Source organism: Henckelia pumila, chromosome 4 (assembly GCF_033568475.1).
Source record: "Henckelia pumila isolate YLH828 chromosome 4, ASM3356847v2, whole genome shotgun sequence".
Taxonomy (NCBI): domain Eukaryota; kingdom Viridiplantae; phylum Streptophyta; class Magnoliopsida; order Lamiales; family Gesneriaceae; genus Henckelia; species Henckelia pumila.
Window position 1 is genome coordinate 146,840,774 of NC_133123.1, and position 114,464 is coordinate 146,955,237.

The following is a 114,464-nucleotide window of genomic DNA, read 5'->3' on the forward strand; positions in this document are numbered from 1 at the left end:
ATGGATAGGAGCTAGAACCAAACTCGATGACCACCAAGAGGACGAGGGCCAATCTTCTACACATCCAGTAATGTGACTTGTGAGTTGCTCAACGTCAATTGGCTTGTCCATGCTTGAGTACTCTGTTTGGAACAACTGTGCGAAATTAACGTTCATCAAAGAAATGTTCTCAGCTAATATTTCGGGGTACAACTTCTGTAAGCTCAGGAGGCAACGCATACACTCTGCCATATGCTGGATCATAAAAATATGTTAAAGGTATATATAAAACACAATACACATGCATGTAATGACAATTGAATCAAAATCTGTTGACATGGGGCACTCACATCATATTCTAACCACTGTCCAGGGGTCATAAGAATACGAAAAAAGTTTCGATCATATTTCCCATGTTTCTGTTTGGCCCGCAATTATTTATCTCCATCTCAACCTTGGGCCAATCATGCCTGACTCTAAGCAAGTACCGCTTCTCAAACTCTTAACCTTGAAGTGCAGTGTTGGCGCCATACATGGGTGCATGAAAGGGGGTTGAAATGGCAGATGATCTCAGCACCTTCCTCCTGCGCTCGGGTGTCAGGTGACTGAATACAATCATCTTCGGCTCATCCTCAACACAGTATTCTTAAACACATTGGAATAAATTAAATAGTCAACTAGATGTAATAAATGGCCCAAACCATATTTAATTAAGGACTTGAACCATACCGGTAGGTGGTGGTCGTCGAAATTGCATTGTACTACCTGTAGCCGCTTCTTCATCTGTCCGGGTTCCAAGATGCGCATTAGGTGGAGTGACGACTAATCATCAAAGATTAAAACAAGTGATTTTAGTATGTTGTTAGGATCACAAAAAGGGTAAGGAATTTGACATTAAGGATCGAAAGATGCAATTGATCTAAGAATGTTGTTTGGAGTACAAAAAAGTAAGGGATTCTAACACGACGAACACGTACGTGGTTCATGGTGAGGTGGTGACTGAGGGTCCTTCTCTCTTCCCTAATTGGAAGACATTCCTTCTGTATAGAGAAATAAATAAACAAGTCAACTAGATGAAATAAATCGCCCAAACCATATTTAATTAAGGACTTAAACCATACCGGTAGGTGGTGTTCGTCGTAATTGCAGTGTAGAATCTGCAGCCACTTCTTCATGATTTTTTGCCTAACTGACGACTAGTGATCAAATATTACAAGAAGTGATTTTAGGATGTTGTTAGGATCACAGAAAACTTGGAGATTCTAATACGTCGGAACACATACATGGCTCACGATGTGGGGGTGACTTTGGATCTGCATCAACATCCGCTTCTTCATCTGTCCGGATTCCAAGCTGCGCATTAGCCGGAGTGACGACTAATCGTCAAAGATTAAAACAAGTGATTTTAGTATGTTGTTAGGATCACAAAAAGGGTAAGGAATTTGGCATTGAGGATCGAAAGATGCAATTGATCTAAGAATGTTGTTCGGAGTACAAAAAAGTAAGGGATTCTAACATGACGAACACGTACGTGGTTCATGGTGAGGTGGTGACTGAGGATCCTTCTCTCTTCCCTCATTGGAAGACATTTCTTCTGTATAGAAAAATAAATAAACATGTCATTTTAGCATGTTTTTAGGATTCAGACGAATGATATGGTATTTGGACACAAACAAAACAAATTCATACGTGACTGGTGAGGTTTTGGCTGCTGCTGAGTGCTACTAGAAAAGACAGCAAGATGGGCTCGCAATATATCTTCCAACTCTGTCATCTTCTGTCTCATATCAGCAAACTCACCACGCATCTCAGCTACCTCACCTCGCACCTCAGCAAACTCGGCTCACATCTCGTTCATTGAAGTTTGCATCACCATCCCCATGAAATCAATTGATGTCTGCATGGCACGCATCATGTCTCCTAACATCCGAATTTCATTTGGCTTAGGCGGCTGCAAGCCACTGGCATTGATTGGAGGTGGTGGCGGGATCATGGAATTATTGGGGCTATTGGAAACCAAAGGGTTTGTCATCTCATTTTGGGTATCAGGTGACCGATCTTGGATGTGTGATGGCGGGTTCCCCGGAGGAATATTCACATTCGGTGTATGAACAAAAAGGGAAGGGGGACGCTGGCAGCAGTACACCTTCTTCCCCTAGGCCATAAAATCAACAATTTGATCAATCACATGATCTGGAGAAGGGTCTTCAAATATTCCAGTGCTGAAGTGTGCTGACATACGCTCCTCGTCAGTGGGAGCAAGGATCCCGACAATGTCAGCCTACAAGTAATACTCATAATTTAATGAGAGTAATGGATTTATGAATGAATACCATATATCTAAGAGACAAAACAATTACTTTACTTACATTGTCAAGGGATTTGAAGCGTGAATTAATTTCTTCCTTCGTAGGAGCATTCTTGCTGCTCCAGTCCTTCGTGCTCCAACGACACATATGCGGAAGTGGTAGACCAGCCTCATCTAAATGAGTTGCAAAACTGTCCACAACGCCAGGTATGCATTCGTAGGAAAGGATCTGCAATTATATAACATTTCTATTTAATATATAAATATGATTCAAATGATATTATTACAAAAAATAACAAATCAAGATGACTTCTTACTTGTAATGGATTGATGAAACCTGCAATGGTGTATGTGAGAGAATTCTGTTTTTTTTTTCATTCCTTTCTTTCAATTTTTCACTTAAATTCATCGACCGCAAGCTAGCAAGGACTACATCATATGCGTAAGACCCCCAAGGATATCTATTAAAAACATCAAAGTCTTCCACTAACCTAAGCCACTCGGTGCCCACGGTCACAGATTGCCAAGTTCTCTTGGTCAACAGAACACCAGCGAAAAAAAGAAGGCACGCTAGTTTTAACTTCTCAAGATTGACCTCATCACCGCCCTCGCCACTCAACACACCAAACCTATCCTCCAAGTTATGCACAAAGACCACATCCATATCCCCAAAATGTTTAGATTTAAAATCTAAATTCATTGGAATCTCAGGAATATCTTTGGAGTAGTTAAGTCCTGAGATCAAACAAAACTCTAGTTTTGAAAATCTTATAGGCCTATTTTGAATCACCATCCAGAATTCATTTTTCGATGAGTCTAATGTCTGCCTACTTATCAAATACCATAACAAACTTCCAGACAATTTATAACGATTTGCACTACATATCAGGTGACCAAATTGTGTTCTGCTCATCATGACTTCCATCTCGGCCGGATTAAGATACTTCATTATCTTTTTAGAAACATCTACGTACCGTCCCAATGTAGTCATTTTGCAAGAAAAACGATCAACTTTGAACCCTTTCCTTTTAAGAACAACCTGAAAATGTATTAAATCAATGAATACCTAATTACGACTGAAATCAGAAGAAATAAATGTTCAAAAAAAAGTCAATATCAAATTAATAAGTTAAATGAATCAGTCGAGATTAAAATATGATACAGTCGAGGTAAGAAAGAAATCGGTCGGGACATGGTCGATAATTCCTGTAGTGGCCCATATCCAGAATTAACGATAATGAGTAATTATCGTGTGATCATGTTAGATTTAGTAAAATGTGATTAAGGAGACTTCTAAATGGATTAACAGAGCCCGGAAATAGACCCAAAATGATCAGAAAAGATCAGGAGGGTCAGAGAGATCGGAAGCTCCGAAGTTAGGATCGGATGCTCCGAAGGTGATCGGAAGCTCCAATGAACGATCGGAAGCTCCGATCGAATTACGTCATCCATGACGTGTGGTTTATCGGAAGCTCCGAAAAGGATCGAAAGCTCCGATCACCCCTATCCGAAGTCAACCAGTGAGATTTTGACACGTGGCAGATGAGGATGTTCGGAAGCTCCGATGGCAGGATCGGAGGTTCCGATCGATGCCTATAAATATAAGGTCCGAGGCATTCATTTCTTACCAATTCCGAATTCTCTCCTTCGCCCTCGTGGTCCTATTTTAGGGCTTTGGGTACTTATTTTAGAGTTGGAGTAGGATATTTGTTTTAGTATAGTCAGACAGTGTCTGACATAGTAGCGGAGCAGTGCTCGTGTTGTAGAGCCGTGTTCGAGGCTGTGGATTCGCAGCAGGGGAGTGCCCTAGTTGCGGGATAGTCGCCATCAGTGGGCTGACGATGGACGTAGGTATAGCTATGGTCTCCTTAAATTATTTAGGAGTATGCAATAGCTTAGTTAAGGATTTTAGAGCTTATTGAATGATGCATGGGTATTTGCATTGTAGACTTGATGATAGGCTTGGAACCTAGAGTGGGACTACTAGGACTGCCTTAAAAAGGTACGTAAGTACTGACTGAGATTGCCAGCGGATATGCATGCTTATATGTTGCATTTATGTGTTTGCATGTTATTATTGTTATGCGGCATGTGCATATCATCTTGTGCCTGTACATCTGTATATCTTTCGAGATGAGCCAGTTAGGGTTTCTCAGCCCTGTTAGGACGTTTGATATCGAGTACCCTTAGGTACTGATACCTGAAGGACTCCGTGGTCCGCGTCCGTGATTCGGGAATGAGTGGTCGCACACAGTGGTTAGCTACCCCGATGTGATGAGCTTATATCCCAGGCGCCAGTCTGAGTAGTTGTATACAGTTATCCCAGATATGGATACCCTGTAATTTGCATGCATCATATTTGTATGTTTATCCGTGCTTTCGTATTGAGCTTAGAGCTCACGTCCAGTATTTTCTATGTATCTGGATACCCTATTTCGACGGGGCAGGTGTAGGTGCAGGATTGAGCACCAGGAGCCTGGAGGAGCCAGCGACCTTGAAGACAGCAGTATTTAGCTGTAGGTTTTTATCTAAGAAATTAGATTGGGTTGTATAAATCGAGTTTGTTAGCCGGTTGTATTCTGCCGGTCTGCTTGTATTTAAGTCTTTCGCAACGATTTTATTTAATGCATGCTTAATTATGCTCTTAACTCTGATTAGGTAGTAGATCCGGGATGGGTCGCTACATTTATGGTATCAAAGCTGCATGCAAGGGACTTAGGAAATTGATAATAATACTTTTTGATTATCCTTGTAGGATTTATTGAGGCCTAGCGAAAGAAGATTTGGTTCTTCATTGCCAAGGTTTGCGGCAGAAGTTTTTACTATAAGGAATGCAGCAGTGATGAGAACACCAGTAGTAGCATATCGATAGATAGACTGACTGTTGTGGACGGTTCATCATTCGATGCATTGGGATGTTGATCGAAGAATATATGGATTCCAGCCAAAGAAGACTGGAAGAGAAGATCAAGTATATCACGTCAGATACCTCGGAGGGCTTTTTGGAACGAATGGTGTATAATAACCCATGTGGTTTCAGTCCAAAGAGATTCTTCACTCGTAGCTGAAGAGATTGTTAGATAGACCTTCACAGGAGATACCTTGAGTGCCTAAGACATGACAGGTTTCGAGCGTAAGGTCTGTAAACTCGTGCAGAATATGGTTTTGCCGGTATGCTTGTATCGATGCTTTTGGTAGGCATACGGGAAACTTCATGTTCAAAAGCATGATTTGGGTACAAGAAGAACTCTGATGGTAGACCGTGAGCAGAAGAAGTCGACTGACATGCACTGACGCAGAACATAGCTGGTTAGCTAACACGTGCCATTTCTCCGGAGTTCTTCGCAGGAGGACATGTAGAGAGACCTGGACGGAAGTATGCTGGTATCGATGCTTGTGTGGATTGGAAGCTTCATGCTCAAGGAGCGAAGACAAGTTCGGTGATTTTAAATACTATATTGATGTATTTTGTAAACAGTATTTCAGTTGTAATATATCATCAGAATTTGGTTATATCATATCAAGTTATTGGATGTACATGTTGTTGTATTTTCGGAATACTGTAATGATATTACATGGAATTGTAATAAAGAAATTGTACAAACTTGAAGTAATGATACATGTGTTACTTATTCAGCAATTCGTGATTGATTGCAAGTAATTTTATAAAGTTTGGCTTGGAATTAGTTGACTAATCAACTAGGATAACTCATGGATTTTGAGTAAGCCAGCGGTAATGGATTGAAATGTGGTTAGTCTAGGTATTTTCCTAGGATTGACCTAATTAGTCGTTCGACTGGGTTAGTGCCATTGATGAGGTGATTCATCTGTGGGCATGGAAATATTGATCTTGTTTGGAATTTTGAGTTTCGTTCTAGGTTGTTTCCGTAGAACAGTAGCTTGATTGACCTTCATAGGTTGGGAATTCGTGATGATGGGATTTCATCAGGAACCAGTTTAGTACATGCCGAGAGTTGTGGACTATTACCATGACTAGACATGATGGAGCGCGACCCTATGCCAGTGTTACTTTGGGAGTCTTTCGTACTTCGGAGAATGCCTGGAAGCCTTCGTGCTTCAGGATTGGCGGTGGGAAGGATACCTAGTCTAGAGTTTTGGTAACAGTCACGACGGGGTATGACTTTGGATTAGATGACTGGTTATGTATCAGTGGTTTAGATATCGTCTGACTGTCGTCAGAGATATTGGTTTGTAGTTTTGTCATAAGGACCAGTCTTGGAGGGATTTCCTTGACAAGTGCATACTCTGAGCAGATAGTTTTAGCCTATTGGATACTGCTAGACTAGTGGATCTAGTCGGTGTTTGGATGCTCTCGTAATAGGGGCTATCCAGGAGATGGTTTGTGAACTTCCTGTAACATTTGACTCGGGGATGAGTATTTTTCAGCAATGATGGTTTCCTTCAGTGATAGATTATATCCGATGCTAAGGATTGTACATGACTATTTGAGGCGTGAGGAAAGCGTGACTTATGCCAGTGTACACTTGGTGGTGATTTCAGGTGGGACATCGTGGCAAGTTACCTCAATCTCGATTTGTTGCAGTCTTAGCAAGAGATATAGTTATCAGGAGTATGTTCAGCGGTAGTGAAATCTTTCGGACTTGTATTGCGGCTTGGGTTGAACGAGTCCTTATGATCATCTTGAATGAATATAGACAGTGAATAGTATGTCTAGACTGGTGCAGGTTTAGCACTAGTGACTACTTGTAACTGTTGTCTGACCTTGTCAAAGATGAGTGATTGAATCAGCGGTGATTCTTTTGATTCCAAGTAGTTGGGATATGCGACGTGTGGCAATGAGATCATCGATATTGATCGGCCATGAAAGTTTCATCGATCAATGATTGTCTGATTAGAATTGGTACCGTCAGGCATGACGAGAGCTACAGTATGTCGATTTGATTGATCAGATTATTCCAATCGGTACTGATTGGGATATAGTGAATCAAGAAGTACTGGAAATAGTACTTAAGTATGGTATGCTTTGATATAGCGATTCGAGTGCATTTAGGGAATTCTTTAGTCGCTAAGGAATCTCCAGGGATGCTAGAATCGGGGATTTTGGATTTTGCAGATCACGAGAGTAGCCATAGGATGGATCTTGTGATCATTTTCTAGTTAATAACATTATTGAGATTACCATTGATGGATTTTGATCTGAACATTGCTTGGTTTTAGCAATGATTTATCCAGTTTGCGGAAATAGGATTCAGTGATTGTCCCAGGATTGTCAGTGGACAAATTTTGGGGACTGTTATTCAGAATGTTTAGCTTGAGGACTTCCAGCAGATTTCTCGATATTTGTTCTTGAGAGGCGATTCGACAAGTGCTCATGGATTTCAATGAACATTAGCAGGTTAGCATTAGTTGTTTCATGGGACGAGACAACAGCTGAGACTTGTGTTTCTAAGTCTGGCAGGATTGTTGTCACTGATATCCCAGTGCGTTTTGATATGCTGTGTCATTGAAAGGATTAGATAACGTAATTGCCACTAGTATTGATAGATTCTGTGCGGGATCAAGGTGAATCAGTTTGGTTATCCCCGCTAGTGAGCTAAGGGTTTGGTTATCTGGAACAGGATAACCGGAATCATTTTCGTCGATACTATCTCTAGTTCCGAGATAGAAGTAAGCATTCGATATAGGCTACTAATGCTGAGGGTTTCAGCAGGATGGTAGTGAATTTCGAGGCGACGACCTCGAAGGATGCATTTAGACAAGAAATTATGTATAAAGATTTTGTCATCTGTTTACTTAGTTGGTGTTCTTTGGGAAACATTCATCGGGCAGAGTGAGTATTGAAAGTACGTACTATGAAGCCAGGAATTGTCAGGATTTTGTTGTTATCCATGGAAGGATGACTAATGCGATCGAGTAGATGCTATCTACGATAGCGGGATTCGAATCAAGGTTTATCGCAATCAGTCTGAGGATTTCAGATGATTAGAGTGGTGGCAGTGATGCGATTGCTTTGCGAACTGGTGGCCGGTAGTTGCCATTTCTATTCGCATAAGGTACTGTTTTGGGAAGAAATATTTTATCCTTAGTGATAAAGAGTAACTCACATGAGTTCTTGGAAGAAGGATATCTAGGATTTGACCGAAAGTCAAATCTAGATCAATTTGTTTAGAACTTTGCGATAACGTCAAGGGATGCGATGTTACCATTAGACCAGTGAAATACAATGTGTTGTATCTGGTTGTATCGTGGGCAGCGATGGAGTTCGTGCATGTCTAGAGAATAGCTGATGGCTAGTTACGATCTTAGCAGGAGTGTCATCGCTAAGATTTGTAGGCAGTGTGACTGATACAGTCGGCAATTTGGACCGAAGGTGCCGTGTTGTTGCGGTTATCGATGGATAACTGACGATAGTCAGTAGTGTTACTCGATTCTCGCAGGATTGCTGATAAGAAGGCAGTGATTTCCAGAGTGATTGTTAAAAGCGTGCGAGTTTGAAATCAGTGCGAATTATAAATCGAGTTTATGTTCTGATGTGGTTCAGTGAATGAACAGACCCTGCAGGTTTAGCGAGGTTTGTTATTGTCGAAGGTTATTTGACCAGATGTTTTGAACCGGAACTACAAATGAATTGGACGAATGGTTTATACTATAGTCCCGGGGTTTACCTTAGATTTCGAGGACGAAATCCTTTTAAGGTGGTGGGAATGTAGTGGCCCATATCCAGAATTAACGATAATGAGTAATTATCGTGTGATCATGTTAGATTTAGTAAAACGTGATTAAGGAGACTTCTAAATGGATTAACGGAGCCCGGAAATAGACCCAAAATGATCAGAAATGATCCGGAGGGTCAGAGAGATCGGAAGCTCCGAAGTTAGGATCGGATGCTCCGAAGGTGATCGGAAGCTCCGATGAACGATCGGAAGCTCCGATCGAATTATGTCATCCATGACGTGTGGTTGATCGGAAGCTCCGATCACCCCTTTCCGAAGTCAACCAGTGAGATTTTGGCATGTGGCAGATGAGGATGTTCGGAAGCTCCGATGGCAGGATCGGACGTTCCGATCAAGGATCGGAAGTTCCGATCGAGGATCGGAGGTTCCGATCGATGCCTATAAATATAAGGTCCGAGGCATTCATTTCTTACCAATTCCGAATTCTCTCCTTCGCCCTCGTGGTCCTATTTTAGGGCTTTGGGTACTCTTATTCTAGAGTTGAAGTAGGATATTTGTTTTAGTATAGTCAGACAGTGTCTGACATAGTAGCGGAGCAGTGCTCGTGTTGTAGAGCCGTGTTCGAGGCTGTGGATTCGCAGCAGGGGAGTGCCCTAGTTGCGGGATAGTCGCCATCAGTGGGCTGACGATGGGCGCAGGTATAGCTATGGTCTCCTTAAATTATTTAGGATTATGCAATAGCTTAGTTAAGGCTTTTAGAGCTTATTGAATGATGCATGGGTATTTGCATTGTAGACTTGATGATAGGCTTGGAACCTAGAGTGGGACTACTAGGACTGCCTTAGAAAGGTACGTAAGTACTGACTGAGATTGCCAGCGGATATGCATGCTTATATGTTGCATTTATGTGTTTTCATGTTATTATTGTTATGCGGCATGTGCATATCATCTTGTGTCTGTACATCTGTATATCTTTCGAGATGAGCCAGTTAGGGTTGCTCAGCCCTGTTAGGACGTTTGATATCGAGTACCCTTAGGTACTGATACCTGAAGAACTCCGTGGTCCGCGTCCGTGATTTGGGAATGAGTGGTCGCACACAGTGGTTAGCTACCCCGATGTGACGAGCTTATATCTCAGGCGCCAGTCTGAGTAGTTGTATACAGTTATCTCAGATATGGATACCCTGTCATTTGCATGCATCATATTTGTATGTTTATCCGTGCTTTCGTATTGATCTTAGAGCTCACGTCCAGTATTTTCTGTGTATCTGGATACCCTATTTCGACGGGGCAGGTGTAGGTGCAGGATTGAGCACCAGGAGCCTGGAGGAGCCAGCGACCTTGAAGACAGCAGTATTTAGCTGTAGGTTTTTATCTAAGAAATTCGATTGGGTTGTATAAATCGAGTTTGTTAGCCGGTTGTATTCTGCCGGTCTGCTTGTATTTAAGTCTTCCGCAACGATTTTATTTAATGCATGCTTAATTATGCTCTTAACTCTGATTAGGTAGTGGATCCGGGATGGGTCGCTACAATTCCTGCTAAGTAATACAGTCGAGATTCATTACATCATCAATCGATATATGAAGTAAATCGGTCGGCACATAGTCGAGATTCGTCCAACGTAATGCAGTAGAGATTCATATCATCGTGCTACGTAATACAGTTGAGATTCATTATAACATAAGTCGATATATGAAACAAAACATTTGAAAATGGTCGAAATCTACTATGACTGTACTACTGTTTCCCTAGGAATGGACAAACATATGAAAATAGAAAAACCTAGGTTTCTCGATGACTTACAGTAACGTTTTCATCTGTCATTGTTGCAATGCTGCTTGTCGAGAACGAAAGTGGTTACGGGGAGTAAAGGAGCTACGACGATGACAAAGGAGGGCTTCAACGGCGGTTCAATAGGGTTCCGTTCCGATGGTTCCGTTAAAAATTGAAAAGCAGACAGAGGGAAAATTGAAATTGCAGTAAACCAATTAATTACATCAGTCGAGAAATCATTTATCGAGTCGACGAGTGTTAAAATGGTTTGTATCTCATTTTGGATTTTTTTTTTATTCAACTTAAGATTTTTACTTAAGGGTAAAATTGTCTTTTTCATTCCGAGGTCTATTTGCTCAAATAAAAACAAGACGGGGTCCATATCCCCCATTTTCCCGAATTTATATGCCCAAAAATGGCAAAAACTTTCTTGAGAACGATAGCGGAGCCGCGGGTTCATTCGATCTTACCCCATGGGTAGTGTGGCAAGATTTGATTGGTTTAAATAATGAGGCCCCACATCCATCACGTGGGGTCCACATGATTTAAACCAACCATATGATTCCACATCACCCATGGGGTATTACCCCATGGGTAGGATCGAATTTTTCGGAGCTGCGGCGGATGGTCTGTCCACTGCCAAAAATTTAAAATCTATCCAAAATCATATTTTAAAATAAATTTTTATATATTTATATTTTTTAAAAAAATAAATTGTTGATGGGTTAATCGGTTTAATCGATTTCCGAATTCAAAACCGAAACCTAACTCATTCAATCGAACTAGCCAATACTTTTTTTTAAAAAAAAAAAAAGTACAATTTTAGTCGAACCGAATTTTCTATTTAAATAAGTTTGGTAGGTTATTTCGATTAAACCGTAATTTTACTCATCCTAATTAGAATAAAGAATTGTCTAGTTAAACTAATTACAAAGGTTTCAATTTAGTACTTCATTGACAATCTATAATTTTGATATTTTGAGTGTATTTTATATATCATGAACACCGCAAGACGTTCACATGAACATCTTGTGAAATACATTATAATGTTTATGTGAGTATCTTACGACGTACATGAAATGACTCCGGTTGAATGAAGAATACCACGGACATGGAAACGAATTCGTTTCCAGATCGAAGATTAATTCCGGCCACCCCTTGCAAGCCCTATACGTGAAACCCTTCTTCCTTCTCAAACTGGTTTTTATTTGAAAGTGCGACCCATTTTCTTAAAGTGCCTGCCTGCCCACTAATTAAATAAACTGCTAAACTTTTAAATTTTACTAAAAAATTCTATAAATCCTCCATCGAAGCAAGGGCCGAATTCATTTTTAAAAAAAGAAAGAAAAAAAAAACATAATTTTCTTTAAAATAGTATGTTCACCGGGAATTGACCTCGAAATCTTTTGGAAAAGCGCTATGACTCCATGGAAAACAAATAATAAAAATCCTTACTTTAAAGTTATAAATTATTTTAACAACACTGATAAATATTATGAGGTCTAGGTAGTGAATAAAAATTTCGAGCGTTACAGTTAAACACCCCGTTTAATTCCTTTTGATGAACATAGATGAATGGATTTCTTGACACAAGAAATGCTGCTATATATCCAAAATAATTTTATTTGAAAAATAACATACCGCTTAATCATCCACAAAGCTTCCACGACTTGTGGTCTTGGATTCTGTACAAAACCACATCATTCTTGATTCCCAACACCAACTTTGAATCTTCTTTCTCTTCCACCACAAACAGATTAATCATAAACTTATGGTCAGTGTCATTACCCCAACCTATTGACCGGAAAAGCGATGCTTTGATGTCACTCAACTCGACGTTGTGTTTCACCAACCATCCCGATAAATCGCGCTTCATTTCCTTGATGGACAGACGGCTTCCATGGACCTGAATCGAATGTAAATGCCCTCCGGATTCCCCAAGGTGACATGAGTAGGATTCCCGAAAACAGGGTGAGCTGCAGACTCGCCACATCTCTCCCCCTACGTCGTAAAACAATGTCTTACTCCGTTTTTCCCAGACGACGAAATTGCGCCAATGTACCCCAACATACACTACAACAAAATTGGTCATCGACAACAGTTGAAAGACAACGCTTTTTACAAAAAGCGTTGTTAAAAAAAGAAACATAACGCTTTTATGAGAAAGCGTTGTCTTTATTTTTTAAAATTTGTAAAAGACAACATTTTTTCATCATCCACAACGCTTTTTAAAAAGCGTTGTAGATGAGCGTTTTTTTTATGTACAACAACGCTTTTTGTAGATAATTTTTTTTAATTTTAAATAATAATAATATAATAAAAGTTAAAATACATCTATTATATTACCCTTACCCTTACCCTTACCCTTCACGTCTGACAAAAAAAACCCAAAATCCCCAAACCCTTAATCGCGATTTCTCCCTTTCTTTTTGCTCTCTTTCGATTACAATTTGACAAAACCTTAATCGCGATTTCTTCCTCTTCATTCTGCTTTTTCATCATTCGTAGATTTTTGCTGCTCTTGTAGTTGACGAGGTTCGTCGATTTTTCTCCTTCTTCTTGTATTTGGCGACTCCGGCGACGAGGGATTGGCGGTAAGGTTGGTCGCTTGTGCCTACCCACGGACCGCGCACTTGTTTAAGATGACAAATGGGTGTTCTGAGGTAAAAATTATTCAGAGTGGAGATAAATCCGTTTGTGCTTTTTTCTGTTCCTTGCTTCGCAATGTTTTTTATTTTTGTCTTCTGCAATTCGTGCTTTTACCTCTTCTGGGAAACCAACTTCTCCTTATCTTCTCACCAGAGGTCTTCATGTAAGTGCTTTTTTTTAGATTTTATCGAGTCTGAAAAAGGGCAGAAATCTCTCGCATCTAGTTCTTCGATGAGTTAACTTACTTTTGTATGTCAGTTTGAACGTAATGTACAGTGATTAATGAGCATAATGTTATTACCATGCTTTATTGGGTAATATCAACTAGTTTACTTGTTCATCGTCTAGTTACCATGACTTAAAGGTGATGCCATCACTTTTATTGGATTGCCTTTTTTTCCCTGCTATTTAGCTTAGACCTGGCTTCTGGTATATCTTGAAACTTTCTTAATTCAAATTAATGCAGTGAAATTTAAATGCAGCTGCGGCTTCAGATGTAACTTCTCAAGTTGCTGAGAATGATGTCCTAAAAGCCTTGTCCCAGATAATTGATCCAGATTTTGGAACTGACATAGTTTCTTGTGGATTTGTGAAAGACCTTAGTATCAGCAAGGAATCTGGAGAGGTGTCTCAAGATATTGGATCATTTAGTTTCTTAATTTATGCACGCAGTTCAATGTTCTCACACAACATTTACAATTGGCTCGCAGGTCTCTTTTCGGTTAGAGCTCACAACGCCAGCATGTCCAGTAAATGACATGGTAAATAAATCACGAGTCTTAGATTTGTTATGTGTATCAAGTTGCATAAACCTTTGTGTTTTTGGGTAAATTTTCTCAGCAACTACAACATATTTCATTACTCGAGTGATATAGAAAAAGGCTGAAAGGAGTTTTTATTTGATGGCGTAATATGATTTATTTGTGTTAACAGTTTTATGTAATTTTCTGATGACAAATTGTTTGCTTTTATTCTATCTGCATGGACTCTATCAATCCGGAAAAAAGTTTCAATTATTTTCCTACTGTTTTAATTGTCAAATGGAAAATCTTGCACGAAGTCATTTATTAAAGAATAAAGTTAATTCTTGCTTACAAAATGAATATCACAGATACAGTAATAAATAATCTGAAATTAACTTCACGACAATTTTCTCCAAGGTAATGAGTAGATAATATCAGTCCCATATTGGAAATAAATTGAAATGATGGATCTCCGTTTATCGTAATGCTGAAAGATAATTACAAATAGATTGGGAAACCAGTGTTGATCCATGATAGGGCAAATGTGTGAGCCAATCATTTGGATGTTATGAGACAGTGAAGTATTTTCTCAGTAAGATTGACGGAAACAGTTAGATAGTATTTTGGGCATTTGTAATTAGGGGTGCAAACGAACCGAATCGAGCCGAATAGTGGTAAAATTTTAATAAGAGTATATTCGAGTTCGAGCTCGATTCGAAGTTCGATAATTTCAAATATTTTGGCTCGAGTTCGGCTCGAAATGAAGTTCGAGTTCGAGTTCGGTTCGAAATATTCGAACCTATTCGTGAACTATTCGGATATTATAGTTCGAAAGCTCGAAATGTATATATATTATTATATAATTATATTATATTAATTAAATATTAAGGCTCGCGAACTATTCGCGAACTATCGAACACGGCTCGAGCTCGGCTCGAAAAAATGTTCGAACATGTTCGAATTCGGCTCGAGTTCGATAAGCTAGAATACGAATCAAATATTTATCGAGCGGGCTCGTAAAGCTCACGAACAGGTTCGGTTCGTTTGCACCCCTATTTGTAATATTCATGCACATTAATGCTTTTGGTATGGTATTAAATCACTATCATTGTTTTTTATTTTCTCCGCCCATGGAAAGCTCTATCAACAAGCTACCAAAGGGTACTATTAATTAATTATTATAAATTCTATATATATATATGCTTAATTATTTTTTATGTTTAAATTTATTGAGTAGTATATAATTTATATTAATTTTGATATAATGTATTTGGTGGAAGAACAATTCAAGACTTGATAGAAAGGTACATCAAATGCAACCATACTGAGTTCACCTACTTTTATTTATATTGACAAAAGAACATGGTTATTTATCTCTACAGAGAAACTCCTAAACATTTACTGAAACCTCAGAATGGTGAGAATGGAGTGTTGCTTCTTAATAGTCTTATCACAGCCGAATCTTTTGGTAAGCCACATATATATGGAGATGTATATATATTCATCATTGGTTCCTTCATTAAATTTCATTCTCCTAATCTTGGTTGGTGTTTTTTTGTTGTAGATGTTGCTTCAATGCTATTAAAACACTATCCAAGGCTGGGGGTTACCTCAGATGGCCATGGCAACTACCCTCTCCGACTTTTGGCTCACAAGCCTTCGGCTTTCCGCAATGGAACTAAGTTTACATTCTGGGAACATTGCATTTATTACTGTATGTTTATGTTCCACATAAGTACGTGCAAGAGTACAATGGTCTTGAATCTGGTCTAGTGAAGGAAATTATTATTATTATTATTATTTTCTTCTGTAGGTGTCAAAGTTTACTCACCATGGGACAATCATCAGTTTTCTCATGATGAAAACCTTGCAGAAACCCAAGCATTGAGAGATGACAGCAGAATTGAGATTCATGAATCAGATGGTGAAGACAATGTTAATGGGAAAGCACATGGAGTACCGAATCTGGGTACGATCGATGCATCTCTCCGCCACTAATGCTATTTGTTCAGGTGTCATTCTTTTGATCAGACAGGAACTTAGATCAACTTTGCTAACCATTTTTTGAGTACTTTTGCAGTTTTAAGGTTGTTTCACAAATTGGGGAGGGGAATAACGGAGTTTTTGAAGCTGGCTAGGATAAACATCAGCGCTTTAGTTCCAAGTGTGTAGACTTGTACCTGTTCATGTTTCTTTGTTTATTCATGATATTGATGGGATGCCTTAGATTTTCATTTCTTTGTTTCATATGTTTATTCATGTATTTTTGTATTTTATCTTGATGCATGGAAACTGGAAAGGCGCTGTAATTTGAAATTTTAATGTGTATTATACTATCATTAACGTGTTGCATACTTGAAAACATGGCGCATGGCTTTCCTTTGCAGGAACTATTGTCTAAGCACAAGTCAACAGTTACTGAATTTCTTGCTAAAATTTATGACTGGGTAAGTGATGTACTCAGTGAACTACACGTCGTCAATAAGCATACTGAATAAATTAAAGTCTTCATTATGTGTTAGATTTTGCTTGTGACTACGATAATATAGAAATCATCCTCTTTCTGAAATGGCCATAGAAAATTCTAAATATGTCTAGTAGAGATCTATAATTCAGTAATTCACATGTGTTACCATCAAAAGTTACTGTATTATGGCTCTGCAAATTAATCAATTTTGTTTCCCTTGTGTGCTCCACTTTTTAATCTGCTAGATATGTCTTTCTGTAGTTCTTTGTAGAGTATAATAGTAAGCTGCTTGAATCTTCCAACTATATCACTAGAAGTTAAGCAATCAAGGTATTGCATAATAATTCTTTATTTTATGTTACATAGTTTTGTACTGCTCTGATATGCACACGTCCTGCTAACATCCATTCCTTAAAGGACAAAAATAGAACAATAGTTAATTTTGCGGACTCATGATGTTTGCCTGTGTCTTCCTGTTGAACTGTGATCTTTGTGATGTCATTTTCAGCTGCTGGGAGATATCTTGCTAAATCGTTCAAATTCTGCTGTGATTCCACAACTTCAAGTTTTAAGTATGTTTTGTGTGTTTTAATATTTCATGTAAAAGTTTATATATGAAATTTATAAATCTTAATCGCTGTAATATTATATTAAAGTTAGTTCAAAACGAAAAGAATATTATGCTATTATTTAATCCAGAGATGATTAATGTTAGGAATTTTAATTAAGTAATGAGATTTTAGGAATTTAAAGTGCCTAAATACTTGAAATTATACATGCATTTAATAAATTAAATTAAACGTTTATGATATGGTTTATAATCAAAAGGTTCCAGATGACCTATTAGAAGAAGCCAAGGCAGCAACCAAAGCTACACTTGAGGAAATGGATGACTAGGTGTCTTAAAATAGGTTTTCTTGTACTGGGCCATGAAAAATCTTCATACACTTGAATTTGGAACCTGTGAGCATTGTACCTATTCCACATGGTTGTATTTTGAGTCATAGGAATTCTTTAAGCTCGGGTTCAAATTTATGTTCTTGGACATTTCAAGGATTATTTTCACCTCGTTTATTCAGTAATTGTTATATTCTAATGCTCCAACTGTTTGTGGTTGATCTGATGTTGTAGGTTGTGGCAGGATTCCGAGAGCAGAGTTTATTTGATTAACCAGCTCGATAAAAGAACACGCCTAGTAAATTGTGTGTTTTCTGCTATAATCTTTGATTTTTTAATGCCATTTTTTTCATAGGATCGCTAGATCTTACATTTGTTTATATTTTCCAGCACTATAAAGTGACGGGACTATGGGACTTATCCTCAATAAGAAACTCCAGTACTTCGATGTATCAGAGGACATCGAACCTAAAGATATTCGGCCCATGGGAAATTATGCTATATCCATATTGTGGCCCGATGGATTCAGCCAAGTATCGTATCCAAGAGTTTATGCACTATCAACTGTTAGTATTTGGATAGTAAACATGTTTGCTGGAATGTCAAGAGTTTTAAGTTGATTTCATCATTGTCTGATAAAGAATATATTTTTAAATTCTGATTCTGATTTTTTGTTTGCTGTTTTTTGCTTTCACCAAACAGGTGCGTGTTGAAATGATGCATGCTTTCAGCTGCTTTAGAAGGTTTCCGTCTTCGACCGTCGCCTAGGCTAGGTAAGTTACTGGTTTACTTTGCCAATTAATGATTTGAAGTCATGGATGCATTTCTGGACATATCATGATCTATTGTTGTAAATTTGTACTTAACAATTAGTTGGTTTCATAATTTGTATTGATAATTTTATTTCCTTTTTGTTTTTCCATTGAAAAATACATATCAGGAGTTTATGGGTTCGTTTTGGGGGTATTATGGACCCACCTTATTCATAATAATCACTGGATCATTGGTCAGCATAAGTGTCTTGTAGTTTCCAACCAATAATTCGAGGAAAGTACATTGAGAACGACCGTACAGTATTCATAATTTGGGTTTCCGCGTGCACTCTAGTTCCTCCTATGAACAATTCTGCATATTCACAATTTGTCCATTGATTGACATTTTCACAGCATCATAATGTCATTGCTGATAATGTTTGATATGCTTCCACTGTGTTGTCATTTATAAATTTATGGTTATTTCATTCCACCTAATGCCTTTGCTTGAACCTGAATATATTCGAAGCATCTCAAAGGAATCTTTCTCAATTTCATTTGGTGGAAACTAAATGCACTCGTTTACTCGTTATCTGTGGCTTTCTTTAATGTTTTAACTGTAGATTCATGCTAGCATATTCTCTCCAGTTATTTTTTATGTGCTTATATGCGGCTCTGTTCTATCATTCGTTTTCTCCATAAATGTGCATAGTATGTTGTTTGCCACTCATCTTTGACTTTTCTACCTTCTCAATTATTTCAAATTTCGTTTTCCCCTGCTGTGTTATATTTAATCTGTGTTATCTAATGTCGTATTTCAGAAGTCTGGTTCTTACTGGTGGCGGAGATCGTCCCTGACTGTGATGGGCATTCCCTTGGGCATCATCAACAGTTCCTTTTGTAGTCAATTGTTTCGTATTCATTCAGAGAGACTGCATTGTTAGGATTGGCACACGGTCCACATGTTATGGCACAAATATTACCAAGATTTTCAGTATGAAATGTGTTTTAGTGAGATTTGGGTACATATCTTGTACTTTTTATGAGAATATTCCGCCCCACAGCTTTGCACTTTCATATATTTTAATGATGTTATTTATATAGACATTTAAATTTGCAAAAAAATCGAAAACAACGTTTTTAACGATAACGTTTTTTTACCCAAATTAACAACGAAGCACAACGCTTTTTTTAAGCCATCTCTAGAAAGCACAATGCTTTTTTACACTTAAAAAGCGTTGTCCTAGCGTAGATCTACAACGCTTTTTAAGCGTTGTAATTTCTAGAAACAACAACGTTTTTTCAGCGTTGTCTTTTACACGCTTTTAAGCGTTGTTTTTTTCGAATACCATAACGCTTTTAAAGCGTTGTTTTTTTCGAATACCACAACGCTTTCAAAGCGTTGTCTTTTCTAAATACCACAACGCTTTTTCCGCGTTTTCTTTGACCGCGGTCTTTTACAACACTGCCTACGACAATGCTTTTTTTGGGACAACAACAACGCGGAAAAAGCGTTGTGATTTGCCTTTTTTTCTTGTAGTGATACATCATGCACCACGACCTCCACTGCTTGACCTAACTACTTCTCCATGGCCCTTGGTTTTCGGTCACACAAACTTGATACGTGTTCACACGCGTATTTGTAATTTCGTGTCTTGCAAGAGCAACCACTCTTGTACGAGAGTGGGAGTCAAAAACCATAACAGGATCTGGAATGATACAACCACAAGGACTCCGATGATGTATCTTACAACCATCCAACCGCGGTGGCGGAAGAAGGACGACTTCTGAAGTGGCTGGATTGTAGACCCAATAATTGTGAGTGGAGAATGATCAGTCATATGAAGTATAAAGCCATTACACGATTGCAATATGTAGTCGTCAAAAGGTATCTCCCAGTGGGGCGGGGGCGTGGTTTTGATCAGTTATCTGTAGAATCCCCGGACCCTTCTGCCAAAGTGAACAAAAATATCTGCTCATTATCAGAGCACGCCAACTTTTGCACACAGATTTGAATGCATCAGAGATTTTGAAGGTAAACGTCGTAGAATTTCGACCATCGGATCGTCCACATTATGTGCTAATTCCATTCCAGAATCAACCGCATATCGTCCTTGTTTGAGCTTTCGAGCTTGGATTATCATCGCCATCTAGCTAGTGTTCATATAAAAATCACAATAATAACATGTGGTATAAAGGTCAAACTAAATAAGATTTTTTAAAGAAGCCGTATACTTGTATATACGAGAAGTTTAAAGTCATCGAAAAATCATAACTTAGAAGAAATTCACTAAACCTTACAAGCTTAAATCCACCAAACAATCATAACTTACAAAAAAAAAAACGAAAACAGAGAACTGATTTCTGAAGTTCAAAACCGAATACGAACGCATTAAAGTAGTGTTGAGAGAACTTCTAATCACTTCTCAACTTTTCATTCACAAAATCAAACTAATCAAACACTACCTAAATCGAACTAATCAAATAAAGTGCTAAACTTTAAAACTTAAGCAAGGGTCGAATACATATTAAAAAAAATAAAAATAAAAATAAAAAATCAACAACATAATTTTCTTTAAAATATTACCTCGCTCGTCCAGGGGTCTCTTCACCCGGAATTCACCTCCAAACCTCTTGAAAAAGCATCGTGACTCTATGGAAAATAAAATCAGCAAGTACCGTTGCATGAGTTATTTGCACCAACCACCCCTGTGAAATATTGAAAATGCACACTTCTCTCCTGTGAAATTTTAATAGGCATCTTCAACCCTAACCTTTTAAAAAATCAGCACACTCGCCCCTTCACATGAGTGTTTGTTGCGCACGCGCCCCTCATGCGACTGGGCAAATATTTTGATATTTTTTTTTTGCACCAAATACCCCTGTGAAATATTAAAAATGCATATTTAACCCCTGTGAAAATAATTTTTAAATCTATTCAACCCATAATACACAATTTTTAATAAAATACAATTATAAATATTTAGAAAATATTTTTTGTTTTATTTTTTATTATTTTTTATTTTAAGTGTATTATCATTAATTAATTATTTTTTAAAAATATTATTACTTTATCCTGTTATCATTATTTTATTAAATTCACTTCGTATTTCTAATTTTTCCATTAAACATGCATTCATAAACAAATATTTAAATAATTTCAAGTATCAAAATATTGAACTAAACTGATAAGTTCAAACATATTATTTTTTTGATTTAGAACTATATATTATTGAACCAAAATTTAAATTTTTCGAGAATATGCATTGCACAATTTGTAATAAATAATAAAAAAAATAACATGCTAATATAATTCTAAATCAAAAAAGTATCATTCATGAACTTATCATTTGATTCAATATTTTGATATTTTTAGATATTTAAATATTTATTTATGAATCATATTTAATGAAGAAGTTGAAAAAATGAAGTGATTTGATAAAATAATGATAACGAGATAAAGTAATAATTTTATTTAAAAATAAATTAATTTAAAATTAAAAATTAAAAATTAAAATTAAAAATGTTTGGTACTTATCATTCACTTATCATTTTGATTTAATATTTTGGTACTTTTAGGTATTTAAATCTCGTTTATGAATGCATTTTTAATGGAGAAGTTGGAAACAAAAAGAAAGTTTAATAAAATAATGATAACAAGATAAAAAAATAATATTTTTTAAAAAACATTATATAATCATAATAAATTTAAAATTTAAAATAAATTAATAAAACAAAAAATGTTTGCTAAATATTTTATAATTAGATTTTAATAAAAATTATGTATTATGGGTTGAATAGATTTAAAAATTATTTTTACAGGGGTCAAATATGCATTTTTAATATTTCACAGGGGTATTTGATGCAAAAAAAATATCAAAATCTTTGCCCAGTCGCATGAAGGGCGCGTGCGCAACAAGCACTCATCTGAAGGGGCGAGTGTGCTAATTTTTTAAAAAGTTAGGGTTGAATATGCCTATTAAAATTTCACAGGAGAGAAGTGTGCATTTTCAATATTTCACAGGGGTGGTTGGTGCAAATAACTCACCGTTGCATCGATGCTTGATTTTCCCTTTAAGATTCGCTAGTCAAGGTTAGGTCAAACTTTAAAGTGTAAGTCAATAACTTAATATAAAACAAGCCCAATACAGAAATAAAATTAAAATAAAATATGTAGACATGTTTTCCATATTGAGCACGAATTTGAGAATATTGTTGACCCAAGCCCATAATGTACATACATTTTGGGGGCTTCTCTTCAATGAGACCAAGGAGATCCCGTTTCTATTAAAATTATCAATTTAGAAAATATTTAATTTTTTACTCCATCCATCTCAATTAGATATGTTGTCTTTTTTTGTTCGTGTTTCCTAAATATATAGATATATTTCTTATATTTTTTCCCTAATATACTCTATTAAATTTAGAGTGTTTTAATTTATTAATTATTGGAAAGATTACAAATCATATCATTCATATAAACACTTATTAAATGAGGGTAAATTGAAAACTTATTTATATAACTGACATTAATTTCTTAGTCCTTGTAAAAAAAAATAAACCAACATATAGACTTGGGAAGGAAGTAATGTAATTTTTTTTCACATGGTGTCAGCTTGCTTGTGATTGGTCGAGCAATTATAGCTGATGATAATAGTATAATTCTAATCTTTTAAAATATATTACATAAGTTTCGTGTTTTGATGACTTATTAGAGACAATTATTACATCCTAAAATTTATTTGAATATATAAAAAATAATTTTCAATGAATCTGATTACACACACAATTACACAAATGTATAAACCAGGGGAAAATTAAACTCATAATTTTGTTTGGCAAAAACTCCTATGAGACGGTCTCAAGGGTCATTTTTATGAGACGGGTCTCTTGTATGAGTTATCCATTAAAAAATATTACAATTTATGCCAAAAGTATTACTTATTATTATAAATATGGGTAGAGTTGACCCGTCTCACGAACGAAACCGTCTCACAGGAGTGTTACTCATTTTGTTTAGGGGGAGCACAATTTATATCAAACCACATAAGTATAACTTATATTAATTAAAAGACGGACAGAACTATTAAAATATTATTATTAATTCAAATTTTTCATTCACAATTGACCTTTAAAACTTTCATATTTTTAAATAATAATTCATTATAAAGTCACTTGACAAGTTAAAAATGTCGTTTTCAATAGCTAACACCAAATTATCATTTATTCATTAATCGCTCATTTTGTTATGAAGTTTGATTCTTCACCATAAAATAAAAATATTTTATTTATTAATTAAATAGTAAATATTATATTAATTATGCATAAATAAAAATTGGAGGGTGCATAAAGCTTACCAATTAAATAGTAAACATATTATATCTAATTTAAAAAAAACATATTATATTAATTACATATGTTAAAAAAATTGAGGGGGCGATGCCCCATGTCTTTAATGGATATATATATATATATATATATATATATATATATATATATATATATATATATAGCTATTTCAGATTGTCTTCTTGGCACTTCTTGGTTTCATTAAAAACCACTCATTCTCAACATGAACACAAATTAATTTATAATATTGGGACTGGATTTGAATTAAACTACAGTAAATATAAAATCAAACACGTGTTGTACCGATTATGAAATGCTTAGTGAGACCCCTAGCTATTGAGATATAGGGGGTCCTTTCGCTGTCCTGTATTGGAGTTATTAGCCGTTTATATATATATATATTATAGGCTAGGGTGACTCTCCAAAATAATTATGAAACTTGAGGGATCATTAAAATTTAACGGAACTTAGTATTTCACTTCAAAAAAAAAATCTTGAACTTAAAATTTATTTATGTTATTGAGCACCAACAATGAATGATAGATGTTACACATGAGCGCGACTATCTTTGATAAAAATAATAAGAAGAATAAATAAATTAAATTAGGAATTAAGATTGCATTTGGTTTGAAAGATGCATCTAGGTGGATTTCATTTCAATTGTATCAGCTCATAGCTTTTCAGGAAAATATAATTTAAGCAACATGTCAAATATTGTCAGAATTTTAAAAAATAAAATTCTCAAGTTTGATTAAGTAACAAGGAATTAGAAATATATGGATAGATGGAGGATTTGAGTTGTAGAGTAGGAATAATATGTAGCTTTTTTATGACATAATAATTCGATTTATAGACCACAATCCCATAAGGCTAGACTTTCTTTTATGGGATTATGCACATGCCCCGAAACTTTTTTTTAAAGAGAAACTCGATGAAATTTTTACCGCATGCACGTTCTTTAATTTGTTACACATTATTTTTTATTTTTTTGAAATCTTTGTTACACATTATCAAATAGTTTAACTTTATAGCGTAGATATATTATCTACAAACTAAATTTGGTATGATAATAAATATTTTATATAATTTCTAAAATACTATCTAACCACATTTTTCTTTACATTTTGTTTTCTCTCGTATCTTTTGAATTTCAAAATTTAATAACTTTCGTTTTTAAATAAATAAAAAACCTACTCATTCTTTTTTTTTTTTGTTTGTTATGGAATACACACATGACGTGTGTTACTGTCCGTTAGTATTAATTAATGTCAAACTCTTCACAGTAATTAATTTTTTATGTGTTGGTAAAGCCTTTTTGACATTCCATAAATATCCAAATTAAATTATAACACCCCATTTCAATTTCACACCTAAATAAAAATAAAATAACCACAGCGCATCAATCGCATAATCCCTATATATGTTTCGGATTTTTTTGGTTACCTCTTGTACATGCCACGTGTGTGTTTCAATGTCTATTGAGAGGACATCCTTGGTAATTAATAACTAATTTAATTTCGTATATATAGACTATGAAGCCTTTTTCTTTCTTTTTTTTTTAAAAAAAAAAAATCAAAGTAACATCTGTTATTTTTAAACTGTATCTCCTGTTTCAAAAGGAATAACAATTAATAATTAATTTAAGAACTAGTAAAAGTAACCCCATCATTAATAATTTTCGAACATATATATGAGAAAATGGCACAAAGTCTTGGAGGATAGGGAATTTAAACTTTTTCTGAATCTTGAATCGGTCATTTTCAATCAAGATGTAAACCCTTGTATGGAAAATTCGACGAGCAATTCTACATGTACAATAAAATTTATCAAATCTTACAACTCAAAAAATTCAATACAAAAATTAAATATATCAAAATCTCACGATACATTGAACATAAAATCTCGCGATAAAATAGCAAAATCTAACGATATAGTTGTTGTAAATATCGTTGAAATAGCAAAATCTAACGATATAATTGTTGTAAATATTGTTGTACACGATATTTTTTTGTACATTTAGCATTGTTCAAATTCGATACTACTCTTAGAACAAAAATAATGTTAGAGGTACGATCAATATTACTCCTTATAACAATGTCCTAATTAAAATGCATCGGATTATCCGCAATATCCCATAATTGTCTCTTATCCAACTAAACATCCAAAAGGGTATCCAAGAAAACCATGAAAATGAAATCTTAATGAGTAACAATTTTGAATCATTCAATTATTAGTGGGAGGAATGGGTCACGGTCGTATATGTACATGTGTCTTTGGAGGAAGAGACAGTGTAGGCATCGGACAAACTTAAATAATACGACGCTCCAACGGACAATTAAAATGGACTCATACGTGACCATCACTTGAGGGATTTTTTTATTCGTGTGTGGGTTCGGTGTTACATAAAGACACCATTTTTAAATATATATATATATTTCGAGATCTTCTTTTGAAATTATATATTTCCTTTGTTTTACAATGTTTATGGCATAAATTATTCATGTTGGTTATGATTTTTGGCCACGCGTACGCAATGAAGAAAATTAAGAAGGGTAATTATTTTCTTTCAAGATATATCCAATTAAGTGTGGGAATTTGAAGTCAAGGATCTTGTCCAATGGATTCCACATAGGAGTAAATTATTAATAACGTTACAATTCTCCTATATAATCAAAGAGAGCGTGTAGCTCTTAAAGTTCCCATTGGTGAAACGTGAAGGTTTTTTTAAATATACATTCTAGAATTGTTATAATAAATAACATATTAATTACATAAATAATTCAATTTTATAAATTATTATTTTGAAAAAATATCACATCTAAAACTAATATTTATATGAGTTGGCCCGAACTCATCCATATCTGCAATGAAAAAAATATACTTTCGACATAAAAACAATATTTTTTTTGAGTTGAGTCGAGTCGAGTCAAATGTCTCTTTCATAAAATTGACATATAAGAGTAGGAGTTTTTGTGTTGTGATTTGGTTCTCTTTTGTGTTATTAAATTTCATTTTTATTCCATGATATTCCTAGATCTTACAATTTTGTTCATTTTTTTTAACATGACATTTACATGAAGCTAAAACCGTCAAAAATACAAAAATACAAAACCAAAACTCAATTTTTACTCGGATGAAAACTTATATTTCCCTAAATTAAAAAAATAAACAATCAATCTCTTGATAGTTGATACTAACTTTTAGTGTTACATATATTTATTGACAACCGATTTTGTTTCTAGTGCAAAATAGCAAATGATTTTTGGGGTCGCAACTCTGATGAGAAGGCAAGAATTTAGCAAGGAAAACAACGTGGTATTATTTTATGTATATATCTTATTTCTGTCAACTAAGTTAAAATTGCAATTTGTCAAATTTCCACCAAGTACCCTATCGCTCTCATACTCCAACGAACACTTTATTTTGATTTATATTATTAATCACTCATCACAACATATAATTTAATACAAGATCGCTCCTTTTGTTATACTTTAAATCCATATAAAATCCAGGTCCACTAATAATTTCTATTTTTACGTAAAAATATAATTGGAATTTTGGTTAAAACATTTAATATATATATATATATATATATTATTAAATAAATGAAAAAATTTTGCAATCCGTAGACACCTCTATCAAAGCTCAACTAACTCTTCTTTTCTTATATATATAAATTATAATCATGCTACATATACAAATGAGATCACACGTTAGATTACAAAACATATTTGAAATTATAAAATTATTTTAAATACAAATTTGAAAGATTTTTTTCAAACAAAATATAAAAATAATTTTGTAATTTAAAATACATTTTATAACCCAATTTATAACTCTCGTTATTCTACATATATCATTTTCCTATAAATTAATCCGTGAAATGCATTAAATTCTGTGAATACATAATCTTAGCTACTTTCTCTCTTTATATCGTGTGAATGATATTTGCTTTCCCCCAGCCACCATTTCAGCTCATTCATCTACCTACGCAGGGCTGAGCCACCGGTTTCAGATGGCGAAGAAACCGCCGTCTTCCGCCGCGGAGCCCACCGGGAGAACTCAAAACCCAGGTGAGAGCAATGGAAAGATATGCAAGAAGAGATCCTCGGGAAGAAACAGTAGTAGTAGTACTAGTGGGGCCAAGCATCCGGTGTACCGGGGCGTGAGAATGCGGAGCTGGGGGAAATGGGTCTCCGAGATCCGGCAGCCGCGGAAGAAGTCGCGCATTTGGCTGGGAACTTACTCGTCGGCAGAGATGGCGGCCCGGGCCCACGACGTGGCGGCGCTGAGCATAAAGGGTGGCTCCGCGGTTCTCAATTTCCCGCAACTGAGAGATACCCTGCCACGCCCGGCTTCTTTGTCTCCGGTGGACGTGCAGGCGGCGGCGGCTAAAGCGGCGGCCATGGAGGAGCTCAGCCCTGTTTGCTCCTCTTCCGTCTCTTCGACAAATTCCAACTGCGCTTCTTCGAATTCCGAAGTGCTCAACACGGCGTCGACGGATGAGTTGGGGGAGATAATCGAGTTGCCGAGTTTGGAGGGGAGCTATGACGACGGGTCCGGCGAGTCGGGGAGCAAGTTCCCGGCGGTTGACGCGGCGGATGGGTGGCTGAATCCGCCGTGGTGGGAGATGGACAGATACTTTTACGACCATTTTCTTGATCAAGTTACCGGTGGAGATAGTTTGATGAATTCCATGCAGATTTGAGGAATTGAAATTAGCCTATACCAAAAGTAAGTGTACCTTGTGCTTTAATAGTTATACCTTTGATTCTCTTACACATTCAACTGTATTGTACATATTAATATATTTTTTTAAATCTTTTTTTTTTTTACTTTAAATAATTGATTGAGTGCCCTCGAGTATTTGTCAATGCCAAATTATATGATTGTATACATTTTCAAATTCTCAATAATTAGTAATACAATTAATAGTGTGGTTGTGATCCGTTGTGGCGTTTTTTTAGCTAACGGTTTTTATAATTGAGTCTCGAACTCAATATATATATTTTCAAATTGATTAAGAGTTTGATATCAGTTCATTACATAACGTCGAGGATTTTACATTTTGGTGCATATGTATGATCTCAGTTTTAACTTCAAGGTGATAATTGTATCGATAATATATATTTCAAATTATCAGAGATTAATTAATATGTGAATAATTAAGCTTTAACAGGGAAATATTAAAATTTTGACCATGATGTTAGTGATAATATATTATGAGTGCAAATATTAAGTGAGATTAGTCACCCACATGTCGCATTCTTTTTCTTTAGTGAATATACTAATTGATTTGAACCTTTCACTACAAGCTTCAATGTATTAATTTTGTTTCCTTCTAGACAAAGAGTGACGTGCTTTGGAAATATTAATTCTTGTTGATGTTCATTGTTCCTTTCTTTTCTTTCTTAATAATTACTCCTTAAAAGGGAATACGACATGCTTTGATTGAAAATTAAAAACAATAAAAGTGATTAAAGGGAGCTACATCAAAATTTCCCATAGATAATAGTGAAAGATGAAAAAATAACAAGAAACAAAATCTCATCGGTGAGAAAAATTATCAAAATCGAACTAATTGGTTTCATATCCGTGCCGCGTTGAAAACACTACCAAAATTGAAAGAAACAAACAAACAAACATAGATAGATTATAGATAGTAATCTAATATTAAATTTTGATAATATGGATAATTAAAATCGCAAAAAAATAAATATATATGATTCAATTTCACCGAGTTTTAATGAATTGTAAGTCCTTTTTCTGATATATATATATATATGTGGCCGAGAATAATTTTGTCCACATTTCAGGTTTGAAAAGTCTAGCGTATATAATTAATATTTATGGATGTTGGCCTTTTTCAAAATTGTTGCACCCGAGTTATTTCGTTTGCCTGATTTATTTTCTTCCGCTTTGGGGGCAACATTTTCCAGATTTTTTCCCCCAATATTTCCTCGCATTTTGTCTTAATTCATCATGAAATTAAATATTTCCACAATGGCGAGAGACTATCAAATACTCTTTGGTTAATATTAATTCGTCAGAAGATATTCAATGTATCTATTAATTAAGTTGAATATAAATGACATTTTTTCGATGACATGCTGGAAATATTATTCATTGATGAATAAACATATTTACAAGATTTCATAGTCCCTACGAATTAGTGGTATATATGTCTTTTCAATCAACTATTTATCCAATCCATTATAGTAGATATTCGTTTCTTAGTTCGTGAGACGTGGTGATAAATTTAAATTATATGATGATAGACGCATATATATTTTAAATTCTTTTCAAACATAATGATGCAGAAAAAAATAATGAAACTCATCATTCGCATAAAAATATCAAATTTATATACAATTAAGCTTCGATTTGGATAATTACAAAGATATATTAGATTGTCATATAAAACACATAAATATTTTGTACAAATAATGTACAAATTTGAGAACTTATTTTTTCCCTAGTAAAATAAAAATTCGAGTATTCAGTCGCTGGCTAACATTTCGACCATACGACTTTTCTTCTGCTTACAGATATTTTTTCATATTTGATATATAAAATGGCATGTGCAAAATTTAATTCACCGCTTTAAAAACCAAAATGGACCACTCCTATAATTCCAAAATTCATTTAAAGAAAAATTAAATGATCGGACCACTCTCCGATTTAAAAAAAAAAATCAAAAAATCAATAGGTGCGGACTGTGGAGTACAAAAAATCTATTATATGGGGATGGGTTTCATTATTTTTTGATAACGTGAGATCCAAGATATATTATTTTTCAGAGTTTATGTATGGAGTAAACTCCGTAACTAATGTTGTAGAACGTAAATCATGTGAGTTAGATAAACAATATTAGATAAGTCATGTATGATAGACAAATTTATCCAATATTATAAGATGCTGGTAGGAAGAATCGTGGAGGGGTCGGAGCTTCATTATTATTATCATTAAAAATTTCATTTCCATAAAAAAAACTAAAATGTTAAATATCTTGTAAATTTTTTAATATTAGAATTTAGGTGAGATATTATAATATGTACGTCTTACAGAAGATATTAGATATCTCAATCTAGATATCGTAAAATAAGAGTATTATATATATAAATAATTCTTTCTAATATTCTACTCAAGTTAAAAACTATTATATATCATGATTTGGTCGTGTCGCCAACTTGTGCAACTTCCCAATAATATTGTATAAACAAATAATAAATGAGTAAAAAGTTGAGCGAGATTTTGTAAATAATGACGCAATACCTAATCCCATAAAGAAAATGCTTAATTATGTAAAAGTTTCTTTATTATCTTTTAATTTCATGCTTGAGTCACGTATTGTGTATCACAATTACGAAATTTGGTAAGATGTAATCATCATCTAGTGCCCAAAAACATATAGTTAATCTATCAATACTTCTACTTAGAGAGAAAGTTTATTATTATTTTTTCACAAAAAATTTCTTGACCCAAAAATCAATATTAGAAATTAGAAATTTAAAATATTCATAAAGAAATACAATTGTTTACACAAAAGAATAAGTTCGAATACAAGAAAAAATAGTTATTTAATTAGGAGATAATTCAGACATACAAGTTACAACCTGCAAGTAATCTTCTAATCTAATTTTTAAAAAAATAATAGAATTTCTAATATACTCATTAGATTTAATTTTGACATAACATTTAGCTGCGGTTCCCGAGCTACTGGAGTCGATTAGGGAGACAAACCAAAGTAATTAATCAAGTGCAAGCTTCATTAAGATCGTTCATTATAAGTCATTTGTTATGATTAAAAAAATTAAATGAAACGCACGTTTGTGACATAATACATATATATTATTTATGATTTCATTAACATAATATATTTATATTTTAAAAATATTTTCATATAAATTATATTTAATATTAGAAAATAAAGATTTCAAATTTTTAATATTTTGTGAAATTTTCTGGAAATGATATTAAAATAGAAATAAATTCTATGTTATTAAAGTGACTTGTAAATCCTTCAAGACAAATACGAAACTCTTCATCTATCCAAACAAGGGGTGAAGGTGAAGACAAAATATGTTAAACGGTGCAGCAACCGAGTTTGTTGAATGACACGACTCATGAACAATATCTATAATCACCAAAACTTCTTGATATATGAGGAGCAAATTCCCACATAACTAAGATCTTCTTTTTTGCAAAGCCAACATGATTTAGAGATCATGCGTACTCATCGGACATTTTGGCATGTAGGAGTCGAGTTTCAAAGAGATTAAAACTTTTAAGTTGCGTTTGGTAGTTGTGATTAGATTATTAATGTATATTTAGCTGGTTTGATAAAATTAGGATATCTAAAAATTGTGATGATTTTATTATTTGCTTGGTAAAATTTTTGTGTTGATAATAAAAGTTTGTTTATTTTTATCCATGACTGTTCTACCCATGTTGACTATTCAACACATCCACCTGCCCACCAAGAAATCAATTATCATTGCCCGGTACTTCGGTAAGATTGTTGTGCTGAGTTTTTAACTGAAACGGTAATATCAAAGACCATCACGCCGTGGCTAAGACTATGCTGGAGATCTTCTTCAGGTGTAGCAAAGCCCTTGGATCATGTAAGGGCCCACATAAAATCATGTGGGACCCACATAATATCACGGGTTTCCGTGATCTAAGGGTTGTGCTCCACTAGCACACCTAATGGAGCATAATCTTACCCTCACGCTGTACGTGTATAAATTCTTCGATCTTTGACCCGTGCCTGCCAAAATCGTTCTCTGTCCAAACTATGTTCCCAGATCTAGTGCTGATTAGATAGAGACAATGTTACAACAAAATGAGTGACAAAAACTCCTAGTAAGATGAAAACTACTAGTTCCATGTTTTAGGTGACGCAAGAATAATAAAATATCTTAAACCAAAGAACGAAAATTGCGGAGGCGACAGATTTCATGCCTCTTCAAGCAGCGACTATGGAGTCTCGATGCGTTACAATAGAAAGTGGAGGAGAATGAGATATGTTTAGGCAAAGGGTAGAAATGTCTTCAAAACTTTAATTTCGGCTACCGTACATATGCGACTTTTAATATCTCATGATTTGCCACGACAACAATATATCATTAATTATATCTATGTGTCAAAATACGAATCATCGGATGCATGATTTAAATATTACCCATGCGCTAGGATCTCATTAACCCTTTTTATGTCAAAAATAGTTTTTAAGCACGGACTTGGAGTTAACTCATGAAACATAAAAAACGAGACAAACAACGAATTGTGAACTGATCACCAACTTAAAATGAGTTTTAAAGATATTGATTATATAACTTTTGAGTTTTGATAATTCGAGTTGGACAAAATGGTCATTTCAAATTCTCCCCGAATATCCTATCTACAGCCTGGGCTTCCAGTCTCCCACCACGCCCAAATGGCCTACACACTTCACTGCAAGCCCACTCTCTTTCCGACACCCGCCACCGCCTCCCCCGCCGTCAGCCACCGCCTCCCCGCCATACGTTGCGGCCCACGAGACAACCGCGGGCCACTCCTAAAAGGCAGAATCCTGAGCACAGAAGCCATACAGGCAATCCAATCACTGAAACGCTCCCACCGTGCAAACCCCGCCTCCCCCTCCCTTCCCACGCACATCCTCTCCCGCCTCATCAAATCCGACCTCGTCGCCGCCTTCAACGAGCTCCTCCGCCAGGAGCACTGCACCCTCGCCCTCGGAGTCTTCTCCACCATCAGATCGGAGTACCGAGCTGATCTCAACATGTACGCCGACTTGGTCTCCGCTCTGGCGAAGAAGGGGTTGAGGGAGGAGATCGACGGCTTGATTGGGGAGCTGGAAATGGACGGTGGGATTTCATTCGACGATGAAAAGGGGCTGTTGAAATTGGTGAAGGCGGTGATTGAGGCGGAGAGGAGGGAATCGACGGTCAGGATTTACGGGCTGATGAAAAGATCCGGGTCGGATTCGGGTTCGGTCGATATGGATGATCATTTGGGTAAGGTTTTGAGAAATGGGTTCAGGAGATTCGGGGAAGATGCATTAGCCGACGAGGTTGAGTGGAAATTTGGTAGATTTTATAAGGAGATTTTGGGTAAACCATGAATTTGGAAAAATATATTTTATTTTTATTTACTTTTTTTAAATATTTGAGTATTATTGTTTTTGTAGAATACAAAGTAGGAAACCGATATCACTTTTTTTCTTTATTTTCCAATTTTGACATTTACATCTATCTCTTCTATGTAGCAACTATTTTGGTTTTATGTTTGAGTGTGTGAATGACTTGTGCTTAAAATATGGAGCTCGATTTCGATTTCGATTTCGACAATAAATTCGTTTAAGATTATGAAACTAATTCGTATAAAATACTAGTAATCGTTGCACCACGGGCATGTGGTTAATTCCTATGTGAATACAAATATACAATAATTTCTATGAACATAATATTTGTTTTTGTGTGCATAGGAATCAAACATAAATCATAAATTACAGAAGCTCTTTTTCGGAATGCATAAAGGTAATAGACACATTTTGTTTTTTGAATTGTGGGGTGGGGGGAGATTTTTGTTATAATTGGATCTAAAATTCGAAATTTCGTCCCAAACTTGAAAATTCGGTGTCAGATAAGCTACACATCATCGACCAATACGACACATTTAATAATGAGATTCACACATCAAATTTTACAAGTAATTATAAATATGTAGACTATGATAAAAGAAAAAAAATCTATTATACCCTTCCCATTTTCTCTTCCACTATTCCTTCTCAATTTGTCTGCTTATTTCCCTCTAGTTTGCTCGATTCTTCCCCTTCAATTTGCCGCTTCATTTGCCCAAATTTCACAGCAATATATTTCACCTCCGAGGTAAGATCGTGCCTAATTTTTTTTTTTTGAGTAAGTTTTTATCATTTCAACTTTGTAAGGTTTTGAAACAGGCAAACAACTCATCGTTGTTTTTTGAAATTTTTTTCCTTGTTTTTTTTGTCTTCATGCGTTTGTATTTTTTTTTTAATTTTTTTTTTCTTATTTGTAAAATTTTTGTTTCTGTATTTGATCGTTTTTTTATTGTGATTTCGTAGATCTATATTTATATCATAATAATTAAAGGTTAAAATTATAATTTACTTTTTAATTATAATTTTAATCACAAACTTAATCCGTCAAAAGCAAACATATTATTAATTATTTATAACTACTCTATATCCCATCAAATTAGTTTAATAATCATACAATGATTCAATAACTTATCCTTACACAATCTATCCCTCAAAATAAACGCAGCCGTAGTTACGAAATTTATCTCTTATCGAAGTACAAAACATTACAAATTATGTTTAAAATTAATTAATGACCATCGGGTTTTTGTTAATTTATTATTTTAAGTTATTCATAATATATATTTTTTAATAATATTTTTTTTCCGAATAATCCAAACTTCGTACATAAAATTGGATGGGTTCAGTTGGTTCGACCGGTCCGAGGAAGATAAAATGAGAAAAAGGTCCCGTAAGTAATTAAGGTAGTGTTTGGAAGAGTTTTCTAAAAGCACTTTTCAGCTTTTCTTTAACAAAATTTCATAAAATTTCAAAATTTCAGCTTTTCTTTAACAAAATTTCATAAAATTTCAAAATTTTGTTAAGAAAAAACTGAAAAATGATTCTTAAAAAAACTACCTAAACACGCCCAGCTGGGGGACTTGATCCGATAGAGAAACCAGAGTGTTCCCCAGAATCTCAAATTAATTCTGTGTAGCAAGAAAGAAACAGTAATCATATGCCACAGAAATGGATAGGCAAACCCTAGCTTCGTCTTCTTCCTCCGGCATAAGTTCTTCTTTAACTCCGCCGCCGCCGCCGGAGGATGCTTGGGTCGATACATACCGCAAGTTTCTCCCTCAATGGCTAGCTTTTTCCTCAACGAGCCGGGTAAACCTGTTCGTTTCCTCTTATTTACTTGCTGATTGTTTTAACTTGTTATCTTGGTAGTTTTTGAAGTCGTCTTATCGGTTTGATGGAATTAGTCAGCTGTGTGCAATTATTGTAAATGTGGGTTTTGCTAATTTTCATTGCCTGACTACTTATGGGGCAGGTTTTGTTTGCTTATTTGGATTCTTGTGTCAAGAACCTAATAAAAGACTGATATTTTAAGCTCGTGACTTGCATTATTGTTACAAAAGTTGGATCTTGTTCTTGGATAAGCTTGAATGAGCTTGTTGGAAGTTTTTAATGTAGATTATTGGGAAGATGTGCAATGAATGATATATTTAACGATCACGTTTCATGTTTACCTTTGAGGGTGGGGAGCAGATTAGAGGTGTTGGGACAATTATATGAGTTTCTTTTTCTTTAACAGGAGGTGATCCCAATCGAGATTTCTAGAGTTAACCAGTTTGATGCTGCAAGACTTGATATTGAAATGTCAGCCATGTTGAAAGAACAGTTAGTTAAAGTTTTCTCTTTGATGAAGGTAAATGTCTCACTGCTGAGTTTTCCTTATCTAAAGAACTTTCAGTGAACAATTTGGGAGTTGATAGGCATTTGATTTTTCCGTGCCATTTGAAATTAGCCAGGAATGCTATTTCAGTATGAACCAGAGCTTGACGCTTTTCTTGAATTTCTCATTTGGCGATTTTCCATTTGGGTCGATAAGCCTACTCCCGGTAATGCGCTCATGAATTTGAGATATAGAGATGAACGTGCCTTCGAATCCAGGAACAAAGGTCAGTGGTTCTTTATGTGGTTTCTGCTTCTTTTAGGTGAAATAAAACGGCTCAATTATATGCTTAGTTTGATCATGGTTGTCTTTTTTGCACAAATAAGAACTATTTTTAGGTTTTCTGATGGTCTGTGATCAGGTAGTTGAATGTTTGATCAAGATACGGATGGTTTTATTTCAGAAAGCATTTTAAAGTGCCTATTCTTGTAGGGTCTACTATTATTAGTACATTCTCTCTTTGATCTTGTTGTCAAAATTCAAAACCATCACTATCTTCTTAACTTTTATGGACTTGTACCATTGTTTGCCATTCTCTTAATATAATGCAAATAACATCATTGGCAATTGTTTGGGTAATGCTGATGACAAGAAATTATGCTGGGAAGAAACTCACCACTGCCTATGCGATAGCATATCATCATCTTAAAGAGGCACATTAGACAGTTCAATGCCATTCAATGCCTTGACATGTTAAGCTTTATTTTCATATAGAAATTCATCTCATGAAATTACGGAGGTCCTTCATTGTGGTTCTTGAATTGGTCATCAGACATCAATGTTGGCAGAAATTATGAAAGAAGGGCATCTTAACTGTCCGTAAAATGAAAATTGAAGGCCAGAATTGATTTATCGATTACCTTGAGTGTGACTATTCTCTGGAATATTCTTGTGAGTGATAATTTTTTGATAGAAATGACGAATTCTCTGAAAAGCCAATACCTTTTCTTGTTTCCTGCAACAGCCATCTAACACGAGTCTTTTCTTTTTTTTTTTTCCTAAAATTTTGCAGTTGTACTATTTAGTTGAGTATTCAAGCCTCTTCGTTTTTCCCCACTTCAAATTACATGCTCAATGTATGTGCTTTCGCTTGTACTTTGTAGTTAGAACTGGGCTAGAGGGGCCGGGATTGACAGTTTCTCAGAAGATCTGGTACTGTATTGCAACTGTCGGTGGTCAGTATGTTTGGGCCCGTCTTCAGTCTTTTTCAGCTTTCCGTAGATGGGGCGACACTGAACAGGTCCTTTTTACTGCAGGATACAACTATAGTATCGTCTTATTTTGTTTCTGCATTGACAAGACATTCACACAAATAACACAATCTTGTTTCTCCATTGAAATGGATGCAAGAATACAACTTGCACATCAATATCCATGTCTACATACAAGCAAAGTAACATGGTCTAGTTTGGTTTTTTCTGCAGAGATCACTAGGTCGTCGGAGTTGGTTTCTGTTACAACGTATAGAGGGAATTTACAAAGCCACATCTTTCGTTAATCTACTCATATTTCTCTTGACCGGGAGGTATGTTATCAATGCAAAGCTTTCACTTGTTATATCGTTCTGTGATGCATGTTTTTTGAGAAGAAAAAATTGAATAAATCCTGAAATTGAAAAAAAAGTTCTGACCGTAGGTTGCTGTTGTGAGCTTTGTTTTTTGAGATGAGTGCTTAGAGGTGTTATCATGTGTTATATTTGTGCATCTTACTGATACTTGTATAGACCTGCAAAGCAAGAAAACTTGGTCAGGATTCCTCATGGATCACATGTTTGGCAGATATTATGGCATGAACATACTTCATTACGGATTTTGCTTGAAGTTGAAATTGATAATGCATCCCATGATTGTTCGAGTTTGTCAAAGTAGAAAGAAAAAATGATGTGTGTTTGGCTCTTATTATACTATATGATAGTCTGTGGCACCCATCATGGTAAAGCTAGACTGAATGATTTTCTGTAATCTTACTTTCATTTTCCCATCCTGTATGTGCACTCGTTACTTAACCAACTTTGTGTAATTGTAACTATATGGATAGTTATGCCTCAGTGCTGATGGGAACGGATTGAGCCACATGTGCATTAATGACTTGACCATGTTTTGTGGAGACTAAGTCCTGTTTTGTATTATAATAGGAAATGTTTTTGCTTCAGAAGCCATTTTTATCAAGATGTGTCACTATTGCAATCATATTTTTTATGGCCTCTAATCTATTGCTCAATTTTTTGCCGACAGTTATAACACAGTGTCATATAATTTACCTTTCAAATCACATTAGAAAATCAATGCATATTCTCTCTCAAATTTGATACCCCTTGAGAAATTGTGATGGCAAAACAAACATCACTTTCACCTATGAGTCTCTCCTAAATCATTGAAAATCTTATGCAAAGGTTTCTTGTGATCGTTCAAACATTTTGTTTCATTAAGCTTTATTATATAAGTTAGCATCAGGAGTAGTCGCTGCCAAATTGACTCTTCATATATACTCAGGTACAGAAGTCTCATCGAGAGAGCCCTGAAAGCTAGACTTGTGTATGGAAGTCCTCATATGAATCGATCTGTGAGCTTCGAGTACATGAACCGTCAGCTGGTGTGGAATGAATTCTCGGTGATGTCCCACTCCCCTTATTCCATACAGTAAAAAAAAAGAAAAAAATACCGTTTTAACGAATCAATAGACAGTATGCTTCTCCATAATCCCTCTTTACCTTTTTATGGAAGTCGCTGGTAGGTTTTTCACTTAGTTTATGTATTTTAACTAATTTATGAAGGATATAAGAATTATGTTTCATGGTGTACTTTGTTATATTGTTTTTAATTGTTTCATTATACCATTAGAATCCCAAGAATCTTTGTGGATTGTAACTTCAAAATAATTTTAATTAGCTTTGTTGTATTATAATTTTCGTAGATAAACTTCATTTGTTTATCTGATGGTTTTTCTGATCATATGCATCAATTGAGTGTAGATATGCATGCTTGGAACATCTGTCTCCTATTCTCCTTCACGTTGTCTATAGCCTTCAATATTTACGTACTGAAGCATGAAATATTATGCAGGAAATGTTGTTGTTGCTTCTCCCTCTACTCAATTCATCATCTGTTAAAAATTTTCTCCGTCCATTCTCGAAGGACAAATCATCAAGTTCAGAGAGGGATGAAGCTTTATGCCCCATTTGCCAGGCCACCCCAACCACCCCATTTTTAGCGCTCCCATGTCAGCACAGGTAAGTTGATTTTGTTAAAGATTTTTTTTTTTCCAAATAAATGTCACAATCTCTCGCACCCTTCTTAGGGAACACTACATTATGTTTGTTACCATCTAGGCACTATTTCATTACCGTCCTCATTTTTTCCCTCTTCCTTTCTGGTGATGGCTACATCATCTTACTCTTTCCGTCACGTGGTAGAAGTGAGCCATTACAGAATATAACCTGAATGTTAAAAAAAAAAAGCATAACCATTTGCTAATTTCTAAATGCAATGCTCAGAATCTCAGAAAACCACTGCTTCAATCATGTCTAATAACTGTAACTTGCGGTTTACTTATATCAATTGGAACTATGGAGTTGTAATCTTGCGGTTATTTGTGAAATTTCGTATTAAGTTGGACACATATACTTCAACCTCATTCAAAGCCCTACGATTTACCACTCAAATCAATGCCGATGTGATCACTGTTTCCATTCTGGCAATCTAACCTGCTTATAGATCTTTTTTGTTTTTTTGGTAGAACTCTTATGCTAAATCTAATCTTGCTAATAGGTACTGCTACTACTGTCTACGAACTCGATGCTCTGCTTCTTCGACCTTTCGGTGCTCTAGGTGCAACGAACTTGTTATTGCCATGCAGCGACACGGGGTTACTGTCAACAAAACTACTCAGAATGAGTAATTATTGCTCAAGGTTAAGGACATATCAAAGAATATCACAACTAGAATACTTAGTCAAAAATACTAGAAGCTGGCATCGTATTTAAAGTCCACTCGATTGAGTGAATGAAATTACACTGATCGTACCCGGGAAGGATCAAGTCATTCCCATCATGGTAAGCTGCTTGAAAAGCAAGACCGATCCTTGATCATTTTTTTTCTGATTCGGTTAGTCGGGTTTGTTGAACGCTGTATCAGCCATTTCAGTCGTGTGCCCCCAACAACCCCAACAACCTCTTGTCAGCATTTGGTAGTTAGAAACTCCAACTCTATACCTGCAATTGCAGCTGTAGAAGATGATAAAACTGTGAAACACACAGTCTCTACAAAACATGTTTGGATGAAGGCAAATTGGTCATATTAAAAGAAAAGCACACTTGAAATTGGAAGATTAGAATATATTTGAGTTTGTCGATGCATTGAGTGTCCTTTTGTGTGATGAATACTTGTTTTTTTGTTGCCATTGGATCATACAGCTTGTGAACTTTTTTTTTTTTTTTTTGCCTGAAGTTGGAAATGAAATGCCAACAAAAAGAAGGCAAAAACTCATATGAGACGGTCTCAAGGGTCATTTTTTTTAGACGGGTCTCTTATATGGATTATCCATTAAAAAATATTATATTTTATGCCAAAAATATTACTTATTATTATAAATATGGGTAAGATTGATCCGTCTCATTGTGAGACCGTCTCACAAGAGTGATACTACAAAAAGAATCCAAATTCTATGATGGATCGTGTTAAAATACACGTTTTCCCATGATTTCTATTGTCCAATGTGAGTTACATGTCCATTATTGGGAAAAAAAACAAGTATCTTTTTTGTATCCGAAACATGTGGCGTGTATCCTATAAATTCCTATTTGTGGAAAACGATTTAATTCCATTACGTTTGTGGATTTGTGGTCAACGTCTAATTTATTTTTAGATACCATTGTGCATAAGATAAATTCATCATTACATCACATATCATATTGGGCTGAAACATGTGACATGTCCCATGTATTCCTAATCATGACAAGACTCGCCTAATTATTTTATATATTTTTTCTCCTAACAAAAATATTAATATTTATACCATACAATTTCCTGAACTTATACTATTTGGCGTAAACGATAAGAAACAACATTTGATTCAAACTATACAAAATAGTAGAGTTGAAAATCATTAATATATATATATATATATATATATATATATATATATATAATCTTGATATTATAATATTTCAATATCTCATTATTCGAATCAAATGATGTGTTAACACATTTATGCAAAATAATGGAAATCTAAGTCGAACTATTATGGAACCTAATCACCGTTTTCCCCTACCCAATATTATCACGTAAGAACATATTTATTTATTATTTATTATGTTTAAAAGGGGGGAATCCAATGAAAGAAGCCGACGCTCCAATTTGATTCGGATTTTTAAAATGCAAATTCGGACATAAAAATTATCAAAAAGAAACTGATTTGTGTCAAATCCAACTTAAAAGTCGGTTCACATAAAATTTTATATGTGACAGTAGAGACAATTATCAACTATATATAATATTAAATGCAATATGTTAAGATTAACCAATGATGAATGAGAAGTTTTGTGGTTCTTATATTTTTGCTATAAAGCAGTATACATAAGCTGCCGAGTGTCAAGATATTATTCTTATGTAGTGGTACGTATAAAGTGAAATATAATTGTTAATTTTAATATATAAAGATTTTTTTTATAAATAAGACATTTATATACGAATAAACCAATATAAATAAGAAGTTAGACTATGTGGCGACGGTAATTAATAATAACAATGATAATAACAAAAAAAACGAGAAGAATTTAAAGAGTAATGAATTTTTTTTACAAAAAAAATTCAATTAATATATTGAAATTTTTGAGGGGGAAATAAGTTCTACTGGAGGAAATTAATTTATTCATGGGAGGGGAACCTAATTGCATATTGGCAGTGGCTGGTGGGCCAGACCAAAAAGAATGTTACATTTTCCTTACAATAGTACAATTATAAGTTAATAATAATGCACTAAGTACTATAATATAAACAATTAAAACTTTAAAATTGTAATAATTAAAATAATCTCAAAATCCCCTTTAAAGATTATTCCTTCTCAATATAAAAAATACACAGTAGATTGGCAACAACTTAACTTTATTTGTTGTTTTGTTTAATCTTGTAAGGTCAACAAGAAAATGACTCCCAACGACATAGAAAACTATAAAGTTAAGCTTTTTTCTTCATTTAATTACTCAAACCTAATCTTACTCAATTTCATTTGAAAAGTTCTTTAGTTAATTATGATCTGTTTTACTACCTAATGATAAAAAATTAAATTCTCTCCGTGACACACACGATCACAAATTCACAATCCACTCACGCTTCAATACTATTCACTAAATTACCATTTCACATCCAATCTTTTACAAAAATAAATAAATAAATATAATAATAAAAATAAAAATAAAAATTAGTGTTTGAGAAAAGTTCATGAGTTCGATTTCTCCTATCAACACTTTTTTGGGTTAACTTATCACACAAAGTTCGTCTAATGTGGTTTACTTGACTAGCATGGTTTGTAGGCTACTGCATTATCCCGTGAGTTTATTTGTACATACAAAAGATAGAGACTTCATCATAAAAATATTAATAAATCATCATAAATTTTAAAAATAACAAAATATATTTATGCTTCAATAATTATTTAAATTAATATCAAGGAATCTTATCATGTTGCATTTGGAATTTGGATCGATGAATTCGATGTTAAGGATTTAAAATCCCAAACTAGTTATTTTTTTAGTATTGAGGTGAATATCAAACATTCAAATTCTTCTCAATACGAGTCATTTCAAATACTCTCTCTAATCCAAATCTTCTATTAATCCAAACACAACCGTATAGAAAATCACCTTTAAGGTTCTTACTTTTTAATAAAATGTCTAGTTTTTTTTAATACAAAATCTAATTAGCTAAAAACATTATAAAATAAAATTAATTTACATTAATCAGACAAAAATGAGGAAACTTATTAGAATAAAATAGTAATCACATTTTATGATATCCGTTCGCGCCTACACACACATATATATACATACACGGAATTTTGTAAGAAACTCGAAAAACTTGATTACTCTAAACTGATCAGAGAGTGTGAGACGATCCGCATCTTTCTACTTGATTAATCGAAGTCTTTAGAATCCTCTAGTTATTATCAAAGAATGATGTTCCGTGGGAAGAACAAATTCTGTCATTTGCACAAAGTAATAATCTTTTCTACATATAAGGAAATGTTTTATCGTTTTTACTTTACTAAACTTATGGGATTGTTACATAGCCATTTCTCCAATACATTAATCATTATTACTATTTTTTTTTTATGAAAATACAATTATTATTGAATCAACAATTTAATATAAATACGAATAATATATTTCTTTTAGGTTTTGTTTTTTTTTTACAACATGGAGCGATCAGAGGATTGTTGGCATCGGAGTTCGAAGTTCGAACTCTAGCTAGCATCTCGATTATATATATGGAATTTAAGATGTTTTCAATGAATTAATTTGTTGATAAAACATTATATTATATATGATGTCTAAACCTAAAATTGAACCTACATCACTAGCAATTCATAGTTAGCACCCCAATTCAAGGAAATAAGCTCCACGGTACTTTGTTTTTTGGCCTGAAAACACTCCCCATCAACTTTTTCTGTCGCACTTTATGATAAAGTTAAAGCAAAAATATATAAAAAGACAACAAACATATAATAAATTGACTAATTAAATAAATACAACCAAAAAAAAAAAAAGATGGGAAGGGAGAGAGGAAACAAACAAAAGGCTTCCCCAACCCCACAAGTATAAAATACTCTTATTTGATAAAGACACATGGGGTTTCTTCATCCTCTTCTCAGAAAGCATACCAAAATTCCGAAAGCTTCAAACAAAGGCTCTCGTTTTGGTGCCAAAACAAAGAAGATGTAAGAGAGAGACAAGGAAAAAACATATAGATAGATTTTGAAAGGAAAAATAGATAGAGAGATTTATAAGAAAAAGGGTTTTGATTTCTTGAAAGATTTTTGGTGGTGATTTCTTTGGTGGTTTTGAGTGACAAATGATGGCCGGAAACCCTAACTGGTGGAGCATGAATGGCATGCATCCACAGTTTTCACAGTTTGTATATGGCTCTAATAATATTTCTTCTGTTTCTTCCAATCCTTCTGAATCTGATCATCATCATCTTCCAGCTGAACAAGATTTTCCTGTTAGGTCTTGGAGCCAACTTCTTCTGTAAATCCCTCTACTTCTCTTTTACACTTTCGATCTCTAAGTTCGGTGGATGTTTTACGTATATAGATTCGCGGATTTTGTTCTTTAATTACCATTAGTTACTACTTCTTAGCTGCTATCAGCTTAGCTTAGTACTTATCTTATAAACACACACACTCATACACATGTTTTTTTAATCGGTTTAGCTTTAACAGCTTTTTTTTTAGTGAATCTTAGCAGCCTTATGACATATTTTTATATTTACCCCATGTATCCATGCTTCTTGGCTGTACATATCTATGCACAAATTGTTTAATTTTCACTAGCACATGTATATGTATGTATGTATGTGTCGATATGACTTGTTGACTCGAGTGATTTTATGTATGTTGAACATGGTCAGAGGAGGGTTATCTGGTAATGAAGAAGAAAACAGGTTTGGTGGCAGTCTTTTTCAGCAGCAAAAGAAGTTGGAGAATTGGGAAGACCAAGTTTTGAATTTGAACCCAACTTTTACTAGGGATTGTGCTATAAATCTTGATGTGAAGCAAGAAGTTTCTCAAGCCAACAATTGCCATCTCTTTCCGGGGCATCTCGATTATGATCATTTTCAGGCCAATAGTTCGCATACGTCGAATTCTAGTTGGGCACATCATCAAGGCATGCCTGTTTCTTCTCCCACCTCTTGTATCACAAATTTGAGTAACAGCTTGTTGAATTTCTCCGGTGGGAAGGGGTCGTCTGTAGCCACCGCGGAAGGAAAGAATCATCGGCATAACCAAGAGCATTCATATGAGGTAAGAAAACTAAGCAAGATGGATGTACATACATACATATGCATAGATAGATTGATAGATAGATAGATAGATATCGATACACACACGAATAAGACTATCGAGTAACAACTACCTGATATACTAACCTTATGCATGTTTCTAAAAATACCTATTAAAGAAAAACGTAAGGAATCAGTAACTTCAACTCGGAATAACAAGTCTTTCGCTCGATTACTACGTCTGTTCAACCATTATGATTATGTGTTAATTATCTACACGAATCCAGTATATGTTTGATCATAACTAGAGAGTGTTTGTGTATGAACACTTGGGTAAAAAATTGTGGGGAAAAAAAAAAAAAAGAAGAGGAGATCTTTAATGTCCAAAGACTAATTATTACCACATGAAAACACATAAAGCAACAAACTTTATGATTTTTTTTGCACGCTACTATGATTAAATGATTAAACACATGCTTTACAAATAACCCTTGAAAAGAATTTGTATTATTCTTACGCGAAAATATATATAGTTATTTAGCTGTAAGATTCTCCTCCATGGCTTGGTTTTCTTGATTGCTATTCTTTTATGTTTCCTTTGTCAAAAGTGCAACAGCACTGGGACTGGTGGGGTATCTAAGAAGGCTAGGGTTCAACAGTCTTCATCTCAACCAGCTTTGAAGGTCAGGAATTAATCTCTCTCTTTCTCAAAAACGAACCATCCGATTAACGCGATAATGGTCGAGTTTCAATTCTTGGTTTTGTTTATGGTTAAGCCATCAGATTCTATGCAAAATCTCACAAATTTTACACAGGTGAGAAAGGAGAAGTTAGGGGATAGAATTACAGCCCTCCACCAAATTGTTTCTCCATTTGGAAAGGTAATTGAAATCCCACCAACTTGTTTTATATCTCTACTTCAACAAATTTTATAACAAATTAAATTTATCTACTTTAAATGCTATTAATTAAATGAATACTAAAAACATAAATAAAACTATGCAGAAGCCAAAAAAAAAAAAAAAACTAGTTTTTATTAGCATAACCCCATAAAGAAAACCAAATCACACTTGTAAAAATAACAAAAATATTCCTCTTTTCTTTAAACTTTATTTATCACCCCATCTAGGGTTGTCTTTTGAAACTAAAGTAGAGCTTTGATAAAAATAACTTTGAGGGGGTGTTGTGGCATGTTTCTCTTTTGCAGACTGACACTGCCTCTGTCTTGTCAGAAGCCATTGGTTACATTAGATTCCTTCAGAGTCAAATTGAGGTAATATTATTTTGCTCCTTTGATTATTCCTTCTAATTATTCTTAATTTTAGCTAAAAAAAAATAATTTATCAGTGGATGCATGTTTGTTTCATTTTCAGTGAGTTCTAGTACCAACCTTTCTTGGAACTATTTGTTTTCCTTCCTTTTTAGAATTTAAATTGGAATGGTACATATACCATTGAACAGTTTAAAGTTTTTGAACAAATTGTATAATTCTTTTCCTTTTCTTTTTTTGGGAAATTTTATACAGGCGCTAAGCTCTCCATATATGCGCAATACTTCAGGACATACCTCACAGCATTGTGTAAGTAATCTTAGAATGGTAACATTTTTAATGATTATGTTGAAATGACTATTGAATAATTCCTCCGTCCCAATTATATAAACTTTATTATATATATATATATATATATATATATATATATATATATATATATATAATTCAGAATTTGAAATTGGAAGTCTGGTTGTAAACTTTTTTTTCCGGATATTTTTTTTTGATATATATGAAAAAATGGAATATTTTAAACATGAAAAATATGGTATTTTTGTGGCCGGTGATGTTGCTCATATAAAAACATTTTTACACATTTTCCAATGTGTGACAAAGATTTTTCACACGCACAAGAAGTTTACAGCATACATTGTGTTGCTAAATGGGAATGGGAATGTCGAATAATGTGATTTGTTTTTCAGAATATAATAATCTGATTTTCAAGAAAGTTGTTTTCTTTTTCGCTAGGTTCAAGAAAGGAATTGTTTATTTCACGAAGAGCCTAGCCAGGTATGCTTTATTGGATCCATAAATTCCCTAATAAAGAGGAAATTTAATTAATTAATTATTAAAGTAGTACTATATTATTTGTTTCAAAAGATAAAATTGTCTGTGAAAAAACAAGCATTTATTCTTTTTATGACCCAAGTTTACTTAGAACAATACGAAGATTATTGAAGTTTATTTAGGATGTCATTAATTTGACACAAATAACCAAGCTATATATAATAATTTATATATAACTACACATTTTTAAAAAAATATTTAAGTATATTTTTTTTTTCAAATGTTCCAACCTTTTAGAATGTCAATTACATAATGATTTCTATGTTGCAATTTAAGTAACCTCTTATATATATCATTTTGTTTTGTTTGTAACTTTCCGTCTTCAAATAGTTCAAATTAAACTATGGGTTTGAATGAAACTATATATATTAATCTATTTCGAGACATTCAAAATAAAATTAATCGATTAATTTACATACTAGGACCCACAGGGTCGAGGAGTAACCAAGGATTTGAGAAGTAGAGGGCTTTGCCTGGTTCCGATCTCTTGCACTCAACATGTTGGAAACGACAATGTCATCGGAGCCGATTATTGGGCCCCGCCGCCCCCTGCTCTCGGCGGTGGCTTCTGACTTTCCGATCTATCGGACGCTGCCGGAAATGCATCGTCGACTAGTAGAAGTACTTTTGATTTGCTGTAACATCAGAAGCAGTCACTCTCCAAAACTCCCAAGGCTCTGACTGCTTCTGATGCTACAGCTTGCTGTATTAATATCAATGTTTGTGTATTTTTCTTGAAAATTAATTCCACCTTATAAATAATATGTTTAGTAGCTAACTTATTAAACATATGCATGCATGAATGTTTAATTTGCTAGCCTTTTCATGTACTAATTGTGTTTCAAAATTTTATGGGAACCATTATATTTTCATGCATACATGCATGCATATTTGTCGCGCGTGTTTTTAATTTAAATAAATTTTCCCTTCATGACTAAATATTTAGTATACATAAATGTATATGTATGTATATGACTACACACACACACATATATATTCTTAGGTCTTGAGGACAAATTACCAAACTACTGAAATTTATGGGAAAAGATTATTAGGTAGTTTTCAAACTGCGTAAAGAAAAACAATGCAAACCAATACGATACATCAATGAATGCACGGTCATAGGAGTACTATAAACGAATCGAATTGAGTTGAATAATGATAAAAATTTAAGGCTCGAATTTGGCTTGAATTAAGTATATTCGAGTTCGAGATTAATTCGAAACTCGGAAATTTTAAATATTTTGGCTCGAGCTCGGCTCGAAATGAAATTCGAGTTCGACTCCAAATATTCAACCTTATTCGTGAACTATTCGAACTATTGTTCGGATATTGTGGTTCGAATACAAATCAAATATTTATCGAGTCGGCTCGATTTGTTTACACCCCTATGCACGAAAAGAATCTTTTATCCTAATTTTATGAATGAAATTATTTAAGAAAAAAATGTTACATACGTTCAGTGTTTGTGCGTGCAATGGTGAAACGTATCGGCGATCTATATTAGTGAATGGATCACTCCGATCCATTGTAGTGATAAGTATTTTTTTTTACATAAAAAATAAGTTTGAGTCTAGTTGGATCAAAAATTCGTCTCACAAAATTAAGACGATCTCATAAATTTTTTGGGTAATAATTATTATTAATTGTAAATTTATGTTGCCTAAACTCCAAGCAATATTCTTCAATACATATACCTAACATTCTTAACTCACCGTTCAACTATAAATTTGTACTCGGGGAATTGCGAGGAAGCAGCAGCAGACACAAACAGTTCACATTAATTGATTTACATAGCATGTTGGAGAACTTTTAGGAATCACTTCTCAACTTTTTCTTAACAAAATGTCATAAAATTTTGTTAATATAAAATTAAGAAGTGCTTCTAGAAGCTCTCGCAAACACTATATTAATTCCATAATCCACATTCATATATTCACACACATGTGTATATATTAATATATAGTTTTGTAATTTGGACATATATTTTAAAAACGTTTTTAGTGATTTATAAATGAAAAAAACTTAAAATATGTGTGTAGACAATTAAATTTGTTAACCTTCAAATATGGCAAGTACGAAATAATTAAATATCAATAAAACAATTAGCTATTTTTGGAAATATTAAATTCCTAAAAAATAAATAGTTAATTAATTTATATTTTAATATATTTTGTGATCAAATCAAGATTTTTAAATCAAGATTGCATCTTGTACAAATTGGAAGAGAATACTAATATTTTTAGTATTTGAGATCAAATCTTGAATTAAATAGAAGAAATACTAATATTTTTAGTATTTAAAATCAAATCTTGTGATTAATGAAAGATAATCACCAAATATATCAGGAGGAGCCAATCAAATTGCGACACCTCATCAAATAAAAATGGTAGAAATATGCATCTTTCAGCTATAAATAGGGGGCAAATGACCAAGAAAAAAACACAACAAAGAAGACTGAAGCAAAGAAGTGGAAGAATTCAAGATTTTTCTCTCAAGTCATATTCAAGAAGTTCAAGGCGCAATTCAAAGCGTTCTTCTTCAAAATCATCAAATTCGAGAAGATCAAGACGTGATTCAAGGTATTAATTGCGTTCTTCTTCAAATATACTTAAATTCATTCAAATTCAAGAAGATCGTGTTCTTCATCAAATTCAAGAAGATCGTGTTCTTCATCAAATAAATCAAATTCAAGAAGATCGTATTTTTCATCAAATTCAAGAAGTTCGTGTTCTTCATCAAATAAATCAAATTCAAGAAGATTGTATTCTTCATCAAATAAATCAAATTCAAGAAAATTGTGTTCTTCATCAAATTCAAGAAGATCGTGTTCTTCATCAAATAAATCAAATTCAAGAAGATCGTATTTTTCATCAAATTCAAGAAGTTCGTATTCTTCATCAAATAAATCAAATTCAAGAAGATTGTGTTCTTCATCAAATAAATCAAATTCAAGAAAATTTTGTTCTTCATCAAATTCAAGAAGCTCGCATTCTTCATCAAATAAATCAAATTCAAGAAGATTGTGTTTTTCATCAAATTCAAGAAGTTCATGTTTTTCAATAATTAAATCAAATTCAAGAAGATCGTGTTCTTCATCAAATTCAAGAAGGTCGTGTTCTCCATCAAATTCAAGATAACAAATTTCAAGGCGCAATTCAAGAAGTTCATCGCGTTCTTCCCAAATTTTGAAGTTTAATTCGATATCAAGGTGTTAACCCATCGAATTAACTTTATCAAGACATCAAATCAAATCTCAAGACATCAAATCTTCTTCTAGAAGATCAAATACTCAAGAAATTCAAATTCATCAAGAAATTGTCATTGAAGAGGAAAATCAAGGGATTATTTAGAGATTGCATCCACTAATATTTATTTAATTTCTCAAATTCACTTTATATCAATTTTCTATTTCTTAATTTCAAGAAATAAAAAATTTTGCGCTACAATGTGTTTGGATAAATTTTTGTAAATTATTTTTGAAAACTATTTTTTAAAAATTGTTCCCAAGTATAACTTTTAAAAAACAATTGAAAGGTGTTTTTAGATATTTTAGCATTGAATCATGCAAGGAAAACATGAACAACATATTTTTGAAATGTTAAAATGTTTTTATAGAATAGTTGTTCAAACACATATTTATTTTTAAAACAACTTTAAAAATATTTTATTAAAACGTTTTAAAAAAGACTTTTATAAAAATGGTTTATAAGTACATGTCCAAACGGAACTATAAGTATTTTTTTATTTTATTTTTTACTTGAAGAGATAGTTATGGGGAAAAAAGTAAGGTGAAGAGTATTAGCTAGGCTCCATTTAGACATGTACTTATAAAATGTTTAAAAGTTTTTTAAAGAATAAATATGTGTTTTGATAACTATTTTATAAAAACATTTAACATTTCAAAAGTAATGTTTTACATAGTTTATTCTAAAAACATCTAAAAGTACTTCTCAAGTATTCTTTAAAAACTATATTTGTAGAACATTTTTTATAAAATATTTTTCAAAAATATTTTACGAAAATTTTATCCAAACATATATACTTTTAAGTTTTTTCATTTATTGCCGTAAAAAAAAAAGTTTTTTCGCTTATAAAATACTGAAAACGTTTCTAACGTACATGTCCAAACGGAACCTTAATGCCTCGTCATCCTTGGCAATTAGTATAAATATAGTATTTCTTAATTTTTTTAAAAAATCTATTTTCAAACATATTACTAAGTTCTGAATTTTGAGAACTATTTTGAAATGATTTATTTTGTTTTATTTTTCAAAAAAAATGGACGATATATATATATATATATATATATATATATATAGATATATATATATATTATCATCCATGCAGGGGTGGAGCCACCCTTGGGCTAGGGTGGGCTCCAGCCCCACCCAATTGTTTAAAAAAATAATTTAGTAGTTCTAAATTTTTTTAAAAAAAAATTCAGCCCCATGTAAAAAAAAATAAAAATAGAACAATCAATTATATTTTTTGGCTGATTTATTGTAGTAGGTTATAAAATTATGTGATTTGAGATAAATTTGATAATTCTAAAATTTTGTCGAATATTTAGTTCCGATAATATTGATTTATGATACATATGAATTTTCAAGAGTATGAATTTTTACCCTAAAAACTATTTTTTCGAAATTTAGGAAAAATAATCAATTTGTTGAAAATTGAAATATTTGAGCTCTTATTGACTTTGCAATTATTATTGAGTTTGTATTACGATTTTCTAGTTAGAAAAACTAAAAATTCAATAATTTATGAGATTTGAAAAAATGACCGTTTGTAGTAAATTTTGGGATGGTTGAAATTTTTTAACTAGGTATTTCAGGAAATGAAAAAAATAAAATTTTAAAAGTTGTTTTTAAATTGAAAGAGCATATATCGACATATCAGGGGCAGACATCAATTACAGTATAGATGAGCAGAAAATATCAATTTCTATCAAAATAACTTACCGAGTTGAATTCATATGAAAAATCGGTTCAGTTTATTCAGAATTTTGGTTTTAGATTTTAAAAATACTAGTTAGGTCGCTTTGGTTTCGGCTTTTAACGTAATAGTTTTGTTTACTGAACAAACCTAATATTTATAAAAAAAAAATTTTGCGCTACAATGTGTTTGGATAAATTTTTGTAAATTATTTTTGAAAACTATTTTTTAAAAATTGTTCCCAAGTATAACTTTTAAAAAACAATTGAAAGGTGTTTTTAGATATTTTAGCATTGAATCATGCAAGGAAAACATGAACAACATATTTTTGAAATGTTAAAATATTTTTATAGAATAGTTGTTCAAACACATATTTATTTTTAAAACAACTTTAAAAATATTTTATTAAAACGTTTTAAAAAAGATTTTTATAAAAATGGTTTATAAGTACATGTCCAAACGGAACTATAAGTATTTTTTTATTTTATTTTTTACTTGAAGAGATAGTTATGGGGAAAAAAGTAAGGTGAAGAGTATTAGCTAGGCTCCATTTAGACATGTACTTATAAAATGTTTAAAAGTTTTTTAAAGAATAAATATGTGTTTTGATAACTATTTTATAAAAATATTTAACATTTCAAAAGTAATGTTTTACATAGTTTATTCTAAAAACATCTAAAAGTACTTCTCAAGTATTCTTTAAAAACTATATTTGTAGAACATTTTTTATAAAATATTTCAAAAATATTTTACGAAAATTTTATCCAAACATATATACTTTTAAGTTTTTTCATTTATTGCCGTAAAAAAAAAAGTTTTTTCGCTTATAAAATACTGAAAACGTTTCTAACGTACATGTCCAAACGGAACCTTAATGCCTCGTCATCCTTGGCAATTAGTATAAATATAGTATTTCTTAATTTTTTTAAAAAATCTATTTTCAAACATATTACTAAGTTCTGAATTTTGAGAACTATTTTGAAATGATTTATTTTGTTTTATTTTTCAAAAAAAATGGACGATATATATATATATATATATATATATATATATATATATATTATCATTATCATCCATGCAGGGGTGGAGCCACCCTGGGCTAGGGTGGGCTCCAGCCCCACCCAATTGTTTAAAAAAATAATTTAGTAGTTCTAAATTTTTTTTAAAAAAATTCAGCCCCATGTAAAAAAAATAAAAATAGAACAATCAATTATATTTTTTGGCTGATTTATTGTAGTAGGTTATAAAATTATGTGATTTGAGATAAATTTGATAATTCTAAAATTTTGTCGAACATTTAGTTCCGATAATATTGATTTATGATACATATAAATTTTCAAGAGTATGAATTTTTACCCTAAAAACTATTTTTTCGAAATTTAGGAAAAATAATCAATTGGTTGAAAATTGAAATATTTGAGCTCTTATTGACTTTGCAATTATTATTGAGTTTGTATTACGATTTTCTAGTTAGAAAAACTAAAAATTCAATAATTTATGAGATTTGAAAAAATGACCGTTTGTAGTAAATTTTGGGATGGTTGAAATTTTTTAACTAGGTATTTCAGGAAATGAAAAAAATAAAATTTTAAAAGTTGTTTTTAAATTGAAAGAGCATATATCGACATATCAGGGGCAGACATCAATTACAGTATAGATGAGCAGAAAATATCAATTTCTATCAAAATAACTTACCGAGTTGAATTCATATGAAAAATCGGTTCAGTTTATTCAGAATTTTGGTTTTAGATTTTAAAAATACTAGTTAGGTCGCTTTGGTTTCGGCTTTTAACGTAATAGTTTTGTTTACTGAACAAACCTAATATTTATAAAAAAAAAATTATTATTGTTAAATTTTCTAATAAAATTTTATTAATAGAACTAGATTTGAAAATATATTTTTTTAATAAATAATTTAAATTTATATAATTCAATTTTTAACTATAATTTTTGAAGTAGAACTTGATTTTTTTGAAAATTATAAATGACCGGGATCGTTTAATTTTATTATTGATCAAAATAATAAATTTTTTTTATTTTTTTGGTGTCATAGTAAAGTTCAATTGATTTGTTTTATTAAAAAATGTTAATTAAATTTTAAAAAGTTCGGTTTGATTTTAAATGACTTTTTATACATGATATATATATATTGTCTAACGCGGGGCGAAGCCAGTCCCAGGTACTTTTCAATCCTGGCTCCGCCCCTGCATACATGATTAGCTATGAATTATAGAATTTCAAGAATAATATTTGTTTTTGCAATTTTATGGATATATATATTTTTTAATTTTATAGTTAGACAGTCCTCGTGCACTTTTTTGAGTACTGTGCAGGAATTTCTACTTTCTCAGGTCTGATTGTACGATTCTGAAATGATGAAGAAACACTCCATTTTTCTCTCTAATTTCTAAATGAATCTACGTTAATTATTAATTATTTCACACCTAAGTTAGTTCACCATTTTCTTGACGCAATCCTGACGTCATTATTTAATCATCCCACACTTTAAATTTAAATATTGATTTAGTTTTTCACTTTGCATCGTCTACTATTTAATAATCCACTTGTTCTCCACTCGCAGATTAAGGGTTATTATTTATATGCAAATGCCATTTATAAAATTAGTGACTAAATTAACGATAAACACAAGAAATTATATTTTGGAAGCGATATCATTTTAGCTACATCACGAAAAATTATGTCTACTGCGGTAAAAAGAAATTTAAAAACTAAGACGAGAGTATTGCTTTTTTACATTTGAGTTGAACATAAAATTTGGTAAATTATTTCATTTTGATCAAGACAGGTGATTTTATTTATCCAAATGCTATAATTTGTAGCTCGACTAACATCAAAATCTCAAATTGAGTATAATATATTAAGCTCGAGACTCACTTGTAACAGTCCGTAAAAAAAAAAAAGGTGGAAAATAAAGTGGGTAGGGTCAATGGGAAAATAAAATTTGTGGGTAAGCAAATGTCAACACAATCATCAATTCATCATCATGTACTATAATAACAATAAGATGGGGTTGCCATGTTTTTCTTTCAAAAGGGCTCTTATCTTTGTTTCATTTTGTTTTATATTTATATTATATTATTAGATGATTTAGAAAGTCAAGTACATGTTTGAGTACATGTTAGGACATTGGGAAATTGTTATAATTTTTAGTGATAAATTATATTCTAATTTGTTAAAAACCGAAATTAACCAAATTTTTTTATTTTTATAAATAATAACTTAAGTTATGTATGATAAAGAATTTTTTTTTAATAAAAAAATGACATTATATCGGCTCCTTTCTTGTGCAAGCCAAGCGGTAGGACTAATTGTTTGGGCTCGTCCACTTTCATTATGACAAATAAAATAATTGGTCTGGACAAGGGTTTCAGTGTACGGTATTGGGCTCATATGACCAAATCAAGCCCAATCCAACATAACTTGCGTTTCATGATCAAACATTAATTAAAGCCATTGACCTTGAGAAAATCATATAATTAACAACACAAAATTCCTTCAATTTTTTGTGACGGATTTCGACTTGACTAATAAAAAAGTGTTATCGAGTCAGGTCGACCCGTCTCATGTCCATAAGACTAGTGAATTTCAACAAACAAATTTTTTTTGCATAGAATCGAAAATGATTCACTGGAATCACGGTTCCTTGCAATGATAATGAATTAAATGACTTTTTCAGCATCATCAGATGCATCAAGTGTGTCTCGATCGTTGATTTTACATCATTTATTAAACACACCACACAAACAATAACTACACAAGCATGACATGAAAGGAAAAAAAAAAAATAGAAACACGTGATATCTCATATGAAAATTCCAAACTCTATTAATGTTCTTAATTACTGGACATATTTTGAAATGGTGGTGGAGTGTTGGGCGTCTGGTTTACCCGTTGCAGTTCCATTTGAGCACGGATTCCATTCCAACCTGCAAACAACACGCAAAAAAAAAAAGCATTAGAGCTCCGATTAGTCGGTATAGCGAAGAAATATAATGTTAAAATTTGAGAAAAATATATATATATGTATATGTACACACCTTGTGAGGGATCGAGACCTCTAATCTTGAGCTCTCTATACTCTTGACAAAGAGAACAACATGAACAAAAAATGTGAGAAATGGTATCTTGATATGGAGCTTCTACTAGATTATATCTAGCCCTTAGTTTACTTCTGTACTTGGACCCCATCAGCCATTGGGACCATAAAGCAGGCGTCATTAACAGATAGATGAAACTTCCCATCGGGCAAGCTGCAATCATATTCATTCCCTCAAGCTGTTATATATGATATATAATCAAGAAATAGAGGATTATCATCTTCGAAACCCGGAGAAAGATTGAGCTAAAACAGTAGACTCTTGCCTGTCCACGCCGGATTGTCCAAGAGATTTTGAGAAATATTTACTAGAAGCTCTACAAAACACTACCTAAATATGATTTCCGAACATTTCATTGCTAGAAGCTTGCCCGCAGTTAAAATAAACTCTTGAAAACACTAAGAGATCGTGTTTGCAATCACTAAAATAAGAAAGAAATCATTTTTATGTGTTTTTTAAACCCAAATTATGTGTTAGTGCTTAATTTAGTAGAAATTCAAAAGCTAGTCATATGGTGATTATGATTCACCAAAAGTGATTCTAATAAAAAGATTAATGTTAAAATCACCCTATATCACTTATTTATCAAAACACTAACTAACTTTGATTTTTAGATTTTCACATTTGTTTCCAACACTACCAACTTTTGATTTTTCTTAACTTTTTTTATAATCTATAAATTTAATCGGTTCTACAAAAGCATAATCTTTTGCAAACAATCCCTAGATACGTAAATACGAGGAGTTCGAAATGGCCAAAGTTTCTTTTGTTCTTTTTTTCCTTAATTAACTAGCTAGGAAAATTATAGGAGAATACAAGTGAATTGAATTGATGTAACTATGCATTAGAATTTGAGGGATTACTGAGTTCTCCTTGATCCATGACTTCTGCTATCTGTCCGAATGTCACGCAGGGAAGAAATGCTGTCATGATAGCTGCAAAAAAAACAAGTCTTGCATGGTAAGTGTCTCAAAAAGACATAAAAGAAAGAATATTAGACAATTAATAGTAGATAGAAATCAAGGAAAAAAAAATGACTAAGATTATGAAAACACCATTAGTTTGATCTAGATGGCAATCGAACAACTGAGTGCTCCATGGGAGTCCAATGGATGTGGGTTGTCCCGTCTGATAATTTGAAGGATAAGCGGTCGGCACGGGCTCGTGTTGAGGCGGAGTTTGTGTGAAACCTGGGTTCTCCACTCGAACCATGTCCAACAATTTCCTAGCTTAATTTGGTAATTCTATTCAAGAATCAAGCTGATCTTTTAACTTGTTTATTTGTAACGTTTTTAACATATAATATATACACACACACAAAGGAATGGAAAAATTAGTGGTACACATTGGAAACTAGGAAAGGTCAATTATTTTACAACTGGAATTGACGTTTCCTGATTTACAAATTCAACTACTAAACGTAAACGCGTGAAAGTACACAAAAATTGGAAGATTTTGTAGTGATGTCAAATCAAATGTTGGTATAATGAATGTATTTAGCATATAAAGCCGATGCATATATACTGAATGAATGACTTCGCAATTCTATTTTGTTGTGTTAGGCTTAGCTGACTGCTGACTTCACTTAAATGCATGTGAATGAATTAGCAAAAATCTCATTCATATCATCCGCTGAGTGGTGACCAAGTTTTAGCAGCCTTTTACGTATAATGTCTTCACTGGATTTTTATAAATTGTAAGATTCTCAAGTTGACTAAATAGTTTTTTGGGGAGCGTTTTAGAAGCACTTTTCAGCTTTTTCGTTAATAACAATTTGAAATTTTGTGAAATTTTATTAACGAAAAGCTGAGAAGTACTTCCTGAAAGCTCTCCCAAACACTACCTAACTAGCATCACATATCCATGTTAGGCAAGGAGTACTTGAGAAAAGTGAGGGTAACTACAAATTTTTTTTTCTCGTCGGAGGCGTGGCATAATCGAATTAAAATCAATGCTACACTTATCAAAGTTACGGACACACTTGATTAGTTGGTGTCTGGTACGAAACCTCGAACAAAAATTTAATTTGAGTTTAATTTGGACAATCTGGAAAAAGGAACATGCTAAAACTCTCTTTCTGGGGTGGGTTCCAGCAATAGTATTACACCTGCTATACAACAGTAAACTATAAAATTACAATACTTTTAGTTGATGTGTGAGAGGCCCCTTCAGTTGCCGAAGAACAGGAAGGCAATATCAGGCAACGCCAACAGACGAACCCAGTGTTTGAATCTGCAAAACGAATCGATTTTTTCAACTTCATGTGATGAATGAAATGATCAGTACTAGATGTTTACACTTTGGAAAAATAATAACAAATTTGCACCTTATTCACAAGCAAGTTCACTTGCTCTCTGTACATCTCTTTTACATCCGCAATATCGGCACGAAGCTCTTCCAACTTCACATAATATCCAGTTTTACGGGTTAGAACCAAACAGCTAATAAAAACCAGAGAATTTAACATGCCCAATGCAGAATCTTAGAATCACTAATGAAGTGTTCGCCCCTCACGGAAATAAAGTATGAGCAACTCTAGGTAGTTTTAGTCACTATCACACGTATCAAGGGCGTGCAAGATTTCACGTTAACGTTCTTTTGGTTGCCTTCTGTTGTTAACTATAACCATTGGCTGGGGTAAAAGAAAAAGGAAAAGGTATACCCTGTGCAGCTGTGCTCGAGGGTATCTATTGGGAGGTAGGAGCAGACCCTGAAGAGAGGACCCCTGTTGTAAGCAACTGAGCAAGGACAGTCGCTCACCGCCTCTCGATGAAGAAATTTCTCAATTATTCCTAAAATCTTCAAACAAAATTACATTGGATCACCTCCTCATTTAACAAAATTTTCAAGTTTCACGTTTAATAGTTCTCCATCCACCCCAACCAAATTCTTGGGTCGACGGTTGACCACCATCGAGAGGTGCGAGGAAGGTAACATGTAACCACCACATCATTTTTAAGCAGGGGGGGCTATTTTCTAGACTTGAATCAGTTCATTCTAATGCAGTAATGCCAATGTTTTAAAAATTTTGGCTAGGAAGGAGAAAATGAACTACCTCTTCATCACGCTCCCCCATCAATTCCAGTGCTGCAGAGTGTCTTCGTCGAAGCGCTTCTAGTTCTGCTCGTATTCCAGGAAGAGCAGCTGCTTCGGCCTGTAGCTTTTCACACTGCAACATGTAAAACAAATCCACGGGTAAATATGCACCCCCATAGAAATTAGAAATGGAGAGGGCTAATAATATCATACTTGAATCATTGTTACAGTTAAATTTCCTCAAGTAGCATATATTATTTGTGACATTGCAACATGCAAATCAAGTAGGTAGCTTGTAAAAAAAAAGGGTAGATATCCTCTAGGTGTCAAGAAAGCCCACAAACCTACCTGTGCAGTCATTTTAACCAACTCCTCGGCCAGAGAGTCGCGAATAGATTCCATAGATCCCTGAAGAGGATAAGAAACCATGATTTTGGCGCTTGTAACATCAACATGAGCCATGTTACTCCACGGATTTGAGTAAATTAATTTCAATGAGTCAGAAACTAACCAATCTAGACATATAAGACGCAAGCTCCCCCTCCTTTTGGCGTAGGGCAGCTTCAAAAGTACTTGATGTCATGCTCTTCATATAATATGGACTCATGGTACCTTCTAAAACACTTCTACGTTCAGCAAAATTCTCAGACGAGTCCAAAGTTGATTGTAGAAAATAGCTTTCTTCCATACTGCTCAAGCTGCTTGCACTTGAAATCTTGCGAGACAAGTTTCCTGTTAAGGTAGATTGTCATGTGCAGCAAGCGGATAAACATGCGAATCGATAGAACACATGGGAGATGAAATACCATTTTCAAATGCAGCTGATTTCTGTCTTGGTATGAGGATTTGATCAGGTACAACAGAAGATGGAAGGCGAGCAGCCCGTTCCTGTTCCAAGCGAGTAGTTTTTTCTCTCTCCAGTTCCTGTGACATTATTAATGAACTTACTCAATAAACTAGTACATTATCCATAGAACTATAACATGAGAAGATTAATCGCATGGACGCATTTGGCTGAAATGAATGGAAAAACAAAATTTCACACATGCTACCTGTTGCAGAAACTCTTGATGCATCAATGCTTCATGCAAGTCATCCTTGTGTTTTCTCCTGAGTTCACCAATTTCTTCTTCAAGCTGTTTAATGCGGCCTTCACGAGTGTCAGATTCCTCCTTTAAAGCGAGATATTCCTGCCTATTTTCAGCTGCCCTCTGTCTCTCCTTCTCAAGAGATCTCGTTAGCTGCGTCTGCTCTGCTCTAAGGCATGATAGCTACAAAATATTCATGGCAGACATGATTACTAAAATAAGACGTACCAATAACAAATTTAAGTAAAATCATTAAAAACCTGAGCTTCAAGAACATTTATCCGCGAAAGAGTTTGTGTTAGACGTTCATTGATCGAACGCTCTTTTTCCTCTGATGCTGCAGCTTTGGCTTCTGCTTCCTGCGCAGTTAATACACAAAATTTCATTAGATGTATAAAATGCCAAATAAAAGAGAATAAGTTCCAACAGAAACCTGAAGCCGTGAGTTTAACGATCTTTCAACAGCAGCCCAAGCTTCGGCCCTTCTACCAGCAGTTTCCTGTGGTCAATAGTCAAAGCATAACAGTGATGCGTAGTAATAATAATAATAATAATAATAATAAAATAATAATAATAATAACAACAACAACAACAACAACAACAACAACAACAATAATAAAACAAAAAAAAAACAAGAAATATCACTATCAAACCTGCATAGCTTCAATCTGCCTTAAAAGAGGCCTGGTAGATTCAGGGACTTGGGTAATTAACTCCTCGCACCTACGCTCACTTGCCTACGAACAAAAAATTCTATATGACAACAAAAATTCAAAAACTTAAAAAAAAAGACATTGCATCAGAAGGAAAAGGCTACTTGATATCGCTTTTGAAGATCCTCGATGTCTCTGCGAAGCATATCTTCTCTAAAGACTTCCTGCAACAGAATAAAGGGACATATGCTTTCATAGAATTAATAGGTGAAATAGAAATTTAATATATTCATAAAAATAACCTGCTGCTCTTTTCTGCTCAGAGTTTGCCTTAATTCTTCGAGTGTTTGAACTAGCATACTTTCGCGGTCCTCAGCCTCTCTTAGACGACTTTCTACTTCAGTTCTTGCTTCAGTGTTTGCACGTGCCTCTGCTAATGCTTCAGCTTCCTTTGCTGCGTTCAGTGCATCAGTGTAGTATTCCTTTTGAGTTGCAAGTTCAGCTTGGTGTTTCTCCACTGTTTCTTGAAGCAATTTTTCAGTTTCTGTCTTATCTCTTTTCATGCTCTCTACTTTGTTCTCTTCTACCTGAGTAAAATTCAACATATAACGGTAAATTTCAAAGGCTAGCAAAAACAAAAGGCACGGAATCCCAAAAAAGAAACGGTAAAAGCAAAAGATCATATAATTAGGTATCAACTTCCATGACTGATGAAAGAATGAGCAGTGTCACCATTATAGCACAGAGAAGAGAAAAATCAATTGAATATATGGATGACCACAGCCAAGCACAATTACAACAGCGGTCAAAAACTAGAGATGACATGCATCAAAGTCAAGCCTGGGTACATCCTCCACCATTCCTATTATAACAATTATGAAAGCAGTCAAAATCGTGGATTCTGTTAGGAGAGGATGAAATATAACAACCCTAAGCATCTGGCAGTAAGCAACCCAAACATCAGTGCCAATTGCCAATGCAAGTATAAAAGTAATCAGATTCCAGTATTCTACAGGGCAGGGTTTGCAGTTTATCAACATGATAGGGATCCAATACATCGAGGGTCCAGACATAGTTGGGAAAACTATTAAGACCTGATTACCTTAGGGCTTAGAGAGAGGATAAAAATGAACAAGAAGCAGAATCATCTTAAAGTATGCAAAATAAACATAGAAAGGAAAAACACGAAAGGAATTATACAGTGCAGTCAAGAGAATCTGTGCTAGAATCAAACCAAATACAGGGGAAAATGATCTACCTGCAGCTTTGTAAGCAATCCTTTCTTCTCTTCCTCAAGTTCTCTGATCTAGCTTCCAGGAAAGTAAAGATGAAGGTATAATAGAACAGACTCATGTTAAAAATTTAAAAACAACAATATCAGGCCCAAATATAAATATCGATCATTATAGATGTGCATACCTGTGCCCTTAATTTTCTAATTTGAGATTCCTGAGCAGCTTGCTTTTTTGAGAGCTCTTCACCTAAAGTCGTGTATCATAGCATGGGGAAATTAGAATCAATTTTCAGGTTAAAATTTGAGGATCCATAGAAGTCAAGAGGACAAACATGAAATATGAGTTTTCTACAGGAAAAAACACTTCCTCATAAATTTTGAATTTGTTTCACACCAAGATTTAACGGAAAAACAAATCAATTGTTCAAAGTAAATTATCAGAACCAATTCATCAAGTAAAGAACAGAGCCAATAAGTGTGCCTTAAGATTTCGTTGGCAATCCATCCTTTACCACTGTCATTTTTTTACTACTACTAGTGTATATGTCCTCATTTCCTACTTGTAAACATGAATTAAAGCATATTAAGCCACTGGTTAATGCCTAATCACTGACTAGTGCCATGAGCCTAAACAGGAACCTGAATCCCTGCAGATCCTAGCTATCCCTGTTCTGCTTTCTACTCGACAGTAAAGTGAATGTACAGTAGTGGAAGATCCGCGACTGCACCAAAGACAACACACACTTAAAAGAGGAATCAGTAATGACGTCCAGTGTATTTACAGGAGAATATTGGTTCAGGTGAGGCCTTGGTTCCAATTAGTGAAAATGGATCTAAACCGTTCAAAGAAGTTCACATCCCACCCATGCTGACAATAAAGGAGCTCTAACCTGGTTATTCGTAGTTTTCTTCAAACCATCCTGCCTAAATGAAGTTTTTGTTTTTAACAAATTAGAAAGGTATGATAATCCCGAAACAATAACCAGCCATCATAGAAATCAAACTAATGACCTTCAAACTTCTCAACCATTTTTTTCACATCGAACAACTTTTGGGTTGCTTTAAAAAAAAATTCTTCTTTTGGATGAATGTGATGAGAGACATGAAGACACGGGCAACATTGATCCAGAAAGGCCCATGGGCTTGTCCTTTCTTCCGGTACATACTTGTCTGATAGTGGGGCTTTCTAGATCAATGTGGCCAATGTCTTCATGTCTCGCATCAGAATGCTTAATGAAGAAAGACTTTTCTGGCTAAAAAAATCAATTAAAATATATCGCCTAATATACAAATCGGAGTAACTTGAATTGGACAAATGCTGGTTAACTACAGCACGACTGCAGGTTTATTTTTGGGATAAGAACTATGTTATGCTTGTTCACCTTCGGCCATCACTTGGCTGATTATTTCATCCTTTTCCTTCAAAAGAGCAGCAGCATCACTTTTTTTATTCTGTTCTCTACGCAGTGTATCCCTCTCCTTAGTGAGAGCATACACCTGAAAAAATACGTGAAACACTCGAATTAATCACATCTACCGAATAAGTCGGCAACATAAAGACACTGTTGAAGTCACGAACCCAATAAATCAACCAAAATTCAGTACGCTGATAGCTGTTCAATAAGAGATTTTAATATCCCTATGCAATATCAGCACTTTAAATTGAAACGGAAACCAATAAAAAGAAAAATACCAAATTACCAATGCATGCCTACTCATCAGGATTCTACATTTAAATTGAATTTTTTTATAACTACATTGCTACTTGTAATTATAAAGATTCATATCATTGATAAGATTCTATAGTTTATAACCAAGCTCGCCTTTCCCAGAGAAGGAAAAAAAGTAATTTATTACCAGGATAGGTGGTTAGATTTAAAAACGGCTAACATGCCCTGATTAAAATAATGCATAAAAGAACTTCAAAGCCATATATATTGCAACGAAATCAATGATGCAGATACTGGAAGAACTTCTAAGGTTATACAAGCCATGCTTGAATTTTAAACAAGAAATAGCACCTGCGGAGTGTACCTTTCTCTCAAGTGCTGCCACCCTCTGATGATATTCCTCCCGCAGAGACTCAACTTCGGCTTCATTTGTTTTTCTCTGAAAATGCATCACCCAGTTAATAATTTTTATACAAACAAGTATCTATGTTTATGAAATATGAATATAAATGGATCAGAGCGCATTTGGGTCTTCACATATCATCTGTCCCTATAGATGCACAGATGAAAGGTTGAGATACAAAAGGAGTCCAGTATGAGTGAGACACAAAGAAAGGAATCAAATGAACACATTTAGATGTTTTATGGTAAAAGAAGTCACTACAGTAACTAACATGAAGAGGTTCAAATAAACTTCAAGCATAAGCTTATCTGCTTATGCATTCAAGCATTCTGTTATGTCCTAGCAGATTGCAATTGCTCTCCTCAAAAAGAATTCAAATGTTTCATCCACATTAATTTCTTTACAGAAGTAAATTTTAAATTGCCATGTCAAACAACCCTCTAGAATATAGCGAGTACGCACCCTCAAATCATCAACCAAATCTTTTAGCTGCTCATTTTCATTCATCAGCTTTGCAATTTCATCAGCCTTTGCCTGGAAGGAAACAGTAAAAAACAATCAGATTCACATTTTCTCGAGTGTTATAGAAAAAACTGGTTCTCACAGGCAGGAATCTTAACAAGGAAATAACTATGTAAATTACTGTAAATCTGTATACAATTTATTGTGTACAGATAAAAGGTTCAAGTAAACTATGAACGACAATTGATGACTACATGCCACATGATGGCTATCAAAGGAACGTGATAAAAATATAAAACATAGTAAAACAATGGAGAAAAATAATCCTTCCATGAGTCCATCTACGCACAGTAACAGTACTAAACCCATTTAACTAAGCGCTTTTCTTGAGACACTCAGATTTTCACTCAGTAAAACTAAATCTATGACAGCAAGCCTGTTATATTTTGATGCATCTCTTGAACAGATAGGCCCCACTATTTTCTACATGCTAAAAAATCTAATGGCAAGAGAGACGCAATGGTTGTACTCCAAAGATAAAGCATCACAAATTTAAATACCTGAGCTTGTCTAGCAGCTCCTTGCAATGCAGTTTCCATCATTTTCATTTCCTTCTTCACTTTCTCCAGTTCAGCTACAGAGTTAGTAACATCAGAAGAGTTGCTTCCAGTGCTCAAACGTTCTTGTACGTCAGTATCATTCACTGAGTTCTGCTTTAACTCAGTTGGTTTAGCAATAGGGTTAGCAATAGTCTCAAAGGCTGATTCTGATGCCTCGGCATCAGTATGCTGTAAAATGGTCGAGTTCTCTGCAGAATCGTCTCCAGCATCACTAGTTTTAACAGGAGAATCAGAAGCAGACGATTCTCTGCGTTCAATTAGGCCTTCAGGTGACATATCCAGAGCTGGAGATGAAAAAACTTGAGCGACATCTTCTTGTGCCTTCTGTTCATCTACTCTCTCATGCAATTGAGCATTATCTTCCATTTTAGGCACAGATGCAGTAAGTTCAACTTGATCTATAGAACTTGTTGCTGCTGGTTGTTCCGACTCCAAAGAAGACGTTGATTCTACTTCTAATATCTCCTTCTCCTGAATTTTTTTTGAAGATTCAGTTTGTATATGCCCGGATATTTGTTCAGAAGCTTCAACAAACGTCGTAGGTGAAACCCCCTCTTCTTCATCTTGACCTGCATGGCCATGAATGTTATCTTTTTGCTCCTCGCTGCTATACTTTATTTCCTCCACTGGTTCTGCATCTACACCTGCTTTTTTTATTTCTTCATTTGCTACTTCTACGGAATCGTTCGCAGAACCATCATCCTCAACTTCCTTATCCATTAAGGGAGGCGTAGGCTCTAAGGAATCAGGCTGTTCTGATGATGCAGCAGTGCTCTCCTCACCTTTTTGCCCCATAAATCCCATGATGGGCTCAAATAATGCCTTCCGATCTGTCGCGGAAGGCCATAATGCGCCTGATGCTGTAAAGCAGAAATTATTGGTAAATATTGTTTTGATCAGCACATATTCTCCACAATGAACATAGAGATACAATTGCATTAGAATTACCTTCATGATCTTTATAACTCAGAGAAATTTTCAAGAATCTACCTACACGTACAATCATATATGTGGATACTAACAACAGACAGAAGCCATCATTTTCCTAAAAACCTCTTAATTTCTAGAAGGACCAAAAATTATGATATAGGTATTGGTCAAGACGAGTACCACTTAGGAAATCACGACATCCAAGTCAACATCCTGGTTGGCAGCAAGATCAACGAAGGTAACGCAACAGAATTGGCATCACGTGCGCTCTCAAAGTTTTGCCACGGTCTAAAAGCTATTGAATTTATTTAAAAAAACTCATTTCTGTAACATTTTGTGTTGACTTCGTACTGAGAGCAAACATAATTGTGGGGTATGGACTATGGATACATTCTAACAAGCATCTTAACTCATCTCCTCACACTCTGCACTACTTCCAAATTACCAATTATTATTCAATCTCTAAATTGCTTAGCTGAACCCCCATCACTGTAGGTTTTGTGACACCTTTTGGTGAATGCAAATTACAGGTATTCTAAAATTATTAGACAATTCTCAAACTTTTCCACGAACTTACCAACATCAAAGTAACTGAGCATAGATTCCAGTTCCACAACGCTCAAACATCAAAATCATTGTAAATCACATCCAAGAATTCTATTTGTAAATCTAAGGCGAGCAAAAGTTATTATAATCGAAGAATACACATGCAACAAAAGAAAACAACAGTACCTTCATTGCCGCTACTGGTAGCATCTGATTTCTCCTCGAGCCCAAGGGCACTATCAAAATTCTTCTCGATATTTTTAACACTCTCACTCAGCTTATTCACCGCCCCTGCAAAATCCGGGAAATTCCCCAACGAAACTTTCCCACTAAACCACGCCATTTTCACAATCACCCAGCTTGATCCAACGCTAACCAATTATCACATACCCCGCATATGCAACAAACCCCTACCAGATTAATCAAAATCCATTAGTAAAACCACCCGCGTGCTCAATTAAGCTCGTTTCTCAAAACAAAAGCTCAAATACGAAATTTTGCAAATTTTTTAGATTTGTGAAACGATTAATAGCTTGATTGTGAGATGATAGAAGCTTTCAAACCTTGAAGATCCGTGATCTGCAATGGGAATGAAAAGGGATCGATTTGAGCTAGGATTTGGATTTGGATTTGGATTTGGAAGAATGAACAATTATGTATATGACCTGAATTGTGTAACTCTGAGAATCTCTGTGTAGTCTAGGATGCAATTTCATTATAATTATAATTTTATGATGCAATTAATTAATTTAATAATTATTTGAAATAAAAAAAAAACTTTTCTAGCACAATAAAATTATTTTAATTTTTTTTATAAATTCAAGTATCTTGCTATTTAATTACAACTTCTTTAATAACGATTTTTAATTAATTTGGTAAAAATCAAAATTTAATTACGTTAATATATATGTAATCTTTCGTTTTTAAAATTTTAATCTTATTTTTATCTATATTTTAAATTTGAATTGTATCTTCATCTGATTTTTAAATTTTTTAGATAATTTATTACACTTAATAAATAAATATATTACATAATCATGTATAGTGTGTAGAAGAGCACTAATTTTTAGTAAATATCTCTAATTTTTTAAACTTACTAGTATTTCACCCGTGCGATGCACGGATTTATATCTTGTGTATAATATAAATAAATTGGATCAATTGAAAATATTGACAATAAAATTAAAATATAAATAAATTTAATTTTAAAATTAGTAATAAGAATAATGTTAAAAAATACTTTTTAAAACTACAAAAATTCTTCAAACAAAAATATGTCGTGCGATGATAACAAATAGTAAGAATGAATATTTGAACGAATAATTGAAATATATATCGTATAATTAGAAATTAAACAAACAATTATCTTATAAATTTTGAAAAATTTCTTTAAATACAACGTTTGTTGTTGAATTTTTCTGGTTGGTCTTACCATCGCATATCAAGATTTTGAAACCCTTATGGTTGCATGTATGCGGGTTCCCTGAAAGTGAGAAAAAATATAACAAATCGAAGTTAGATTGATGATAAAAATAAATCACAAAAGGTTTGCGATAAAAAAAACTTTAGGAATTTCATTGTCGGATCTTTCTTGTTTTTATTTGAAGGTAGATCGTAACAACGTACTAATCGTAATTTCAGTGCTCAATGTCAGCCTGAAATATTTATTTCGCGAATAACTTTGAACAAAGGTGTCATTTGGCGTGTACCGAGTGGAGACTATGTTCTAATTATTTGATTGAAGTTGAAAATATAACTATATTTATACAATAATTGTGTTCAACTCAATATTGAAAATGTTTTATATTTATGTTATTTTTTTCTTGATTTTATAGTATTTAAAAACGGGCCGAAAAGTTATTAGTGATTGTATATAGTTTTTAATTACGGATTTATAGATGCAAATATTATGTAATTTTTAATTACATGAATATTGTGATTAAGTTTGGAATTAGATTTTTTTTAAAGATTTCTCATTAATAAAAATATGCCAAATATAAAATAATTGATTTAATAATTTGTAAAAGTATGATTTTTTAAAACATTAATTTTTCCAGCTTTGTTTTCAAAATTTTTATTTTTCGAATCTTAGTTTGGATTTAATTCTAAATGTTTATTTATGATTTTTAATTTTTTTTTTAAAGCAAAAATTATCAAATGAATGTTGAAATCAGATAATAATTTGAAATCAGAGAATAATGTAAATAATCTTGTGTAATTTTAAGTGGATATATATGTATATAAATAGATGCAAATATTATGGAATGTTTAATTTGAATATTGTGATTTAATTTCGTAATCAATATCGAAAATATTTTATATTTTTGTTATTTTTAGACTTTATAGTATTTAATTACGGGCTGAAAATCATTAGTGATTTTGTAGATTTTTATTTACAAAATTATATGTATATATATGTATATACATAAAGATTAAGGAATTATATATTTTTATATTAACATATGTAAATATTCATACGTAATTAAACATTGTTGTATATTTTTCGGAATGATGTTTATATGTCTATATATATATGTTTATATTCATAATAAATTTTTTTGAATCTTTGGAATTTTTTTAAAATGTCAATTCATGTTTTTTAAATGTTTTTGAAAAAAAAATTATAAATGAAATGCAAAATCAGGTAATATTGTAAATAATCTTGTGAAATTTTAAATATATATATATATGTATATAAATATACGTAAATATTATGTAATTTTTAATTACATACTATTGTGATAAAATTTGGAATTAGAATTTTTTGTAAATATTTCTCCTTAATCAAAATATACGACATGTAAAGTAATTAATTTAATAATTTGTAAAAGTATTATTTTTTAAGTACAATCTTTCTAACCGATTTTGTTCTCAACATTTACATTTGTCAAATCTTAGATTGGATTTTAATTAAAATGCTTATTCATGATTTTTAAATGTTTTTGAAAGTAAATAAATATTAAAAAGAGATAGCTTAAATCAAATGACTAATGAAAATAATTCTGTGTAATTTTAAATGTATATATATGTATATAAATAGATGCAAATATTATGAAATTTTTAATTACATGAATATTGCGATTTAATTATGAAATTTTTTATTTTCGATTTTAGCAACACGGTTTTGACGGGATTTTGCCAAAAATGTCAAAAACTCCACACACACACACACGCGCGCGCGCGCACACACACACACACACAGATATATATATATATATATATAATCACAATATTAAAACATCCAATCAAATTTTAAAATTTGAAATATCTAATCAAATATCATATTTTGAACCAAAATTATAATATATGTGACATTAGTGAATTTTTTTTTATATACACATATATGTAAAATTAACTAAAATTAAATTAATAATATTTCAAAAAATTATTTTAAATTTTATTGATAATATTTATTTATTCAAATTCGTAATGAATAATTAAATTATTTATTATTTATTTTGTTATTATTTGTTCAAATTTATATATTTTATTATATTGTTATAATTATCTATTGTAACGATAAAAAAATATCTATGATAATATTTATTATGTTTATCAAGTGTGTAATATAATAATAATATTTTAAAATCATTATACTTACATAAGGATATATATTTTAAACCAAAATATTAAAACATCTAATTAAATTTTAAAATTTGAAATATCAAATCAAATATCATATTTTGAACCAAAATTATAATATATATATATATACCATTAATGAATTTTTTTATACAAATATATGTAAAGTTTACTAAAATTAAATTAATAATATTTCAAATAATTATTTTAAATTTTATTGATAATATTTATTTATTTAATTATTCAAATTTGTAATGACTAATCAAATTATTTATTACTTATTTTGTTATTATTTTTCATATTTATAATTATTATGTTATAATTTTATATGATAATGATAAAAAAATTATCTATGATAATATTTATTATGTTTACCAAGTGTGTAAATATAGTAATATTATTTTAAAATCAATATACTTACATAAATATATGATAACTCTTATGAATATTATTATTTTTTAAATTTATCTCAATTATTGATAAATAATAACAAAATAAATGATAAACGAAAAATAAAAAACTTTCATTTGAATTTTTTTTTAAATTTAATGAAATATCTTGATTCGATGCAAACATTTTTAGTTATTTTATATTATCAAAAATCTTAATTTAAATTTTAATATAAATTTGGAAAGTTTTGAAATTAATTTTAGATTTGGTAAATGTATATAATTAATGTTAAAAATTATTTCTTTTTATAGTATACATATTTTGGCAGAAAAATACTATTTTTAGTAAAAACTCTGTTTTTATATATATATAGATTTATTATCAAGATAATTTAACAAGAAAATATTAGATCTTTATCGAATAAGTTTCTAGATATTAAAATTTAATGAAATTAGTTTTCCAAATATAATAATTTTACTTTATTATTTGGATATATATATATATATTCTTTTGAAATTAATTTGGATATATATAATTGATGCGGAAAATTGTCGGCAAAATGGGGGAAAAATTAAAGGTAAATGATTTAAAAATCCCTGCCAACCCTTCAAACTTTATAACTTCCTAACCACAATTTTTTTTTATTTCAAATCCCCCCATTTTTGAATTAAATATTATTTAGTAACTAATCCTTTGTACGTGACATTGTTAACCTATCGAACCAGTCCCAGTCATGCAAGACTATCAGTTACGCAAGGTTTCCAGCCGATATACTCCGAATTAGGGTCCAACATTGTAAGACCCAGAAAATATGAATATTAAGTACGAAATTAGAGATTTACATTTCGTATTTGGAAAATATTCAATTTGGAATTTATGAAAATTAGAGATATAATTTCCGAGCCAAAAGTATTTAATTTGAGAATTTACGGATATTTGGGAATTAAATTCCGGGATTCTTATATTAAAATAATAAATATTCTAATTGAATATTTATGAGATTAAGATTTAAATTTCGAGTTTTGGAAATTAAAGAGGATTTAGTTTGAAAAAGAAACTCGAGCAGGGATCAATTTGCAAATATTGAGAAGTTCAAGGACTAAAATACGATTTTAATTTGAGAACATTTAATTTGAGAATATTTGGAGTTTATAATGAAATTCTCATATTTTTAAATTATTTAGGATTGAAATTGAATTAAATCGTTTGTCTGGGGAATGATTTGCAATTTTTCCAAAGTTGAGGGCCAAATTGCAATTAGGCATGTGAGTGGGATCACACGTGTGATACATATATGAATTGGTACAACCAATTCATTCCACTCAGCTGAATAAACGAAGGGGAAACAGAAACATTGAAGAATGAGCTTTCATGCCGTTTCTTTTCATTTCAAAAATTGTAGAATTTGATCCGGCCGGTAGAATTTCGAATTGATCGTATAATTGCGATCACGGCTTCGAGTGCTACACTCTGACGTAAGTTTGGCTAAATTTTGAGATGTTTTAATTTTGAAGATATTGTTAGAATTAAGATTTGATTGTATAAATGTGTTATAGTATATACGACGATAGTATATTTAAGTTGAATCACGAAAAAATCGTCGTTTGGGCATGTTTATCAATTTTTGAATATTTTTGATAATTCTGTTTTTTGGGAGCTGCATATTTCGAAATTTAAGGATGATTTTAAGTATGATGTTGGACTTAGATGATTGATATGATGATATTAATGTATTTGGAAATATCAGTTTCGATCCGTTACGCCGCCGAATTGAAGATTGTGAATTGATATGCAATTCTGAAAATAAGGGGCTTCCATTTTCGAGATTTAGCTGTTAAGTTGATGATGATATGTGATTTAGAATGTTGTTTGAATGATGTTTAATTGTTAGTATAGTTGGTTTCGAATTGATATGCCGTCGAATGAATTTTCGGTTATTGGAACAAGATTTGAAGTTGATGAACTTTGATGAGTAGAAAGGAATTTGAGGAATTAATATTGAGCTATGTTCTATGACATTTCAAAATAAGCTTGAAGGACATCGAAGTCGAGTCGACGAGTTCGAATTGATTGAAGTTGATTCAAAGTTGGATCAACTAACACCTTGGACTAGCAATGGTTGAGTGAGCAGATATTGAAAGGATTGAGCAGAATTCTGGACAGCTTATGTTTGATCAAGTAGTGCATGAGTTTCAGAGGTTTGAGTTCAGATTAAAGGTATGATTCGACATTAACCTTGACAGGTAGAATAACTCGAGAACGTGGTGGTTTTTGAGTTTATTAAATCACATACATACATGATTAGTTGTTTTACTTAATCTTATATGATCTAAATGAATTACTTGACTTAGTTGATTTGGTTGATATATGAGTTGTTTGATTTAAACATGATTACTTGTTGATATTGATGATTGGATATTTATTTGAGATTGATGAGTTTAGATTATTCTGAATTGTTGAGTTATGGTAGATTTGTTATAGAATTGAGAGTAAACCTCTTGAGCCATAATTATTTCGAAACCTTGAAAACAGAATCGAAAAGAAATATTGGACGTGGTGAACTTGTATATGAGAGGCTAGATATCTGACTTGATTTCTTTTGCCACGGTTCTCAGTATAGTGTTCACAGTCCAGGGAATACGAGATTGACCACCTCGAGCGGGAGCGTAGGTGGGAGGCTTGATTTTTGGCCTTAATATATTCTCGAGATCCCAACAAAATGATTTTTAAAAATATCGATTCTATGAGACTTGAATCCTTTAACCCTCGACTTGTCTTTGAGTCTTTATGTTATTGAATGAATTTTCTTTGAAATATATTCGACAGGTAAGGGTATAAGGAAATGATGATTGTGATAGTGATTTCTTATTTGAATTATATCTACTGGATTTATATAGATGTCTTTCATACTGAGATTTATTCTCACCGGATTTATCCGGATGTTGTTTTGCTTGTATGTGTGCATTGCATCAGGTTGAAGAGTAAGCGAGTCGAACTTGATAGGGAAGCGAGAGATTGAGAGATTAGAGTGGAGACTCGGTTGTTAGAAGAAGTTTATGTTTTGTCAAACATGTTAGATTTGGATTCCAATGTTGAGTTGTTGAAACATTGGTTGAGATTTTAATATCTTTTCATGTTTTGATGTTTGTATTAAAGCTTGAGACTAGCCTTTAATCTAGATGTATATGATGTTGCTACCTTGAAATCTAATTGAGTTACTTTTTGTAGGTTCTACATGTAAACTTGAGATTGTTTATGTGAAGAGTTGGAACTCAATTTGTTGTAGCATCTTATGATATGGTGAACTTAGATAAGATGACATCTCTTTTGTATTTATGAGTTGTGGTAAACAATTGAGATTTAGATCTATATATCATATTTGGTATTTGTAAATGGATAGACTTGAATAAACCAACCTAGAACAGCTCAAGAGCAGATTTTCAGCAGGCCGGGCAGAGCACAACTCGCTTGAGCGAAGCCTGGGCTCGCTCGAGCGAGCCATGGGTGTGACATCCCGAGTGGCTCTCGCTCGAGCGAGAGGTGAGGCTCACTCGAGCGAGCCACCATGGGTTTTTTTTTTAAAAAAAAAAATTAGCCTTTGCTTGCTTGATTGCTTGGTGTTAATTCATGATCTTGGATTAATCATTATGATTTGAGAGATTAGTGCCCGAGTCCTCACAACAGGTGGTATCAGAGAGTAAGTTCTTGGAATGAGTTAGAAGATGAGCGGGGTAGACCGAGTCGCATGCATTTTTAGTATTGCTTGATTTATGCTTTACTTATTTTGATATAATGTATGCGAACATGATTTACTGATTGAATGAATTTTCTAAGCTTATATGCTTACGTGTTTACTTGATTATGTGAATTCACATGAATTTTTGAATTCTTTGTAAACATATTTCTTTGAATAACATGAAGAGATGTAAGCATGTGTTATATGGCAAAGCATGAGATTATATGTATTTTAATGACTTGAATAGTATAATCTCTGTGTTGCTTATGAATCTTATTTTGAAGTAAGTCAGGTTCTTTGGGTGATGTAAGCACCCCAGATTGAATCGAACAGTACTCCGTAAGTGAAGTCAGTACCTTCGACTGAACAGATCAATATTGTAGTAAACTATCAGAATCGATGGATGCTACACTCACACGGATGGAGGTTCTATTTGAACGATTTCAGACGTATAATCCGCCAACTTTGAAAGGTACAGAAGATACCAGTGCTTGTGAAGGTTGGTTAGAAGAGCATGATCAATTGTTTGAATCTTTAGAATACTCTGATGAACGAAGAATCAAGCTGGTTGTATACCAACTGCAAGATTCAGCAAGAAGCTTGTGGTTTGCGACGAAGCAATGTCTGGAAATCAGAGGTATAGTAATTTCTTGGCAGGTATTTAAGACTGAATTTTGTGAACGATTTCTGCCGAAATCTTATAGAGAAGATAGAGCAGGAGAATTTGTTAACTTGCAACAAGGAAATATGACTGTAGACGGGTATGTTGCTAAATTCTCCAACTTGTTCCGATTTGTTCCTCACGTGAATCAGGATGAAAAAGTCCAAATGAATCTGTTTATCAATGGACTGAATCCGGAAATTTATGCTTGGATAGATGCGGGGAGACCGAATAGATTGGCTGATGCTATTGACAGGGCTAAAAGAGCTTAAGCCAGTTTTATGAGACAGAAAGAAAGTTCAATTGTGCCTCAGTATTTCGAACAACCGCAATCTCAGTCACATTTATCATCACATAGCAGATATGAGGCAGGAGGTAGTGTTAGTGGAAGTGAAGAGCGGATACAGTATTTTAGGCAACAGTTCAAGAAGTCTGGGAGTGACTCTTCTAGCTCTAGCAGACCGAAGCAGCTTGGTCTGGGTCAGAAAGTAGAATATGCCGGTGAATATTGTACTCACTGTGGAGGAAAACATGCTAGCGATGAATGCCGAGGAACTTTAGGAAAATGTCATCGTTGCTATCAAGTGGGACATTTTTAGAGAGTGTGTCCTAATCCATGGGAAACAAGGAGAAACCTAAATGAAGATTCAACTCGTAGGCAACAAGCATCTACAGATACCTCGGTTCAAGATGCACCAGATGATGACGTTATAGGTACATTTGAGCTTTAAGAAATTGTCTGCATACTGATGAATCTGGGTGCATTGTATACAAATATAGTTGCATAATTTATTATGTTACATTAACTATATGTTGAACCTTTATCTGAAGTAGTTGCTATGTGCTAATCTTAGTAAACGGCTATGAAAGAAGATATCAGTAATTAAATCTGAAAAGCTGAATTATAGTTTGAAAGAAATAAGATTGAATTGAAGTTGATTGTGTTACTTGAAATATAGTACGAGTTCCCAAATTCAGGTTCCGCTTTATTTTGTGTATTGAATAAGTTTATGGATCAATCATGATTATTTGGAAAAAATTTAGAGATCTGATAAGATAATTATGAAAATCAGTTACAGTTGAGCCTTCTCTTTGATGTTGGTGAATCTATTATATCATAGGAACATGACTCTTGAATTTCTTGATATAGATTATGAGGTTTTGTATTCGAACTCGATTGATTTTTATTGGCTCTTATTCCTTGATAGAGTCTTATTTTATTCACTCGCTTAAAGTCGAGATGCAAGTGAGTTGTTTTCACTTAGCAGATTTTGTCATTCAAAATATTTGCTCTTTGGATGGCCTTGACTTGAGTGAGTTTATTTGATTATGAATTTCCAGAGTTGTTGATCAATTGATATATGTATTCATTATATTTTGATGTTGTTGGCTCGTAACTGATAGAAAATTTGATTCAGAATATCAATAAGAGTTTTGGACTGATTGTATGATTTTTCCAGAACTTGAGAAATAGAAAGAAGAAAATTAGAAGAATTTTTTATCAACTGATTAAAGACTTTGTTTTGAACTTGAGATATGAGACAAGATAGCAGATCAGAGATACTGAACTTTGAAATGAATATTCGTTTGATTGTGCCAGATAATCTAGACATGAGATATCACATTCTGGAAGAGGCACACTACAACAGATTATATATCCATTCAGTTGTTTGGAAACGTTGTATGAATTACTTGGAAATCAGTATTAACAACAGAAAATGGAAGACAATATGACAGAATTGAATTTCCAATACCTATGTTTCCAGTAATAGAAGCAGAAAAGAAGAGACTGAGTGATCTATGAATCAGTTTAGCAACTCTAAAGTTGAAGCAAGAATAATTTTGCGACAGATTTTAGTTCGAAATTACTCAAATCGTCATGAGGTTGCGATTTGTATTGAAATAGATTTTTCAGATTCAAGAATACGCTGTATTAGCTGTAACATCGATATGAGTTGCTAGCTGTTAAGAAGTTGGTGATATGATGAAATTACAGGAATTATTGAAATTTATTGTCGAGACAGAGACTTTAAATTTAGTTGGTAGATTGTGGCATCGATTTTCAGAAGTTCTGAGTGTTTGATTGCCTTATGCCACCCTTTGATCGATGGATTGTCTGAGGTGACTATCCAGATTTGAGAAAATGCTCAGAACTAAGGTATCTGATTCGATACTAACCGATAGATTTTTGTCACATATTTATTGCAATTCCTGTAACAGTGATTCGATTGATATAGAGATCGTGTTTTTGATTACGAAATGAGAAGAAAAGCAGAAGTTTATTTGTGATGAGGCGGTATTGCAAAAGTATCGGTGATCAGATCAGATGTGGTTTGATAAAAGACAGAGAATATGAAGATTGATCCGTACCGAATTTGAACAGAGCAGATTAGATAGAGTAAGAGATTGAAGCTTGAACAGTATGTTCAGTGAGAAATGTTCTTTTCGGAGTAATATCTGATTCAGAGAGAAATTTCATTATGATCTAATGAATAATCAATACAGATTTTGGTCAGAAAGAATAAGAAGATAAGATATCAGAACAGATATCTAAGCTCTTAGAATTGAAGTAAGAATTATTTCAGTCAGCTTTACAATCTACGAGATTAAGTAGTATGATTGAATGCGATTTCGAGGATGAAATCATTCCTTAGAGGGGAGGAATTGTAAGACCCAGAAAATATGAATATTAATTACGAAATTAAAGATTTACATTTCGTATTTGGAAAATATTCAATTTGGAATTTATGGAAATTAGAGATGTAATTTTCGAGCCGAAAGTATTTAATTTGAGAATTTACGGATATTTGGGAATTAAATTCTGGGATTCTTAAATTAAGAGAATAAATATTCTAATTGAATATTTATGAGATTAAGATTTAAATTCCGAGTTTTGGAAATTAAAGAGGATTTAATTTGAAGAAGAAACTCGAGCAGGGATCAATTTGCAAATATTGAGAAGTTCAAGAACTAAAATACGATTTTAATCCGAGAACATTTAATTTGAGAATATTTGGAGTTTAGAATGAAATTCTCATATTCTTAAATTATTTAGGATTGAAATTGAATTAAATCGCTTGTCTGGGGAATAATTTGCAATTTTTCCAAAGTTAAGGGCCAAATTGCAATTAGGCATGTGAGTGGGATCACACGTGTGATACATATATGAATTGGTACAAACAATTCATTCCACTCAGCTGAATAAACGAAGGGGAAACAGAAAAATTGAAGAATGAGCTTCCATGGCCGTTTCTTTTCATTTCAAAAATTGTAGAATTTGATCCGGCCAGTAGAATTTCGAATTGATCGTATAATTGCGATCACGGCTTCGAGTGCTACACTCTGACGTAAGTTTGGATAAATTCTAAGATTTTTTTAATTTTGAAGATATTGTTAGAATTAAGATTTGATTGTATAAATGCATTCTAGTATATACGACGATAGTATATTTAAGTTGAATCACGAAAAGATCGTCGTTTGGGCATGTTTATCAATTTTTGAATATTTTTGATAATTCTGTTTTTTGGGAGCTGCATATTTCGAAATTTAAGGATGATTTTAAGTATGATCTTGGACTTAGATGATTGATATGATGATATTAATGTATTTGGAAATATCAGTTTCGATCCGTTACGCCGCCGAATTGAAGATTGTGAATTGATATGAAATTTTGAAAATAAGGGGCTGCCATTTTCGAGATTTAGCTGTTAAGTTGATGATGATATGTGTTTTAGAATGTTGTTTGAATGGTGTTTAATTGTTAGTATAGTTGGTTTCGAATTGATATGCCGTCGAATGAATTTTCGGTTATTGGAACAAGATTTGAAGTTGATGAACTTTGATGAGTAGAAAGGAATTTGAGGAATTAATATTGAGCTATGTTCTATGACATTTCAGAATAAGCTTGAAGGACATCGAAGTCGAGTCGACGAGTTCGAATTGATTGAAGTTGATTCAAAGTTGGATCAACTAACACCTTGGACTAGCAATGGTTGAGTGAGCAGATGTTGAAAGGATTGAGCAGAATTCTGGACAGCTTATGTTTGATCAAGTAGTGCAAGAGTTTCAGAGGTTTGAGTTCAGATTAAAGGTATGATTCGACATTAACCTTGACAGTTAGAATAACTCGAGAACGTGGTGGTTTTTGAGTTTATTAAATCACATACATGCATGATTAGTTGTTTTACTTAATCTTATATGATCTAAATGAATTACTTGACTTAGTTGATTTGGTTGATATATGAGTTGTTTGATTTAAACATGATTACTTGTTGATATTGATGATTGAATATTTATTTGAGATTGATGAGTTTAGATTATTCTGAATTGTTGAGTTATGGTAGATTGGTTATAGAATTGAGAGTAAACCTTTTGAGCCATAATTATTTCGAAACCTTGAAAACAGAATCGAAAAAAAAATATTGGACGTGGTGAACTTGTATATGAGAGGCTAGATATCTGACTTGATTTCTTTTGCCACGGTTCTCAGTATAGTGTTCACAGTCCAGGGAATACGAGATTGACCACCTCGAGCGGGAGCGTAGGTGGGAGGCTTGATTTTTGGCCTTAATATATTTCCAGGATCCCAACGAAATGATTTTTAAAAATATCGATTCTATGAGACTTGAATCCTTTAACCCTCGACTTGTCTTTGAGTCTTTATGTTATTGAATGAATTTTCTTTGAAATATATTCGATTGGTAAGGGTATAAGGAAATGATGATTGTGATAGTGATTTCTTATTTGAATTATATCTACTGGATTTATATAGATGTCTTTCATACTGAGATTTATTCTTATCGGAGTTATCCGGCTGTTGTTTTGCTTGTATGTGTGCATTGCATCAGGTTAAAAAGTAAGCGAGTCGGACTTGACAGGGAAGCGAGAGATTGAGAGATTAGAGTGGAGACTCGGGTGTTAGAAGAAGTTTATGTTTTGTCAAACATGTTAGATTTGGATTCCAATGTTGAGTTGTTGAAACATTGGTTGAGATTTTAATATCTTTTCATATTTTGATGTTTGTATTAAAGCTTGAGACTAGCCTTTAATCTAGATGTATATGATGTTGCTACCTTGAAATCTAGTTGAGTTACTTTTTGTAGGTTCTACATGTAAACTTGAGATTGTTTATGTGAAGAGTTGGAACTCTATTTGTTGTAGCATCTTATGATATGGTGAACTTAGATAAGATGACATCTCTTTTGTATTTATGAGTTGTGGTAAACAATTGAGATTTAGATCTATATATCATATTTGGTATTTGTAGATGGATAGACTTGAATAAACCAACCTAGAATAGCTCAAGGGCAGATTTTTAGTAGGCCGGGCAGAGCACAGCTCGCTCGAGCGAGCCATGGGTGTGACATCCCGAGTGGCTCTCGCTCGAGCGAGAGGTGAGGCTCGCTCGAGCGAGCCACCATGGGTTTAAAAAAAAAAAAATTAGCCTTTGCTTGCTTGATTGCTTGGTGTTAATTCATGATCTTGGATTCACAAACATGCTTTCGTAAGATGAATTAAATTCAAATACCTCTTTGACCAAAATGTCATCGAGTCATACCTGCCGAGTTTTACGAAGTGATCCTCACACTCCAACCACGCAGTCGCAACAGATGGTTTCTGCACAAGCTCCTTCAACGACTCCCAGCACAGCCTTAATTCGTTTTCTACCTTAAGGCGTATGATATATAAATTTAATTATAAAATATGAGAATGAAAGAACAAGAGGTTTTAAAGAAATTATTCAGACATAATATTATTATATAAATCAACTCTTTTGAAGAGGAGAAGACAACTTGTTTAGCTACTTATAGTAGCTTTGTTCTTGAAATACATGAAAGAAAACTTAATACAATAGAAAAAGAAATATTACAACAATTTATTTGTAAGAAAACTGAAGGAAATGATCGATGTCTTCAGCTTCCTTGAACGCTTGTATTTATAGCTGAGGTTCCACTCGTTTCACCGAGAAACTTCAGGGAATCTTACAGCTGTCTTGTATTTCTTTATGCCATTATTGATGGCATCTTTTCTAAAAAGGTTGACCTCAAAAGGGACCCCATCCCACATGAGTCAGAGGCCCATTGGCTCATGCGGGGGTTAAATCGAGGGATGTGCATGAGTAGGCAGGGACATGAGGGAGGGAACAACATGGTCCAACCCCCAGAGCATACCCCCAAATATTTCAATGAGGAATATGCTCCACACGAGGATCGAACCCGCAACGCTGAGAAATTTCTTCCCACGTCACCTCGGGCCTTACCAACTCTCCTATGCACCTGTGGGCTATTGATGACATCTTTTACTAGTGTATAAGGTAGCTGTCTTGTATTTTTTATGCCATTATTGATGGCATCTTTTATTAGTTGAGGAATCATATGCCTGCCACTTTTTTTGACTTTATTCTTCTCACATGTTTGTTTTATTGTTGTCGGGGAATTTTTTGATTTTGAAGTAGGCCCCTGTGAAAACGCATCTTCAGTGGTCCTTGTCCACCTTTGCTTGTCTCGAAAAAATCATTTCGATCCATTCGGGGTCTAAAGGTTTTTCCAAATTCTGGCTCCTTCTGATTTGGAAATTCTAGGCAGATATTCTCTGACCATCGTCCAATATGAGTCATGTTACAAAATTTTCGGCGAGTTTCTTTACTCCCTGGCAGCTTGTTGTTCCACAAAAGATTTCTCTTCTTTTCAAAGAGTTCTTCCGCAAAGGCTGTAGTTTTCCCTGTCATTGTGTTTAACAGGAACGATTCATTCACAGAATTCTGATAAAATTTAAATGGAAACTTGACTTTGTCCATCTCAGTAAGACAAACCCAAATACCCAATGCCCTTCTGGTTGAGATCTTATTTTCCCCGAAAGTGGACACTAAGGGTATTTTTTCAGTTTTAGGATCCTTGATAAATTTGTGACTATTTATATCAGGCCTCCTTAGCTTGATGAAATGAAAGGGTTCGTGTGATCCTTTCACTGTTGGTTCCGGAGCTGCACTAAAAAAGTATAACTTAACCACATCTCCTCTGGACAAATGGTCGTTATTTGCCCATATTTTTTGGACTGCTTCCTGAATCCATTTCTGTAACTGTGATATCTCCGGGAAGCTTGGTGACGTTGTATAAACTGAGGTCAAGACTCTAAATTCATACCAGAGCTTTACATCCTTAGGATTAAAATTGTTTTTTAGCCAAACCCTTGGATATATCCCTGTCACATCAACCCTACAAGTGTTAGGGTTAATTTCATTTTTTGTACATAATTTCTCCCACCTTTGTTGATAAACCTGAAATGGAGAAATAATAGTTGGGTTAGTATCGATCTTAGATTTGCCCTTGTCAGTGTTGGACTTAAGATTGATCTCTTCCTCTTTTATCCCAGAGGCGGAGGGTTGACTTGATGAGGAATCCTCATCAATTGTTGCTTCATCTAGATCATCAAAAACTGATGATAGATTAGCACTTGTTTCTTGAGTTTTAGCTTCCTCAACATCTTGTTTCCCAATCGGTGGTTGTATTTCTTGTTTTTGTAAAACCAATGGTTTTATCATATCTTGTTTATGAGAAACCAATGGTTTCTCTATAGCCTTCACAATTAGCCCTTGAATAGTAGCTCATAGTTGTGTTTGAGCTTGCATACATCCTGTAATTCGATTATATACTGTGATTCGATCATCTTGTTGTAATCTGCCGGCCATTTCAGCATTAATGGCTAACTGGTTGAACTCGGTTTGAAGCAACCCAAGGTGTTCCCTGAGATGCCTCTGCATTTTCATGATGGAATCCACGTCACTGTCTTTCATCTATTGTTAAGAAATCTGCAAGAATTATTTCATGAGATTTAATAATAACAATATCAAAAATATAATTTTGACATAATGCTTGCCATCTTAATAACCTAGCTTTTTCAGGTTTAGATTCAATTTTATTTCTTAGGAAAGCTTTTACCTGGGTGTTATCAACCTTCAGAGTGAATTTTTTTAGCAAGTAAAAATAATAGCCATTTTTCAAAAGCCCTTTTAACTGCATAAAATTCCTTTTCGTTGATATGACATCTGATGGCCTCTGATTTTGAAAAAAGACCGCTACAATATCTGCATGGTATTTTCCCATCTGGAGTGATCTTGGTAAGGACTGCTGCCCACCAATCGTCACTAGCATCCGTAAATAATACCAGATCATCTTCATCTAAGGGTATAGCCATTTTTGGGAGATTCTTACATATCTCTTTTAATTGGTTTACCCCTTTAGTATGGTCATCGGTCCATATAAACCTAGCATCCTTTTTTAACAAAGGACTGAACACCTTTCTGTACATTGCTAGGTTGTTAATGAATATCCCTGCAAAATTAACTACTCCAAGAAAACTCTAGAGTTGTTTTACGTCCTTGAGTTTATCTAAAAAATTCTTTACCTTTTCCACAATATGGGGTTGCAGAATTATTCCAGTTTCATCAATCTCAATACCAAGGAATTCAATTTTCCTGTTGCTATGACTGCTTTCTTTTCAGATAAGACCAGTCCTTCTTGTTTACAAATTTTAGAAAAAATCTCTAAGTGTTTAACGTGTTCGTCTATGTTTTTTGATGCTATCAGAATATCATCAATATAAACAAACATAAAGTTGAAATAATCTTTAAAAAGGTTATCCATCTTTTTTTGAAATATCTGGGGTGCATTAGCCAATCCCATAGGCATAACTTCCCAAATATAGTGTCCTTGTGGAGTAGAAAAGGCTGTGAATTTCTTACTGCCTTCTTCCATTCGAATCTGGTAAAATCCAGACTTACAATCAAATTTTGAGAACACTCTAGCATTTCGTACACAGCTAATTAGGTGTTCTCTACTCGGTACGAAGTACCCATCAAACTCCAGGATTTTATTAATACCTTGGTAGTTAATAACTAGCCTGGGTTTTCCTCTTTTTATTTCACCATGATTTCTAACCAAAAAACCTGGGTTGCTATATGGTGAAACTCCTTCTTTGATTAAACCAAGGTCCAAATGTTCCTTGATAATCATTCTCATATCCTTTTGATTTGCTATGTTCATCGGAATAGGCTTATATCTGACGAATTCATACTCTTTGCCTTCCTTTAGAGTAAGACTGACTTTGAGTTGATTTCTATCCCACCATGCCAAAGGATGCTCGTTGTAAATTTTTTTGAGTCTTTTTTTGACATCTTCAAGGGATACCTTATTTTCTAACTCTATATCTCTGTGATTTAGAGTTACCTTGAGAAGCTCCATATCATCTGTTTGGAGTTCTTGTTCTATTGTTATTTTCAACATGGTTTCTCCAAACCTTCTTAGATCTTTCATTTTCGGGTGAAAAAGTTGTCCTTTATCACCACGCTAACTGCGAAATATTATCGGCAGTTGTCGATAAAAAGCAACCTTGAGTCTTTGAACGATAATTTTATGATCACAAATTATAGTGAACATAAGTTTTCTTAACTCATTGTCTTGTGTGTACTTCTTAAACATTTGAAAGAAGTTATTTCCTAACAGGATATTAGCTCCTGTATCATGGAAATAGATTGGTGGTGTTTTTACCTTGTACCAAGGTGTTTGACCTGCACCTCCCATAAGGATCTCTGCTTGTTTTATTCCTTTGCAAAGAATTAAAATTCTTCGAGAGAAATCTCGTCCAGCAATTTTTGGCAATTCTTCTTCACATTCTTCAGGGAAGACTCCTCTTTTTGCTGTACAAATTTCTGCTCCCGAGTCAATATAAGCTGCAAAGTACTCAGCCTTATATTGTTCATACAATCCCTATCGGAATGTATATGGAGAAAGGACTTGTTGTCATTTTTTAAAGGGATTACTAAATGGCCCCGCCATTTTTAACAGACTTTGTTGTGATTCAGTAATCCGATTAAGACTATTTACCTTTAGTTTTTCTAAGGCCTCAGAAGGTAGAGTATGGTTACTCCTTTCTACTTCTTCAATGCGTTCTAGTAAATCATGTTCATTACTTACTAATTTTAGCAGTTGCTTCTTCCTCTGTTTGTGAACAGAGTTTTCGAATTTGATTAAGGGATTGTCCCTTATCCAATTCTCTTGGTTTTTCATTTCGTAGAATTCTTATTGAATCCTCCAAGTCTTTTCTTTTGCCAAGAACTCTATTCCCTTGTCAAGGCGTATCCATGGTTTATGGTCTTCCAGAAATTCTAGACCAAGAATGAGCTGATCCATTTCTTTTCCTAGAATTTCCCAGATTTGAACTTCCAATTCTCCAATATTTATCACTCCTTGGTAAGTTCCTTTTTCCTGTTGTTCCAAATAGTAAATCGAGTTACAAGGGCACTGGTTCCGATGACTTGTAATTTCGAATACTATTTTCATTTTTTTCCATCCTTCTGGAGATCTAAGTTTTCCTATTATAGAAAACTCTTTTTCTTCTGGTGGAATTTCTTGAATAGGAGATTTGTCCCATCTCTTGCTTGTCATTCTGTCTTCTTGGAAAGATAACCTTCGGGGTTCTATTTTAAGATTTCTGTATAGAACCGGTCTGTCTTGAATTTGAATGTCTGTTTCCTGAATTAAAGAAAACTCGATTCTTTCTGGGTATATTGCTTGAGCAACTTTCCCAAAGATCTCTGGAATTTCAATGAACTCATTTCTAATAAATAATTCAGAATGGTGAGTATTAAAAAGAGCATATGAAATTTGATACGTAATAGAATATGGCCTATTACCTTCCTTCATTAGTCTTTTTTTATTGAATTTTTGATGCAACGTCGAGGCTCGACTAAAATCTCTATCAGCTAAATTGTAGGCTATTCTTGGATAAATAACTCCCACAATTTTTCCTGCACACAAATTTCCTGAGATAGTTCCTAGAACCGCATATTGTATATTCCTCATTCTTTTATCGCATACTACGATATCTATGGGTGAATCTATTCCCTCTTTAAAAGTAGCTTTGATCATAATCTGGATTGCTCCAATATGAATCCAAGACATTGTCTTTGCTACTTCTGCTTTTAATTTCTGTAATTTCTCTCTAATTTCTTCAAAAAAAATTAACTGCATCTCAATTTGATTACTGGTTAATTCCATAGGGATCGCCATTTACCTTCTGGATACCTTATAAATCAAATTATGTCTTCTTTGTCTTAGCCCTAGGTTTTCTAAGACTTTTTCAACTTGTCCTGCCGAAAATCCTTGGTACTTTTGTAATGTTGGATTTTCTCTCATAATCCTTTGGACCATATTATGAGATATCGTGGGTTGACTAAAGAACTCAGCCAAACTTTCATGTGTTTTATGCCGAAACACTTCATCTTTACTCTGATTCTGATTCATCCTCAAAAACTTCTCGACTAAACAATATCTCTTCTTCGTATATGCTTTCATCTGAGAGGATATCCTCAAATTGATATACTTGGACTAGATCTTGAAAGAAGACCACATCATCCATATCTGGTGTTGCTTCAAAGAGTTTAACTCTTTTTTTCTCGTTTTCTGGACAATTTGTAGATATATGTTGTAATACCCCGATTTTATCTTAATTTTCTTTATTTGAGATAATCGGAAATTGCAGAGTTCAAGAGCCGACTTGATTTTGATCAGGGTCTTTTTTGCAAAATTTGGATTTTTCAGGGACTAAAATGCAAATATAGATTTTATTAGATATTTATAGGGATTTGACTCATCCTTTTCACTCCATCATCTTCCCCAAACATTTTCTCTCCTCCATTGAAGCAAGAAACGTTTCTTCAAGCTTTGGAATTCTCCGATTTTGTCGATCCGTCCGTTGGAATTTAATTCTGAAGGCAGATTAGCGATCACTGCTGCGAGAGCTTCGTTCTATCGTAAGTTTTTCTACGATCAGATACATTCTAGTTTTTGGATGTTGTTAGAATCAATTGAGATTTGAGTATGTTGTTCTTGGCAGAGTTCTGGTCGTTTATTATCTGTCGGTTTTGAAATAGAGCGACGTTCAGATTTGTTATGATTTTTGAAAGGATTATTCGAAAATGTGAGTTTGGAGATGTATTGGATTTGAGTTTGAATGTTTGAATGATGATTGATATGAGTTGTTTGGATTTATATTATGCTGTCTGCGTTTTCGGTTTATCAGAATATAGTCGTTATGCCGTCAGTTTGAAGTTTGGATATCGTTTCGTAGTGTTGATTGAGTTATGTTTGATTGAGAGATTGAATGCCAATATTGATCTTGATGGCTTCTTTTGATAGATTGATTTGAAGCCAGTGGAGTTGCAAGATTTCAGCTTTGTGTAGCTTTGAATATTGTAGCCGGTATAGTATCGGTTTTTTATTATCGATTGAAAAGTTTGATTGAATCCTGATTGAGGAATCATTGTTGTTTCCAGGTTTGGAGCATCGATGTTTTGAAAACGAGGTATAAGATGACTTAGACTGGAATGGAACGTGTGACTCGAATCCGACTTGATTCGAGTATTCCGGAAAAATCACATACTTGCATGTTATTTGATTATTTGAGTTATTTGAGTTATGTTTTGCATTGCATTCATATTGAGCTAAGAATCCTTGATTTGAGCAGCAGGCGGGACGGCCTTTTTATGATAGACATTTTGGGGATTATATTGTGAGTGGCCTGGGTGTAGTCGTTTCACCTAGTGCTAGCATACTCCTTATAGTCGCACCAAAGTATAGAGGATGGAGATACGTAGCACCACCTCGATCGGGAGAGTCGGTGAGTTGTTTACGTGATCTCATCCTCGGGATCCCAAAAGCAAAAGCAGCAACTCTTTTGATTATCCGACTTGATAATCCCAGATTTTAAAGACATGCATTGCATTGTATGCATTTGAATTGAGTTTAGATATGAATTTGGAATTGATTGTCTTGTATATATATCATGTGTTGATATATTAATTGATATTCATGTTTGTCTATTTTACTGGGAATTATATTCTCACCGGATTATCCGGCTGTTGTCTTTGTTTGTATGTGTACTTGGCAACAGGTGGGGCAGGACCGAGTCAGAGGCAGCATGGCTAGGTGGTTGAGATGATAGACGTGAGGCCTTTTTGTTTTAGAAGTCGAATATGTAATCGAACGTAGATTTTATTCGAACTCGTTTTGTATCGGTTATGGAACTTAGATTGATGCATGTTCTATTAGTTTGAGATTGTATAACTCTAGAACTACCTTGTAATGTAATATGCATGTTTGGATGTGTTGATGCATGTTTTAGATTGAAGATTGAATTGTTGTTGGAAGTTGCATGCCCTGTTTCTGATTTTTTTTCTGATCCCAGGGTGCGCTCGATCCTACGTTTTTCTGAGATCGAGCGCGGCCCATGTTTAATTGGAGGTAGTAACTTTGATCAGATGGTGCGCTCGATCCTGGAATTTTATAGGATCGAGCACGACACTTATTATTTTTCGGCAGAGAGTTCAGGGAAATGGTGCGCTCGATCCTGGAATTTTATAGGATCGAGCGCAGCACTATTCATCCGAATTTTTTTTATTTTAATTTCCTACCGGGCTTTGATTATCGATGTTTGCTAATATTATCTTAAGATTAGATGATTAGAATCGGGGTCTCACATTAAGTGGTATCAGAGAGATAAGATTCTTGGACTGAATTAGAGTGAGCGGGGTAGATCGAGTCCGCATGAATTGAATTCTCGCATGTGTTTGAATTATTTAATTGAGTTATTAAATACCATGTGAGCATGCTTTATTGATTGAGAATTAATTTAATTACATGATCATGTGATTAAATTCTAAAGCATGATTTACTTGAGATATGAATTGCTTGGATTTCTGGTTCGAATTCGAATTTTCTCGGGATGGTTGAATTATTCGAGAAAGAGGTTTTGGATACCGAATGTTGGAAGATCGAGGTAATTGTATTCTAACTCGCTTGAGTATGAGATATATGTTCTTGATGTATATTGAACAGGAATCGAACTGCATAGAATCCAGACATGATAGAGTTATACTGCGTCTGATCAGATGGATATCTATTCGGCATTGATTGAAGAGTTATTGATGAGATTTCAGTCATTTTAATCACCGACTCTGAAGAGTAATGAGAATAACGCGGGATGTGAAAGCTGGTTAGTAGAGATCGATCAGATATGGGATTCTCTGGACTACGCTTATGACTGATGGATTTTGGATAAACCATTTATTTCAGAATTGTGCAGAGGAATTCTCTTTGTTTGTAGTTGATGTTATAATCTAGCCCGAATTGGCTAATAAACCAGTGGTTGAAGAGTTTGCTGACGTATTCTAGATGAGATTTTTGGATTTCCTCCGAGTTATGAGGTTAGTTTCAGCAACGACTTGAGATCGAGACTGTTCTTATCGTTGAATTCTTATCTTTTGGAATGAGAATTGTACTGATCATTCAAAGCTTTTGAGGATCGTATAGCAGATTTTGTGGCAAACAGTGGTATGCTATTCTTCGATGTCTGAATGCTGTTTGGATCGAGTTGTCTTCCTCGATTTTATGATCTAGATCGACGTCCTTATCTGAGATTGGAAAATTTATGAATTCTATCCCTGATTCTTCGAGGGATTCTTATCGTGGGTGAAGCCGATTACTTCGCAGAGTATGTTTTTCTGTTTGGACTTCATCTTATGATACTAGTTCTTATTGATTGCAGAAGATATTGATCAGCGCTTTAGGAATTTTTACTTCCTTCTGTACTGATGATCTTCAGTGTCAGGAACTTCTTCTTATTGAGATTGTGGTATGCTATTGTTCACAAAAATCATTTATTTGCTTGAGCATCGAGACAGCTGAAGACTCTCGAGACTCAATGTCTGAATCTGGACTTTGGGCTCGCAGCGATCTTATTGATCAGAAGATCTGTTATCTATTGTATTATGAGGAATTTTCATGATCTGTTCTAATCTTAGGAATTGGATTATTTGTTTTCGCAGACAAAACTGATTTGGAGATAGAGAAGAGGATTAGATAATATGAGATTCTGACTGCGAATCTTTCCTGAGGAATTGTATGCAACAGCTGATGCTCTGAGCCGAAAGATCTATTCTTATTTTATCTACTATCGGTATTTTCTTTGATCGATGATTGTTACACTTCTGATTAGAGTTTGAAACAAATAGGAGGCCTATCAGGAATTTTGCTTTTGAGCCGAATCATAATGAGATAGAGATTACATTCGAGGGATACGTCGCGATACTTCTGTGATCTGTTTAAGTTGAGTTGCTATCCGTGTATGATTGACGATTATTATTCTGCTATTGTTTTCCCTACGGATTGGTTCTTATACATGATCATATGTTAGATTTCTGTCAGGAAATTTTTTTGTCAGATTGTATGATTTGAAGAAGTCTGTTAGTTTAGACAGAGATCTTTGATGCACTCGTGCCTTAGGAAAGGACTTTGATGAGGTTTTGTGGTTTGATTTCAACATTATTTAGTTCGATACCCTCAGAACGACGGACAGCCAGAGCAGATGAGTTGAACTTTTGAAGTTATGCCATGAGTTGTAGTGCTCGACTTAGCACTAGTTGGCAGAACTCCGAATTCTTGTGGAGACTTCATACAACGATAGCTTTTTGGTGAATTCTTGAATGCACTTTTCAAGAGTTGTACTAGAAGAGAAGAAGATTTTCGTTGATTGGAGGTGATTTTCTGTGTCACCTATTTTGGAACCAAAGATGAATCGAATTGTGACTAAGAAGAGGAAGATTATTCTGACGAGAATGAGTCGACTTTGGATTGACGGACTTGAAGGAGTAAATTGGAGAGACACAGTTCGTGTTAGAACCGTGTTTGATTTCGAGGACGAAATCTTTTCTTAGAGGAGGAGAATTGTAACACCTCGATTTTATCTTAATTGTCTTTATTTGAGATAATCGGAGATTGTAGAGTTCAAGAGCCGACTTGATTTTGATCAGGGTCCTTTTTGCAAAATTTGGATTTTCAGGGACTAAAATGCAAATATAGATTTTATTAGATATTTATAGGGATTTGACTCATCCTTTTCACTCCATCATCTTCCCCAAACGTTTTCTCTCCTCCATTGAAGCAAGAAACGTTTCTTCAAGCTTTGGAATTCTTCGATTTTGTCGATCCGTCCGTTGGAATTTAATTCTGAAGGCAGATTAGCGATCACTGCTTCGAGAGCTTCGTTCTATCGTAAGTTTTTCTATGATCAGATACATTCTAGTTTTTGGATATTGTTAGAATCAATTGAGATTTGAGTATGTTGTTCTTGGCGGAGTTCTGGTCGTTTATTATCTGTCGGTTTTGAAATAGAGCGACGTTCGGATTTGTTATGATTTTTGAAAGGATTATTCGAAAATGTGAGTTTGGAGATGTATTGGATTTGAGTTTGAATGTTTGAATGATGATTGATATGAGTTGTTTGGATTGATATTATGCTGTCTGCGTTTTTGGTTTATCAGAATATAGTCGTTATGCCGTCAGTTTGAAGTTTGGATATCGTATCGTAGTGTTGATTGAGTTATGTTTGATTGAGAGATTGAATGCCAATATTGATCTTGATGGCTTCTTTTGATAGATTGATTTGAAGCCAGTGGAGTTGCAAGATTTCAGCTTTGTGTAGCTTTGAAGATTGTAGCCGGTATAGTATCGGTTTCTTATTATCGATTGAGAAAGTTTGATTGAATCCTGATTGAGGAATCGTTGTTGTTTCCAGGTTTGGAGCATCGAAGTTTTGAAAACGAGGTATAAGATGACTTAGACTGGAATGGAACGTGTGACTCGAATCCGACTTGATTCGAGTGTTCCGGAAAAATCACATACTTTCATGTTATTTGATTATTTGAGTTATTTGAGTTATGTTTTGCATTGCATTCATATTGAGCTAAGAATCCTTGATTTGAGCAGCAGACAGGACGGCCTTTTTATGATAGATATTTTGGGGATTATATTGTGAGTGGCCTGGGTGTAGTCGTTTCACCTAGTGCTAGCATACTCCTTATAGTCGCACCAAAGTCTAGAGGATGGAGATACGTAGCACCACCTCGATCGGGAGAGTCGGTGAGTTGTTTACGTGATCTCATCCTCGGGATCCCAAAAGCAAAAGCAGCAACTCTTTTGATTATCCGACTTGATAATCCCATATTTTAAAGACATACATTGCATTGTATGCATTTGAATTGAGTTTAGATATGAATTTGGAATTGATTGTCTTGTATATATATCATGTGTTGATATATTAATTGATATGCATGTTTGTCTCTTTTACTGAGAATTGTATTCTCACCGGATTATCCAGCTGTTATCTTTGTTTGTATGTGTACTTAGCAGCAGGTGGGGCAGGACCGAGTCAGAGGCAGAATGGCTAGGTGGTTGAGATGATAGACGTGAGGCCTTTTTGTTTTAGAAGTCGAATATGTAATCGAACGTAGATTTTATTCGAACTCGTTTTGTATCGGTTATGGAACTTAGATTGATGCATGTTCTATTAATTTGAGATTGTATAACTCTAGAACTACCTTGTAATGTAATATGCATGTTTGGATGTGTTGATGCATGTTTTAGATTGAAGATTGAATTGTTGTTGAAAGTTGGAAAGCATGCCCTGTTTTTGATTTTTTCTGATCCTAGGGTGCGCTCGATCCTACGTTTTTCTGAGATCGAGCGCGGCCCATGTTTAATTGGAGGTAGTAACTTTGATCAGATGGTGCGCTCGATCCTGGAATTTTATAGGATCGAGCGCGACACTTATTATTTTTCGGCAGAGAGTTCAGGGAAATGGTGCGCTCGATCCTGGAATTTTATAGGATCGAGCGCAGCACTATTCATCCGAATTTTTTTTTATTTTAATTTCCTACCGGGCTTTGATTATCGATGTTTGCTAATATTATCTTAAGATTAGATGATTAGAATCGAGGTCTCACATATGTCCTCTTGCTCCACATGTCCAGCAGTTGCAATCCTTGAAACTTTCACTTGCTCTTGTATGAGTTCTTCTGAAAGTTCTTCTTGATGGTGTTCTTCCCCTGCTTTGTGATGAGCCTGTTGTTGGTGATGTTCTTGTAGGTCCACTTCTTCTACCCGATCTATAGGATCTGGCCTTTTGTTTGGACCAAAATGTTCTTGGTTTCCAACAACTTTTCATTCTTTTATTATAGGGATTATTTCTGAATTTTTTCCTTTTAAATCCCTGTGATCTGTTTCCAATGATCGTTGGAAGATCATTTTCTCTACAACACAAAGGTATACGCTTATCTATACCCCTTATTTTCTTGTAGTTCTTCTGTAATGCTGCCATATGGCACCATTCTGCTAATTTTCCTTTCAAAAAGGAGGCACGTCTTGCCAATATATCAAGATTACCTGGAACATAATCTTTGATCAACATTTCTCTCCAAGGACTTGGCATTTTTGCGAAAAATAGCTGAATAGCTATATTTTCCTTGACTCCCGAATTCCATCTGTATTTAGTGAATAACATAGTGTATTCATCAATTAAACAGATATCATGTAACTCGAGGCTATAAAGAGCTTGAGTATATCTTCTCTTTTTCTCTGTATCTTAATTATTGAAATAATCTACCCCTATGAATTGTGCTTTAAATAGGGTGACCATTCTTTCTCCAATCTCGCTGAGGGATTCTCCTGCTAAGATTGATTCCTCAGTTTCTGGCATAGTCATCTCCTATGCGATCTTAACAGATCCCATTAGACTCATTTCTAGAAGTTTAATGAATCCTTCTTTATTGAGATCTAATGTCCCTGCTACTATTCTCATAGCTGACGTCCAATCATCTATAAGATCTTCTCTATTTTTGAAGTCCAAAACATCAAGGTTTAACATAACCCCGTAAGGATGTATTGGATCTAAAACAATTTTTCCGTAAGGAGTTTGATAGAGTGGGATTTTACTCCTTCTTGATCTGGTTCCTGCTGGATGTGAATTTTCTCCAACTTGGAACTCACTATGCGGTTTTTCTGTTTTAACCACATATCTTAAGGGATTTCCTATGGGTTGTTCACCCTCAGGGGAATTCATTTTTAGATCTACTACTTTGAGATTCACAAAAGAATTCGCAAGATCTTGTAGATCCTCAAGATTTAATCTTTCTAAAGTAGTCATCAGATAGTGTTTTTCTCTGATACTGCTTTTATAAGATTAATCATCATTTCATCATTGGTTAAAGGTTTTTGAACCATTTTGGTTTTACCTTTCTGATGTAACAAAGGTTCGGTACCAAATGAGAGTGGTAACCTTCCTCCTGTATTTCCTTTTCTAGAACCCGAAGTTTGTTCTAGATTTATGATTTTATTTTGAAGATCCTTTAGAGTTCCAAGAATTTCTTCTTGTTTCTTAAGGATTTCATCAATTTGCCGAGGTATTTCATATAGCTGATTGCTGTAATAATGTACCGTCTTTTGAATTTCTCTAAGATCTCCAGAGAGTTTAGAGAAATCTGGGGTAATCTCTAAAAATTGAGAGTTAGAAATCATTTTTCTTTATCTCTTTAAAATTAAGAGCATTAATCACAACCTGTTGTAAGTAATCTATTGTGAATAGATTAACTTGTTTATAGGATTTCATATGAATAAAATCCTCTTGATTCAAACCTTCGTTTGAAGTCATCTTTTGTAGAAATCTTCTCCTCAACAAAAAAAATCATGAATTATCGAATAATATTACGTCTGAATAATTAACCTAAAGCTTTGATACCATTTTGCGGATAATTTTTTATACTACAAATGAGCACAAAATTTCCAGATTCAAGCATAAAACCTTTAAATTTTAAGCATAAAACCTATAGATTTCAAGCATAGATTAGCATAAATCCAGTACAAGAATTAAACATTAAAATATTCAAGTTTGATGGTCTTAGAAAGTTATAGTAAAGAATCTTTTGGTTAAGGAGTTATAATAAAGTTAGGAAAGGTATTAGGGATTATAGGACAATTCACTCAAAAATTAAACTCCTGGAATAGTTTACTAATTTTACATGTAAATTTTATCGATATATAAATTATATCCTTCATATATTGTCAAAAGTTAAAACTTTATCTACTTTATTCATCGATTATTTATATTTTTTTTTTATCGTTGTTGTTTATTTAGTAATTCATATTATTCACATTGTATTTTTGTTAGATGAAATTAACAAATTATAATTTTTCCACAAATTCCACAATTTCTTTTTTTAATTCCAACAACTCAAAAATTATTGTTAGGACTTTTCCACATATATTCTTTTTCTCATTTAAATATCTGTCACTCTCAATTTAAAATAAAAAATTATTAATCCATGTAAAAGTAAAACAGGTAAATTTTAATTATTAATTTTTTTAGAGAATTTAATTATTAATTATTACAATATAAAGAAACACACGACAGCGGACAGACTGTGTTACTTATTATGTCTAGTATGTGACAAAGTTGGAAGGGCATGATTTATTTGTATGGGCTAGTAATAAACTAAAGCCAATTGAGTTGGTAATTAACTCATGAGGCCCATTCTAAAGCCCATTGTACTCTTTTTTAACTTATTAAATAATATTTTATTCATTGCTTGTTCACAATTTACAAAAAGGAGAAGATGGACGATCGACTCTCCTATTTAGTATTTATTTATTTTATTTTTTTTTTCGAAGGAAATTCGAATTGGAGAATGGAGCGCATGCCCCGTTTGACTACTCTTTTATTAGTTGTCATTTAAAGATGTTGTATATCTATTTTTTCATTTCACAACGGAAAAATATCAAATAATTCATGTTGACTACTCTTTTATTAGTTGTCATTTAAAGATGTTGTACATCTATTTTTTCATTTCACAACGGAAAAATATCAAATAATTCATGTTTACTATAAATTTTATTTGACTTTTCGAAATATGGATTAATCCTTTCATCCATTTTTAGTTGTTAACTATATTTGTCTGAGGATTTCTGTAAATAATTTGTGGAATGTTTAAACTCGTCTATCTGAATGTCCTGATTTCCCGTCTTATCTACATACATACATTCTACTCGATAAAAGATTTGATCTTCATTATCGGCAGCTATGTAGGCTCGAAACATCACCAAGGATTTGGAACTTGAAGACTATTCCAGAGTCGGAACATTCATCTCGTTGACGTTCTTTCTTTACCTTTATGGTGTTGAATCGGCTTCCTTTAAAATTTAGAGCAGCCAATGCCCACTAAGATCCTTAATTCAGATCTTATTTTTGGGTTTGACAAATTATTGTCAGCGTCTTAAAATTTTTCACGTTCAATATTCAGTAAGAAATCCAAAATTCATTCAATTATCCGATTTGAGATTCTTTTTTGCGTTTCATCGTTTCATACTTTCATTGCTAGTAATAGTCGTGTGCAAAAAATATTTTTAAAAGAATTATATATAGATTAATTTATTAAAAATTTCTTCGGGCAACTTGGCAATAGGTACCTAAGCCAAACAAAAGTTTGAGTTTAGTACCTAGACTTTTATTTTCCAAAAATGCCCTTGGCTTATCCATAAGCATTATTATTTTCGAAATTATCAAGTGTAGAGTCGGATTCACTTGATTCATCAAGATAATAAATATTTTCATCATCTGATGAAAATTCAACTGTTTCTACTGGATAAAATCCAATAGTGTATATTTCTTCTAATAGTTTAACTTTGTTTTTTTTTTTTTAATTTCGTTTTAGACATTCATTTGCATAATGACATTCTTCATTGCACAACCAACATGTGAGTTTTTTTCTTTACCTTTGGGTAATGTGGTTTTTTATTATCAAACTTTTTATAAAATTTTCTTTTATAAGGTTTTCTAAAGAAATTACTTCTAAATTTCTTTTTCTTATAGGGAATAAATTTCCTGTTAAAAGATTTATAAGGTTTATTAAATTTATTTTGTTTCTGTCGTTTTAAATGTTTGTGTGACATGTTTGTTTTACAACCGTATTCTTTTACTGTGAATTTCATTTTGTCACAACAAAGTTTATTGTTTTGTTTGTAAGATTTGTATATTCTTTTATTTAATGTTACTTCATGACATTTCTTTTTTATAACATCTTTAATAAATTTAATAGCTCCTCCTAGTGTTTTGGCATAAGCGCTAGTTAAAAATTCATCTTTACTATTTATCGGTATATTAGGTATTTTATTAAAAATATTTAATTTATAATGTTCTTTTTTATCAGCATCTATTAACTGATAATAGTTTGTTTCATAATCACATATAAATTCTTCTAGATAACATAAATTACATAATTTTATATTATCCAGAATAAAGATTGCTCTATTTTGTTATATATTTTTGGCTACTAAATTAGCGTCATTATTAGAAACTCCTAAAAATTCTTGGTACAAGGCATCAACAAATAGTTCGAAATATCGATGTCCTGTCATTCCTTGTGGTAGATTAGTAATTACTAGGTTTTCAGCCCAAGTTCTTACTGCTCCTACCAATGTCATTTTTATCATCCCATGAGTTAAAACTTGAATATTCTCACTTTTATCTAATAATGGTGTTAATTGAATTTGAACTGATAGTTCATTTGCCTAATGATCTATCTTTGATTTTCTTTCTTTAGCTGTTGAACAACCTAAATCTAAGATATTCTGTTTCACAAATCCTGATGTTTTTGATTCTCTAAGAATATCTCTAACATCTTTATAAGATCCAGAGTATTGGTCTCTGTTATATTTAAATTTTTCATCATCTCTTTCACCACTACCTTCTACATTTGTTCGTAGATTTAATCGTGGTCTAGAATCATCTTCAGATTCTGATTCCGAAATATCCATATCTCTGTATTGTTCTGTTTCCTGATGTGAATGATATAATTCTTCTGTATTTACTCTTATTTGTTCAAAATCAGATTGGTCTGTTTCACTAAACATCTCCATACTTATGTTTTCCATAACTAAGGGGATTTCTATACCATGATTCAATTTTGAATGGTGGTTATTCTTTCATTTTCCTTTTTCCTTTATCTATTGGAAGAACTTCTTTAAGATAGTTTAATATTTCATTACTATGTCTTTCTTGTTCAATTATTAATCTAGTCGTTGCTAAATCAATATATTCTTTGAAATTTTTCTCTAATTCTTGTATTGATAGATTGATCTTATTAATATTATTTTTTAAATCTCCTAGATATTTTTCTAATTTTATTAAGGAAGTCATTGCGATGAGGTTGACTCATTAACAATAGCTTGTTTAATTTTAAGAATATTTTGATTCATGGTTCCAATCTTTTCAAGAATATCTTCATCATTTCTAGCAAATGATAATGATCTTCTTGGTACATACTGTTTTGTGATTTGGAGGTCATCTGAACTCCATATTTTATAGGGATTTATTTCTTCAATAAATGCTTTTCGAGGGTGTTCAATTTTTGTAATATTCTCAAACATTTTTTCAACAAAAATAGTTGGTTTTGTTGAAATTATTCATGTTTGAGAATTATTACTTATTGCTAAACCGACAACATAGTTTATATTGATCGGATGGTTTTCTGTTAACATAAGAGTATTTCTATAAAAGTAATAATCTAATGTTAAAATGTCATTTATGTTTTTATCAAAAATAGATATATTGCATTGTGGATAAATACAAAATTTCATCTTTTTGTAACATAAGTTTCCTTCAATTTTTCCAAGGATAGAATCCTCAAAATTACGTATCCTTTTGTCACGAACTGTGATTTCAATTGGTGTATCTATTCCTTCTCGGTAGTGAGCTCATACTATTATTTCAATTCCTCCGATATGAACATATTTTAGTTCAGATCGTTCTTTTTCACTGGCTTTTGCCATGATGGAATCAATATCTTGAGTTGTTAATAACTTCAGAGTATTAGACCTTAATTCGTTATTTATTTTACAAGATCGTTATTTTGTACGAATCGAATAATAAATTAAATTTTTCCTAGGATTAATAAAATTTGAAATTTTACTTAATATTCCCGGTTGATCTATTAGATTAGTTTTCGAATTAGAAAAACATGTTTTCTGTATTTCAGCAAACTTACTTTGATTGAATATAATATTCAAATTATATTTTTGATTTTTTTCAGATTCATCAATCTGACTGTTTTGATTTGGAATTGTTACTTCTGTCATTTTAACAGATAATAGAACTCCTTAATTTTTTTAAAGCTATTAAAAGGTTTTTTGTTGAATCTATTTGTTCTAATAGATTTTGGTAATCTTCGAAATTATCAATTAAAAGTTGACAATTTTTGAGATGTTTCAAATTATTTTCACAATTTTCTATACTAAAATTTATATTTTGAGAATATAAAGTAAAGATATTCGTTTTTGTATTTTCATACATTTTTTTTTTAGTAAAAATTTTTATTTTTACAATTTTGTTTTTGTTGATCGGGTTTCGATAATAAAGTTTATTTTTATGCATAACAGATTTTTATGTCTTCGATTTCTTCATTCTCAGAAATTTGAATTATCATTTTTCAGTTGCTTGAAAAATGTTCTACTTTATGGTTTTTGAAATATAAGGTTTGAAGATCTTTTATTCTATTCCATAATTGATTTATTTGATGTAAATCTTTTAGTAAGATTATTTTGTCAAATAAATTTTTAATCTCAATGTCTAAAGTTAATCCAGGCATTAATAATCTGCTTTAACCGCTCTGATACCAGGTTGCGGAATTCTTATGAATTTCTCATTCATGTTTTACAGATCTGATTCATTTATAACAGATAAATGTTTTCAGATTAATTTGGTTCCATTCATAGGTTATTATTACAAATTTTAGTTGATAAATTGATTCGAATATGGTTAAATCGAAAGTATTTAAACGATATTCATGAAATGTATCATATTCATGATCATCTTCTATTTCAAACCAGTTTTTTATTATTAATCTTTCATTTCTTATAAAGGATGATGACATGATTAATGATCTTTAAATATTTTCGTTATTATTTTCATTGTCAATTTCATTATATATTTCTTGTATAATATGTTCACCGAATCGAACAATTATATAATTATCTATAATGAATAATCGTTGATTTATTGTATTCATATCGTTATAGATCTGAATATATTCTGGATCTGTATTTTCTAAATTTTGAATTTTATTTCTCAAATTTCAAAAATTCTTATTTAGTACGATTACTTCTTGCTTGAGAGTCATTCCAGGCATGATAAAATTTTCAAATAATTTTTAAATTAAGGGCAACAGGAGGTTCAGGAAGGTTACCTTGTGTGAGACCCCGTTTTCTAATCATCTATTCAGGGACTAATAAAACAAAGCATCATAAACAAAAGCCAAAAGAAAGGAATTTTTTTTTTTGATGAACAGTGCTGCGATCGATCGCACGAACTCGTGCGATCGATCGCACGCCAAAAGCCAAAGTTCTGCCCGGGAACATGAGGGCTGCGCTCGATCGCACTAAACTCATGCGATCGATCGCACCCAAAAAGTCAAGAATGTTGCCCAGAAATCCACAGAACCGAAAAGAGGCTAAAAAAAAATATTCCATTCAAAGCTTCATTACAAATACATGCACTACGAATTCCACATGCATAATACAATACAGTACAAGTCGAAATACAAACTAAGTTCGACGATAGAGTTCGTTCGACTAATCAAAACAATACAAGTTCAACGACTCGACCCTACAAAACACGGTGTCTCACTTCTATCAATTCTCACCCCGAGCTAACCCAAATGACTCGATCCAGCTCCTGATCCTCCTGTTGCCAAGTACACATACAAACAAAAACAACAGCCGGATAAACCGGTTAGAAATATAATTTCTAAGTAAAAGGGACAGACATACAATACCAGTTAAACATCTCATATCGAAATGTAACAATCATCAATAACTCAAAAGAGAGTGAATGTATGCATGGCTTCAAAAGCTCGGGACTATCAAGTCAGATAATCGAAATATCAATCGGTACTCGATTGGGATCCTGGGGCCAAGTCTTCATAATAACTCACCGATACACCCATTCGGGGTGGATGTCGTTCAACTCAACCCCTAGACATTCAAAGCAACTATAAGAAGTATTCTGGCACTTAGAAAATCTCGAAATCCAAGACCACTTCAATATAGCTCCCTAAATCGTCTAAATTCAAAACGAATCGAATAGTAGGCTCAATATGAATGCAAGTGTAAATAAAATATCAATCAAATTCACACAAACAAATAAACATGCAGTATGTGAATTTCGGGGCTCGAGAGTCAATCGAACTCGAGTATTCAACCCCATTCGAATCAATGTCTTCTTTTACCTTTCAAGTCCGTCGAGGATTTAAATCTGAAAATAACAACGAACTCAAAAAAATAATCAATTGAATTACAACAAATTGAAACAAAGAAATTCAATCAATATACCGTCTCCAACTCTCGATTCGATTCAACTTCCAAGTTCAATCCAAACCCGAAACTCCAATCCAAATCTGAAAATGAAGAATATACGGATTCGATATCAATCTACCAAGTCAATCAAACCGAAACTAAACAACCGATAATCCAAACTCGATTTCGACGACATAACGGCTATAAACGGTCAAACCAAAAATCTTCAACAACAACAAACAATCCCAAACCATCCATATCATCTTCTAAACCAACAAAACAATCCAAAATCAATCAAATCCATCAAAATCCAACAACCCCATTTTTGAATTAATACTCCAAAAATCATAAAAAATCCAAACTTCGATCTTTTTCCAAACCGACTTCGAATACACGATCTAAGCTAGCTCAAGAACAACATACTTCAAGATTATCAAATTTTGACAACCCAACAAAAATCAAAGTTCGAGGATCGTAGCAAAACTTACGTCAAAATGAAGCCTTCGTTGCGGTGATCGTGAATCTCAACTCGGAATGAAAATCTAACGGTCGGATCTTGCGAATCAGACGAAAAAGAAGCTTAAGATGTCGTCTTCCATGGCTTCTGATCGGTACGCACGGATGGAGAAGAGAAGGAGAGGGAGTGATATGATGTGATGTGATGTGATGTAAGAGCCAACTTGCATGATATAATATATATAAAATCCCATTTTTGCATTTCGGTCCCTCAATTCTTCAAAGTTTTCAAAATGACCCCCTGCGAATTATCGAACGGCCCTCAAATACTGAAAATTCTGATTATCTCAATTAAACTCAAATATCATAAAATCGGGGCATTACAATTCTCCCCCTCTAAGATTTGATTTCGTCCTTGAAATCTGACAGATCACAGACTGAACAAAAAAGAATCATACTGATGACGAACTCACCTCAATCGAACAACTCTGGAAAACGCTGCCTAATATCGGATTCGGTCTCCCAAGTCGCTTCTTCAACTCCGTGACGACTCCACTGAATCTTCACCAACAGAATCGAATTGGTTCTGAGCTGCTTCTCTTTCCTATCGAGAATCTGAATCGGTCGCTCGAAGTAACTCAGAGTCTCATCGAGTTCGGCCTCGTCTGGCTGAAGAACATGGGATGGATCCGGATGGTATTTCCGCAACATCAAAACGTGAAACACATCGTGGATGCCTAAAAGAGACGGAGAAAGAGCAATCCTATAGGCAAGATCGCCTATCTTCTCTAGAATCTCATACGGACCAAGGAATCTCGGCGAGAACTTTCCTCTTTTCCCGAATCTGACAGTACCTCGGAACGGAGAAATCTTCAGAAACACATGATCTCCCTGATCAAAAGATAGTGGTCTGCGTCTGACATTCGCATACTTGGCCTGTCGATCTTGGGCTGTCTTCATCCTGATTTGAATCAACTTCACTTGCTCTGCCATGTCGCGAATCATATCTGGACCCAACTAAGGTGATTCTGAAATCTCATCCCAAAATAACGGAGACCTGCACTTCTTCCCATACAAAGCTTCGAAAGGTACCATGTCAATACTCGCTTATTGTATGAAAACTCTGTTGGAACATGCGTTCTCTGATCACACGGATGTGATACCCAGAGCAGCGGAAGTTTAAAAATTTTATTTTTTCGATATGAAACAATTCCATATCGTGGGTATCAAATCCTAACGATTAAAATTGTTGCAAGTAAAATAATAAACACAGTTAAATATTTTACCTATTCAAGCAAAGGCTTGATTATGGACTCCAACAGAATTTAATTTGCTCTTCTTGTAAATCCCGGGAACCGATGACTATCACGATCAACCTCCGAAATTAAGTCCACGAATAGAAAAATAAAACCCTCTGATTGATTGCACTAGAAATCAATCAGATGTTTATCGAAGAGAATAAAAAGATTTGATCTGTCAATTCAGAATGTAATTTTTCACAAAAATTACAGACTGAATTATCTAAAAAAGGAGCAGAGGAATTCGAAAATTCCCCTTGAAATATTATGCAGTATTTTCGAAAATTGCAAGAGTGAATGCTATGTAATTTTTGAACACTACACATGTAGTTCGATCATTCATCATATGAATATCCATTTGCATGCTTTGAACATCTCCATGTCCATTACCAATGAAACGTGGTACTTGGCATCACAAATGCTAGTCTTAATCTCGAGCGATCCTTATCCTTATTAGCGGACGGCTCAATTGACTAGGAACTGTTTAGAATATACAGTGACTATAAGATGTGTTTCATAATAGTGATCTCTCTTTATTCACTATCTCATCTTACTTACACTATAGTATATTCAAGGTCTTTATCAAAACAACAATAGTATATCACAATATAACAATATGAAGAAAGACAAAGAAAATGCCATTAATGAATGTAAATTATATTAAACGAAGATTGTTTATACATAGAGTCATAAAAGCCCTTAGCCACAAGTTGGCTAACCGGACACCCACTCTTTCAAACTCCACTAGAGGTAAAGACTCCTGCCAACCTGATCCAAAATCAAGAACTACTGCGCAAAGCATATCCTCTAAAGTCTGGATCGTACGCTCGGACTGACCATCGGTCTGAGGGTGATACATTGTGCTCAAGTGCAAACGAGTACCCAATGCCCCCTGTAGAATGTGCCAAAAGTGAGAAGTAAACCTCGGATCTCTGTCTGATACTATCGACTTCGGCACGCCGTGAAATCTCACAACCTCTCTGACATACAACTCGGCCATCTGATCATGACGGTATGTCATACGGTATGGAATAAAACAAGCAGATTTCGTCAACCGGTCAATCACTACCCAAATCGCATCACAACCTCTGACTGAACGCGGTAGCTTAGTGACAAAATCCATAGATATATGATCCCACTTCCATTTTGGGATTGGCAAACTGTGCAATAATCCACCTGGTTTCTTCCTCTCGGCCTTCACCTGTTGACAATTCAGACAACGGGATACAAACCTCGTGACATCTCCTTTCAATTGCTTCCACCAGAACTCCACCAGAACTGAGTCTTCAAGTCGTTATACATCTTTCGGCCTCCTGGATGAACACTGAACCGACTGCAGTGCGCCTCTCGAAGAATACGCTGTCTCAACTCAGAAACATCAGGCACAATAATATGGTTATTAACGAATAACATATCATCACTGACCTGAAATTCTGACTGATGACCTGATCGAACCTTCTCTATCGAATTCTGACTGCTCGGATCGGATCTCTGTGCCTCTCTGATCAACTGAAACAACTCTGGCTCGGCCTGAATCGCAAAAACTCTGATGGATCTCCTATCGGTCTCAAACTCCAAACCAGAAGTACAACAGTCTTCAATCAATTAAGACACCAATCGTAGTAAGAGATAAGGAACAAAGCTTCCAACTAAGAGCGTCTGCAGCTGCATTCGACTTTCCAGGATAATACTTGATCTCACAGTCAAAGTTTTTAAGCAAATCCATCCATCTCCTCTGTCTCATGTTAAGCTCGGACTGGGAAAACAAGTATTTCAGGCTCTTATGGTCAGAAAATATCTCAAACGACTCGCCATAAAGATAATGGCGCCAGGTCTTCAAAGCAAACACAATCGCCGCAAGCTCAAGGTCATGGATCGGATAACGAGTCTCGTGCGGCTTCAGTTGCCTCGAAGCATAAGCTATGACATGCTTCCTCTGCATAAGAATGAATCCAAGACCATGGTGAGAAGCATCACAGTAAACGGAATAACCTCCCGTACCTGATGAAATAGACAAGATCGGAGCGCTGATCAATCTCTTCTTCAACTCAACAAAACTGGCCTCGCACTCCTCGGACCAAACAAACGGTGCATTCTTCTGGGTCAACTGGGTAATTGGCTTTGCAATGGAAGAGAAAACCTCGATAAATCGGCCATAATACCCCGCCAAACCCATGAAGCTTCGAATTTCTGGCACTGATGTCGGTCTCGACCAATTCATGACTGCCTCGATATTACTGGGGTCAACAGAAATTCCATCTCCTGATACAATGTGGCCTAAGAAAACCACTCGGTCCAACCAGAACTCGCACTTCGATAGCTTAGCATACAACTGTTCGGCTCGCAAAACCTGCAATACAATCCTCAAATGCTCTGCATGATCTGAACGGTTCTTTGAATAGATCAGAATATCGTCAATGAAGATAATGACGAACTCATCCAAATACCGCTGAAAGATACGATTCATCAGATCCATGAAAACTGCTGGAGCATTTGTCAAACCAAACGGCATGACTACGAACTCAAAATGCTCATATCTGGTTCTGAAAGCTGTCTTAGGCACATCCTCGTCGCGAACTCTCAGTTGATGATACCCTGATCTCAGATCTATCTTCGAATACATTGAAGAACCCTGCAGTTGATCAAAAAGATCGTCGATCCTAGGTAGAGGATACTTGTTCTTGACCGTCGCTTGATTCAACTGGCGATAATCGATGCAGAGTCGCATAGAACCGTCTTTCTTCCTCACAAAGAGCACTGGGGCACCCCAAGGCGATACGCTAGGTCGGATGTATCCCTTGGCAATAAAATCTTCTAACTGCTCATTCAACTCCTTCAATTCTAACGGAGCCATCCGATAAGGTGCTTTTGAAATGGGCTGAGTACCTGGTGCAAGTTCGATGTTGAATTCGATCTCTCGAATCGGCGGCAAACCAGGAATCTCATCTGGAAACACATCCGGAAACTCGCTAACCACCGGTATCTCAGTCAACTCAGGACTAGACCTCTGTACATCTACTGCATAAATCAAGAATCCTTCTGCTCCTCTCTGAAGCAAACGAGACATGGACAACGCAGAAATCAAAGGAATCCTGGATCGAGAACCCTTATCAAAAAACTTCCAATCATCTGTCATCTCAGGTCTGAAACGAACCACTTTCTGAAAGCAATCTACTGTTGCCCTATACTTGGTCAGAGCATCAATCCCGAAAATACAGTCAAAGTCAGATAATCCAAGTACAATGCAGTCAATCTCAATCGAATTCCCCTTGAATTCTAACACACAGTTACGGACCATTCTCACCGAAATAATTCCTCCACCCAAAGGTGAAGTAATCGAAACAACATCAAATAATGGCTCAGTAAATAAATCATGCATCACGACAAATCTTTCAGAAATAAAACAGTGAGAAGCACCCGTATCAATCAAAACAAATGCAGGATAACCAAAGATCGAACAGTTACCTACTATCACATCATTCGGAGCTGCATTGACCTGATCCTCTGTCAGGGAAAACACCCTTCCCTGTTGTCAAGGAGGTTGGTTCTGATTCTGATTACCTCCCTGACGAGATTGCTGCTGGGGCTGAAAAGAATGGACTGCAGAAGCTGATCTCTCGGGCTGAGCTGGAGGTCGAGAAGAACTGCCGCTCTGAGCTCTATCGGATCCTCGCTGAGGACAGACTCTAGCAAAGTGACCCGGCTGCTGGCAGATATTTCAACTACCAAACACGCCTCAACACTGATCACTTGGGTGGCGTCCTCCACACTTGCTACAAGATGCTCCTGAAGACCCTGAATTCTGTTCGGAACTGAACTATCTAGAGCCACCGGAGCTCGATGAACTGCTCCCAGACTTCTTGAACTGTTTCCCCTTCGGTCGATACTGATCTCGCCTGTTTCTGCCACTGTTGCCTCCCTCAAACCTCTGAGGCTGATTCGACTGCTGAGAAGGTTGGTACTAATACTGGGATTGTTGCTGTGACTGAAACTGAACAGGCTGATTCGGAAAAGATCTCTGTTGCTGCTGAGGAGCTATCTGATTTTCTCGCTGCATCAACAGTCCAGCTTCGGCTCCCTTTGCCTGATCCATTGCATCTGCAAAGTTGTTGGGTCTCCCGGTATTGACCAAGGTAAAGATCTCAGGATTCAAGCCATTGATGAAATGGTTGGCCTTGGCTTCCTCGTGATCTGCAATGTGAGGTGCAAACCTCAAGAGACTGTCAAACTTACTCACGTACTCCTCGATACTCAGATTCCCTTGTTTCAGATTCGCAAATTCTGCACCCTTTTCCTTTCGATACGAGACCGGAAAGAAGTGCTTGTAGAACTCGGTCTTAAACAAACTCCAAGTGATAACGGTGCCTCGATTCTCATTGGCCCTCTTGGTCGTGGTCCACCAATTCTTGGCAACACCCTGAAGCTGGTGAATAACTAACCTGATCCTGCGGTCATCGGTATAGTCGAGAGAATCAAAGAGCTGATCAATATCCTCTAGCCAACTCTCACAGTAAACGGAGTTCTCGGTGCCAGTCAAGTTAGGCGATCGAAAAGATCGAAATCTCTTCAATAGAGTCTTCATCGGGGTCGCAGTTGCATCAAACTGATCCACTCCAGTACTATCCTGATCATTCGGAGGAGTTATAACTGGCGGCGGATTCTCAGTAGAAGGAGGAGTCAAAGGTGGTGGATTCCTTCTCAAAGATCGTCGAGGTGCCATCTGATAACAAATGTTAGGACACAATATCTCAAACTCAAACTCAATCTCAACCTCAAAACCTCGGTGTCCAAAACTCTGCTCTGAGAACCCATGAATCTCAATGATATCCAATGACAAATAATAGCGCATAATTCATGCTTTATAAATTAAATCACAACTCATGTAATTCAAGAATCGATAAGGCATGCTCGCACGTATTTAAAGTAATCATTTAAATAAATCAATCACATGCGAGAGTTCAATCCATGCGGACTCGATCTACCCCGCTCACTCTAGTTAAAATCCAAGAATCTTATCGCTCTGATACCACTTAATGTAACACCCCGTTTTTATCTTAAATGAGTTTATTTGAGTTAATCGGAGATTGCAGAGTTCAAGAGCCGACTTGATTTTGATCAGGGTCCTTTTTGCAAATTTTGGAATTTCAGGGACTAAAATGCAATTTTGGAGTTTAATATATTATCTACACTTGAGACTAGTCTTCATTTCTCCTCATCTTCTCCCTTGGGCGTGAACCTCCATTGTAGACGCCACTTTGAGCTTTTGAGCTTTGGGATTTCAGTCCGAGCTCGATCCGGCCATTGGAATTTATTTCTGAAGGCAGTTTAGCGATCACTGCAGCGAGAGCTCCGTTATATCGTAAGTTTTTTTACGATCAGATGCATTCTAGTTTTTGGATGTTGTTAGAATCGTTCGAGATTCAAGTATGTTGTTCTAGACAGAGTTCTGATCGTTTATTATCTGTCGGTTTTGAATTAGAGCGACGTTCGGATTTGTTATGATTTTTGGAAGCCATTTTTGAAAACTTGGATTTTTGAGATTGATGGGTTTGCTTTGTTATTGTTGTTTTGGGCATTGATATGAGGTTATATCGGTATTGAACTGCTTTCTGCGTTTCCGGTTTGTTTAGTTTATAGCCGTTATGCCGTCGGTTTGAGTTTTGGAGATTTCGAACCATTTTTGTATTGATTGAAGCTTTGGCTTGTGAGTGATCATGGTTGTTGATCAACTCTTGTATTCGTACAGATTCGTTGGAGTTGTCGAGCCCTGTGTTAGCAGCATTGTTCGTCGAGAGTTGGACGAAGAACGGTAAAGAGATTTCCTTGAACCGTTGTTTGTTGTTTAGGTTGTATAGTTGTTGATACAATATTTTGTTGTAGCTTGTTCGGAGTTGGATCTACGACATTGAAAGGTAAAAACAGCCATCGTAGCGGGATAGCATACTCGGGATAGTTGGTTCTCGAGTTTCCCTTTCAAATCACATATTGCATCTACACTTGTTCTAGCCTGAGGAACTTGTGTTTTGTTGATTGATTTTGCTTTTGACTATGTGGCTTATGTTTTATGTTTCTGTTATGCATTCATCTTGAGCCTACGTTGATTCAGCGGGCAGAACCGCCCTTTTTGTTTGGACGTTTGGGAACTATGATTGAGTGGCCTAGGTCGTAGTCGTATCGCATAGTGCTAGCATACTCATTATGGTTGCTCAAATTCTAGAGGAGTGAGATATGTGGCATCAACTCGATTGGGAGATTCGGTGAGTCGTCACATGATCTCATCCTTGGGATCCCAAAAGCACAGCAGCAATCCTTCGTTTATCAGATTTGATATCCCGGTTTAAAGACATGCATTTCATTACGTTTCTATTGATTGTGTTGTTGTCTTGAAAGCATGTTTATTGTTGTACTACTTGATATGTTGCTTTTACTGGGATTATCATTCTCACCGGTTTATCCGGCTGTTGCTTTGTTTTGTATGTGTACTTGGCAACATGAAGGGCAGGATCAAGTCAGCATAGACCTGGTTAGCGTCAAGAGCAAGAGATAGAAGTGAGACTCGTTTAGAAGTTGAATCAGCATGTAAACCTAGTTATGTTTTGCGAACATGTTTAGTCATTCGAACTTCTCGTATTTGTTTTGTAAGCAAGAAACAATGTAGGTACTACCGAATTGAATGTTTCTCTTCTCTAAACCTTACTTGTATTGTTATTGGCATGTAAAATACTTTTAATGCAAGTTTTTAGGTTTTGTTGAGTTTATTTCGGTGCCTTAACTTTTCTGAGCGAGAGGACGGTGCGGGCGCGCGGCCTCTTTGCGAGGTAAGGGCGCGGGCGCTCTTACTTAGAGTGCGGGCGCGCTGGTTTTTGCGCAGCATCGGCGCGGGCGCGCTGGTTTTAGCGAAGCTTAGGCGCGGGCATGCTGATGTCAGCGCGGGCGCGCGAGCCTTCTTTTAAATATATATATATATATATATATATATATATATATATATATATATATATATATATATAATTGGTTGCTTCTAATCTTGGTTTCTTGTTTACTTATCGGTTGTTTGTCCGAGATTAGTTGATTAGAAACGAGATCTCACATTAAGTGGTATCAGAGAGATAAGATTCTTGGTTGAACTAGAGTAAGCGGGGTAGATCGAGTCTGTGTGTATTGGCTCCTCGCATGTGTTTGCATTATTTAACTGTATACTTAATTCCATGCGAGCATGCTTTATTGTTGAGAATTATTTGAATTACATGGTTATGTGATTTACTTTTATAAAGCATGATCTACTTGAGATATAACTGTTTATGTTATCGACTGGTATCCGGTTTTTCTGAGCGGTTGTAGAGGGGCACCGGTTGTAGCGATTGAGATATCTTGTGCCCTAACTTTTGTTTTCAGATGGGTCCTCGTCGAGTGATAAAAAGAAACACACCACCAGTTATCCCTGCGACTGAGCAAGCTAGCACTGAAGTTCATCAGTTGGATGCTTCAGCAAAGCCTATGGAAACCTTGCTGAAAAGGTTTCAGTCGTTCAATCCGCCGTTATTGATGGGTTCAGAAAATCCAGTTGACTGTGAGAGTTGGTTGGATGATATCGATCAGCTGTTCGATTCCATTGATTACACAGATGACCGCAGAATCAGGTTAGTCATTCATCAGCTACGTGGGGTTGCTAAGAGCTGGTGGATCATGACAAAGAAAGCAATGAAGAGTAGAGGTACGGAAGTTACTTGGACTCTTTTTAAATCTGAGTTTTATAAGCGGTTTTTCCCTATCTCGTATCGCAAAGATAAGGGAGCAGAGTTTGCCAATCTGAGGCAAGTGAATCTGAACATTGAAGAGTACGTGGCTAAGTTTGATAGTCTATTGCATTTTGTACCGCTAATTGTCGGAGATGAAGAAGCTAAGGCAGATCAGTTCATCAATGGTTTGAACCCCGACGTCTTCACGTTGGTAAACACCAACAGGCCTAACAACTTTGCGGATGCCATGAATCACGCAAAGGGAGCAGAAGCAAGCTTGTGTAGGCAAAGAAGTAACCAGGTAGCACCTCAGCAACAGAGGCAGTATCAGAACGCACCATCTCAGTATCAGAATCAGCCACCTCAGCATCAGAACAGCAACAAAGGTATGAAGGTGGAATCAGTGGGGGGAAACAGAAAGGATCAGTACAAAGCAAGAGGTAAACAGTTCAAGAGGCAGGGGAACAGTTCTTCTAGTTCCAGTGGTTCCAAGAAATTCGGTTCAGGACAGAGTTCTGGATCTTCAGTCATGTACTGCATCAAGTGTGGGGGAAGACACTCACCGGATCAGTGTGTGGGAGTCTTTGGTAATTGTAACACCTGTCAGCAACCGGGATACTTCTTTAAGGTGTGCCCTCAGCGTAACAGAGATAGAGATCAGAGTGGAAGTTCATCTCGACCTGCAGCTTAACCCGAGAGGCAGTCTTCTGCAGTGCACTCTTTCCAGCCTCAGCAGCAGAACAGACAAGGAGGTAACTCTAGTGCGAACCAGCCTCCGAGACAGCAGGCACGAGTCTTTGCTTTGACAGAGGATCAGGCTCAGGCAGCACCTGACGATGTTATAGCAGGTAACTGTTCGATTTTTGGTTATTCTGCTCATGTTTTGATAGATACAGGTGCTTCCCATTCCTTTATCTCTGAAAAATTTGTGTTATTGAATGCCTTGCCTACTGAGTTGTTGCCTACTATAGTAGCTGTTACTTCACCATTGGGTGGAGGAATTGTTTCTGTCAGACTAGTCAGGACCTGTGAACTTTGTTTTGAGGGGAATTTGTTAGAATTCGACTGTATTGTGCTTGGGTTGTCAGATTTTGATTGTATTGTCGGTATAGATGCTTTGACCAAGTACAAGGCAACAGTTGATTGTTTTCTGAAGGTTGTCAGGTTCAGACCTGAAATGGCAGACGAGTGGAAATTCTTTGGTAAGGGTTCTCGATCTAGAATTCCTTTGATTTCAGTGTTATCTATGACTCGTTTGTTACAGAGAGGTGCAGAAGGATTTTTGGTTTATGCAGTTGATGTACTGAAATCTAGCCCAGCTTTGGTAGATTTACCAGTGGTTAGAGATTTTGCTGATGTGTTTCCGGAAGATGTTCCTGGATTGCCACCTATTCGAGAGATCGAATTCAACATCGATTTGGTGCCAGGTACTCAACCTATTTCCAAAGCTCCTTATCGTATGGCACCTATTGAACTGAGAGAGTTTAAGGAGCAACTTGAAGATTTGATTGCCAAGGGATACATCAGACCTAGTGTATCGCCTTGGGGTGCTCGTGTTCTGTTTGTTCGGAAGAAGGATGGTTCTATGCGGCTTTGTATCGACTACCGTCAGTTGAATCAGGCTACAGTTAAGAACAGGTATCCTTTACCCCGAATAGATGACCTTTTTGATCAGCTGCAGGGTTCTTCTATCTATTCGAAGATTGATCTGAGGTCAGGCTATCACCAGCTAAGAGTGCGAGAGGAAGATGTTTCTAAGACCGCATTCAGAATGAGGTATGGTCACTTTGAGTTTATAGTCATGCCGTTCGGTTTGACTAACGCTCCAGCGGTTTTTATGGGTTTGATGAACCGTATCTTTCAGCGTTATTTAGATGAGTTTGTCATTATATTTATCGATGATATTCTTATCTACTCGAAGAACTGTACTGACCATGCAGAGCACTTGAGGACCGTACTGCAGATTTTGCGAGTTGAGCTGTTGTCTGCCAAGTTGTCTAAGTGTGAATTCTGGTTGGATCGAGTTGTCTTTCTCGGTCATATCATTTCTGGAGATTGGATTTATGTTGATCCCAGCAAGATTGAAGCGGTTATGAATTGGCCTAGACCGACATCAGTACCTGAGATCCGAAGCTTCATGGGTTTAGCTGGTTATTATCGCCGATTCATCGAGGGTTTCTCGTCTATTGCCAAGCCTATTACCCAGCTGACTCAGAAGAATGCGCCTTTTGTCTGGACTGCAGATTGTGAGGCTAGCTTTGTTGATCTGAAGAGGAGACTGACCAGTGCTCCGATTCTTTCTATTCCGAAGGGTACTGGAGGTTTCACAGTCTATTGTGATGCTTCTAACCGAGGCTTGGATTGTGTTCTTATGCAGCATAAGCATGTGGTGGCGTATGCATCGAGGCAGTTGAAATCGCACGAGACTCGTTATCCGGTTCATGATCTTGAACTAGCTGCGATCGTCTTTGCTCTGAAGATCTGGCGTCACTATCTGTATGGTGAGTCTTTCAAGATCTTTTCTGACCATAAGAGCCTTAAGTACTTATTTTCACAGGCAGAGCTGAAAATGAGACAGAGAAGATGGTTAGATCTGTTGAAGGATTTCGACTGTGAAATCAAGTATTATCCAGGGAAGTCGAATGCGGTTGCAGATGCCTTGAGCCGAAAGCTTTGTTCTTTATCTCTTTCTACTATTGGTGTTTCTCAGTTGATTGATGATTGTTGCACTTCTGGTTTAGAGTTTGAAACAGATAGGGAGACTATCAGAGTGTTTGCTATTCAAGCCGAACCGGAGTTGTTTGTTGCAATCAGAGAAGCACAGAAGTCTGAGCCGAGCATTCAGGTTTCAGTAGAGAAAGTCAGATCTGGGCATCAGTCTGAATTACAGGTTAGAGATGACGTTTTGCTTGTGAATAAACGTATTGTTGTGCCTGATATTTTGGAGTTGAGGTAGAGTATTCTCCGAGAGGCTCATTGCAGTCGGTTTAGTATTCATCCTGGAGGTCGTAAGATGTACAACGACCTGAAGAACCAATTCTGATGGAAGAGAATGAAGAGCGATGTTGCGAGGTTTGTATCTCGGTGTTTGAACTGTCAGCAAGTAAAAGCATAACGGAAGCGACCAGGAGGTCTATTGCACAGTCTATCTGTTCCTGAATGGAAGTGGGATCACATTTCCATGGATTTCGTCACGAAGCTTCCACGATCCATTCAAGGATGCGATGCCATTTGGGTAGTGATCGACCGATTGACGAAGTCTGCGTGTTTTATTCTGTACAAGATGACGTATCGTCATGATCAGATGGCTGAGTTGTATGTTAGCAATGTTGTGAGATTGCATGGTGTGCCGAAGTCGATCGTTTCAGACAGAGATCCTAGATTCACTTCGCACTTCTGGCACAGTCTTCAGGGGGCACTTGGTACTCGATTGCATCTGAGTACAGCTTATGATCCTCAGACC

General features: G+C 34.4%; 8 protein-coding genes across 10 annotated transcripts; 6 read left to right on the forward strand and 2 right to left on the reverse strand.

Moving 5' to 3' along the window:
* The first annotated feature begins 13,092 nt into the window (after positions 1–13,092).
* Positions 13,093–19,332, forward strand: LOC140864049 (uncharacterized). 2 transcript variants are annotated; one of them, XM_073267945.1, is made up of 12 exons: positions 13,093–13,380; positions 13,833–13,991; positions 14,077–14,127; positions 15,492–15,577; positions 15,674–15,823; positions 15,923–16,078; positions 16,190–16,273; positions 17,085–17,148; positions 17,708–17,771; positions 17,864–18,039; positions 18,176–18,246; positions 19,047–19,332. In XM_073267945.1, exons 5-11 carry the CDS (start codon positions 15,685–15,687, stop codon positions 18,189–18,191), a joined length of 699 nt encoding a protein of 232 aa, XP_073124046.1. In that variant the 5' UTR covers positions 13,093–13,380; positions 13,833–13,991; positions 14,077–14,127; positions 15,492–15,577; positions 15,674–15,684; the 3' UTR covers positions 18,192–18,246; positions 19,047–19,332. The 2 variants fall into 2 exon arrangements, with proteins under 2 accessions (XP_073124046.1, XP_073124047.1); XM_073267946.1 differs by lacking the exon at positions 16,190–16,273 and having other exon boundaries at positions 13,849–13,991.
* Positions 19,333–27,532: 8,200 nt separating this feature from the next.
* On the forward strand, positions 27,533–28,437 carry LOC140866502 (ethylene-responsive transcription factor TINY-like). Its single transcript, XM_073271502.1, has one exon. The coding sequence runs from the start codon at positions 27,590–27,592 to the stop codon at positions 28,280–28,282; it is 693 nt and encodes a 230-aa protein (XP_073127603.1). The 5' UTR covers positions 27,533–27,589; the 3' UTR covers positions 28,283–28,437.
* Positions 28,438–32,952: 4,515 nt separating this feature from the next.
* On the forward strand, positions 32,953–33,883 carry LOC140866570 (protein THYLAKOID ASSEMBLY 8, chloroplastic). Its single transcript, XM_073271594.1, has one exon. The coding sequence runs from the start codon at positions 33,014–33,016 to the stop codon at positions 33,698–33,700; it is 687 nt and encodes a 228-aa protein (XP_073127695.1). The 5' UTR covers positions 32,953–33,013; the 3' UTR covers positions 33,701–33,883.
* Positions 33,884–34,345: 462 nt separating this feature from the next.
* On the forward strand, positions 34,346–40,429 carry LOC140863770 (peroxisome biogenesis protein 2). Of its 2 annotated transcripts, XM_073267412.1 has the most exons (9): positions 34,346–34,466; positions 35,290–35,527; positions 35,955–36,068; positions 36,168–36,321; positions 37,199–37,335; positions 37,520–37,620; positions 38,588–38,705; positions 39,158–39,324; positions 39,863–40,429. In XM_073267412.1, the coding sequence occupies exons 2-9, from the start codon at positions 35,387–35,389 to the stop codon at positions 39,990–39,992; spliced, it is 1,062 nt and encodes a 353-aa protein (XP_073123513.1). In that variant the 5' UTR covers positions 34,346–34,466; positions 35,290–35,386; the 3' UTR covers positions 39,993–40,429. The 2 variants fall into 2 exon arrangements, with proteins under 2 accessions (XP_073123513.1, XP_073123512.1); XM_073267411.1 differs by lacking the exon at positions 34,346–34,466 and having other exon boundaries at positions 34,708–35,527.
* A 3,479-nt stretch (positions 40,430–43,908) lies between these two features.
* Positions 43,909–48,074, forward strand: LOC140865311 (transcription factor bHLH68-like). Its single transcript, XM_073269909.1, has 8 exons — positions 43,909–44,337; positions 44,720–45,113; positions 45,700–45,774; positions 45,907–45,972; positions 46,299–46,364; positions 46,617–46,670; positions 47,109–47,150; positions 47,630–48,074. Exons 1-8 carry the CDS (start codon positions 44,162–44,164, stop codon positions 47,777–47,779), a joined length of 1,023 nt encoding a protein of 340 aa, XP_073126010.1. The 5' UTR covers positions 43,909–44,161; the 3' UTR covers positions 47,780–48,074.
* A 7,750-nt stretch (positions 48,075–55,824) lies between these two features.
* Positions 55,825–57,569, reverse strand: LOC140864164 (protein PLANT CADMIUM RESISTANCE 8). The gene is made up of 4 exons (XM_073268117.1): positions 57,322–57,569; positions 57,130–57,201; positions 56,207–56,419; positions 55,825–56,095 (listed from the first exon to the last, which is right to left on the reverse strand). Exons 1-4 carry the CDS (start codon positions 57,476–57,478, stop codon positions 56,004–56,006), a joined length of 534 nt encoding a protein of 177 aa, XP_073124218.1. The 5' UTR covers positions 57,479–57,569; the 3' UTR covers positions 55,825–56,003.
* A 637-nt stretch (positions 57,570–58,206) lies between these two features.
* Positions 58,207–67,598, reverse strand: LOC140894762 (golgin candidate 5). The gene is made up of 20 exons (XM_073303373.1): positions 67,472–67,598; positions 67,095–67,318; positions 65,373–66,292; positions 64,813–64,884; positions 64,312–64,386; positions 63,660–63,774; positions 62,463–62,524; positions 62,302–62,349; positions 61,346–61,630; positions 61,208–61,267; positions 61,044–61,127; positions 60,824–60,889; positions 60,651–60,749; positions 60,355–60,573; positions 60,109–60,226; positions 59,814–60,034; positions 59,651–59,710; positions 59,322–59,435; positions 58,593–58,667; positions 58,207–58,498 (listed from the first exon to the last, which is right to left on the reverse strand). The coding sequence occupies exons 2-20, from the start codon at positions 67,249–67,251 to the stop codon at positions 58,463–58,465; spliced, it is 2,886 nt and encodes a 961-aa protein (XP_073159474.1). The 5' UTR covers positions 67,252–67,318; positions 67,472–67,598; the 3' UTR covers positions 58,207–58,462.
* A 7,417-nt stretch (positions 67,599–75,015) lies between these two features.
* Positions 75,016–75,549, forward strand: LOC140861992 (uncharacterized). The gene has a single exon (XM_073264992.1). The coding sequence runs from the start codon at positions 75,016–75,018 to the stop codon at positions 75,547–75,549; it is 534 nt and encodes a 177-aa protein (XP_073121093.1).
* Positions 75,550–114,464: the final 38,915 nt, after the last annotated feature.

Excerpts from the sequence above, each read along its gene's own strand:
- LOC140894762 (XM_073303373.1), bottom strand. The coding sequence starts at position 67,251 with ATGGCGTGGTTTAGTGGGAAAGTTTCGTTGGGGAATTTCCCGGATTTT. Across the intron at positions 61,631-62,301 it reads GATTGCTTACAAAGCTGCAG|GTAGAAGAGAACAAAGTAGA; the intron begins GTAGATCATTTT and ends AATTTTACTCAG. Across the intron at positions 58,668-59,321 it reads TGGGGGAGCGTGATGAAGAG|TTGGAAGAGCTTCGTGCCGA; the intron begins GTAGTTCATTTT and ends TATTATGTGAAG.
- LOC140864164 (XM_073268117.1), bottom strand. The coding sequence starts at position 57,478 with ATGGTTCGAGTGGAGAACCCAGGTTTCACACAAACTCCGCCTCAACAC. Across the intron at positions 57,202-57,321 it reads CCATCTAGATCAAACTAATG|CTATCATGACAGCATTTCTT; the intron begins GTGTTTTCATAA and ends TTTTTTTTGCAG. Across the intron at positions 56,420-57,129 it reads CATGGATCAAGGAGAACTCA|CTTGCCCGATGGGAAGTTTC; the intron begins GTAATCCCTCAA and ends ATATGATTGCAG.
- LOC140861992 (XM_073264992.1), top strand. The coding sequence starts at position 75,016 with ATGGATGCTACACTCACACGGATGGAGGTTCTATTTGAACGATTTCAG.
- LOC140866570 (XM_073271594.1), top strand. The coding sequence starts at position 33,014 with ATGGCCTACACACTTCACTGCAAGCCCACTCTCTTTCCGACACCCGCC.
- LOC140864049 (XM_073267945.1), top strand. The coding sequence starts at position 15,685 with ATGCTATTAAAACACTATCCAAGGCTGGGGGTTACCTCAGATGGCCAT. Across the intron at positions 17,149-17,707 it reads TCCACAACTTCAAGTTTTAA|GTTGTGGCAGGATTCCGAGA; the intron begins GTATGTTTTGTG and ends CTGATGTTGTAG. Across the intron at positions 17,772-17,863 it reads TCGATAAAAGAACACGCCTA|CACTATAAAGTGACGGGACT; the intron begins GTAAATTGTGTG and ends TATATTTTCCAG.
- LOC140866502 (XM_073271502.1), top strand. The coding sequence starts at position 27,590 with ATGGCGAAGAAACCGCCGTCTTCCGCCGCGGAGCCCACCGGGAGAACT.
- LOC140865311 (XM_073269909.1), top strand. The coding sequence starts at position 44,162 with ATGATGGCCGGAAACCCTAACTGGTGGAGCATGAATGGCATGCATCCA. Across the intron at positions 45,775-45,906 it reads CATCTCAACCAGCTTTGAAG|GTGAGAAAGGAGAAGTTAGG; the intron begins GTCAGGAATTAA and ends AATTTTACACAG. Across the intron at positions 45,973-46,298 it reads TTGTTTCTCCATTTGGAAAG|ACTGACACTGCCTCTGTCTT; the intron begins GTAATTGAAATC and ends TCTCTTTTGCAG.
- LOC140863770 (XM_073267412.1), top strand. The coding sequence starts at position 35,387 with ATGGATAGGCAAACCCTAGCTTCGTCTTCTTCCTCCGGCATAAGTTCT. Across the intron at positions 37,621-38,587 it reads ATATTTCTCTTGACCGGGAG|GTACAGAAGTCTCATCGAGA; the intron begins GTATGTTATCAA and ends ATATATACTCAG. Across the intron at positions 38,706-39,157 it reads TGGTGTGGAATGAATTCTCG|GAAATGTTGTTGTTGCTTCT; the intron begins GTGATGTCCCAC and ends AATATTATGCAG.